General features: G+C 38.5%; 2 protein-coding genes across 5 annotated transcripts; one reads left to right on the top strand and one right to left on the bottom strand.

Moving 5' to 3' along the window:
• Positions 1-56518: 56518 nt before the first annotated feature.
• Positions 56519-107179, bottom strand: PDHX (pyruvate dehydrogenase complex component X). Of its 4 annotated transcripts, XM_080394981.1 has the most exons (12): positions 107082-107179; positions 106608-106809; positions 97420-97503; positions 90372-90472; positions 82347-82552; positions 80839-80937; positions 75491-75674; positions 73761-73908; positions 67627-67685; positions 65912-66070; positions 62291-62355; positions 56519-61061 (listed from the first exon to the last, which is right to left on the bottom strand). In XM_080394981.1, exons 2-12 carry the CDS (start codon positions 106750-106752, stop codon positions 60797-60799), a joined length of 1515 nt encoding a protein of 504 aa, XP_080251107.1. In that variant the 5' UTR covers positions 106753-106809; positions 107082-107179; the 3' UTR covers positions 56519-60796. The 4 variants fall into 4 exon arrangements, with proteins under 4 accessions (XP_080251107.1, XP_080251110.1, XP_080251109.1 ...); XM_080394984.1 differs by lacking the exon at positions 107082-107179 and having other exon boundaries at positions 106608-106983; XM_080394983.1 differs by lacking the exon at positions 107082-107179 and having other exon boundaries at positions 106540-106672.
• APIP (APAF1 interacting protein) lies at positions 107083-124019 on the top strand. The gene is made up of 8 exons (XM_080394985.1): positions 107083-107239; positions 112906-113006; positions 115978-116026; positions 117318-117435; positions 118502-118637; positions 121216-121383; positions 121933-122052; positions 123268-124019. The coding sequence occupies exons 1-7, from the start codon at positions 107144-107146 to the stop codon at positions 122030-122032; spliced, it is 768 nt and encodes a 255-aa protein (XP_080251111.1). The 5' UTR covers positions 107083-107143; the 3' UTR covers positions 122033-122052; positions 123268-124019.
• The last annotated feature ends 20160 nt before the right edge of the window (positions 124020-144179 follow it).

Below are 144179 nucleotides of genomic sequence, written 5' to 3'. Positions count from 1 at the left end.
AAATATTAAAATCATCCTTTCCTGAATGATTTGTAGTGGAAATTTCAAGTTTGTTATGGGGAGCTGAAGAACGTAGTCTTGGTGAATATAAAAAGTACAAATCTCATTAAGTAATTCTAGTCATGGCAGCATACATTCAGCACAGACTACAGCTGGTCTGTGAGACTGGCTGTAAATCAGTTTTGGGAGAGGAGTGAGGATTTTATACTCATTTAACTGTAATGTCAATAAGATATGGTATTTTTAATAAGATTTCCTCCTATGTCCCTAGACTGCAATCTTGTTTTCTGCGTTTCAGACTGGATTTAATTTCCATGATCAACCCTGAAACCAGCTTTTGTAATGGAAACAGTTGTAAATGCTTCAGCGTAGCAAATCCTGTACTGCACACTTGGGCATGGAGTGCTGGTGGGAAGGCATAAGAGCCTGTGCTGGTTTAAGCCAGAAAAGCTACTCTTTTGGCTGGAGGGCAAGCACTCCCTTGGGAAGTTGGGCACCCGGTTCTACTCCCATCAGCCTTTTGTTCCTAGATGTAATTTACAGCCTGTGTCCTGCAGAGAGTTAGGAAGATGAACAATGGCTCCTAGTTGTTTACTTCTGAGAAAGGCAGCAACCCAGATTGGCACCTACTGCGTGGATTCATCAGCCTGTTTTACTGGTTTGCCCCAGATCCCTAAACAACTCACTAATCCAACACAGGCAAAAATCTTGACAGCCAGAATCGCTCAATTAGGCCATAAGAAACTCTTTACAGCAAGGTTTCTCCTGTGGCAGACCATGTGGCCCCATCAGCTTGCTTGTTCCTAGCACCATCCCAAATCACTCGGTCCCTGGCTGACCTCCATGGCTCCCAGCAGAGCACAGGCAGGCAATGACAGTACCAGTTCCCATTCACAGCTCTTGTACCACTCTACCCAGTTAGTTACTACATTGCTGCTGGAGATGGGGCAGGAAACCTGTACGTAGCAGCTGCCACCGGCTGTCCAAGCATGCAGCACAGGCATGCTGAATGCATCAGTGACTAACTGAGCCACAAGCAGCTGTGTAGAGAGCTGGGGGTGGGGGGAGTATAGGGGGAACCGAGGGGAGAAGGAGAGACATTTTCTCTGTAGGTGGTTCTAGCCTGTCTCTGCCCCTCCCTCCCGCTGGTTGGCCCTCCCAGCACACACCATGCAACAAGAACCTGGAAACCAATATATCAGAGCACGAATTACCATTTTTGCACTAAGCATTCTGTATTCCCACTTTCATTTCTTTCATTTGCAGTTCAAGAATAGGTAAATCGGGCTCCGGGCCACCTCCAGGATGTGCTCTTTCTCATCTCCCTCACTCTCCCCCCCACTGTCTTCCCATTCTTTTCCCTTTAATTTTGCTTCTTCTACTTTGACTTCTCTCTCTCCTCTCCACTCATTTATCCTTCTCCTTAGCCCCCCTCCTTTCTTATTCACTCTCTGTTCTATGCAGCATGTTAGAATAATTAAATCAAATATTTAAACCTCCAGAAGAGCAGGTGAGCTTTCAAAAAATGCAAACATTCACACAACTCGGGAAACACTTGGTATTTGCGTAGGCAAACTGTTAACTGTACCTACGGATAAATCCTTAGGGGCTCTTATGCCTAATATGGACTTGGCCAAAGACAGTCAAAGTCAAGGAAAGTTTTCTACTGCTTTTGAGGAATTTTGAGTCAAGCCAGATGTGAACAGTGTTTGATTTAGTCCCAGTATCTATATTATGATAACTCTGCATGCAGTGTTACGTTTTTCCTCTGTATATACATAATCTGAGAGGATAGAGGGATTACATCAGATTTATAGCTACTGATAAAATATTTTCATATCTAAAGAAAGTAAGAACGAGATTTTAGTTGGATTCATTAATGGAAAAATTTCTGTTCACACCAGGTCTGTTTGTGCCAGTCTTGCCATAGCCATATTTAGGCTGTGCCCTAAACATAGAAGTGTGGGAATGAATAGTTAAGCCTGTCTTTTCCAGTTACCAGGAACACTAAAACCAGACCTGGTCTGTATATATAAACAGAAACTTACTGAATTTCAGCAGCCTCCCTGTTAGTCAGTTTATGACCACTGTGAAAGGTGGAAGGGAAGGAAAAGTATTCTAATTTTAGACCATAATAGGCATGTTTGTTTTCAGACACAAAGATAATAGCTAGTTCCAGTCTGGCTTTAGGAGGGAAGGTGCAGGTGTGTGCACATCATATGGTGAACAGGGTGAGGAGGCCGACAGGCATAACAATGCTAAGTTTTGGAATGCTAAACTTGCTGCATAAAATATACAGACCAAGCAGTCTGCCCCTCTTACATGACTTTAGGTAATGCTTTACTTCAGCAGTAGCATCTTCTTCCTCAAACAACAGGCAGTCCTTTTGCCTTGTTGGATATGCACACATCAGCAGCAACTATCATTTCCCCCTTTCCCCAAAAATAACATATTTTCAGACACTGTTAGTTCTGCAGGTTAAACATAGCCAGGAATCAATTAATTTGGTTCCTCCTGGTGCAACAGCAGAAGGTTCTTTACTGAATATCAAACCTTTCCGCCTAGGCATACCCAGACAAAGCCAGGGCAGCTGTCTCCCTGAGCCCACCTGGAAAACAGGGAGCCCAGGGAGGTGCCTCAGGTCCAAATAGCACTAAGCGTCCATCCATGGATGGAGAATACACAAGGCAGGACACCCCAGCACCACCACCACCGCCACCAGTTTGCTCCTTGGAGTTCACTCGGAGCATGTAGAGGTGGCAATTAGGAAAGCATTTTTCATTTCTGAGCTGTACATAATTTATATGGGAATTGTCAAGGAAAATAAATGACGACTTCTGAAGGAAATTGCTTTCTTTATATAAATAAGCAAAAGGACATAATTCTGGGTGACTCTGGAGGCAGGAGTTTTGTGTGAGGCTGGCAAAGAGGCACAGAAAATAGATTTCACAAAATTAGCGAGACCAAAACTCTGGTTTTGCACATTTCCATGTTCCTGAATTTCTGGTAAAAAAATAGATAAGGGAGGAGCTGAATGTTATTACAACACAGTGAGTTTATCTTAGAACTGCGAATTGTCACACTAGACCACACATCCATTGCCTACTCAACAACTTGGCTTAAGTAACAATGAAAGCCAGTATTTTAGAAATGAAAAATAAACACTCATCTGGGATATTATTACATGGTCGGTAAGAGTTCAATTATGCATTGAAGCTTATTTCTTTCATTACATATCTAGAAAACACAGCTGTGTTTGAGAAAGTATGTTTCTTACTGACCAAAAGCTGATACTACCTGTGGTTTATTTGCTTTGTCTTTTCTTGAGTAATATTGTGTGACAATAACTTACTGAAGTTAAGAAAAAACTATTACCTTGAATATGATTTTGAAAACGTGCTTGCATTCAGTTGCAGTCCTTTCAGGTTGCCATTTGAGGGATGATTGGGGTGACAGAGATATCAACTGGACAGAAAATCTCTACAGAAAAAAGAAATTCAATGGTTTATGCAATTGTAAATTACAATATTTTCACTTTGCTGGTGTTTTATATAAATACACTAATCATCAAATGACGCAGTATCACACGATCATCATTGCTAACCAATCTCATATAATTTTTCGGTTCCTGCACACTACTTTTTCAACCATTTGTGATTAATTTGTAAATAAAACAGTTGTTCAGGAATTTACCAAATTCTTTTGAATAATGCATATCTAAATAGTTGCAATGTGTTCACTAACTTTTAATTTGCAGAAATATGCAACTAGCAAGAAATAAAGTATCATGAGTTATTTGTTCACCTCTAAAACATTACTTATATATGCTAAACATTTTATTGAATTGTTGGAAGGATTAAGCAGGTCATGTCTGAACAGCATTTTGAACAAGTCAGATCTGGAAAGCTATTAAGACTCCTTGAGATGTTAAAGTTTCAGCCAACTTGCACTGAATTTACAAGAAATGATCTATGCCTGAGTCATCTGAGATTTCAAAGATATGATACGAGAGCAAATTCAGTAATATACAAATGGATATGAGAACTAACAAGAGAGTTTGCAGTTTATTTGCTGTCCGTTGTACCTGGAAGTCCCATCAGCAAAAGGCCCCTCTTGCTATCTTTTGCAAGATACTTTTAAGATAAAGGTGGTTATACACATAAAGATTTAGCTGGGATTCACGCTCCACTCAGTTTCTTTTCTGTAACGAACCCTTCTTTAATTGTTACAAGAATTTAATGAAAAGTTTCCCTAGGGGAATGGATAGAAGAGGCAGAAATAATAGAAGGAAGAAAAAAATGTCCTCTGAGTCTGATAGATCTGGTACTGTAATAAACTCTGCACACCACTGCCTAACAAGCAGGAACTGCTAGTCAGTACCACAAAAAGAGTATCATACTAAACAGTTTTTTGAGTGGGGACAAATGGAATGTGTTGAGTGCACTCCTACAAAGCTTCTTTCCCTTATACAGGAGGAAAGTCACTGCTTGGTATTAGCTAGCTCGGGAAGGACAGACCTACACTAACATCAACTCTAACAAATCTATTACTCCCCAGGTGATTAATTATATAAGGCATATCTCAAGGGGTATAGATGTGAGATAGACAGGCTATGAATGTTCAACAGTCTAGTTCAAATAAAGATATAAGGATACTAAAGCTTATCTCAACTATTTAAGGATTCCTTTTTAACTTCTCCCTCCCATATTCAAATTCATTTCTTCAATCCCAGCCTAGCTAGTTTTTCCTCTCCTTAATCACACATTTCTTTACAGACAGATATCTGAAACTCAGTTCACATCGCCCAGTCTTTGCCGAACTTAGCAGTTCCAGAATATTTTGCACTTTTTCTAGCTTAGCCCATTAGAGAACTAATTGAAGCACTCATAGGGAACTGAGAAATAAAAAGGTAAAAATACACCATACTCTGCTAGTCACATGCAGCCAGAAACTCTTGCTGAATGTCTGAGGAAATTCAGATTGCATGTCTCAAGAGATTACTCATTTCCTTCCAAAATATGGGTGCGTCAGGTAGAGGGCAGAGCCGATCCTTTGCACAATATTGTTAAGTATGAGAATTTCAGAGAACAGAGATATCATTTTTCTCTAACTGCAAATATAGGTTACAGTCTTAATTATTCAGATTGTGATAATCTGAATTAGAATGCAGTCAAGGCTATAAGACTTAACACACAGCTACAGGTGAGTAGGACCAGAGTATTTGATTGTACTGTTTTTTTGCCTGGGATGTGGAAGACACCATTTAAGTCCTTTACCTGCTATGACCACTTCAACCACAACTGCCTTCCCAAGAGTGTGCATTAGCTAGTGGACAGTTTTGGCCCCTTGAGCTGGGTGTCTCTCAAGCAATTGTGTTGAAGTTGCTCTGTTTTGCTTAGACAGTTAGCGAAATATTAGGCCAAATAGAGAAACAGAACCTATGGCAGGGTGGCTTTGTTTAACACTCTTGTGGGAGAACTGAGGTCCTCTTATTTCCTCAGGGAGTAGGCAGTTTAGCATGTATTTGCACATCTGAATAGCAAAGAAGGCTCCAGCCTGCTGTCAGCTGAACCTGCTTCAGACCTGAAAACATTGTAACCACAATTGTATGGCATTGCATATGATCTAATTAGCCTTGCAGATAAACCTAACTAGCTAGGACCAGCTGCATTCTGGTAGTCCTCTATGGCTTTCAGGAACTAACGTCTCTACGTATCTTGCCGTTGCATCATGTGGAAGTACCAGCTGGGTACATCTCTTCACCCTCTTCTACAATATGCTGTAGTGGTGTCCCTAGTCCCTTGAGGTGAGCCTACCTGAAGAACACAGCACATTGTGGGACTTAGCCATGAGTCACCAGTAACACTGCTTGTGGCCTTTCAAATAAGAAAGGGGATATCTTTCACTGAAGTCTGGAGCAGCCTGTCCTTTCTCCACCTCACCCTTTTTTTCTTTTGCAAGGCTCTGCAGGATTTCAGATTTTGATGGTATGGATTTAGGTTGCAGAAACAGATTTTGGCCTTGCCAAATAAGAAGTTCTTTGCCAAGCAGGAAGTCGCGGCCAAGCAAGACTAGGAAAAATTCCTCCTGAGACTCAACTGGAGGAAGTGGTAAAATTCAGACAGGAAAAAAATGAGCTGAGTATTAGGAAGATCCTGCTACGGTACCAGCTACATAGTGGAATAGCTTCTGAGAACATGCTCATCCTTGCTGAATGATGGGTGAGATGACTAGACCTTTTAACCTATGAGTCTGTGATTCACTTAAGAGGATCCCACATCTCAAGTGCTGTACTAGAAACATCTGAACAGTCACTGAAACCAGCACAAGGAATTAATCACATCATGGTGGGATTTGCCACTCCTCAGAGACTGTGAAAGCAGCCCCACAGCTTTCAGTCTGAAACTCAGCTAGTAGCTTCCTCTGTTTCTTGGAACACAGGTTAATTACTTCATGGAAAAGAACTTTTGTATAGAAGCTTTGTATTTTAACCTGTCTCATCTCTATTCATGTTATTGACCATCTCACAGACTTCCTGGATTTTACATTCCTCAAGAATCTATTTGATCATCCCTGATAGATGGGAGATTATCAGTAGATAGCCAATTACTAGTTGAAAAATGAGGAATAGTCTGAATATGAATTTGTGAGATTAATTCTTAATGGTCTCTTACTCGGTGCTCCAAACTTATCTACACTTTCCTCCACTCAGCACTTTTGTCATGGAAAGGCCATGTTCTGGGCTGTGCAATGCAATTAGAGCATTACAGGATCAAGATCTTAGAAAAATTTCTACTGCCTCACAGATTCAGTAATTGCTTTTTACATAAATAAGAGAAAACATACGGTTTGATGCCTGACTGAATTGAGAATTCAAGTCACAGGCATTGTAAAAAAAAAATACATAAGCAAAAGGGAGCTCTAAAGGTACATATAGTGATCTTTCAGGTCAAGCACACTCTCATTGCCATGCTATTACCTATTTTTTCCACATTGAGCTTTACTTTGCAAATGATGGTCACTTTTTAGTAGAAGTTGCTAAGGAATATTGGAAATAGCAACTGTGCAGGTCTGAGTTGTTTCATAAATTCGTGAGTGGAGTGACACAGAGGGAAAAAAATCGTAGAAAAAAGGGACACAGGATTTGAAACATGGGTACCAGGACTGGGCTAAACACTTTCTTTTCTGGTCGATATTATTATAATGTGGCAAACGATTCATTTCTAAGCTGCAGCTCAGAAACAGGAAATATATAATGCCCTTTTCCTATAAATATGGTTGTAGAGTAAGGAACAAGTATAAGATCTGTCAGGAGAAAGGTTTTTACTACTTAAAATATTACCTCTAGAGATACAGAGCTCTCAAGCAAAATGTATTTATATATTGTCCTTCAGATGAGCCTTTACAATGCCAATTCATGTGCAAAGTTTTAGCCATGCAACACTGACAACACAAGCAACACTAAAATATCTTTGTAAATCTGAGAGCCACGAGACAAGTTATAGAGAGCTGGGGAAAAAAAGAGGGGAGTTCCGGGAGAGGTTCACATGATGATGACTCCTTTTCCTTTCTGGGGCAGAGCTGAGCTGAGATGGACACACAGAGTAACCCAGCAACACTAGCCACAGCCATTCTTTCCTACAGAGATTGAAGTTCACAAGAAGCTTTGGTCCCACCTGAGCCTTCCCTATCGATAAGCAGTCTCAGAATTAAACTATGCAAGGATTATGAGCTACAGTTTGATCTTCTGTATATTTAGGTTTTGACCCCTTGTTCTAAATGTAAAAACTCTAAGATGGAGTTGTACATTTAGACGTAGAAAATTGATTTCTTCATCTGAATAGAGATTCCTTTTCCATGTCAGCATAAAAACACCTTTTTCCAAAACAAACATAATTTATGACAGTTTGAAGCCTTTCAGTATTTTGAGACCTGAGTACTGTCAGCCACTCTGCAAGTTGGTATGGAAAACATTCTGAATTCAGACGTTCAGCCTGTCTTCAGAAGAATCATGATAAATGTACAACGCAAATGGCACTCAGATGTATTACTCAAGGACCCCAAACAACAGTACAACAAACAAAGAGTAAGATACAAAATAAAGTCTTAGAAATTTGGTCTGTTCCATGTTTGAAGTGTTAAAATGAAGGAGCTGGATTTCCCCATTTTGGTTGTAAAGTTTAGCTTTGGTTAGGAATCAAAACCTACCCCTAAAGCTGAACACTTAGAAATGCAGCAGTATTTCCAGTAAACCAATATGCCTCACTAAGCCAAACACTATGTTGTCTTTTCTACCTATATATATCCCCTAAAACCCAACAGATTTTAGAAGGGAAACTCTCAAGTCTCAAGGATTTCTATAAACCTCAGCTTGCCTTCTCTGTTAAATCAAAGACACACCAGAATTTGCATCTCTGATGATTGCTGTGAGGTGGAAAGAGGTGCAAACAGCAGAGAAAAGGTGAGCCTTGAGAGAATTCAGAAACCTGCTTTAAGCCATAATCTCAAATCAGATACAAACTTGAGAAAAGACATGTGAGCCATGATATGGACAGAGAACTCATTTCCACCCAGCAATTAAGACTGCATTGTCTCAATCAGTAATCATTTGCATGTAATCACCACCTACTAACACTCATTCTGGATAAACAGAAATTTACTTCTTAAACTTATTTTTTACCTCAGCATCAAACACATTTGTTTAATTATTTAAAAAAGCTTTTGAAATGGAATCAGAAGCGATATGTGAGGGTTATAAATCAAATTCAGTTTCCAAAGTTTCCAAATGAACACACATTTTTCTCAACATCCACCTTAGTCCAATCATTTCTTTCCTCTGCATGTGGCTACATGATGAGTGAAGGAAAGACATAAATAACCGTGCCAAGTATTTGGCAATAAACTCTCTCTATTATAGTCAAGAAATTGCACATCAGATGAGAAGCTGCAGAACTTAATTAAAAGGAAACACAGTTGCACCATTTGTTACACTGTTGTTTTTTTGTTGTTGTTGGCTGGGGTTTTTTTTTGGTTGGATTGTTTTGGGGTTTTTTTTTAGTTACAGTTTATTTTAAATTTACAGAAATCCTCAACATCCTCTTAAGGGAAATAAAGGTCTCAGCTATGCAAGTAGATTATAGAAAGAACCAAAATGGCATTCAAAGATTGCTTGGTTTAAATATTCCTCTGTATTTCTGCACAGTTGCTCTGCTATAATTTCTGATACGGTTGTATCTATTTTCATTTTGACATGCAAATGAAGGCTGAAACTTCCACAGCAGCATGTAGTCATCTTAAGACATTTGTGTGTGTGTATATATATATATTACATATATGTATGTGTATGTAAAACAAGAAGTTTTATGAATCACCCATCACATATTTAAAGAACCAAACTATAAGAATACATGAGAAGGGGATTCCTGAAGGACTTCAGTAGAATTCAGCTATGGCATTAACCCAAATCAAGGAACCACTTCCCAGTATCTCTCTGAGATGCTTTGGTTCTGACTTCTGTGATTTCCTTGAGGTTCTTAATCCTGATCAGGTTTAAATAAGGTAAGTACTAAAACTGATCAGCTCTTTAAAGACAAGGGAAATTCCAGTGCAAAGTCACTACTGCTACCACTGACCATATTTTAAAACAGAAACAACCTAGTTTTCTCTCTCTTTGATGTGGGAGAGTAGGAATTTGTTTTTTTCAGATATGTCTTTACATAAGTAGCTACCTATATACTTTTGGTGCTAGATTCCTACATCCAAGCAGTCATTCTGAGCTGTGATGCTGTGTGAATGGAATTATTGTCTTGGAAAATTGAGGAATCTACCTAAACCTCAGAGGAATGTGAGATTTTAGAAATAGCCCTATTCCTCTGTAGATTTCCTGCCATAGCCATAGGAAATGCCCTTTATAGATCCCATTCGGAGGTACTTGGCTTGTCCACTCTATAGGGAACTCTGGGTGAGGTTCTGGCTTCTATTTGGGAAGCCATAGAGATGACACATCTAAGTATTAGATATTCAAGTGCTTTACTGGATCTAACCTAAAAAAGTACGTTCCTTTAAAGTTATGTCAGTAATTCTGACTGGTTTCAGTGGGACTATTCTTGAGCTTAAATTTGTGAGTTTAGGTACTTTGCTGAATGAGAGAGCTCATGTGGTTAACTGATCACTGATTACTAAAAAGGCATTATTATACATGAACTTGCTTCTGTTTCTGTTACTTATAACCTGACAAAATACGTTTTATCTGCTGCCATTGTATTTGCTTTTCACTGTACACTGCTTTAAATCCCCCAGAGTGGCTGCTTAGGATATATAGTGAAACAAGTTTTCTGTGTTTTTTCCTAAACTCTGTAATATAAATTCTGTCCAGGCAAATCACACTTTTAACTGATAAGATATGGAAGACTGATATGTAAGATAGGAAATAATGAATTAAAACAAGATTTCTTTGATGTTTTGCAGCACCTTCTTTCATTCTTTTCCCAAACAAATCTAGGAAAGACATGAATGTTTATTACAGGAAACACCAAGCAAAGAAACATCAACCCTGTGTGTTTAAGGCATGAAAAAAAGAAAGTTATTATCATATTTAATGTGTATTGCAATTGCTTTATATAATCCTAAATTATCCTTAGCGGACCTGAAGTATGTTCTGAAATGTAGAGTTATTTGACCAAATCATTAAAATATTCTTTGATTCCTGACATCTCATAAATGGAATGAATAGTTCATGCTTTCAGCTCATTTCAGATCTGTGTAGCTCAAAAGTGAAGTCAAGTAATTGTAACAATAAAGTCTTTATTTCTGTCAATGACTCAGAATAGAGTAAAATAAGTTTTCTTCCATAACACCACATTATTACATTTTCCTGCAGCCAGAAACTGAGTGTGTAGGACTCTGGGAGGCATGGAGAACACCCCATTTTGCTTAGGAAATACCAGACAGACTGTAGCAATGAAGAGGTCAGGAGCTGAGCTGAGAGAGAGCAAAGTAAACTGGCAATTAAAGGAAACAAGAAAAGAAATTGTGAATAAGGAAAGTCAGCTTAAAATGTGATTTCAGGTGAACATTTCAAAAGGTAGATTTACCTGCCAGCCTACCAGGAAGTAAGAGAGTTGAATCTGTGAAAGGGATTCAGGTGTCTCAAGGTTTTGTCTCTATCTCATTAGAATCTCTAATGCTACAGGAATGATACTAACTACAACAGAAGCACGTGTTCGGGGTTTTTTTTCCCTTTTGTGCAAGATCTAAAATCTACATCTTTGTGCGGTGCCTCCTCTTAACAGCTCACTGAAGAAACTTCTGACATCTCATTATTTTAGTACTTGAACTTCCCCTTTCTATAGTCTCCAAAAGACCCTGTTTCCCCCCTGCTACAACTAATCTCACCTCTTCCATCACAAAACGTAACCAACATTTTAACCTGATTTAAGAAGTAGGTGTTTTGTATTTTTCATTTTTTAAATTTAATTCTTTCTTTAATTAGATTTTACAAAACTTATGTTAAACCAGTTTTTCTCTGGCAGGGTATTAGTAAAAAACTGAGACCATGTAAGTTCTCTTTGAAAGATTCTTTAAAATTTTAAATAGAAGGTGTGTTTGACAGTGGGCTACCCATATATCCTGGTGGATTCACACAGAAAGCAGCCTAGCTTCAGTATGTGGTAAATCTCTGGATATCTGTAATGACTGACAGCACATGGATGAAGGTATTAGATACAGAGACATGTTCCATCACATTCCCTCTTGAATGCAAGTTCCTGTGTCACCGTACAGTCATCAGTGGCTCATGATATTGGTTCATCAAGTGCCTGTTTCATTCTCCAGGCAGCTTCAATTATTCCTAACTGCTGCTCAGGGACTATTGATGACAGCACATCTTGTTCAGACAAAAGTGCTCAAGACAAAAAGAAATTCATAAAGAGAAAGAAAATTGTTTACTTGCTAAAGAGTCTTTGAAACCCAGCTCTTTACTATCTTTCATAGTATCACCTAGTACAAGAAGTGTCCACATGTACTTCCACTCACTCAAAAAAAAGAACAATTTCTTTTTATTCTGTTTTACCCATTGGACTGATGAGAATTCTGTCAAAAGAGAACAAAAAAGAAGTTGAATTAACAAGTTAATTCAAAGAAACTTTCTACACAGTCTGTTGCTGTTTTGTCTTGATTAAATATAAATTAAAATGAAGAATGTTCTTACGTGCCCTTACTTTTCTTTAAAGATATACGTAAGAGTATATCTTCATGACTCTGGTAAATATCATTGCATAGCATGATATGAGATTAGATCCCTACTTTATCGCCGTGTTCAAAATAAATTTTTAGAAAGACAATTTCCCCACTACTATTTCCTACTGCACTGCAGAGAATATACATCTACTGTATTTATGTAGAACACATGGGCAGAGAGGAAGTTGGTGTTGCTGGTGACATATTTTTCCCCCCATGCTTAGCAGACTGTAAGACGCATGCTTTCAAAGCAGTAAGGCCTGTCAGTTTTTCCACCACCAATATGATCACAACTAGAATTAAATAATTCCCTCTTCCATTGTATATGATGTTCTTTCCTTTTTTTTATTTTATTTTTTCCCCAATGTTTCTGGCCTAAAACACAAAGCCTGAGCATAAACTGTCTTATTTCCTTCAGCACTCTAAGCAAAGTAGTTATCACCCCTCCCAGCTCTCAGGTTAGAACTCTGTATTTTAAATAAATTTGCAGTTATGACTTAGAAACTGAATTGATTACATGTTTATAAGAATATGTGTTTATTTTTATGTTCTCATGTATGCATATTTGGATCTTAATGGAAGAAATTATTAGATTAAGCAAGAAAGTGAAGCAGTGTTAATCAGTGCAGAAATGTTTATGTTGAGCCTAATAGTTTCTCCTTCAAAGGGTCTGAATGGGTATTCATTTATGCAATGAAAACAAAACAATTCCTCCAAAATGGATTTTTTCATTTGAAGAGATGAAGTTAAAATATTCATCACTTCTCTCTTACTATGTTGGCCAGAGAAAGTAATTTATATCCTACTGCAATTAGAAATAACTAGATAGGTTCATTTTGACAAAAAACCTTCACAGTTCTCTCTTAAAACAGCAATTTTAAAGAGGAGCAAATAATTTTGTGCTCTATTCTGAGGTATGTGGTCCCATTGGACTGAAAGGGAGTGTATATAGTGATCAGAATTTTACAGCATGTGAGAAAAAATGTCTAGCAGTGAGGCCTGTTTTCCTATACAATCACTCCCAAAGGGAATGACAATAATAATAGAGCCCAGCAAAGCAGTGGATAACATAAAATACTGAAAAAAATGCTTCTTTGACAGAACCAACAGACTAATTTGTATGTTTAAGCCATGTTGCTTCGGACATATGTAGATGTGAACAATTGAAAAATGAGCTTAAAGAGATACACTACTTTGCTGAGAGGATTTGAAGATGCACTGCAGTGCTTGTAGGAATTTTGCATGGTTTATGTATAATTACCTCCAAGGTAATGAGGAAAAATGTTTGTTCAGGGATTAAGAAGATCAGGGGGTTATAAACACACAATACTATCTACATAAATACAAATGCAGGTCCAGTTTTAACAACCTTCATGTACTTTTCCTGCCAGCCTACATTAAGTAAAGCCCTAAATTATATCAGTGACCAAGAATGCAGCCATTATTTAGAAAAAAATCTCAGGAACAAACCTGGTTCTTCCACAGTAAGATGTCCTTGGAGTTAGCTGGCATTTTTTCTAAACAGCAAGTTAGTAATGACTCAAAAATTCAGTGTTGATGTCCATTGATGTCCTTGACAACCTTTCTTATACTCATTTCATGAAGAACAACAAACAAGTTCACAAAAAAAGCTTGCTTAAGTCCAGAATAACCAAGTTTCTCAGGGAAATCTGCTGCTTGCACCACTTCCATCTCACTTTTGTGATCTCAGAAATCAAAGTGGTTGCCATCTAGAACAACTCCTTTTTAATATATATATCCATATGGGCTCTGGAATCTCAGAATCAAAGCTTCATATGGTTTTAGTCACAAGATACTGAAGTGACGCAGAAGGGCAGGAGCAGCAGAATTACTGCCTCAAAGCATTCTTATAGCCCATATGGCTATACTTTTTGCTTTTCTATTACGTTTGTTTAGCACTCTTGCATCTAGCTAAATAATACTTGTGCACGATACTGACACATGCATTTTCCCAGAAAATTATTGAAGTTGTAGGTTTAATAAGTTGCAGTAATTGCATAATCTTTGCTTTCAGTAAGGTAAACTGAAGTAATTTTAAAGAACATATTAATAATAATAAAACAAGAGATAACGTATAAGCTTTACTTTAGTCATTCTAGCAGCAGATCTCAAAGGAGTATTAGGATCTATCTATTTGAACTTAAAAACAATAAGGATGAAAATAAACTTTGCTTATATGCTTGATTTCAGGGTTTCTACATTTCTTCTTCAAATTAATTTATGTTACCTTATTTATTTTCATATCACTTGCTGCAAACTGGATGCATAATGTATTGCTCCTTGGTCTTGATATATAGGTGCTGATTTTCTGCCCATCATTGATCATGTCTGTTGGTCTGGGAAAACATATATTAGCTTACAAAATTTGTTCAGCTTTACTTGCCAGTGAATTAAATATTGGGGCAAGGGAATAATTTTTCATAAAACTAAGATCATTAACAGGAGGTACTCTAATTGGTTTTTCACATGACAAGAAGATATTTTTTTTAAAAAGTAATTAAAGCCTTTTCTGATGTTTATAAAGAAAACATTGCAGAACTGACTAAAAATGAAATTGGCTTAAAAACAGTAAATGCAAAAATGAACCCAGGGTATTTTCATTCTTCACTAAGTAAACTGCAAAAAGCAAATAAACAGAAGCAACTGTGAAAACCAAAGTTGTTGTTTTTCCTCCCTGAACACCTTCTGATGTCCAGTACTTAGAAGTTGTTATCTATCATACAGTTACAGATTTTTCATTTTACATACTAAGTCTGCAGCAATCTTGTATTTTTGATCAGAGGCTCTGTTAATAATGTGATACATCTTTTATGCACACATTGATTGTGACACTCATTATGAACATATATGCTGATGATATCACCAACAACAGTAGTGAAGATGGAAGAAAGCCAGGCATTGTGGCCTCTTAGATGAGCCTGAGGAGGAAAGCCATTGAAAATAAGTAGTGCTAGGAGATTATTATATCTTATTGAGCCTTACTGCAAGACCAGTCGGTTTAATTGATCAACATGATATCAATGCCTTGGTCCTGGGAGCACAGGTTGAAAAAAGCACATATAAACAATATCAGTTACTTTCAGCAAGTTAAATAAGGAAATAAACTCATATTGAGGCCTCTGTTTAACCAGCTTTAATGAATAAAAAGGGAAATCAAAGCAATGAAAAGAAGAGTTTGTTGAAGACCACTTGACCTGAAGAAGAAAACTGAGAAAGCAAATAAAGAAATAAAGATGTATTGTGAGTGGTCCACCTATATGAGCCTTATTAGGGTGTATGTACATGAGCCTCAGGGTTTAATAGTCCTACAACTATTTAAATAACTTGGCCATGGCAGTAATGCCAGGAGGCTGGTAAAGGTTCAGGTAACGATTTGTAGCTGTTTCTTTCAATCTATACTGCAATGACTGAACTCTCATCGGTCCCCAAAATTAATCACAGAATCACAGAACGGCTGAGGTTGGAAGGGACATCTGGAGGTATCTGATCTAAACCCCCTGCTCAAGCAGGGCCATCTAAAGACAATTGTGCGGGATCATGTCCATACAGCTTTTAAATATCCCTGAGGATGGAGACTCCCCAACCTCCCTGGGCAACCTGTGCTAGTGCTTGGTCACCCTCAGAGGAAAGTGTTTCCTGACATTCAGAAGAAACATCCTGTGTTTCAGTTTGTGCCCATTGCCTCTGGTCCTGTTACCAGAAAAGAGCCTGGCTCTGTCTTAATTACTGCCTCCCTTGAGGTATTCAAATAAATGTGTAAGATCCCTCCTGAACGTTCTCTTCAGGCTAAACAGTTCCAGCTCTCTCAGCCTTTCCTCATAGGAGAGATGCTCCAGTCCTTTCATCATCTTAGTGGCCCTTCATTATATTCTCTCCGGTCTGTCCATGTCTCTCATACTGGGGAGCCCGGAACTGGACACAGAACTCCAGGTGTGGCCTCACCAGTGCTGACCAAGGGAAGCATCACCTCCCTCAGCCTGCTGGAAATACTTTGCCTGACGCAGCCTAGGATACCATTAGTCTTCTCTGCAGCAAGGGCACATTACTGGCTCACGTTCGACTTGGTGTCCACCAGAACCCTCAGGTCCTTTTCTGCCAAGCTGTTTTCCAGCTGGGTGGCCCCCAGCATATAAATGTTATACATCTAACTTTTGAGTATCTACACAGCTTTTTTAGCCATTGTTTTAATAATAGCATAATCATGGCCTTTTCCATCACACATGATATTTATTGCACAAGTTTTGGAAGAAAACAGCTGGTAACTTTGAAGCAATGAAGAAATGTACACTCCTTGCTCTGGAGGTTCAGAATGTCTAACTCGGTGTCTAATGTAATCAGCTAGGTCACATTTCGCCACTGTAGTTATATTGTAAAGTGCAGCAGCTGGTGAGTATAAGCTTGACAATCCCTTCTAATAGACAAAATAACTTTCAAATGGAGAATCAAAGCAGTTTGCCAGGACTCTTGAATTATGCCCTGAATATGTCTTTGAAAATAACATTTTTGCTATGTTGTAGTTAGGACAGAGGGATCCTCTCATTGACCTAGTCCACTCAGCATTTTCAGTTTTCTTTTCTGTTGCAATTTCCAGAGAAAATGCTACATTGTACAAAGGTCAGATTAATCCAACCCCATTGTACAAAGGTCAGATTAATCCAACCTGGACTGTTAAACAGTGCATCAAGCATCTACAGCATTTAGTAGCAGACGGTCTTTAAAAGCTACCAAGATTTTGGTCTTGTTTCTATGCAAGCCATCAGGGCAAAACAATTTTAATGGTTCAACCGTAAAAATAAAATGTTATGGACTCACTTCTAATAAAGTGCTGATTTCACCTTGGAAGCAAAGCTAATACTTAATTGAGCAAGATATCGAGCAAAATGAAACAGCTGAATGAGTCTGGAACAATGTACTGGCTGAAATAGGATGGGGAAAAATGAAAATATTTACATTTGGAAGGAAGAAAGAGACACAAATGTCACTGTGTAAATTTTTGGTTTAGAAGATCCTATTATCAAATCAACAGGAGAAACCCCCAGAAAACAGGAGAACAGTTCAGACGTAGGTGTGGTCTAAGACATAAATAATCCCATATGTATACCAGAAATTTATTTCCAGTTAGTTATGGATCATAAAAAAAGAAATGCACAAAGAGCTGCTTGCTCTTTGCGGGATTCAGTTTCCTGTCTAGAAAACTGTTCGCTGCTCACAGTTGTGAAATATTCCCTGCAGCTGTACTAAAATACAAGGTACAGACCAACCATGTGAACTAGACTGCTGTGTATAACTGATCTGCCTGGCTATTTTTTTCACTACACCATGTTTTACGTAAACTTTATTGGAAATTATTTAAATTCTCCTACTCATTAAAGAGGAAGATATTAAATAACAACTGAGCCAAGAAAACAGAGACTCCTCTAGAAACTTTTCCATGTACTATTGATTCTTTTTTTACAGTTTGGTGTGGGTCTTTTTTATCTCTCAATTAGTCAGGTGTTGTTTCATTTTCTGGTACAAACACTGACTGAACAGGTACCATTTCAGTTAGAATACCCACGTATACAGTAAACATGCATGTGCTGCATCTAAGCGCTAAACCTCCTGTTCGTTTTCTCCTTTGTGTTCCCAACTTTTGCTGAAATGATTCCTACAGAATCTCAACTCTGTATGCGTTTATGTGGTTTCTGCTATTGTCAAAACTCATTATCAGCTGCCAATATGAAAAGATCTGGACAGACCCAGCTCTCTTCCAGAAAACAGCATATTATCAATGGAAGGCATAGTAGATTCTTCCTCTATAAAAGCCAATGGAAAAAGGTTAGCAAAGACTGCATTCAGATTTTATCAAAGGGATTGAGAAATCAGTTTACAAACCAATACTGGCATTTTATGGAAGCACTGCAATATTCTAGATCTAAAATATTTTCAAAGTATTTTGACTTCTTTTTTTTATGCTCCCAAGCCGTCAGCAAGTTCTCAATTAAATTGTCCTTAAATACTGTTTACGAGAAAGTAATGCAGATCAACTTCCTCCTGCCAGATATTAAAGCAAGCTACTTCATTCATACAATTCATCTATTCAACTGCAACAGAGCTTATTTAACTAAATTTTTTTTCTGACTGATTTTTATGTTGCAGTTCCCCTCCCTTTCCTTCTTTTCTTATTTGTTCTCTTTAATTGTTAAATCCACTAAAAATTTCTTGCAAGAAATGTCAAACTTAATATGTTATGCATTTGAGGAGATAATTCAGACGGTTTGTTTTACACTGTGTATTTATGTTTAATATGATCTCACAAAGGACCCTCTTATCGTGAACAAAGAGCTCTCAGATTATGGACTTCCCATTTGTTCAGCTGAAGACTTCTGTGGTTTGTAAGGCTGGACAGAAAGAACCAAGCAAAAGGAAGTTAAATTACGTAAAGGCCACTTGCTTCCACTATAAAGAAAGCCAAGCTAGGGAGGAAAAAACCCATGAGGTTTCCTCTGAAGATTCTACCTTGCCATAGCAACCAAAGGATTTTTAGAACTAACAGATGAAAATGTCAATAATCCCTGATTCTTGAGAATTCAGGGTTTAGTTCCTCTCAGTCCTCTCATGCCTCTACACCAAAGCAGCTCTAGAATTCATGTTTCTATTTGATTCAAATGCTTAGCAGCAACTTAAAAATGCTTACAGCAGGCAGAACAATACTGACACGCCTGAATGGTAATTACTTTCTCCCAGACTTCCATTTAGAAACACAGTAGATATGTAGTGGCCAGAAATATATCACTGCAGTCTTTCCCATCCTGAGAACTAACAAGTCTCTTTTCCATGGAGCACTAGAAGGGGTCCAAATGTGCAGCTGAGATTTAAATAATGGCAGACAATGATCCAAAAGAAGACAGAGGATGCTTCAGCATTCTCTTAGTAAGTGCATGACAGATCTGTTCATTGTATCAGGTGCTGTGCCAAGGAATGAGTATCTGGTTTTGACCTTCAGTGGTTTGGGACCATAATACTTAAGCTAAATCTCCCCTTCACCACATCGCTTGCCTCCCATGTGCTACCTAGAAAACACAATCTTGAAACTGTAGTTTCCTATTTGGTTCAGGAACAGAGAAATACTGCAGAAGTTGTTCCTAGTTAGAAATAACTACTGAAATGTGTTACCATCCCTATCACATTTCATTCAATGGGATTGAGTTACTAAGAAGATGTCAAAGGAAAAATAAAGATTTATGGTGCACATCCATTTGTACAGGACAACCCTGTTATCTTCTGTAACCAGAAGCTGTTTTAGCCTCACACTTAGATTGCTCTATATTAGCTAGATTTTAATGGCTACGCTTGTACACTTCTGCAACTGGAAATTATTTATCAAAAAATATAATAAGCTATATAACCTAAAGAATGACTGTTCCAAAGAGGAACATGCTGCAATTTTCTGGCAACAGATCAGAAGTTGTTTGTCACAGCCACCTTAAAACTAAAAATTTTTCCCCTCTGTCCAAGAACCCACCCAGAAGCACCAGAGAGTTAAGCGCTGAATTGTTGGTATGTAGTAATTGTTTATGAAATCTGTTAGACTAGTGGGGAAATGTCCAAAATTCAGATATGTTTTGGATTCCAAATAATCGTATTCCAAATAGTATTCAATAGTATACCAAAATGTTCTTTTAAAAACTATTTCAACTACCAGAAAGCAAAGTTTGCATTCAAAACTCTTCAAATAAATATATTAAAAACTGGGTACAGATCAAATCTAAAAGTTGTCTGAAAGCTCTCTTTTAACAAACATAGTCTGGAAACTAGAAACCACTCTCACTTCTGGCTCAAATCCATTGCTGAATCTTTTGAGTTATTCCAGGCTGATCTCAGGCTCTTAAGCAGCAGGAGGTAGTCCTAGCTTTTGTGTTTTACTGTGTCTCTTCTGCTGTATTATGGGGATATTTATACTGCCAGTTTCTTTCAAGGATTCTGTTGCCTTTGTCTTCCACACTCCACTTTTGCTCTGTCACTTCTGGGATGTCTTTCAAAGCAGGACAATCAGGTTTCTGCCCAAAAGACAGCTCTGCTCCAGTAGGCAGTATGAATCAAGATCAAGACATGCCTTGCTCCACCTCACTGGTTCCTTTCTCAAGTGTTAATACATCAAATCTTGTGCCTAGCTCCTGTGTGTCCCTATATGCAAATAGATACCATTAAAGAAATGTTGGGAGAGCAAAAATAAGGTGAGCAACAAAGTGGCCCTATAGTAATCTTTGGTTTCTTGTAAAGAAATGTTAATGGTCTTAAAGTATGTGTAGAAATGTTAAAATACTTCAGGCTCAACAGTAGGTCAGAAGGAGTTTTCAAAACCCAACTAGACAATGTGCTCCAGATGACCCTGCTTGAGCAAGAGGGTTGGACTGGATGATTTCATGACGTCTCTTCCAACTTCAGCCAGGTTTCTAAAAGGACTGAAAGTGCAAAAGCTTGTAGGGTACCAAGTGCGTTGTGCCTGATTGTCCCAGGGCAAATGACCTGGAGAACAGGTACACGGACATAATCAGTGATCAGATAGCATTTAACCAAGGCAAGTTTAAAGCTGGATTTAGAAACAGGTTCATGTGACATAAATAGACCAGAAAGGATATGGGTAAATTCTATCAAAAATATAGCCTAAAATAAAAATTAAAATAAATAATTATAGAATAGAAATATAAAATAAAAAATTCTGTCAACTCTTCTCCTAAGAAATTGACTGGAAGTCTATTTTAAAATACATTTTTTTGCTTGTACTACAGAGAAACAGAGCAATTACTTTTAAAACAAAACCAACAAACATTTTCTTGTCTGAATGCAGCAGCTGTAAGTATGATCAAATCTTCCTGCTATGCAGATTCATGCAAAGAATTCAGGCACTATTTATAAATATAAACCCACTGAAATTCCCATTGTAGCAACAAGAAAATCCTCTAATTTATTTTTGCATCCCTCTCACTCAATACAGACAACCACTTGCTTTCAATGAAACCAATTTGCATAAGTATTAAAAGCAACTGAGTTCAGAAGGTTTTCCAGAAAAGGAACTGAAATTTTTAATGAAGAATAATATAAAATGAACAGACTGGAAATTTTTCTTACTGCATCAAATCTTCTCCACTCAGAAAAATCTGAGAGAATCAGATGCATACATCTGCAAGCATTTCATTTTCCATTCCTCAGTTTCTTGCCACACCTCTATAGAATCACCATCTGGTCCCACCACTAGACTACTTACTAGAATGGTAATTAGAGACAAAAAAAAAAAAAAAAAAAAAAAGAAACGCTGTTTTTTGTCATGGCCTGAACTGCTACTTTTACTTCTTCCACTCAAGTTTCTTCATCACTGGTCCACTAGTAATACCCTCACAAAGGACTTTGTACCTACCAAAACAAAGCAACATGTAAAAAAGTACCTTTCTGGGCTTTACATATTGACTTGGATGAGTTCCTTCCAGACAAAAAATATATTATTTTAGCTGATATTATGCATGATTCATATGGGAAAGTTTTCCATGGGTAGAAAGTTGATGGCTTAGATTTATAATTCAAAACATCTAAAATGTTACATTTTGTGAATGGTCTCCAGCATTTTCCAGAAAATTTTCATTAGCTACATGAAAAATGTTTGAATTTTTGACAGTTTTTCTTTTTTTCAAATGTAGGTATTATACTTTTAATTACTCCTCCTGTATGAAATTACTGAATGAAATATGAAATACACTGAAACCTGAGGAATCTCAGGGTTTTCACTTTCACAGAGAAAAAGCAAGTTTTGTGGCAATTCATAATCTCGATGACATTATCAAAAAGTGAAACTGTAACACTTCTTGCAAGACTGTTGTTACTTTTGTTCTGTTGTTACTTTTGCAGTACAACCTCTTGTGACAGTGAAGGTACTTCCTCCTTCCCCACCCCCACTCCTTTTTTTTTTCCCTGATAGCCTGGAGTTTGAACACTGAGCTGAAGACATCAGTATTAAATTCGAACAATCTCTCGCTGTTTTAGGGTATGTTGCGTGAGATATCAGAGCAGGGGAGCCTGAGTACAGTGTTCTGTACTCCCTCCTGTTTATCTGCCCTGCTTATTTTAACCTCCCTCACAGCCATCCAAGATTGTTTCCTTTTGATTACATTTTCCTACATTGAAGGGATTAGATAGTACCATGCAATTCTTCCACTTTCTTGTTTTATGTCACACACCTCTTTCTCCCCCCTATTTGGCATCCCCCCATAGCAAAATGGGGCTATTTTTTGAATTTTAATACCAGCATTTTTATTATTAATATTTATTATTTTATAAAAATAATATTTAATACTAATTGTAATACTGTGGCTAATAATTAATGTCCTCTTCCTGACAGTGTAATGCACTGATCATCTGGAGTCTCCTGCAAGTTTTTTTCTTAAATGAACTGCAGGGCAATAATGAACAGAAGTTACTTTCTTTGAGCAACAGCGTATATATTTTAATGTTTTCTATATGGTGCATCTCTGTATATGCTATTTACACATCAAAATTCCAGGCCGACTTAGCCACTCCAGATAGGCCATTAACTCAGATGCTAGTACAGGCAAACTTTCTCCAACTGATAAAGTACATACTCACACTAGGCAAGATAAGTACATCAAAGTGGTGGTAGAGAGTTTGGTCTGTGGAGGGAAGTTTTTAGAATAGAATTTCTGCATATTTCAGCCACTCAGAGCAGCGATGTTGATGTAGAAAAGTCAACCATTTAATCAGCTGTGCAATTTATGCTTGGGTGCCACATGGTGACCCCGGGTGCCACATAGTGACTTCTTGTAGGACTAAAACAGTATTTCCATTTGGGAGATGTGGGGAGGAGGTGGTGAAAAACAGTACAGTAATATAAAATATCTAGTTAATGTCTGAGGATGGACATTTTTTGCTTGTAATTTAAATAAGCTTAGCAGGATAACATTTTCATGTCACCTCCCCTTTCTCAAACTTTCACCTGTACAATTCCTCAGACACGGTCGATCAACAGTTATCTGAGGAGCCAGTATTTTGGTGGTTTACACCATCTAAAATGAGGACAGATAATTTTAAAATTTTAATCTTAACTCCTAATTAAAGTAAAATTGAAGGGGTTTCTACCTGGCTACTTAACCCACTAACTTGTGATTAAGTTCACTGTTGTGTTCAGAAATATGACTCTTGGGAAATGTTTACTAAGAAATGTGTTTATATGAGGGAACTAAGTAGTCAATTAAGGGAACTGGAGAGAGGAGCCAAGGACTAATTGCAAAGATTGAATACATATTTAGACGGTGAGTTTGGAAAGATTTTCCAAGCTCACCCAAAGCAATTCCCTGTTCAAACAGTCACTTGGTCACAAAAGTGACTTCTTGTGCTATTCTGATCTCTGTCTTAAAAGTCCCATGAGTACTATGGACTACTTCTAATGGAGAGCTCCTCCAGAGCCTTCTTGCTCTCGTTTTCAGACTCCATACGGTCAAAGCACATCTATTTTAGCTTGTATTCTTTGGTTTAACTATCATCTATTGGTCATGGTTATCATCCCCATTCATGCGCAGAGAGCAACATCAGCTTTTCCACTTCCCTTGCTAAGCCAAAGAATGCAAAATTCTCCCTTAAGCATCCTACTTGCCCTCCTTTGCACCAACATTTCCTGCTTCAATCAGTTGTTCATTTACATACCACTTCTACTAGAAATGCTTTGACTGATAGCTCTCAGGATATTTGTCTTTTCCCATGGGATGTTTATCTTGTTGGCAACTGATAGTTGTCTATTCTGTCACCCAAATTCACCTCCTTTCTAAACTTCTTACCCTGGAATAGTCCCAATTCAGAACAGTTTTGATCAGTCTCTCCACTAAGTGCTTTTCTCTAACTGTACTGTTAAATTTCATCTCATTTCTATTACTCTAGTCCTCAATGTGTTCAAACCTTCCTGTGTCATGATCCAGTTCTACCACGTGATGACAATAGATCATCTTCATCATCACCAGTTCAACCCTCCACTTCCAAGGTGCTTCTTTACCTCTCTTCTCCTTCAACAATTCCTTTGCCATTTTACAAGTCTGGCACTCATTCAATTCTTAATCAATAATTTCAAACATGACCCTAATATATGATACATTTAGTTCAAATAGACAAGATTCTCCCCACTGCCAAATAATTCCCTGATTTCCTAGAGAAAGACCTAAAAGAGGAGTGGCACAATCTTCTGTTTGCAAAATCATTGTTTGAATGCATCCTTGTTTCAGTCTTCAAGTAAACCTGTCCTTCAAATTTGCTCTGAAGGAGTCATGCTCGTTCAGATTAAACTAATGTGCCTACAGATAGGCAGATACACCCCTTCCTTTGTCAGTGTTGATAAAACATACGCTTTTATTCAACATTAATCTGAGCATTGTTCAGGTAATAGATGGAACTTGGGCCTGCAAACTTTTGCATGCTAGCTATGTCTGAAACCTGGTAAAGATTGACACCAGTTTAGGGTTTGAATCATAGCAGATAAATATCTTTACTCCTGATCACATCCTCACTGCATTAAACATTTTTCTGTATAAACTTTTTAGGTTTTATGGCTAAAGGACCTCCTGAAATCTATTTTTTATGTTCTTAACAAGGTCTGTCTGAACTAGGTTTCTGTTGATCCTTACTATAGCTATATACTTACTGCCCAAGACATGCAGTATTTTTGGTAAGCACACAATTTTCAATTCAGTCCCAGCTCTCTACTTATAGTAATATCATTATGGAGGTACTTAGTATTTATTTAGACACAGGGTACCTTGAATAAGTTTTCCCTTGCATGAGATAGGAATTCTTGGTTGTTCCACAACATTCTAATTAAGCATCAGTACTGTCTACATGCAAGCTTCTCAGCTTTCCTGTTCACATAACATGACTAACTAATTTGCATACTTTATACAAGTAAATTATTTGTTTTTCTCTATTGAAACTGAAGACCTTATTCATAGATCCACTTTTGGTTATCTTTTCCTTAATTTATAGTGGAGCAAGCCCCCATCATTCAAGTGACAAGTATCTTCTGTGGCCAACTCTTCTGTATCATCTTCACACCATGTTTTATTATGCACCCAAACCAAGCTAAACATCATCACCTCTTTCTAACTCAGGGAACAATCCATGAAGAAATATGCTAACTATCAAATCTGGGAATGTCTAAGGCTCATCATTATAAATGGTATTTCTTTCCTAACTCTTATCAAAAAAGGTAAAAATCTCACAGTCATGCAATCCCCAAAAGCATTTCCTAACATCCTTAGAAATCTCAAAACCATCTATACAGGTTTCAGTATTGTCCTACAATAACTTATTTTACTATTCTTAACTAGATTTTCTTTATGTTCAAACCTATTCCTCTTAAGCCATGCTACATTTTTTTTGCTTGTTTTTGTTTGTTTGTTAGTTTATGTCTGAGTGGTGTGTTGCATTATCCATCTGCCTTAACACCAGCTAAATGTATAAATAGTGGTTTTGTATATGGCATACCTCTCAGTACCTACAGTCCAGTCATGATTCTAATTCCACCATGTTCCTCTTATCCCCACCCCGTCTAGTTTCATTTCCCATACCATCTCAACTTCCTCTGTTGTGTTACCAGGCTACAGTATTAGCATATATATATTTGGTTTCTCACTGACCACACCTAGTCTCTGAGATGAGGTGCAGTTCCTTCAGTACCTATACGTACCCTGTTGTCATCTACGTGGTTCCCTTTGCTGTCTTTCTGTCCACTGATCATATTCCTTTGTATTTTGTTATATACTTATCTGATTTATGTTTTCAGCGAGAAAATATTAAGCCTCAAAATCATACAAGTCTCTCCACACCTTCTTCCCTTGTTCCTTAGTTTAAAATTCATATGTCTCGTTATCATTGCTGAGATTTCTCCAGGTAATTTGATAGAAGATGATTTGAAGTAGATCACCCATTAGGCCTTAACCTTTTCTACATGGCCCATCATACCACAGTTCATAATCAGTAATGTAATAGTCAGAAATGCAACATACTGGCTTCACACCAGTGTTGACATTACTGGCATAAAAAACTCGTGGCAGAGGGAAGTCTACAAGGCTCAGTTACAACAACAGATTACCTGGCTCTAATGTTCAGACTGGCTCCTACACTATATTTTTTAGACATTTGTCCAGTCTTACTTTTAAGTCTACTTTAAAGCATTTTGCAGTCTCATAGTTATACTTCCTCCCAATTGTTTTGCTCATTAATTCTTGTAGCACTTCCTTTGCATCACAGTAAATTCCTCTCCTTCTTTGGCATTCACATGCTTCAGCTTTTGCAGACTGCTGTTATGACTCCTAAGTTATCATTTCACATTTTCCTCCCAAGTCAATCTTTCCAGACTGTAATCATTTTGCTGCTATACCTTGCTCTATAATTTTTGCAGTTTATCAACAGCTTTTTATGTGAACCTCCAACTTACACAAAATACTCATCCTGCCTCATTGAACATGCATTATATAAAAATAACACTGAATTGTTTTCCACTGTCATATCTATGGCTTAAAACCCCACTAATGAATGAAGTAATCTAATTATAATATCCTTCACGCTGACAACTCACTTAACCCCTACTTGAATGTTTCTCCTGGCTTTAGTCATGTTTTGTCTCTTATTGTCTAGTATACTTTTTGGGCATGAGGAGCATCTTTTTATGTCATGTCTCTGTGCATCACATCATAAACTGATTCCTTGCTACATGAGGTGAATCACAAGCATTAACCACAAAAGGACATACAGTGGCACAGCACAGTATCTTGTATAAACGCAGAACAACAAATACTGGATTTTGTTCTTGGGTTTGTTTGTTTGTTTCTTTTCAACTCCTTGACATGGAATAAGGTAGCAGAGGTGATGTGGTATCTGCAGAAACTGAGAAAGTACAATGAATCCTGAAGTTTGTTTCTGTGCAATTATCCAAGTTTTCTAAATTTGCCCTTCAAATCTCAAATTTAATATCATTGCATAAATGTGCATTCAGAAGCAAAGAATTTTTACCCTAAACTTGTTCTTATCATGAAGTTCTGAATAATCATCATCATGGAGGTTCAGGCACAAATACTAGGTATCAGTAGTGTCCAGTGATAGGACAAGGGATAATGGGCATGAACTGAAACACAAGAAGTTCATTCTGATTATGAGGAAGACCTTTTTTTACTTTGAGGGTGACGAGCACTGGAACAGGCTGCCCAGAGAGGATGTGGAATCTCCTTCTCTGGAGACATTCCAAACCAGCCTGGACGTGATTCTGTGCAACCTGCACTAGCAGAACCTGCTTTAGCAGGGGGTTGGACTAGATGATCTGCAGAGGTCCCTTCCAACCCTGAACATTCTGTGATTCTGTGAATGAAAAGTAAACCTCCACTGTTGTGAAAAAAATTGCTTTCAGCAGCATTTGACAAAGACCATTTGGCTTAGAAAAAGAGTCTATGGGCTTGCATTAACCTCCATTTGCAGTGTTGATTTACAGAGGAAACATTTCATGTTTCTTATATGTCAAAAAGCAGACTACAGATTGCAATTAATTTTCCTTTGCAGAGACATTGTAAGAGGGAGAGTATTAGAAAGGGTCTCTTTGTCCTTTTCCCACATGGCATTTGATGTTATGAATTTCCTTGCAGTTTTATTGCTGTGCACCAGACCTGGAAAGGCAGAACCTAACATCATCACCATGAAATGTGTGGTCATCAGCTGTGAAAATACAAATGTAGTATTGTTAATTATTTTCTTCCAAACAAGTCCAACTTTCCCTTCATGGACATGAAAACAGATTTGGCACATGCCTCTCTGTGAATGTGTTGGAAGCAAATATAAATCCTTCAAGAGTTCTGCATGGAATCACTATGGGGTGAATTGCTGGGGGGGTGGGGGTGTCTCTTTTTTTTTCTTTTTAACAAATACAGTCTTGTGGCTGGCAAGTAATGGCATACAAACTCAGCAACCTAATCTATGGTTCAATATGAGTAATAAAAATGAGTTGTAGAGAGGAAATAAAGAATTGTGGAAGAGAGAGAGAAAAAATATAAAAAAGAAGAAATGTATGAGAAGAAGAGAAGGGAAAGAAAAATGAAGTGGAGAAAGAGTAAAGTATCTTTCCAGTGAGTTCCAATACTGGAGTGACACGTATATACAAATAACTGCAAAAGACACCAGAGTACTACCACTGTGCTCACCACTGTATATTTGATTTTTTTGTTATTGTAAGAGTGTACAGCTCCCCCTTGAAATTATTTCAGGCAATTTAAAGGAAACATTTGCTGCTCACAGAAATCCTATGAAATCTAGAGAAGTTGCAAGATTTTTTTTGTCCTTGCCAGCCATTTTGAAACAAAATCTACTGAAGGAGCGTGAAATCTGGCTCATTTCCTCTGTCAGTACATTCCAAAGCCCTGCAAGAGTCTTTCCTTTTTATTCCTCCATTTGAGGATCTAGCTTAGTTTTTCATGAAGTATTTTTAGGTCATGGTTTTATGAAGAATAAAAAAGCACTAAGAAAATGCCAAAGCATTATTAAAAGAGAATGGAAAATTCTATATACAAGGTTTAGCTAATAGCTCAAATATCCTCCCTACATCTCTGCCTTTCTGAAAGGATGCCAGACAGGGCTCAATTTCATTTCAATATTGTAGATCAAGAAAAACATTTTATTATACGCAGGGAAAGGAGAAGAAAGGAGGGAGAAACTGGCTCTGTAGGGAAATGCCTCCTAGTGAGGAAAGAAAATCCTTAAATAAATAAGTTTGAAGGCTCTGAGATTGGAAATAAAACACACAGTGCTATAATTTTAGATTGTTGCTTGTGTTCCAGGTCAGTCTTATGTAGGGAGAAACATATTTCCATTTGTTGGTGGCTTAGTAGCTACTATGGGCTGCTCCACCTATGTAACAATATCTTTTTAAAAAAGATATTTTAAAATGATATATGATAAAAAATATGATTTAAAAAGATATTAAATGCTAGATTTTGAAACATTTTTTTTCTGGGTGTCGTCTGTGTTAAGGTAAATTTAGTTTCTGGAAAATTTCAACCAGCGTAGTTTGGTCTTTTCAAAACATAAAATTAAGGATATATTGTTTTATTCAAACATCCATACTTCTGACACTTTTTTTTCTTTCAATTCTTCTAACACCCACATATTTTACAATTTTATATGGGAGTGGTTGTTGCATCAGGAGCATGCCATATTCTAATCCTACGAATGCTGCTAAAATTCTAAGTAACTGCATCTCACATACACCCAGTGGCTCTTTGCAGCTAGGATTATCAAATATTCCACCTCCACAAGGCATGCCCAAGCCCAGGGCTAAGCACAACTATCCCTGAAACTGCCAGCTTCCATGTAGCCACACAAATTCCAGGGAAATAAAGAAGCTGTCAGAGTCAAGGGGAGGACAAGAGTTGACCCATATGCAAGCGGACTGCAAAAAGAAGTCTGTTGAAAGACCTGGCAGGGAGAGAAGCAGACCTGGGCTGACTCAGTAAGGAAACAGGACAGAAAGCAAGAGGGAAATTGCAATGTAGAATAGGAGCAATAGAGAAGCTCAGCTTTGTGTTGAAAGAAATAAAAATGGCAGTCATGTTCACACTCACACTGTTTCTTTCAAGACACATCCCTTTATCCTGCCAGAAGCATTATCCCACTGGATGTACAGTAAATCTATTCCAGAAGTACGGTCACTCTACTTTAGACCCTCACTGTCATCTACCACTCTTCCATTTCTCCTCTAGTGATAGTCTGCTTGTAAGCATTGGCCTACCACAGATAAATATCACTGTTAACTGATGCAAAGATTTTGATGAGAATTCAGAATAGTTGTCTGCAAGATAGAACTTCTGGAGGCTTTTTTGTCATTTTGCTTTCTGAAAAATAAGCAGTTTGCATAGAATATCTCTTTTTTTTGTTGCAAGGTTCCAAAATTAGCGTATAATCATAATTCAGTCCTGTTGCATGCATAAGGAAACCACTTTCTGTCCTTGGTTTCAGCTGGGGTAGAATTAATTTTCTTCTTAGTAGCTGGTGCAGTGCTGCGTTTTGGATTTGGTGTGAGACAATGTTGATAGCATACCGATGGTTTTGGTTGTTGCGGCATAATGTTTATATTACATCAAGGACTTTTTAGTTTCTCAGGCCCTGCCAGCGAAAAGGCTGGAGGGGCACAAAAAACTGGGAGGGAACACGGCCAGGACAGATGACCCAAACTAGCCAAAGGGATATTCCATACCACTGAACATCATGGTGAGTATGTAAGCTGGGGGAAGAAGGAAGAGGAGCACACTCGGAGTTACAGCATTTGTCTTCCCAAGTAACCATTATGTGTGCTGGAGCCCGGCTTTCCTGGGGATGGCTGAACACCTGCCTGCCAATGGGAACTGATGAAAGAATTCCTTGCTTTGCTTTGCTTGTGCGTGTGGCTTTTGCTTTATCTTTTAAACTGCCTTTATCTCAGCCCATGAATTTTCTCACTTTTCGCCTTCCAATTTTCTCCCCCATCCCACTGTGGGGGGAGTGAGCGAGCGGCTGCGTGGTGCTTAGTTGCCAGCCGGGGTTAAACCACAACACTTTCACAGTTTCACAGTCATATATTTTCCTACTTTGCAATGCCTTATTCAGCATGCATGCTACAAAACACTCTGGAAAGGCAAGAAAGCTCTGAAGTGAAAGTGATTATTGTTGGTAGCACCCATAGTCCTCAGAGAGATTGTGAAGTGTATAGCAGTTAGAATAAGGGACTGCAGGAGAAAAAGGCGTGGTCAGAGTTGAGGTTAAAGGCTAAACTGAATTCCTCTCTCTGCCACATATTTTATACCTAAAACTGGAGAAGATATTTGAACTAATATTTAATTTTTTTAAACAAGTGAAGGCTGCATGTTAACTTCTGGGTGTCTGAACTGAAGCTTCAGCTCCAGTAAAAGAAATCTCACTTGTTCACAGATGCAGGTGAAGTTAGAGAGTGCTACGCTTTGAAAAAGTATGAAGTTCAGTTTACTCCTACATATTCTAAACCACTATTTCCTGCACGTCACAGTTCTGTCAGAACTGCACATGGTGTAAAAAAATAAAACTATACTGTCTCAAATCAAGTTAATTGTTTATTTTAATTGCAAAGCCTCCTGGAGGTGATAAGGTTTGCTAGTCTTGGGTGCCTTTGAAAAGATAAATTACTGCTTTTGAAGCATTCAGGAGCTACAGAAAAGCACGAGTCATCTCAAAGCACATGGATTCTTGGTCATCAGACACAATTCCTAAACTCTAAAGGTAGAATAATGAGACATAAACAAAGCACTGAAAAGATGCTTGTTAAGTGAGCATTGTCCATGTCATGCACTAAGTGATTCTGGGGTCCTGGGAGGGTGAGGAGAGAAGGAAGCATGTGACCATGCATTGAAGAAAGCATTGTAGTCACATGTATAAAGAAGCCAAAATTAAGGAAGACAAACTTGCTTCTGATATTTCCTACTTTTTGAATGTTTGACTTTGGGACTGTCATACTGTTATCCTCAAACTGTATGTCTATGTATTTCCTTGCCTACTTAATTTCAAATGGTTTGATCTAATTGTTTCTTACGACACTTAGTGGGGCGCATAGGGATACCTATTGCCACGTTAAAGACAGTGGGTCTGTGGGGAAGGCAACAAAAAAGCAATAGGGAGAGAGAGGACTGATTGTTATTGAGATGAGCATATTTGCAGATGACCTAGGGTAAGGAGAGAGAGAAAAAAAACCCAAACCAACACTCCAACACCCCCACACCCCATTTCCCTTGGAATTTCCTGATCATTTACCAAACTCTCATTTGAGCAAAACAACCTATACCAGCCAAACTGGCTGCATCCTCTAGAACCTCTGCTGGCAAATGGAATAGAACTGGATACCTCCTTCATCCTTTGGAGGGAGCATCTGTCGCCAACAAACCCCTTATCTCCCCTCTCTTGAGCATAGTGTAGTTGGTCTCTTGTTAACGAGCTAAAACTGCTCTGCCTGCACTCAACCATCTCCAAGCAAGCTTAGGAAATTCTGCGGTGGTTTTCTCCTCCAAAGATCAGTTTCACTGAGACACCACTGCTTGGGCAGAGCAGCAGAGACACTTCAAGTTAAAATGCAATTTTAATATCTCAGCTACAGCTTTTTTAGACAATTTCTGGGCTCTGTAAAATGTAAATCCGGTAAAAATATTCCTCCTGTACTGCTCAGTATGAGGAAATCCTTGCCAAAGAAAAAAACCTGCGCTTTAAAACTCTTGGAGCTCTCTATGGAAGATTTTCCACTCCTGCCCCACAGAGGACATTTTCCAGTTACAGATTCTTGTATCAGCTGGGGAATGCCCTGATACAATTAGCAGGAAGCTTAATCTCAGAGAGTCAGGAGACTGAAACAGCAGATAACATGAGGTAAGAGAGAAAGAAAGAAACTAAGGAAAGCTCCATAGACTGTTAATAACACAATTTCATCTGAGTACAGATCCAGCCAAGAGTTACTACACTACACCAGACCGTAACCAGCATTCTCTGAAGATGAGAATGGGAAATTACACCAAACTGGGAAAAACTTAGCTTCTGCAGGTGTTCTAAATGTTTTCCCCCTTAATTAGCATCCACTAAAGGCAAAGCAATCATGTTACATATTGGTAACAACCCATCCAAAACATTAACTAGTAAAAATTCCTATGATTCACACATACATGGGCTTATTACACAGTAATATCTAGTCAATGTTTATTATATGGGTACTTATAATGGGAAACAATTGCTATTTATTTAGCAGTCCATCATCATCATCAAATGACTCTAACTGCAGGCTACATTTAAGGGTAAATTTGACTGTCACTGCAATACAGCAATTGATTGAAAGCATATTGTTTTGACAATTGCTTATTTCAGATGAATATACGTGAGAGCTTACGGAGGAAGAACACAGTGTCTTGGAATCTGACCAGAAATCTGAGTCCTGTTCTTAATGCAAAGGAATGTTTATAGGCATAGTTACAGCAGGGTAGTCATCAGCCCACTGTATGCAGTTGATTTAGTTCTGACAAAAGCCAAATGCATAGCCAGATGGGCAAAAAAGATGGAGACCCCTTCTCAGAGTCATAGGCAGGACACAGAGAATGAAACTAGGTCCTAGTTAGTCATCTGCATTCCAAAAATTTACTGTCCATTAGTCAACAGCTCCTTATTCATGGGTGGTGATTACTACATTTCCATGGCATAAACCTCCTGTTCCCAGTCATACCTTGAGCTCTCTCTCACGCAGGAAATAAGCCACAAGTAGGTTGCTTTGCTGCTTTTCTGGTTCCAACAGTACCTTATTTTGTAATGCATTACTATAATTATTCCTCGTTTCTTGCTGTTTCCGTAATAATTTTCCAGATAAAAAACTTTTCCAAAACAAGTTTATGATGCATTGAAGGGAAAAAAAGAGAAAATACATAGGAAACAAGTGATCATTTCCTCAAGTGCTAAAGTTCCTAACTGGTCTTTTTCTGCTGCAGAATACTGTAAAATAAAGTTTGCTTTACAGAAATACAAAACCAGCCCCCAGGTACGTGCATAGACATTTTGATACCTGCAGTCTCTATGCTATTTTTTTCCAGGCTGTTTCTGTGTCTTCTTGTAGGCTTGCACAGTGTTTTTTGGCTTGCATCAGCAGGGTTAAAGCATGTGGGGTACCCTCCTCAGAACAAAACCCAGGATGATGTAAATGTTGCTTTGCTCTTGCAGTTGCTCTATGTCCAAACACCAGCCAAAAGTAATCAATCAGTGCCTAGAAAAATAGAATCTTAGATGATGATTTGCATGCAAACTTCCTCAGAGAGAATATGCATGCTACATGTTAACACTAAGTGAATAACTGCAGAAAACAAGTTGCAGATGTGTCTTTCATATACAGTTGGAGCACAGAGGAGACAAGATTTGAGAGTTTGATCTGGTTCATTCATATCTGAAAAGCTGCCGGTTGCCAAAACAGTGTGTATGTGTTAATTAGAAGCTCTATTTTGTTGTTTTTAATCTTGACATACCTGCAGTGTAATACCAGGTATATATCATGTAACTGTGTGCTGTTGCAATTTCTGTTCTAGTTTGCACAGGTGTTTGGTTCATCTCATTTTGCCTAAAAGCAAACAGAGAACGGTGTTAATAAGAATATGAAAATGTCCTAGAACAGAGTAGAAGCTTTAAAGACTGAAAGTCTTTATGTCAATGTCTCCTGAATCACTTCATTACAAAATTTATGAGTGCGTTATGATTAATCCAAAGTGCAGAAAGCTCCCATTGGCTGCAGCAAGACCTGCCTTTGCAAGCAGGAAAGTAAAACTAAAGGCAACCCAGCAAGCTGAGGCATGTTATTTCTTACAAGTTGGTTATGGTGATCCTGTAAGAGTAAAATTAATAACCAAGAAGTTATTAATTTTGCTGCCTTTGCCTGCTGTGATGCTGAGCATACCTCCTACTTTGTAACTTGCCACTCATGTCACAGGAGTGTTTACAGGACTGGCAGCAGAGCACAGTAAATGTAAAGACAGCAGTGGTCTGCTAACCCTCAAGCTTTCATAACTTGGTTTTCCAGAGATGGGGGAGACATTTTTAAGCAATTTAAATGAAGGAATTCAGTGTTTCTAAGTTAACAAGCATCAAGCCAGGGAAATGCCTGCTGTTCGGTTTCCATCTAATAACTCTCACTAGCTTCAAGACAGTCAAGAGCCATTTCACAACTACTTAGGCTCAGATTTACCTGAAATTAAGAGCTAGAACAAGCGCTGCCTATATTCCTCTTGAGCACAACATAGCTATAGTAAACAGATTATTTTATCCCCCCCCCCCCCCCCCCCCCCCGAATATAATCCTACAATCCTACAATCATTTAGTCTATAGAAGACCTTGGAGATCAAGTCCAACCATTAACCCAAGACTGCCAAGTCCATCCCTAAACCATGTCTCCAAGCACTGCATCTTTAAACACCTCCAGGGATGGTGATTCCACCACCTCTCTGGGCAGCCTGTTCCAACACTTGACCATTCTTTCAGTGAAGAAATGCTTCCTAATATCCAATGTAAACCTCCCCTGGCTCAACTTGAGGCCATTTCCTCTTGTCCTGTCAACTTGTTATCTGGGAGAAGAGACTGACCCCCACCTCGCTACAGCCTCCTTTCAGGTAGTTGCAGAGAGCTATAAGGTGTCTCCTGAGGCTCCTTTTCTCCAGGATAAACAACCCCAGTTCCCTCAGCTGCTCCTCACAAGACTTGTGCTCCAGACCCTTCACCAGCTCCGTTGCCCTTCTCTGGACACGCTCCAGCACCTCAATGTCCCTCTTGCAGTGAGGGGCCCAAAACTCAACACAGTGTTCGAGGTGCAGCCCCACCAGTGCCCAGTACAGGGGGACAATCACTCCCTAGTCCTGCTGGCCACGCTGCTTTGGACACAAGCCAGGATGCTGTTGGGTTCTCGGCCACCTGGGCACACTGCTGGCCCACGTTCAGCCGGCCGTCAGCCAGCACCCCCAGGCCCTTTTCCCCCAGGCACTTTCCAGCCGCTCTGCCCCCAGCCCGTAGCGCTGTGTGGGGCTGCTGTGACCCACGTGCAGGACCCGGCACTGAGCCTTGTTGAACCTGGTACAACCGGCCTCGGCCCACGGGTCCAGCCTGTCCAGATGCCCCTGCAGAGCCTGCCTGCCCTCCAGCAGGTCAACACTCCCCCCAGCTCGGTGTCGCCTGCAAACTGGCTGAGGGTGCACTCGATCCCCTCGTCCAGATCGTCGATAAAGATACTAAGCAGAGCTGGCCCCAGCACTGAGCCCTGGGAACACCACTTGTGACCGGGCACCAGCTGGGTGTAACTCCATCCACCACCACTCTTCAGGCTCAGCCAGCCAGCAGCTTTTAACCTGGTGTAGGGTACATCCATCCAAGCTGTGAGCAGCCAGGTTGGTCTTCTCCCCTGCTTCCGACAGATGAGGCCAGCCTGCCCCTGCCCCTTTAAGACTCCCTTCATGAGGAATGCCCAGCCTTCCTGCACCCGTGGCCCTTCAGGGCTGCCTCCCAGGGGACTCTGTCAGCCAGGCTCCTCAACAGGCCACGCTCGGCCCTCTGCAAGTCCAAGGCAGTGGTTCTGTGGACCCCTCTCCTTATTTCTCCAAGAACTGAAAACTATCATCTCATGATCACTATGCCTGAGGTGTCTTCTGACCACCACATCACGCACCAGTCCTTCCCTGTTTATAAACAGCAGGTCCAGTGGGGCATCATCCCTGGCTGGCTCACCAACCAGCTGTGTCAGAAAGCTGAGGTAACTGGCTATGTCAGTGAAACAACAAAGCCATGACAGTATTTTAAAAATAATGCTTATGTTCTCCTTACAGCCATTTTAAGAAAAGCTTTCATTTTTTTATGAACTTAGCTCTGCCTCGCTCTAATTTTCGTATTTTCAAGTGACAAGGTATATCATTGTCCATTTACACATAAATCATACAGACAGTATGCAGGCAGGATATTTTCCAACTTGCTCAGCATGGGGAAAATTTTTCTTACAGTTTATATCAAATGACTACTACATACAATGTTTCATGAACACAAAATTCTGTCTACTGTTAAGTAGTACACACATCAGTATGCTCTCTCACATAGACACAAGTTTATATTATAAACTTTTCCAATAAAATTATACACAAATAGAAGGAGTTGTAATCCTGATTTCTTCTGATCACTGTAGGTAAAAATCTCTAGTAAAGAAGTTTCCAGAAATTTAGTGAAAATACCTTGGACCACATAGTCTAAACAAAAATACTTTTGAAATAGACAGCATGAGAACAGACAACCTCATATTTTTATTATATCAACATTTAAAGTCCTCTAAAATCTCACTACTTATGATTTATATATTATGATACAAAGTTACTTTGTCATAAAGTGTAGTTTGTTTAACACAAAAAAGTATTTGGCCTTTGTTTATGGAGTTATTCTGTACCAATTCAAGAAGTAAGCCCGAACAACCAGGAAAGAGGAGTTATTTCTTCCTTAGTGCACATTCTTCAATTTACTATCAGAAAAAATATTTACTGGTTTTCTAAATTGCTCTCTTTGTATGTGTATGAATAATACTGGCACTGCATACAAGCCATGTATTTATTCAGGATATTTTCTGCCTGTAGACAGAGACCCCCCCAACAGTCATTCAGCCTCACATTCTCCAAGCTTACTCAGAAGATAATGAGGCACATTTGGAAAGACAAGACAGTCAACTGACTCAATGAAAATGATCAGATTTCCAAAAATTATACCCCTGATGTAATATAAATGTCTTTAAAAGAACAAATGAGTCATGTTGCTATAGCAGGACAATGTTTGCGTGCATTGTAGCTATGCAGTGTAATAACGATTGAAAACTTTGTGATGAGGGGATAATCATGGTCATGTAATTCATGCATACAGGCTTTGCTATTATCTCAGTCTAGCTCTACACAATTCAAGACTTCCCTTGGTTTCACTTGCTCTGAACTATCACATACAGTATGACAGATTCCTTCACTGGCACATATGGCATTTCTGGCCATGATTATTCCACCCAGAAAGACAGATAGTGAAGCCCCAGTGTACTGCAATTCACTTGGCCCTTTCAAATGTTAATTTCTCTAATGGTACACTTAAAAAAAGAACACCTGCAGAAAGTGGCATCAATCATTTAGAAAACAGCACTTCCACATTCTCATACCAAGTGTTATGCCTGAAAGGAAGAAATTTAGATATTTACACCTTTCATTTGTAGGAGACATCACTTACCTCTGCAAAACATGCTGCAGGCAGGAGAATTATGTCTGCTCGCACTGATAAATGTTTGGGCCTTCCTTCCTGTGAGACTTGAAAAGGCAGAGCACTGATCCATTGTGAGACAGCAAAACGAAGAAACAGATGCCTACAAAGAAGCAGACCAAAACATCGACTCATACATACTTCAAGAACAAACCAGGAAGGATTCAGGGGGTCTCAGCTCAAGTCTGTGAGCATCAACAATCTCACCTCAGTGTTTTGATTCCATGTAGACCTATGGTTTGTGCCAGTAAAATGATTTCTGAATATGCTTAGAAAGCCCAAATCCAAAATTCACCGAGATCACAAGAGCTAGAAAGTGTGATCAGATTTCTTATCGTTGATGGGAAACATTGATTACTGTTCACTAACACTGACCAGTAAGATAATCTTTATTTATGGGAAGTAATAATTAATAAGGCATAAAATAAGCCATACAGTTACTCCTGAGAACCATGACTCCGGGACACCCTACCATATTAGCCTCTCTGGCTGACTGTCTTTGCTTTTGAACGTTGTGTTCTTGGCTACATAGTGACCCACTCTGATGATACAAGTAAAGATAACCAGGTGTCAGTTTAACCCCTGGTCTATCTATGGCTTTTTTTCCTGGAAGGCTGAACCCTTGTCAGAGGAAATCACTGAACTAGGGTCTTCTACTTCATGAAAGTCTAAGTGTCAAACCTCCTTTCAGAGGAATGCATGCTAAAAACCCCTTCACCACTGAGTCAGCATCCTGACAGAAAAGAGAAATTGGCCTCTGAAATCTAGAAGGGAGTTTCTTACTGGGTATTTCAGGTTTTCATATACCTCAAGCCATGACTAAAGTAGAATTCCAAGTCCAGGAAAAAGGCCAGATTTAATAATTAATTCTCTACTGGTCTTGATGAGTCTGCCTTGAACAAGGTTAGTTTCTAGTCCAATTCTCCATGCTGCAAGATGCTTAGCATCCATAGGCTCCTTTTTTCATCTGAGAATTCTGTCATTAGCTTCCAAGCTTTTCAGTAATTTTGACAGCCTAAAAAGACTCACAAATCGCAGGGCATGGATTAGGAATATAAATGCTGGTACATTTATATGGGGACATCTGTGTGCAAAAGATATGTGGGAAAATTTATCATAAAAACAGGCACCAAAGTTCCTCAGTCTCTTTCTTCCCTCTGAAAGAAGCAGTGAATTGGATTGTGCTGCTCAGAATCACATATTCTCTCAAAATCTGTAAGGCAGAGTGTTGCAAGTCAAGAGACATCTCATTTGCCTCTTCATAATGTTCAGATGCTGGCTGCCAAGAAAAAATTACTTCTGAATTCAAAGTTCACTGGGCACGACCATTACATTCATAATAAGAACCTGATGAAAACCTGTATTCTTCCACATGTAGCTAACATCTACTCTACAAGATTTCATTAGAATGAGAAACTTTGCATGCCCCTCTGATCACAGAGTCTGGGAAGCCTCACATCCCATTTTCCTCATGAGGACTGGGTTCTTCCTTTTAATGTCTTTGAGAAAGAAAAAACCCAAGGGTTTCCGAGCTTTGTCAGCTCCTATGCGATACTCTGTTTTCCCTCTTGGGTTCATATCTGCATTTAGCAGCTTCAGTGAGAAATCAGATAACATCACTAGAGCATGATCTCCTGATTATGACCCAATAGATCTGTCGTGACGGCAGAAAGCACAATATACATGCAGACAGACATCAGCAACGTTGCATTACTGTCCATGGCTAAATAGTAGGTGAACTGAGGCAGTATATCTCATCCTGGAAATATAAGAGTTCTGTTTGCTTAAATGCAGCTAGTCCAGCATGATATTAAGCCAGCGGAAGCATTAACTCATCTGTATTTGTGTGCCCATATTAATACTGAGCTGCAGTCAGCATTTCAAATAGTTACTTTCAAAGGAGATGTGACATGCATGAAGAGGAAATATTAATGTTCTACTTTCTTTGCTTATAGCAAAACTTTTTGGTTTCACTCAGCTTCCCTTCCTACCTTCATGCTATTCCAGGGTGAAGACTTTGCTTTCAAAAAAGAAAAAAAAAATCTTCCATTAAGTCTTTAGAAATGTGTCCAGATGATCAAAACACATAGCAAAAAAGAAGGTCCTGAAAATTTCCAAAGAGATCTCACACTAACTGATCTGTAGAGTTTGGTATTGACTGATGACCTATTCTGTGTAAAAACAACTTATAGCCTAGATCACTATGCACGAACAATACAATTTGCTGAACTGTTAAAAACCGAAACCAAATTTAAATCACAATGCAAATAATTTCTGGACAAAAGTGACACACTGCTGTTCAAAAGAGGTTTTGCCATTTAAATTAGTGGTTCTGATAATTTTGTCTTTTCTTATACACTGCCAGAGACTGACATAGATGAATTATGGAATGAGGTACACATCTAAATGGGTTTACTCTGAAAAAGGTGTACTTTAAAGATACTATGGCATAGGCTGAAGTGTGAGCTAGCAACTTGTACACTTTATGTATTGAAAAGGAGAATGAAACCCCTGTAGCAGATGCAACCATCAAACTATTTGAGATTGAAAATTCAGTTGATGAACACAGAGTTTGATTCTCAGAGCCAGCTGCATTTAGGGAAATATGACGTTATTCACCTTTGAAAGAAAATTATACAAGAAACTCCCTGAAGTGGAAAGAGACCCACACACCTCCCCAGAACTAATCAGGGGAGTTAGCAATGCAAACAAATTTCATTGGTTATCAGACTGTTTTGGATAATTAAGTCTCATGGGCCAGGGTGTAATCACTGGAAAATTCCCACCCTCTCCCCACCTCTGTGTATAACTTTGAATAGATTCCTCATGTTCCTTATTCCTGTTTTACTTTAGTACATCTATCATACAACACTTTGTAAAAACAGGATGCAGTGGTGAATTGTTATGTCCCAGGTTAAACGGTTAGACTCTTCTAAAGAAGAGACTGGAGCTCCTGTCCCAGTGAACCGAAGCTCTCTGTGCCTGAACATTTTTGTACCCTCAAAGGATTCTGCAAAGACAATTTAACTTTATACTCAGAGGCTGGGAGCCAAAGAAGAAACTAGACAGAATACTAGTCTAGTGTGATGTAGGCAAAGGTCACCCATGTGTTTTGATCAGTCTGCAGACCTGCCAGCAGACAAGTGGGCGCATCATTGCATCAGGCTTTTAACTGAGACCACGGGTGAGCTGTAACACAGTGGAAGGCTGCTAACCATTTCCTGTGGATCAGAATTAAGAAAAGTGTTTTGAATGAGAACAGCTTTGCAATTCTGGAAACAGACACAGTTGTCAGGAACCAAAGACAGGTGCCAGGAAAGAAGGTAGTAGAAAGAGCATAAAACAATAACCTCAGACTTCCATGATCAACTAGATAAGGAAATACATGAAGATGCTGTAGGGTTATTCGGGCTAACTGCAAAGCAGCTGCATCCACAGCAAGATGAAAAAAATTTTCCATGTTGCACCTGCTAATGGGCCTAAGTGAAAGAGACCATAGGCCTGAACTTTGGGACTTTGCCATTCTCACATTTATATTTGAAAATCCATAATTAAAAAGAAACTTGGAAACATTTGGCTTTATAAAAGTATGGCTTCACCACAGAAAATCAATGAAAGAAAAATCTTGCTCTGACTTGTAGCATTGGATAATAATGCATTACAAAAAAGGATGCCTTACTCTAGTCTAAATCCACCCTGACAAATAAATACAGCAAAAAAATCAATAAGGACTGTAAGGTAGATGCACTACTAGAAAGATTTTTTTCTGAAGTACACTTGTGATATTAGATCACTACCAGCAGATTTCTGAAAAAAATACCAACCATGGCATCAGTCCTTACAATATGAGCAATTCTTGCCTGTTCTTTAACTGAAAGTCTTCTCTCAGCATTATTAATAATAATAACAACAATATTAGTAATAATAATTTTGCAAAATTATTTTGGTTGAAACAGAGAAGGAAAAAAAAAGAAAAACAGGATAGAAATTGTGCAGCTTGGTAGCTAAGAAACTCAGAGCCAAAGTTATGCTCCTTCTATTTTTATCTGATTTGATTACCAATTTAATTTACTTTCTAAGAAAAAAACACGGCAAAAGTAAACATCCTTGACACAATGGCCTAGTTTCTATTATTTAAATCAATATTTCACTAAGTTGCTGGTAAACCATACAGGTATATTGATTTATATTGCAATATGTGTGTTCTTTATGCTGATATAGTATCAGCTTCTATAGCACGCCCCCAGGATTAACAGACTTTGTGAGTTGTAGGAAAGTCAGTTCAAACGCTAATGGTACTTCATAAAACAGTTCAGACTTTCAAACAGTACAGAGGAGTCCAATAAAGGAATGTCCTGCCTGTGGAAACACAGTACTTTTTCTAATAGCAGCTGCCATTGAGTCATCAAGCAAAGATGGTTAGGGAGAACCTCTTTCTCAATGCTTTGAACTTCAGTGATTCAAAGACACCAAGTACCTAACGTATTGCTTCCTTTGAAATCCCAAAGAATATTATGAAAAGAAATAATGTAGCTAGAAATCATATCTAAGGGTAACAAACCAGACAGACTTGTGATGGACCAGCTGATGCATAAAAACAATGTTAAATAGCTTTAAAAATTTCTCCTTTTCCATAATTTTGTATGTCATAATGAGCTAAAAGTCCTTTTTTACTTAGAGCATTCTGGAAAACATGGCTCGGGCAAAACCTCCATGAATCTGCTAGCTACTAAGAATAGTGTTTACATTGATTGTTCAACAGTCTTTTTACTACATATTGCTGAATATATAATTAGAACAAAAATGTAGACTGAAAGCTTCCAGATGAAGTCAAGGGAGTTACGCAGGCTAAGACTGGTGAAAAAACAGCCATCTGTCAGACTGTAAAAAGGGAGTTATACAAAACAGCTCAAGGAGTACCTCTTAACTTAGTGTAGACTAACAGTATTATTTACTTGAACAAGTCTAAAAAAGAAATGTAAAAATAGTGAGCATTAAAAAAAGATCACAATATGCTTTCTATATAATGAGACCACAGCAGTGGCTGGATATTACTATCTGGTTATTACAATAATGGGTGTTTTCAAAATGCATATCTTCTAGATTGCAGTCTACACCCACCGCTTTACCAGAATTGTATTTTAATGCTAATAAACAGCATGCAAGTAAATATCTGTTTGGTGGAGGGGGCGGAAGAAGTTGATTTGGTTTGTTTTTTTAAGTGCAGCAGCCTCCAAGATGGATCTCAACAACTGCTCAACAGCGTGCAGTAACATGGCACAATAAGTTTGAAAAGATCTAAACTGAAGCTGTACAAGGAGCTTTCTAGGGAGGCTGGAGGCAATTAGCCAGCCCCGGACATTTTCCACTATACAGCCCTTTCCCAGTCCATCTGCCTATTCCAGTATTCTGCTGTGACTGTCTTTGCTAGCACAGTCTTAAAAGTCAGTTGCTGTAGTCTATTACACAAGCTTGGAAACAGCTAAATGCTACTATATGCACAGTGCAGAGGGAGGGAACTTTGCCTCTCCTTTCAGATGGGACAATGTAGTTAAAATCTTGGTCAGATATTCAACTCGGAAGAGATTTAAAAATACTATTCAAGTATGAAAGACCTAATAACCCATGGAAACAACTAGAGAAAAAATTACCATTATTAAAATGGCAGAAGAGCCAAGGATAACTAAATATATTGTTGACAGGAGTGAAAGATCACTTGCTTCCATTCAAATCCTCTCATATTTCATGCAAAGTATAAATTTGAATAGGCAGCACTTGACTAATGGTAAAGCTGAGGCCTAAAATAAGAGTGGGGAAAAGAAAATAAGAATGGAAAACTGAGAGGCACACAAAACAATTATGGGAAAACCAGTGTGCTGGGAGACAAAATTTGAGAACAGAGAAAGAAAAAAGGATAAATGAGACACTAATGGGAAGTGTAAGAGGAAGAAGAAAAAGAAGAAAAGAGATCAAGAGATGAGAACAAGGCTATAGGGAAAGGAAAGCACAAGATAAAGCATTGGGAGTGAATAAGACAAAGTAAACACCACATGGAAGACCCTCATCTTCCTAATGGGTGACCTGTAAGTTTTGTGAATACCAATACAAGTGAACACTCAATTCACAATCCTTAGACCTAATGCATTACACACAAGGCACCAGAAAAGCTGAAGTATAGCAGCAGCCAACAAAGAAAAACTGCAAAATAACAAACCGTTCAGTATGGATTGGGTGGCTTCACTTAATAACTTGCCATTTTGCTCTAGGCCACATCAAAGAAATCTCTCATAATGCTCTAAAATATGACAACAGAGGGCTAAAACACTCACATAGTGACACCACTTTATGAGGCAGAAAAGTACAGAACCAGAGCTATTTTCTTCAGAACTGAAATGATTTTGTTTTTATTAAGTACATCGTAGTCAAGGAGGCATTATTTTCCATGAACATGAACTGAAAAAGTGCCTGGCTGGCATCCCAGGCACAAATTGTCCTTGCTGGGTACTGGAACTAGGCCAGATAAGACACTCAATAACTCCATCTTTATCCTGCTGATCAGATATGCGCTCAAGTGTCCACATAAGAAATCTCAAAGACTTGTTGCGTTATATACTCACAATGTCCGGAGTGAAGGCAGCTGAACAAATGTTAGCTTCTACTGTGGATAAAAACCCATCATGCAGAAGAGACACAGAAGGTAACTGTTCTGATCTGGATCCCACTGGACAGTTGCTGTAACAGACAGAGTGGGCTGCGAGTCACTGCACAACTCACTTCCTCCATTCACCAGACCTGCTCTGCTCCCTACAGTGCCCCCCAGCCGACATGTGTCTTCATTTTCAGTACCCATCGACACCCACGTCTCTGGCATACGTTCCTCCTCTTGGAAAATCCATAACCCTCTTCAGCATGGCCTCTTTCTGTAACCTTCCTTCTCACCTGCTGGCACGTACTCCCCCTCCAGACAATTTATCTTCCTTGGAATACAATAGGAACTGCATGCTCATCTGTTCTAAAAATAAGGCCCGAAGTATGGACTTAATTACATGACTGTTTGTATGAATTATGATCATGTTAATTGATTGTTAATTCTTACTCCAAATAATCAGTTGGAACAGTGCTGGGAAAAATCCAGTGTATGGCCTTTTATAGCAATTCAGTTACCTTGGTATTTGAGATCAAAGACATTGGTTTGATGATGTCATACTCTTGGTTTAAGACAACAAACCTAGCGTGTTGTAATCAGCATCAACATGCACTGGCACCTCTTGCTTTTTCCTTATTGTTTCCTGCTGTAGTGTCAGCCTACTATTCACTAAAGAAACGTTTTGCATACGTGCAAAGTATTTACAAGATGCCTACCTAATTATTCTTAGGTTTTGGAAAGTCATGTATGCTAGAAAGGTCCATATTCTTATAGTAGGATTTTCTTAATTGTGTCTAGGTGGAGGGCTTTTCCATTTGAAAAAAATCAAAGAATGCATACAGATGAAGCAACTACATCTCATTAATTTACTATGCAATGCAGTTATCATGAGAAGCACTATTTAATTTTTATTTCTAATTTTTATTTCTACTCTAATTACTCAACAAAGGAGTCCAGTTGTCTTCTTGGCTGGATGCGTTCCATGAAATCAGAGCACAATTCTAATTTTTTGTTTGCACACATCTTACCCAGTTTTAGTAGCAGTTACATGTTTTCCAGTTGCTGATTTAAAAAAGGTTTTGTATTTTCTTTCATATGCCTCAATAAATCACTTGGTAAGCAGGCAGCCCTTGGGAATCTGGGGTGACACTGTTTGCATTTGGAGATTCCTGGGCACCTACACTTACAACTCAAGAGTCATCTGTACACATCTAGCTTTGTGCCAGGAGTTACTAGACAGAACTTTCCTCCTCTTTGATTCATGATCCAAATCGTCGAATTATAGATAACAGTAGGTCATACTGAAGATCAGATCAGATTTAATCAAAAGTGAAGATTAAAGTGTCTCTTCCCTGCTGTTTCTATTTCATTGAACTTTAGTTCACTGCTATAAATGATCTGAAATCTATCAGAAAGATAATCAAATCAAGCAATTCTCCAGCAAGTCCTCTGTTTCTCATTTTGAGAGTAGCTTGCAAGCTGATTTCTTAGCCGTGTATGAGGCAGCTCTCTGTTTAGGACTGCAGAAGTTTTATGTACCATGTATATCTTTTTCATGCATGGCTACTGATGTTTAGTTAGAAACATGCCTCCAAGTTTAGGGAAAAATTGATTCTTTTTATATCATACATTGCAGTGAAAAGGTCCTGTCAAAAAAACCCCATTCAATTAAAAATAAAATCATTCAAGTTCATTATCCAGAGCAACAAGAAACAGCAAGTCAAAACTTAACAGTGGTTTCTCTCCATGCTTACTCAGTGATGTAACTCAGTGATGAGAGTTCGTTGTTTACACGCAAGCCTCAGTGTTATTTTAGATGCCTTTGGATATCCCACCTGGTCTCTAGCTGCCACTCCTGAAGAGCAGGTATTGTCCCCTATTGTTTTAACCTTTTATTTCCTTTTTTTTTTTTTTTTTTTTTTTTTTTTTAACCAGGTGTAAAGGGTCACCACAATCCCAATGTGCAACTTGAGGGTAAAAAAAATTCAAACAGGGAAAGCAAATTATAAACCATGCCAGCTTCAACAGTAGTGTATTTTATATATCTCTCAGTAAACAGCTTCTAACAAAGTGATTTGGCAATAGCTACAAGTACCCTGCTCTAACCTGTAAAACACAGTATGAGCTTTAATTGATAAGTCCTGCTTTAGTGAATATTGAAGAATTAAAACATTTTACAGATGGACAAAGGAATTATTTTGAAGGGTGGCTGGATTACAGTGGGTAGTGAACAGTTTACAAAGGAGGAAATAAAGTAATCTTAATTAAAGACTTCCTCTTGCTTCACAGGCTTTCAGTAGTTAGCTCAAAAGAAACCATTCAAAGACATTTTCTGGATAGGCAAACGAAAACAACAGTCACATATATATATTTTACTTAAAGCCTCCAATTTTCTCCTTTTGCAGAATCTGTGAAGATAAATACTAACCAGCTCCTGACACTGGGCTAGTAAGCACAGAAGACACCTTCAAGGAGAAGCAGCACTGCCAGGGATTATTCAAAGCAAGTGGGAAGATAAACTAATGACCGAGAAAGAATGCAGTTCCCTGGATCCTCCTTCCAGCCCTTCTTGTAGGTGGGCATTACATTTACTAACCTCCCATCAAGTGGGACCTCCCTGGCTAGCCAGGACTGCTGACAAATGACTGAAAGATGCTTCAGCTTTCTGCTGTACGGTCAGCTGTTTTCTTTGTCTTCTCACAGTTTGATTGCTTGAAGGAGATGAGGCTGAGTGCCAGGAGACCTGAGACACAAGAACACAGAGGGCATATGCTTCCTCACTGATATTTCACAGTATCACTGGAAGCCAAAGGCAGCTTTTTAAGATTTAGTTGGAGCCACTATTTTAATCTTTTCAGTCTCTCAGCATCAATGTGGACAGTCCTGACAGTACTTTCATTTCACAACTCCGGATTCTGTTTACATATAAGCAAGAAAACGCTTACTAAAGGAAGGGTAGTCAGAAACTCTTAAAAGTTTAAATTCTTTCTGATAAAGTTTAGTCCTCACAGACTTCACGAAAGTTGAAGTTTCCTTTGAAGTCTATATATGTTTTCATTGTAATAAAATACATTTTAAAAATTATTCTGTCCAAATTTACAGGATCCTTAAAAAGTTATTTTTGTGTAAGGATTTCAGAGATAACATAAGCTGTTAGAAATTCATGGTGAGGTGAGCCAAGGCTTTCTGGGATTGCTGGAAAAAACTGATTAAGCACTGCCAGATAAGAAATTCTTAACTGACATAGTTGTCCTTTTATTTTAAAAAGTGGTGGTCAGTGCTAAGATAATCTTTATCCATACCTTTTATTATTTATATAAATCTACATCTAAATCAAAACTTCTGCAAATGAACATCTTTAAAATGTTCATAGCAATTCTAATGAAACAGTTTTAACTATAGATATACATCCACAGTTTTGTGAAAACATCAGTGTATTATAAATGTTTTTTGCAAACTAGGCCAGTAATTCTTTCAGTACATTGAAACGAATTTTAAATTAAAAAAAAAAAATCAAGTAAAAGAAAATTAGATGTTGTTCTCATCTGGCTGAGAGCCTAGAAAAAGGCCATCATCTTTAAATTTCCCACCATTGGTGACATGGGGATCTACTCCAGAAAACTTACTTAGCAGTTGCATACCTTAAGCAAAAAAACCTGCAATCTGTGATTATTTAATCTGCTGTTCACATATGAAATTCCAGTCAAGCATTTTAAATAACCACAAAAACAATAGCAAGCTAGATGAAAACATTTATTTCTAATATCACAAAAACTTCAGAAGAAACTCCTAAAACTTCTGGAGTCAGAAAAACATACTCTAGAGTGGAATTAGAACTTGTGGTTGATGTGACAAAGAACTGCCACTTAATGAGACAAAGCTAAACTTTTTTGTGTTTAACTAATCTGAAAACTGAAAAAAAATCTAAACTAAACACATACACAAGTCTTTAGGTATGCAAGAATCCAGGGGTCTTTTGCCATTGAGTTCTCTATACAGTTATTGTTTTCCTGTCCTAATCTCTCTTGCTTTCTGTCACATTAGGCAAATTGTTGTCTCAGTGGAGCAAGCACTAGCCACTAACGTGGTTATTCAGTAATGGGTTTGGTTTTGTTTGGTTGTTTTTTTCTAAAAAAGAGATGGCACTACCTATGGTGTTGATGCCTGTCTAGTCAATTCTGAAATTAAAAGTAAATTGGTAATTATAATTTATGAGTAGTTACTTTGATATAAATGGTACACACACACACTGCTGAGTTGTGTATGGTGCACATCCATCACCCCATTAAACAGCTTAAAAATTAAATTGGACTTATGCTTAGAAAAATGCAGAGAAAATAATGGCTTAGCCTATGCCTAAATCAGTACTAATACCATGTGATTTCTATAATATCCAAACAAACTTAATAAAGTACTCTGCAACAGTTGCAGGTGTTGCTTGGTAGTTGATTGATTTTATTTCTTAACAAAAATAAATATTTAAAACCTCTCCAAGAGCAGTAGACACATTATTGTCACGCAAGACAACTTTTCACCACCATATTCCCCAAAAATACTCTGATGAGGTGTGTATAAAGATGCCTTCTCACACAAAGGTTGCTTCATAGATTCTTTAGGGTATCTCTCTTAGCCAAGAGTACTTGCTCCTAGCTATCATTTCAACTGTCTCATCACTTGTGTTTGAGCAACAGATGCAGTGTTGCAATTACTCTCTTCAAAATGTAATCAAATACAATGCAGGTTTCTCTTAGGCCTCTCCCAGTATTGTACCTATACGCACATACATTGACACAAATACATTAAAGAAGAAATGTTGAAGTCTCAGGAGGGGAATTTAGAGGCCTGTCCTTCTGTTCCTCCTGTAGCCTGAATCTAAAAGGCTTTAACGAATGTCGCTGAAATAGCAGCTGGCCCTCTTTGCCAGTCCATTGCAGCACATATAGAGATATACATGTGCACAGGCACACACGCAAAGTTTGCAGGCATGCTTTAAAAAGAGGTCCAAGGAGTAAAATTCCCTTTTTAAAATGTGTTATGGAATATTAACGTTTTAAGTATTATTTCCTTCACAGTTTGCTTAAGACAATTACATGAACAGAGATCATGGCTTAAAAAAATCCAGGTATTCCTTGCTAATCGATAAAATAGATATAATACTATACAAACAAAGATATTCAAGTACAGATGAAAAAGACTACTTTCTTTAGACTTTCTTTCATTTTTTTTCCCCTGTACAGTAGGTATTGTCTTCCAAAATAAAGATATCTTCCTGCAATTGCTGAAATGTAGTCTTTGGCCAAAACACCTCCCTCTCTTGGCTCAGATCTCACATAATATTTAAGCCATGTGAATAATATTTAAGACACTCCTGATAGGTCAATTTAGTTTCATAAGTTTGTAGCTGCATCCGTCTGTTGGTAAAAATGCAATTGCTAATCTCCAGGTAAACAATGAGTATTGACCTTCATAAGCAACTTCTAATACAGTTATGGATGTCACAGACTAATGATTAACAGTCATTACGTCAACACAGAGTAGGGAAAAGCTGTCTTTGAAAACAAAAGTATTAACACAGAAGTAGTTCTGTTGTGGTAAAACTGCAAGACTTTCCTTCAACTTACAATGAAGCCAGCTGCATTGTGGCCAAAGGCATTGGAACGGAACTATTAGCAAAAATCTTGTCAAAAGGAGCCATTAATCACATCTCTTCTTCTTCATTAGTATTATCTGCTTCAATAAGGGGCCTAGACCCTCTGTTTGTGGCCTTCCTCTACAGCTGTCAGAGTAGTTGAAGCCTGTCGATAGCATACAAATATATAGGAAAAGCATCCAAGGAGGTGCCTTAGAGAATTGCTTCGGACAATTTAACACATCCCAAAACATCTCTTCTGCTCTAGGCTGGGAGCCACTTAGAATCATTAGCACTTGTTATAAGCTTGAGTAAGATATCACCTGATTTGAAGACTATGACAGCTAGATTAGGTTTGAAATAGGAAGGGACAGAGGAAAGACTCCAATCTGTCTGAAAAAGCTGTAGCTCTTCTGTACCTGTCAACAGGGAAATGCAAGATGTTACATCTGATAAATTTCTATAGGCACAACCAATTCACTTGTGAATTGACTCCAAAATAATTCTGTATATAACTTGTCTCTCTAAATACTCTTGGGGGGAAAAAAGTGTGAATATTATTTTCATACTAATCTGTGTATTGTTTGTACTATAAAGTGAATAGTAAAGGTCCTCTAGAATCCTTGCCAAAATGAGCGAGAAAGCACTGTATTGCACTCAGAATATTTAGTTGAAATTTATACTATAAACCAGAAATCTCACACTTCAGAAGAGTGGAAGATGAGTTGTTTGATCAGCCAAGAGTTCCATTATAGATCCTATTTTCCATGCAAGGAAAACAGTGTGATGCTGTCTGCTGAAACTAGAGAAACTTACTGCGTGCTGCTAATGGAGACCGGGACATGACACAGCAAGTATAAGCATCTGCACAAGCAAACAGTCTCCATGAATATTTAAGCTTATAATTTATCTGGCAGGGAAGAAATTAAAAGTGCACCAAAGTTGCAAAATGGAACATAATTACACATGTTTTCTTAAGACAGGCAGCTGAAACAGGAATTGGCTGATGACTAGGTCAACAGAGAGTATCTTACAAGGTTCGATTGCTCGGGTTGCTGCAAAGTGAAGCAAACAGCACACTGTAATGAATGTTACCAAGACAATGCAAAAATCGTGAAACTGTAGGAGAAAGATCTGCTGCACTAACAATTCAGTATACTCTTATACAACAGTGAGCAGAAATAAAAATGTCACAGCTGCCCTTTCTGCCTATCTAGGTCTAGGCCTCGTGAGAGGAATTTTTAACATATAAAAGAGTGTCTTCTCTTAATCTCTAATCTTTAAGGAGATAAATAGTGGTATTCATTAACATAGCATGAATCATTTTCCTTAGTACAGGTAATGAACAAACAGAAAAGTCCGTCATTTTCCAACTAGTTATTTCTCATAATGACACAAATGTTTAACTTGCCAGGTAGCACAATTATTGTGGAGAGAGAGAAGAACAATATGGTTATTGTATCTGAATAATTATCCACTGTGATACCTACAAGTCAAAGCAAAACGGACGTCAAAAGGAAGGAGTGCAAACTGAATTCCAGCAAATAGTGATGGCTTTTCACTGATACAGGTTAGGCAGATTTTGTAAAGTAACCATGCAAAGTAGCCAGTCAAGCTTCTGGTAAATGGTTTGCACCCACCGCAGTTTCATCAACACATGGGTCTTCACCCAAATCCCAGGTTTCTGTGTTTCTTGAAACATTTACTGGTTAGCATGTTTCAACAAATCCCCAGCAAGCTACTGTAAACATCCTCCTGCTTTACTCAAGCATAATTACAAAGAAAGAAATCACAAGAGGTTATAAGTTTAAAACTTACACTTAACTAGGAACATACTGAAAGGTATTTCCAACTGATCAGCTTTTTTCTCTGTTTACTCTATTAAAGATGTAATTGCCTTACTGACTTAGAAGAATCTACTTTCTATGCCTTCGACACTTTAGGGACAAATGGAACAAAGCATCACTGAATATGAGTCAACAGTGCCCTGGCAGCCCAAAGGGCCAGCCATGCCCTGGGGTGCATTCAGCACAGCACAGCTAACCCACTGAGGGAGCTGACTGTCCCGCTCTGCACTACACTGGTGCAGCCCCATGTTGACTACTGTGTGCAGTTTTGGGCGTCTCAATAGCAGAAGGACATCAAACTATTAGAGTGTGTCCAGAAGGTGACCAAGATGATGAAAGGCCTCAAGGGTAAGACTTATTAGGAGCCACTGAGGTCACTTGGTATGTTCAGCTCAGAGAAAAGAAAGCTGAGGGGTGACCTCATCGCAGCTTACAACCTCCTCAAGGAGGGCAGCAGAGGGGGAGGTGTTGATCCCCTCCTTCTGGTAACCAGCGACAGGGCAGGAAGAAATGGAATGAAGCTGCATCAGGGGAAGTTCAGATTAGACGTTAGGAAAAGGTTCTTCACTGAGAGTGTGATCAGATGCTGGAACAGTCTCCTCAGGAAAACACCAAGCTTGCTTGTCAGAGTTCAAGGAGTGTGTGGACAAAGCTCTTAGTCAAATAGTTTAGTTTTAGGTAGTATTGTGACAAGCAGGGAGCTGGACTTGATGATCCTTATGGATCCTTTCCAACTTGAGATGTTCTGTGGTTCTATGATCCAGTTCCGCAGGAAGTGCCACAGAACAACCAAAGTTTCTGTCTGATCCTAATTCCAACAGAGTAAGGCAATTAGTGTTTACTATTCCTTCTTTATTCATGTCAGGTGCTTTTTGAAACACTTCAAAGCCAAACCATCAAGCTATAGTTTAAATTCGACATACTAATTTTACGGTTCTACATAATGAAATAGTTCCGTGACTGCATGTACACTTAAAATTAAGAGACTGAAAAAGTCAGAAAGCCGGACTGCTCTGTCTGCCCTCTGCTGGCCTTTCTGTATTTCAGCTTTCCCTTCAAAACAAGTCTTTCCTTGGCTGAGATGATCGGGGATGGTGGTACCATTAAGGCTTACACCTGAACCGCTCTATACAGAGATCAATAGGCTGATCAATCCACTTTCTTGGAAACAAATTTTGGATAAATATGCATAATGCATATATTTCTGGTAATTGACAAAATACAGAAAACGAAAAAAAACCCCACACTTCATGCACTTTCCTGTAGAACAATGTTTCATTCTTTGTGCTACATTGCTATGGTCAGAAAGGAAACTGATAGGAGACACACTTCTCTAGTGCTAATATCCTTTAAAGCTACTGCAGCAATGTTCATCTCCCTCGTTTTCGAGATCAGTATCATGCTCATCTTAGATACACTTCCTCTTCTGCAAGAACAATATCTAGCTGGCATATTTTTTAAATGATTGCTAAGACACTAATTTAAATGACACATTCACAAAGGGTTTGGCCATACCTCTTAAAACAACAGAGAAATTGCTACTCAACTCTCTCATTTGGCTGAATTAAAAAAAGGAAATATTCATAAATTAGAAGCTTATAAAACTTAACCTAGTATACAGAGACTAAAAGGGAAGGATCAGAATGATTAAATTACTTAGGAAGAGTTACCAAAACATTAACCTAATTTTATTGGACTACCATTTAGTTAATACTTGGGAACTTTAAGGAAAATGAAAAAACACCACCATCATCCGCAGCATACAAACAGGAATATATGCGAACCATCATTTTGTTCATCTTCCCTACTTACAAAGCACTATGTGACTATCCACACGTAATTTAGTAACTTTTTAAAAAACCACCAAAACAAAACAAAAAAGGAAATACAAACAGCAGTCTAGAAACAGGTATTGAGGAACGGGAAATTAAAGGTACTAGGACACTTCTTAAATGCTAATGCTTCGTTACTTATTAGCAGCCTTCACAGTAAAGGAAATAATAGCTATTGATTTCTGATCTGTGATGCACTATAGTACTAGAAGAGAATCTCTCCTGACCTAGAAGAGTCAGAAAAGTATTAAGAGTGGGTGGACAGCTAGTTAAATTTTATTAGTTGTGCTGCAGTACTTCATAAGAAGTGAAAAGATATATTATTTCAAAGCCTTGGAAAAAATAATTTTTCTCTAATTTCAAGAACAATATAGCATGAATGAGAGCAGTAAAGGCAAATCAGCCATGAAAAAGAGGCTGAAAAACAGCCCTTCCATAACATGAAAGTGGGACATAACATAGGTTGAAATAATAAATTATTTACTGGTACTTGAAGCAGTACAAACAATAAATAGCATAAGCTCAAACTGAACGCATAGCTCAAGAGTAGTAGTTTTCATAGAATCATAGAACAGTTTGGGTTGAAAGGGACCTTTAAGGGTCATCTAGTCCAACTGCCTCTGCAGTGAGCAGGGCCATCTTCAATGAGATCAGGTTGCTCAGAGCCCTGTCCAGCCTGACCTTGAATGTTTCCAGGGATGGGGCATCTACCACCTCTCTGGACAACCTGTTCCAGTGTTTCACCACCCTCATCATAAAAAAAAAATAAAATTCTTCCTTTTATCTAGTTTAAATCTACCCTCTTTCAGTTTACAACCCTTCCCCTTGTCCTACCACAGGCCTTGCTAAAACATTTGTCTCCATCCTTCTCATAATCCCCCTTTAAGTCCTGAAAGGCCTCCCTGAGGTCTCCCTCCTTTTCTCCAGGCTGAACAACTCCACCCCCCCCTGGCCTGTCCCTCATAGCAGAGGCCCCCGGCCCCCTGCCATGTCCCACCTATGAGACCAGAGGCGTGACTGAGTCACAAATCCCCTCAGTGTGCACCAAGGTGAGATATCACCCCAGATCCACACAAAACCATCAGCTTTAACGGAAAAAACATTCTGTGAACATTGGCCCTCTCACAGTTATATCCCCTCTCACAGTTATATCCAACCAAGCTGTGCAGCTGTGTGAGGAGCCGAGGTAGACCTTGCATTATTCAAGAGCTTTAAGAGAAAAAGAGGAGGGTGAGAGCAAGCTAGAAGCAGGGGGAGAGACAGGGAGGTCACCAGTCCTGGATCCATCGTTGGACATGCCAGCAGGGCGTTCAGTGCAGACAGCTCCCCAGAAGGTCCAGCTTCTCAGAGGAACAGGTCGAGGGCCCTGGCTGGCACCTGACCCTCTAACCTTGGCATGGCATCCCACAGCTCCTCACGGGCAAGCCCCGTATTACTCCCCTCCTCCTTCAAGCCTCGTTTAAAGCTGTCAGAGCCCCGCTAGCTTGTGAGCAAAGACCCTCTTCGAGAAAGGTGAATCCCATCTGATGCCAGCAAGCCTGGTGCCATGTAGGCCACCTCATCATTGAAAAACCCGTAATTGTGGCAGTGACACCAGCCAACCAAACACAACAAACTACCACAACAAACAGTTTGTGGGTACAGAAAGGGGTGATTCGATTGAACACCAGAAGACAGCCTGTTTCTCATGAGAACCCATCTCCTGCATTCTTTTCGAGCTTACACAGCTGTACGGACTGCATGGGGCCTGGAAACAGATCAGAGAGGATTTTGAACACACAGACATTACTTACACTCCTTGATAAGAAAGTAAACGATGCAAATTCTCGTGAATTCTTAGGACAATACTTTCATCACTTTAGGAAGGAGGGGGCATCTCCAAAAAAGGAGACCTAAGAGACCTAGTCAAACACCAAAGACAAAATCAGTTGAATTAAAAAAAGAAATAATAGTATGAGCTACCAGTTCAGTAACCTATACATATTTTATTGTCATGTAACTATGGAAAACTGTCTGCTTGGCAAGAGGACTCCTTGTAACATTATTTCCTTCTGTCAAAAGACATTGGAATACTTTTCAGCTCATCAGTCACCAAAGCTTTTAAATGAGTATGCTGTTGTGTTTGCAACATCTCAGCTGCGCCTTTTCCTATGCAAAATTTTTAATTCTGTGCTACAGCTTTTCATACCCTTGAAGCAGTGGTTGTGAAAGATACTGGATGTCCACCCAGGACAGCAAAATCCTTCTCCATAAAAGTCTACTGCACAAATCATAGAATTACATTTCCCAGTGGCTGCTCCTGGTCTTGCCTGGTTTTGGTTAACATACAAGTAGATTAACCATATTCCAATTAACCCATATCTGAAGCTGCCAGGATAAACTCAAAGGGGCTTGCAATGAGTACCTCTGACAGAAAGATACCAACCCATTTGACCAGTTGGCACTGGCCATTGCACAACCATTACTTGCTATGTGCTTTATTTGCATTGCTTTCAAACAAATTATAACAATGCACAACATTTTCAGTGGATTTTAGGGAGGAAAGAATATTTGTTATAGTCTAACGTAATCCAGGACTAAAACTCATTGGAAAAATGAGAAGTCATACAAGAAAAGGCAAGAAAGTAAAAAATAAAAAAATTATCAGTTTCAAACCTACAGGTTACCACCATAAGACTAATACACAATCAATCCTAATGGCACCTTTTTCTTTATTTTCCTTCACCTTATGGCACAAATTATTGCATATGAAAAACACATCAAGTATGACACAATTCTGAATTGGTTCCCCTTTAATTCACTCTGCAATTGCATATACTTTAATGCGATCACTATCAACTTTCTGTACAACAGCACATAAAAGCATGTATTCAGACTTTGTTTCTTGGATTATTTGTCATATCTATGGCTTCCTACTCAACTTCAAAATAATTTTTTATCCAATGGGACTAATTAGTTGAAATAAGAGTGTCTACTGTTATTTTGTATAGATGGAGATGAACATGTGGACAAAAGGAATAGATGAAAATAACACTACGCATACACTTTGCAGGAGTGAAGTTCTTTCAGAGATTATGTGTAGGAAGATTAATTACAGAAACTTTATTTCGTAAGAAATATACTGCAGAAAAAAAGATCCAAAGAAGTCAAATATTCTGACAGAATAATTAAGGATTAAACTGTGACACAGATCAATACTTGCCAGCAATCACAAAGTCCAAAATAGCTACCTTTTTTTTTTTTTTTCTATCTATGCCTCTTGCAAAGGAAAATGATACAAAGAAAGTAATTTTCCCCAAGCATACCCTAAAGGCAGACATTTCCATCAGATGTTAGCACACTCCTTACAGTTTTTTGGTTTTGTTTTTTAATTCTTTAAGAAAGTAGATGTCTTCATGGTATTTCTTGCTTAGGTACGTAAAAAAAGATGTTGTCAGAAAACATTTTAAAGAAAAAAAAATGAAAATTTGTATTTTTCATACGTGAAATTTTTGCTTCAAGGAAAATTTGCTTCAAATGTAAGCATAACCATTTCAATGGTTCATTTTCTGGGCCATTTTATCTATTGCCCCTATCCCCAAATCCCTGAATTCTTCAAGGAGATATTAAATGTTTTATTTTAATCCACATGGGCAACTATTTGTTGTCTCAGTTCTGCTGAAGTGGTAGGTGTTGCTAAATGGTACAATTACTCTGAATTAAGGAGATCTGACTGCTATCACATGTCTGAACTCCAGAGATTTCTTTCACAGGCTGAGGACTAACAAATCACATACATCCATCTTTATGTGAAATGACAATGATGACAAGCAGGCAGGTATAAACAAATTGGAATTAAAGCTTGTATTGACCTTACTGAGTTTTGCCTAGTTCAAAAGGTGTATTTAACCTGGAGAAAAAGTTGCATTGTCTTCACCTGTCCACGTCAAACAGGGAAAGTATAATGGATTAGTACCCACACAAATGAGCCAGGCTAAACATTGTATACTTACATACAACAGTGCCTTCCAGTGGCTCCCAAAACCAAAAAAACATACTGACTTGCACTACATGAACACACATGCATGCAAAACTATAGTTGTACACATCAGTCACACTACCTTTAACTGTGGCCAGCTGAAGAGTAGAATATATAAATGCTGGGGAGCACACAACAACACTAGAGCACCAAGTACAAAAATGAAGAACAGTATATCTGATTTTAAATTAGTCTGCAAATTCTCTTGGGTAGACCAGGTTTAGCTATGCAAACAATGACAATTTCTTTTATATATTGTCCTTAATAATGTACATCGGTGGGGTTTTTCCCTTTTAAGTAATACGGGATTGACAAAACTTCAGAAAAATACATGGTTAACCATTTAAGATTGCAAACTAATCTTCAGCACCAATCTTGAATATAATTTATCAGTGAGAAACTCCTGGAAATACAGAATGGATATGTCCATTACTGCACAGTAAACTATATTTAGCAATCAGAATCTCTCCCTACTGTTAGATTAAAAGTTTATGAAATTTATAATATAAGAACAAGCTGAAGAAGCAAACTCATTTAGAAAAACCTCTCAACTCAGTATTAACAAAAGATTTTGTCTTGTAATTAGCTTTATAATTATGGCAGCAGCTCAACAAACATGTCCTCCAAATCTTTAAAAAAAATACTTTCACAAAACAGATTAAGCCAAATTCCTAAAATTCTACTGGTAATTTATATTCTCACCAGGTCCTGTAAATGCAGTTATTTCATTACAAACACATACAATACATGGTTCCATAATTATATACAAGAAAAAAGCCCAATCTGTTAATTTAAACTTCAGGCCATTGCACTTAAGCCTCTGAGTTACAATTCAATACACACTGATGATTAAACACTTTCTGCTTACATCCTTCTCCTATCCATGCAAAGAACAGCATTAAACAGCAATATCCAGTGTGCAAAATATGACCTTTCATACTGGAACCTCTATTAGATTTAGAGATCACAGTTTTTCATCACAACACTGCTGACAAAATTAACTTATGTTTTAAGTTAACCACAGTGTATCACAGAGCACCTGAAAAAAGTATTTTTTTACATTTTGTGGTACTGAAGAAGATATCTGAGTTGGGGCAACTTCTAAATTTAGAAAAATATAATTGTCTACAAATTAAGTCAAAGAAAACCTATTATTAATTTTATTACGCAAAATGTTTTCACTAGATGTTGGTTCCATCAAAACCCAAAAATCAATGACACTTAGATTCCATTCTTTATGGAGAATGCATTTATTCAGACAAATTTATTCTCCTCTCTATCCCTCTGCAAGGCATTAATTATGCGGTTAACTTTAAATACTGAAAAAAGCAGATGCATCTACAGTTTAAATGTGTTTGAATGAGTTCTAATTATGTGAATGAAGCTGTGGATTTCACCAGATTACTTAGTATTTTGAGAAATTATTTTTTATCTATCATCTACTTCAGTCTTTCTCAGAATTTCCTGTTATTTCTTTTTTTGCATTCATCTCCACATTCAACTTATTTTCTTCGATGCAGCTTATAGTAAAGGAGAACATAAAGAACAGTTAAATCTGTGACATAAAAAAATTGAACCAAAATGGTTTTGGTTTGTAATGTCTTTGCTTTTATGTAGGAAGCCATTGAAATATCTGTCAAAATCTTATAAACACTACTTCAATCTAACTTGGATGGAACAACATGCCAGAAAAAGCCTCCTGAAAATTAACAAACTTTCTACTGCAGAAATATAATTTAGCTACTTGGTTACCTCAGTAGTGACCAGGAGCCATAGCAGCACTTTACTCAATTATGAGTCTTGCTTTCCTCACTATAAACGCTAGATATATAGATATATACATATAACAAAGCCCTTAAATAAAGCATTCCATTTCAGCACTGGAAAGACCACACCTGGAGTACTGTGTCCAGCTCTGGAGTCCTCAGGACAGGAAAAAGATGAACTAGTTGGAGCGGGTCCGGAAGAGGGCCACAAAAACGATCCAGGGACTGGAGCACCTCTGCTATGAGGGACAGGCCAGAGGGGGTTGGAGTCGTTCAGCCTGGAGAAAAGGAGGGAGACCTCAGGGAGGCCTTTCAGGACTTAAAGGGGGATTATGAGAAGGATGGAGACACATGTTTTAGCAAGGCCCGTAGTGACAGGACAAGGGGAAGGGTTGTAAATTAAAAGAGGGTAGATTTAAACTAGATAAAAGGAAGAATTTTTTTTTTATGATGAGGGTGGTGAAACACTGGAACAGGTTGTCCAGAGAGGTGGTAGATGCCCCATCCCTGGAAACATTCAAGGTCAGGCTGGACAGGGCTCTGAGCAACCTGATCTCATTGAAGATGGCCCTGCTCACTGCAGAGGCAGTTGGACTAGATGACCCTTAAAGGTCCCTTTCAACCCAAACTATTATATGATTCCTTTTTAAACTTCATCAGGTTTTCTTGAGTTTTCCTTTACAGAGCAGACTGACTTTTCTACACAAATGTTATTTGCCATTAGTACTCAGTGTTTAAAGAAATGTAGTATGTTAACTCTGAAGTCTTTTAGCTTTGCAGTATTAAAACCTGGTCATTGCAAAAGACTATGAGCATGAAAAGTAAGAGGTTTTCACATTAATTCAATAAATTAACTATCCATCCTACAGTAACTATTTACTCCTCTATACAGAAGAACAACCTCAAGTATGTAACAGTTATCTATGTTGTCAAAAGAAGAAGCAATCCACTGAGTTTAACACAAGGCAAGACGGATTGGATTTTCTATGTTGGCTTTCAAGGTCTCCAGAAACTTCGAAGCCAGTTCATCATCCACCACCCGACCATCACTTGAAAGAGTCACTGTCATGAGTTGATGCTGCTTAAGTTTCTCATTCCCTTCTTCATCTTCCACAATCTTGAGCTCTGGTCTTGCTCGGCCCACAGCTAGGATGCAGGCCTGTGGAGGGTTTATGACTGCAGTAAAATCATTGATGCCAAACATGCCCAGATTGGAGATACTAAATGAAAGAGAAAATTACTAGTAATGTCAGAAATCATATATCCCCTAGAAGAAATAATCTATACTTGATGACTAACATGATGTCATTCTCTCCCAAGGCCAAACCCATTAACTTTAAAATATATCTGAACTGGATTGCAGTTAGACACACTTAAAGACTCAAGGTTTGGGATTTTTGCAATTATAACTAATGCACATTTTTAAAAGTCCCATTTCTGTACAGCAGTATATCCTTGCATTGCATGCACTAAAGGCAGAAAGTAGAAAAGGAAAGCAATACCTTCCAACAAACTTTGGCTGTCCCTGCACCAAGCCAAATGTCTTTTAGACTGAATTTCACAACATTTAAGTTAAAATGGCTGCTGATAACCATGTCATACAATTTGGGCATCTACATATCACTCAGCCACAGGACAGCCTCATCGTGCCTTTCTCCCTTGAATGTTTTTGTCTGTCACCAGCCAGGAAGTGGTATATTAGGAAAGGCTTGGACTCTTGATGATACTGTGTCATACAATACAGTACATTCGAAGGTTTAGAAAGTTGGGGAGTGTAAAAACTCAGTTGAGAAATTAGTTGTGCAACTGCGTCACTACATTTATGCTAGTGTTCTACACGTGCCATTTATTTCCCATCACTGAGCTCACTAGGCTCTTTTTTCAGAGCACATTTCATAGAAAAAAATATTTACTAAATATATCCTACTATTTAAAAATTATCTACTCAGTTTTTAATGTTTCAGTTAAAAAGTATGAGTCAACACAACTTTGCTGTACCTTTTTTTGTCCCTATAGAGACATTTTAGATACCTCTGCCAAACAATTTATTTTAAAGTAGTTCTTTTTAAAAATATTAACAACGGATTTTCCTAACTACAGAACTCAATTCAAAAAACAAAACAAAGCAAACCCAACAAAAAACCAACAAATGAACATTCTTCTGTAACTGCGAAAAATTAGGTGCAAAAAATGAAAGTCAGGTCAGTCTCAGTATGAAAAATAAGAATTTCACACCAGGATGAGATGAAATAAACCTGCACCAAGATAATTGTTTTCCCCTGATACAGAACACAGAGCCTAGGTTTGGCCCTCAGAATTATCACACAGTGTTTCATCCTAAATGGAGCAAGATTTTAAAAGGCAATGCATTAACACACAGTGGAATAGCTGAGGATAAAACAGTTCTGAACCCACAATGCACGTATTAAGTGCTGCTAGAGAGTTTTACCTAAAAGATCCTCCCTGGTACTCTTCTGGTAATAGTTTTCCATCTCTTGCTTTCTTTGCTAGAGCCTAAGGAAAATGAAAGATAAAAAAAAGAGAGGGGAAAGCAATTAATGTGTTGTAATGGATTAACCCTTTTTACTTCAGTAAGGCATTATAAGTACCATACAGCCATTAAAGAGGCATCTGCTTTTGGATTTAGGGAAGCACCTCAACAACATTTTTGTTGTAGCTGCAATGATTTGCCAAAGAGACTAGAACACAAAGCTTCATTTTCCCAACGATACTGGCTGTTCAGTAAAAGCTGTTCTCACCTTACAAACCTTGCTCCGGTTTTCACAATGGAACCACTAAAACCACTAGGGAGAATAGATGATAAAAATACCTAGCAAAATACTGATGAGACAAATTCATAGTATTCTTCTTAACGTATTTGTTTAAAGAAACCGCCATGTATCACTTCAGAACTTTCTAGCAGATTGAGAGAACTTATTTCTTCCAGCTAAGCATTCAATTACCTTAAAGACTACCTTTCCTGTGACCTCCATCTCATTTGTGAGAGTTTTCTACTTCTAAACATAATAGAAGAAACTGTCCAGGAATGTTTTGTTCAAAACAGAGCCCAAGAAGTTCATACTATGTTCTGAGATAAGATCACAGAGAAAAAGAACCTTATCCCAACCTAGGATGTTTCTAGCACAGAGGTCTCCTTAGAAAGAAGCAGTGGGAATCACGATGGATAATTCTTAGTGTAGTTCTCACATAAGGAAGAAAGGACTGTGTGGCCCTCAAGAGGAATGGCACTCATTGGTGGGTCAAGAGCCAGTTAATTCAGCTACCAACCGGTTCCTAACACCCTGTGAGTACCCAGCAGAAAAGGTGGTGACTGGAAATGTGCCACATGACTTCTCCACTAGTAGCAACCTTTTCAAAATCAAGAGCTCTTCAACTGACAGCCGAGACTGAAGTGGGAATATACGTAGGACAGATGAACTATCCTATTCACACAGAATAGCGGTTTTGGCTTGTATCATATTTATCTCACAGGTGGAAAAACACATGGAAGTTGTCATGTTGTGACAATTGCAGCATTTGTGGACATTTTCAGACAGAAAGAACTGTTTCTAAAAGCACAGTCAGGGAAACTGACTCAGATCTACCTCTGGGAAGACAGTTTGTTTACATTTTCCTTCTGGTAAAATTAATAAAACTAATGATAGTTTCCAATATTTAGTTATGTTAGGGAAATTCCAGTGGAAGCGAATAAAAACCAAAAAAGTCTACTTTATCACAATGTCAAAAAGGTGTTGTATCACATTTGTGAAACTTTCTTGGAGAAGATTATTCCATGAATCCCATGTTTTCTAGGAATTTTCCATTCTCTTTTTAGGAATTCTACCACTTTCCTAGGATTTTTTCCATGTTCTTGCTAGGAATTGACCTTGTTAATCTTTTTTATTTCCTCCTCTTTTTTTAATTTCTAGACTGTTTTCCAGCAATTGCCTGTTCTGCTTTCCAGGGATTTTTTTTCACATGCATTCTATAGATATCCTGTCAAAGCACTCAATTCAATCTACCAAGAGGTAACTCCTATGAAACCTCACCCCTGCCTTTAAGGGCCAGAGTCAAAAAACGGAAACTATGATAGAATTATTTCTTTTTGTTTGCATGAGGGTGGAGGTAAAGTCATCAACTTCCGCACAGATAATGAGTTGGTTAGTAGTTACAGTCATGACATGGACTAATCCCCTTTCATGTTGTAATATAACTCTGTTGGTCATGGTAAACAACTGTCTTCCCCTGTATACATTTCTAAACATCTTTCAGGCAAGGGTTCTGAAAGGCCACAGTAGTTTAACAATGGCAGTAACTTCAGCTTAAAAATAAACACTAAGATGTTTAAGAGAATCTCATAGTAATGAATCACCCACTAAATAATTCAAGCTGACATCAAGTTTTGTAAAACTTTGACACCCTCATTATGAATTTAAAAGTTAAAAGGATACAATGAATTTTATTTTAAGCTTTTATTCATCTCTGAATAATTAGTGAACCAGAAGACAATAGCCAAGGAAACAGCGTTCACACACTAGGGTCAATATAAGCATTATGCATATGTGCAATTGCGTTACTTGAATAATGAAAATATGGTGCTAGGATGCATGTAACCTGGAAAGAAGTAAAACTAACATACAGCAGAAGGGGACATATAAGCAATCTACACAAAAAAGTGCTTGCCAAACTACAGGGAGATCGGTAGAGAAGCAGCTGCAGTTTCAATTTGTGCTTCCTACATATGCATGTCAGGTACATATTTATTTCAATAATTCAGTGAAGTTGAAAAGCAAAATTATATTGGTGTGGACACCTGCAATCTATGTGACCCAATGACTTTTATACTGTGTGACCTATGTTACAACCATTCCATTTGAAATAAACGTGGGATGTTTACTTTATCATGGCCCTATTAAACATAATGCAAGTATACATTCCCATCATGGGAACTGCAGGACTCGGTAATTTATGGTAAGACAGGTTTGTAATACTGCATCACAGTATCACAGGTATTGGGGATAATAATGAAAACACAACTTACACTTCCCTTCTCATAACGCTGTTGTTCTTGTCAATCTACCATTAATCACAGAATAATGTAAAAATCTCAGCTGACCTTCCTCCTTGACTGGCTATTACATTAGCAAAAGGATTTGTTTTCACAACACATCCAACACGAAGTAAGCTATATGAACTGGAAAAATCTTTAAAATATCCAATTACAAATGTTTTGTGGCATGACACTTAACATCTTCTGCTACAACTTTGTTGGTTCCCCTCTACCAATGCAGACTACTTATACAAAAATTTACAAAGTGCAGCTTGTGTCTAGTTTTGGGATGTCTTATGCCCTAGCAGCCAGTTCCATTCCTCAGATACTACAGGCCTTTGATTAGCACTCAAATGAAAAAAAAAAAAAAAAAAAAGCCTTGTATTGGGGCATTTCATTATTCATTGTATTTTCACCTGCCACAAAATACTACTTCTGTGGCTGGCAACAACTGCCACAGATTCAAGTCACTCCAACTGGCACCTAGTCTTTGCAAAACACTGTTCATCAGTCAGAGAAGTTTAATATTACCTTTCAGTGACATTCTCAACTGAACTGCATACTAAAATATGCAGGCAGAAATAACATAACTGCACACAGACTAACACAAGCAGCTATAAGTGAATCTCTGGGAAAGGGGGCGAAAAACCTCCCAAACAAAATCTCAAACCCAAAGACTGGAAATACTAAAGACATTAACATTATTTAGCTTTCTTATGAGGATTAAAGAAACACAATTGTATTAAATTTCAGATTTGTGTAAAGGTTTACTTTTCAAACAGTCTAACCAGCATTAAACTAAATAACATGATGGTTTAAGTACTGTTAATTAAAAGCTAACAGAGTTGCAAAAATTATAATAATTTTTAAGTCTAAAGAATGCTGAAACTGCTTTAGATCCATTTTGAAACTGCCTTTGTTATTACTGATGTCCATCCAGGTCATGCCACATTTTCTGCTACAACAAACTATATAGCTACTATATGATATTCTTCAGCCCACCACACATTTAAAACCTACCTTTGCAGAGGCAGCAATTTCCTTTATTCCCTTGGCGGCAACATCTTTTATGATTGGTGTAATGAGACCTCGGTCTGTTGCCACAGCAATAGAAATGTCAATGGACTGCAGCTGCCTGCAGGATTCTCCATCCCAGGTTACGTTCACATCTGGCATTTGCTAGAAGAGAGACAGAGGGAGAGAAGGGGGGGGGGGGGGGTGGCGTGCAGGGCGCAGCGGAGAAGAAGAAAGAGTGGGGGGGCGAGAGAGGGGGTGGAGGACAGAGAGGCGACAGAGAGAGCGCGCTGTTAAAAGAACAATGGTGCAATCAATTACCCCCCCCAAAAAGGAAAAACCTTTAAGACACAGCTACATACAGGCATTCACCAAATTAATTAGTGCATCGCAAACTGCTGTCTCTAAATGAAGGCAAAAGAAGAGATTACATATATCTTCAGGACAGCCAGAAGCAAACCAAAAAAACCAAAAGTCACTGTGAGGGTCTGAGAACAGACGTACACAATTAGCTTGCATTTATTTTATTTAAACTCTACTTTGTCAAAAAGCATGAACCAGGAACTGAAAATGGCAGGGCAGCCAGAAGCTTTTTTTGGTGCTGCTGAAAAAAAAAATTAACAAAAGCCTACAAAATCCTTCAGGAGTCACTGATGCCACCTCACAGATACCCAGCATGCAAAACTACAAAGCAGTGTTGTTTCCCCCCTCAACTGAATCTCAGGATATTGACTTTAAAAGCATGGAAATGGACATCCTACTATACCCCACTCATGTCTCAAGCATGACTTTCAACAAAGGAAGCTACTAATAGAATATGCTGCAGCTACACTCACTGTTACTCAGATTAGGTTCTCCTAAACCACATCTGATAAATCTTTTTGTGTGTGTGGACTCAATTAAAATTGAGATAATGTTTACTGATAATTTCCATAAGGTTTTTGAGTTTACCCTATAAAGCTGAAAAAGCTTAGAAGAAAAGAATACCCCAACATACAGGTGAAGTCTAGGTAACATAGACACTATGAACTACTACTTGCAATAAATCCAAGACTAGTTTTTAGCAACCTTAATGAAATTAGAAACTTGACTTCATAGTGGAGAAGATATTCCAGAAAAAAGTATGGGAGGGACACATTATCTCTATCTAAACTAACTCCACTCCTACAAAAAGCAGTGTAACAGTATTCACTCATATTAAAAAAAAAAAAGGAAAAAAAATGGATGGCAGTAATCCTCTTTGCCAATTAAATAAACATCAGGAAAGTCCCACTGCATACACAGTTGTAAGAAGCTTTCAAGTGGGTATTGTGCAAGTATGACTATATAAGGTATCCAAACAAGATGGTAGGGCCAAGGAGTTTTTCCTATCAAATTCAATATGATTAGAATAGTCTTAATTTTGATGTAGACCAAACAGTATTATTTCTCCCATCACTTCAGCAATGAAAGACGATTTATTTTTAAAGAACGGTTGCTATAGCAGCTGTTGTTACTAAACCCAGCTACTTGGGGATATCAGCCTGGAAGCTCTCATTCCTTCCTCCCCTGTCCTTGTTCCAGAAAGCCAAAATTGTTCCAAGAGGCTAACATCTGGTGAACCCACCAGCACGTTCACAAACCTCTGGCTATCAAACAGCGAGACCAAGCTGAAAAGCAGAATCCATAACTGGACTTGTTTTTAAAAAAACTTGGTTTTTTAAAGTCAGTTATTCACTTACCTTCAGAGTAACTGCAGTTGCCTTGATAATAAAATCATTTACAGATACTTTAATGTCATCTGCAGACAGGAAAAAAAAAAAAAAAAAAAAAAGGATAACTATCATTGCTTGTATGATTTGTTCATCAGTATTTGTGTGGTAAGATTACAGTGATTCAGCAGATTTGCTTCTTTGAAAATTGTCAAATTTTGTCTTTTGTCAGAAAGTAACTCATCTTCAAACTATAATCATAAAAGAAAGAAAACTCTTCTCCCCCTTGGGACAAAATAAGTATCATCAAGGAAAAGTCTGCTGAGCAGAGACATTCTTGCTAGCTGTTACTAGAAGGCCAAAAAAACGGCAAATTTGAGTATAACTATTCATCCCTGTAAGTAACAGCCTATATGTACTTCACACTTTATGTATTTACTGTCTATGTATAAATCTATTGCAAGATTTAAATTTAGAGACAATACCGGAGACTACTATTCTTTATGTAGTGTAATGCATTAACTGGAATAATTGCAGAGATCAGCTTTTATTCATCTATAAATCAGAAGTATGTTATTCTCCAGTGACCTTTGGGGCCTTATAATTTAAGAATTAGCAAGTTAAAAGGCATCTGTCAATCCTTAAAATGGGCTAACAATATATTCAAAAGCCAGCTGCAAAATAATATGTGTGACAACATTGTTAAATTAAAAACAAAGCTGCAGACAAAAAAAGGCAGTGTTAGCCAAAAGCAGATAAAATAACCTTTTATCTGGAGGTATCCAGATAAATCCAGAGGACTGGATTTTTTAAATGTGAGCCCAAGAAATACTGCAAAACACTTAATACAGTTGTGTCCCTTCCCAAAAGCTCAGGAGAAAGGAGGGGTGGTAACAATGGCTATATTTGCCCTGCATTATTTTTTTCCAAGTTTTAGGAGACTGAAAGTACTAACTAAAATCAGGACTGGCAGCAGAAGCAAAGAGTATAGATACAATGCAAAATATGTCACAGTTGCTACAAGATTATCCTGAAGATGCAAACAATTTACAAAATGCTAAACACATAATTCTCACAATAAAAAAGCTACATCATTCTGCTACCATCACCACTGCTGTCAGCTGAACAGATCAAGAAGCGAAGTTATTTCATTTTTGAGTCTGGTTTACAGCATGTAACACATAGCTTTGGAAATGCTTTTGTAAAGGGAAAATTATTTATAGATAATTATATTAAGTGAAATCTTCTTAAGTGATCATAAATTTGGAGGAATGAACCAAGTATACACTTGCCGCATAACTCACCTGCAACATTTGTCATGATTAGCAATCTATGCATAAGAGAGCCAGAATTCTATTGTAACAGAGCAGAATTTGCAAGTACTATGTTGCATTGACAGAATTTCACATCACACAAACCTGTATCTTGGTCATCAAATGTATTTCAGTGTTCTGTATTTTGATTTATATATTACATTCCTAACCCTTGGCAAAAATGTCACTGTCCACTAGAGGGGCAGTAATATATTGAAAAGATAGTACAGTTAAGATGAATTATGCCTGAATACTTTACCTCCAATCATTGAGGATTACAGTAGGGAAAACTGCTATATTCTACACCCATAACAAAGAAGCTTACATTAGGGAATGCTCCATAAAACTTCCACATTACATCTCATCATGTAGTAGAAAATACCATCATTTCCATCAGAAAAAAAAAAAATAATAATCTACCAGGACCATCTCTGCAATTCCATTTTATGCAAAGACATATGGGTGTTTCCCACCCCTACATATTTAAAAAAAATATTCATTAAGAATCCATAACAGCAGAATAGATGTGAAAAATTTAAAGTGAACATTCCTAAGAATTTTTTATTTAATTTCTTATGACTTGCTGCTGTTTAAAGAAAAAAAGTTAACATAATTAATTGTCTTTGACATTAATTTGTGAATAAGACATTAAAATCAAAATAAACATCAGGTAGAACAATGACCTGGGTACTCTTGCATTACAAATAGTCATTGAAAACTCTAAAGAAAGGAGAAGCAGCTCCTGTCTCATCATCTAGGAAATCTGAATAGACCAGTCTAATTTAATTTAAGACCTCACAAATGGATAAACAAGCACGAGTTAGTCACCAGCACATAACAGTAGCCCTCCAATGTCAGCATTCTAGTTCTTACATGTACAGCTCTGTGACACTAAGCAGAGAGAAAATTCACTCACAGGGTAAAGCCTCAGGAACAACTTTACCCTGTTGAAATGACTATGAAGTAACCTAACACCCCTGGAGGACTTTTGATGTGGCATTATGGCACAAGACATAAGACCTCTATACTGGGATACACCCAAGAAAAACATGGCAGTCTAAATTGCTAGAAATACCAGGTTGCAAGCAGATCTTTCGTTACATCAACAGAAACATGGTTCAAGGAAAAAGAGTATCAACCTCTTTGTCAGACAGGCATATCACCACATGAACACTGTGTCTAAAACGTAGCTGGTGCCTCTGTATACAGAAGCTTTCAAGGCTAACTTCATTAGGTTAACCTTGAAAACCCTTTTGTACACATCCACACAACAACCGACTGTCATGGTTTAACCTGGCAGACAGCTGAACACCATACAGCCACTCGCTCACCCCCCTGCCCCAGTGGGATGGGGGAGAGAAAGTTTGTGGGTTGAGACAAAGACAGCTTAACAGGACAGAAACAAAAGAGAAAATAATAATAATAATGGTAGTAGTAATGATAAAAGAATTAGAATATACAAAACAATTGATGTACAATGCAAGTGCTCACCATCCATCAACCAATGCCCAGCCATTTCCCAACCAGTGGCCCCCAGCAATTTTCCTTCTAGTTTATATACTGAGCATGATGTCACATGGTACAGAATATCCCTTTGGCCAGTTTGGGTCTGCTGTCCTGGCTGTGTCTCCTCCCAACTCCCTGTATCCCCCCAGTCTACTCACTGGTGGGGTGGTGTGAGAAGATGAAAAGTCTTTGACTTAGTGTAAACATTGCTTAACACCACTAAAACATCTGTGTGTTTCAACATTATTCTCATCCTAGTCTTTAATAAAAAAAGTTTGGTCTTTGGGGAAAAAAAAAAGTACAGTAGGACAAAAAAAATAATACTGTTTCTCCTCACTATAAAATAATGGGCCTTAAGATGTTTTTACCCAAGTTACAGACTTAGTACCAGGCTATGAGGTGTATGTATGCATGCCTCCTTCAGCAAACAGAACTTCACTACTTGCTTATGCAGCCTGATCAGTGTGGAAAATGTGATTTCATAAAATGGAATGAATGATGAATGAAAAGTAAATTTATGAAGTGGAAGAGATTAATCTGTGTGCCTGCAATAGTATTCAACCTTTGTAGGTATTGAAAAGTCAAGTTTTTTAAGCAACTAAATTATTCTTCCACTAGCATAATTAGCTAAACCTATCAAAAGTAATCAGTAGTTTCCCAATTTGATCTGACAAGGGTTCTCTCCTCTAAAAGAATAAGAATTAATTTAAAATGCTATGCCTGCTTTGGCTGCAACTGATGAAGCAGACATCAACTGATCTCAACTGATTTCCAGCAGATAAAACACAACAGACACGTCATTTTAGGCAGAGATAAGATAGTCAATTTAATAAACAATACTGCTAACTTCAGGCACTAGAAATTAATATTATTCTTTGTGAAGAATATTCCACATTTCATAAAAGCTTATAGAAAAACTAAAGAATCACTTGCAGGTATTGTGGTCAATCATACTACATGATCTTGACTAATTTATCAAGTTCTGCCTTAAAACCAGACAGATTTCCTGAGAAGGCTACTCTTCCTGGACAGCTGTAGCCAAACCATAGTTCTCAATGTATTAGAATCAGTTAGAGCTCCATGGGCAACCAGGAAATTAAAGGCAGGCATTGCCCCCATGCAGGCCTGTCTCCCTTCCTCTCAGCTACTGCTAACTTTGTAACATAACCTCAGTTGTGCTTGTGTAACTTTTTTACAGGTCTGATGTCAAAATGTAACAGGGATTGGGACAGCTTAAAATGACTAAAGTCTTGGCATCAGAGAGCATGAAGATACTAGAGGAAGAAACACGCAGCACAGGTTTTCAACTGTTAAATCCAGCGTTTTCTGTGAAGAAAAGTATCTTAATTCCAATCTATAACCTCTGCAAGTAGCTTAGGAGTTAAGTGAAAACGAAAGATGCAACTGAAAAAGGACAGTGAATTCATTATTTTTTTCCACAACTTATCAATTGCTGACAGAGATATGACCCTACTGAGAAAAAAAAAAATTTACAGGGCAACTGCTCAACAATTCTCTCTGATCTTATTTCATTACAGTCCTTTAAATTCTTGTTCAAGATCTGTATTTAATGGAAAATAGCCTATTAAGTGTGATGGAAAAAAGAAACATTACATTACAAAGTAAGTTTTTCCTCAGGCTTGAATATCTCTTGAGTCAAAAGATACAATTTTTAGAAAATCCTCTAACTTAAGGTGAGTTACTGAAGAGCAAGATACCCTAGATTAATGCAAGTCTAACCTACTGTTACAAGCTGTAAATCTGGCTTGATCAAATTAACTTACAGATGTCACAGTTTTATGAAAACATTTGTTTCCGTATTTCTGATACTGGTATTTATAAATAGATTGCACTGTGTTGATGGCCTCAGAATATTCCTCAGAATACAGAATATTAAGCCAGCTATATATAAAAAAAAAATAAAAAAAAAAAAAATGGGAGGAAAAATTTTAGTAACAGCAGGCAATTGCAAGAACTGACCTACCATAAAACAATGCTTTCCTAAAGAGTTTCCGCAGGTTTTGGTTTAATAATATAGCAAACTGAAATTGGAACCACTTTCTGTAGACAACATTAAAAACAGTATATTGATCAAGTATTTCTAAATATAGTAAAAATTATTTAAATTAAGAAGGTTATGATGTTAAACTAAGAAAAATTTTCATTCAGGTTTTTTAGGGCAACTAAGTAGAAGTCCTTAAAAAAAGACACTAAGCAAACAACACTTTTGTGATATTTTGTATGAAAACTAATTACCTGTCTTAAGTGTGTTCTACTGAAAAATCCTCTTAACTTTTTTAAATGCATGTCATATGTACTTTGTTGAACAGAAATTTGGGAAAGAAGATTCTAGTCTGCATAATTGATTTTTAAACTATTTAAAGATCTTATCATACAATACACTTTGCTGATTTTAGTAATAACAGTAACATTTTCACCAAAACAAAGCAATCTTTGATAATGACCTTAAATTTCAAAAACTTTTTCTAAACAAGCCACTTCAGTGAATACAAGTTGAGACAAAAAGAGAAAAATTAATTTCTTAATCTTATACATAAATGTCTCTGTATAAATAAGACACAGTGAGACATTACGAAAATTGGGATTTACACAGATATAGATATATAAATATTGAGATTTATAGCTTTTAATCCAATTATCCAGTTTTCTGTGAGACAGATTTCTATTCCAACGGCTTAACATAATTTTAAGCATGTACATCTAAATTTCACTGAAAGAGATAACCCTGTCTCCTTCACATTAATACCACTACTTTGCCTTTAAGAGGAATTTATCCTGCATTGGCTAGCACATGCTAAAAACTCGCTTGCTTTCCTCACCATGGATAAAGCCATTCTCAACCAGAATTTCAGAGGCTGCATTAGCTTTCCTTTTCCAGTAAATTCAACAAAGAGACCAGCAAAACTAAATTTTAACATTGTACCTAGGACAGAGCGTGATTTTTAATTTGAAGCTTCACCTATTATCTTTCATGTGAATAATGTGAGATTTTAACCATCAAGAAGCTAAATATTGCTGCATCTGCATAGATGGAAACAAAAACCTACCAGACAATTCATAGTCCTGTGTTAAACTGCCGCTGTCTACAGTGTTGTGTGCATTGGCAAAATAAGACCTCTATCTTCCTATACCTTAGTAAGCTGTCCAATTTAATAATCACAGGGAATGACAGCTTGAATACAACGTACAGAATACTGAAAAAGATTATTTGAGTGTATAGTGTTCTGCCTAAACAAAATTCTACGCCTCCTGGCCAAGATTATTGAAACAGGACAAACTATGCATTAAAACCACATAGTATAATAAATCAGTTTAATCACTAACCTTTGGCCAGTTCTTTTCTTAACTTCAAAATAGCATCAATGTCACAGTCTGCAGCAGCATATGCATGAGGTATAGTAGCTTTAGACTCTGTTAATCTCTTAGCGATAACTCTTCGGATGTTGCTAGCTGGGATTTCTGTAAACGTGCCCTGAAAGAAATCATATGCTGCATATTTAATATCAAGAGATATTAACATATAAAAAACCTTCCCCTTTGCTAAAACAAAACTCCAGCACTGATGCATTATGCTTACTTCAAACACCTCCTAGATCTCAAAAAGCAATATTCCAACTACCGAAATTGATATGATTAAGAGCAATGAGTGTTCTAGTCTATTCCACTTCACTTGGATCAACACCACAGGTTCTATAGAATAAAGATAGTTTCACTTTACAGTATAGAATTAATCCTACTATTCTAGCAGATTGCTTAAAGATACATACGTATTTCCAAATATTCAAGCATTAATTCTCAGCCACGGTATATAAACACTGTTCCACCTGCCAGACCTGCCACATTGCTCAGAATATACTTTGTTCCATTTAAATTATAATAGATATTTCCTCAGTAAGCTGAAGGGAAAAAAAACCCAAAACTTCTTCAGCTCCCTGAATGGTTCCTTAAGACCAGCTTTACCGAATATCTTTTTTGTTCTTCTCTCTCCTTCCAGATATATTTACTAATGTTTCAATGCAGAAGTTTTCCCAGCTTCTTCATAGAAGCAAGTCAACTTTCAAGGAATCTCTTGAAATATCAGTGACTACAGAAAGCAAGAAAATAAGTGATTCTGTAAAATATTATTTTGTACCTAGTCTATAGCACGTATGCTACATACTGAGTAGTACTCAAGACACAACAAATTGCAGTATGTTCTGGTACAAGTGAAGAAACATTTTTTTTCTGTAATGAAAAAAATACCTAAGTTTGACCTTTGTGTGGTTTCTTTGGATCTTTGGACAGTGCAAAAAAAGCAGCATTTCCTGAATATTATGAATTGTAGCTACATTGTAAACTTTAGCCTGTACAGACACTTCAAATTTAGTTCTAGACCCAGAAGTTTTTTCCTCATATTTTTCACAAAAGCATTTCCATTTCTACTAATATGCGTTTCAGCATGAACTTTTATTCTTTACAAAATAATTTCTGGTATTTCTGTCATTTCAAATTAACATTGAAATTGTATTTGGGTGCTAGAGTTTGCAAAATTACTCTTCAAAGCAACCACTTTCCTTCCTCGCTTCTGGACAACTCATCAATGGACATTCACATATACTTATATTGCAGGAAAGCAAACAAATGAAGTACAGTAAAAATACATCAGGATTCAAGTTTCTCCAACTTTGGAAACATATATTGATCCTGCAGGGTTTAAGGGAAAGGATGTATTGTTGCCATCTAAAATATTGGCATCTTCTTGTTTGAGGACTGAAACAAAACTGCTGCCTCTCTGACTTTCCCCTTTCCAAGGCCTGCAATGTAAATTCTTTCATGGCTTCAATATGCAAGTTACACAAAGTAGTGCACACACTATAATTTCAAGAGCTCTGCAGTTTGAATTACACTGCTTTAAAATCACTCAAACTTAGTAAAAACTGCACATGACTGGGCTTGGCATCTGGCTGGCCTTAGTTCCCCTTCATCTCTCCAGTTCTGGAAATCTCACATAGCTGCTTTAGTAGCCATGGCAATATTTAGCTGTAGCAACATTGGGGATGTAATAGAAGCCTTACCAGTGCAGCAGGTTGTCCTGGTGTGGAAATTGGAGGAAATGCTGGCCTTGGATAAGCAGAAGTCACAGCTGTTGTTTGCGAAGCAGAAGGCACTGTGGTAGGCTGTGGAGGAGCTGGAGAAACCACAGGTTTCAATTCACTGGGTTTGCCCTTCTGCTTCTCTTGCAGAAGTTTGAGAGCATCCCTGGTGATTAAACACAGTGAAATACTGATGACAAAGAAACTATTTCAGAAATTTCCAAAGTATTACTATTCCATCACTTAGTTTAATCAATTAGACGCTTTTGTGCATTTAAATTTCTGTCGTCAAACTAAACATTAAGAAGATGATTATTATTAACTGATACAAATTGTGTGTCTCTTATGATACCTTTTTTGGTAAATTCTCATTAACTTCTGTGAATGAAAGGGCTTGAATGTGGAGTAACAGAAAATATTTGCGTTAGAGAAGCATAACATCCATCATCACTAATTGTGAGTGTACAAGGTAATTTGTGAATTGCACTAACAATTCTTCTAAATAAGATACAGTACACTTACTTCAGCTATAAAGTCTCAGATAAAAGCTGTTTCATCTGTTACATGTGTAATCATTTGAATTTAATGTAATTAATTAGTGCTCCCAGAAAACTGAGTGGTACATTTATCATTGATTTCTCTGTACCCTTTTGACATAAATATGCACAAACATCTGTAGATAGTATACAAGTCCATACTTCTTCATATGCCACTTGAAAGATAGCACCACACTAAAGAACCAAAGCCAAAAACTGAGTAACATCTAACAGTCTGAGGTATGGTTGAACTTCATTTACTCTGTAAGCATTCTCCCAGGGTCTTTATACTGATACAGCTCCCACCACAAAACTTCCCTTTTGTGGGCATAGCGCAACAGGCTAAGTAAACTCTCATCTTGAAGCTGTAATACTACATCCACTCTAGATGCATTGTATTTATAAAGCAACATGCTAAACATTAGCACCTATGAGGCTAAACAGAAAGAGACTGCATTTACACTACCACTGCCAAATGCAAGGGAAATAAGCTATAGTAAAATCTCTCTTTTGCAGTTGTAACTGCACCTATACTAGCAACTTGTTAAAAGACCTGTATCGGTCATAGATCCCCTCTCTTTATGTTCCAGATGCGACAACAAAAGTCTGTATTATACACCCTAGATAAATCTCTTATTACTTTGCGAAGACATCACCACAGCATGTACATAAAAGCTTACATACACAGTTTTATTACATAAACTGACAGAGGAAATTAAAAATAAATGCAAAAATCACACTACTAAGAACCATCCTATGGTTTCAAAACATAAGCCATAAAAACTAAAGAACAAAGCTATCTAATTTCTTTATATTACTGCTTGAGTGAGTCAATAGTTTGTGTTACTGTATTTTTGTAGAAAGGACAAAATCTCAGAACATTATGTGTTCTTAGTTCTTCCTAACAAAGTAGTACTCCAGAACCAAGAACTGAAAACTGAAAAGCTCTGTATGGTCTATATAATGCCTTCTACTGACTGCTGACTTGCTTCAATGTTTTTTTAGCTTCAATACAGACTTTACCAAACTACATTAAAGTTTAGAAAAATGAATGAGTTCAGGATGTAAATCTGTTATTAAAATTGTTACTTGTTTTTCCAAATTAACATGTTAGCCAAAATCTGTTTTTTTAAAAAAAAATAAATATTAGTGTTTAATGTAACTTCTATTATCAGGGGAAAAACTAGATTTCATTGAATGAAAATTATGTCCTAACATTACAATTTGAGGCAAAAAAAAAAAAAAGTAATTGCATGACCTAATGCAACTTTCCTAGTTAACATATTAGAAGCTACCAAAAATTACTTAAGGGTTTTAATTTGGCAGCTGTAAGACAGACCATCTGCTCATTATATTCTGTAATACATAAAATAAAGCTTTTATAGCTTATTATATGTTTTAAAGCTAAGGAAATGCTGTAAAATTTCTTCTATGTATTATGCAAATGCCAAAAATCAGATGGTCTTACCTATCATAGCCAAGTCAAAATGCTTTAATAATTTTGCTGGCTTTTAGTGTGTTAACTAAAAAATGTATTGCCAAAAAAAGGCTTATTTTTAGAGTAGAAGATTCACTTAGTAGCTTTTAAAACTGATACTAATGTGTGAGTATGAGATATAAATATAATATATATATAAAAATTGTATTTCATATATATTCATATAGCATATATATATTTGTTACACATACATATAATCCTCCCTCCCCCCCCCCCCCAATTGCACATGATTTAACTGAGTAAGAAAAATTGGTACAGCAACGACACGACTGTCATGGGTGCAAGATTACAAGCCTAAATACAGGTAGAGTTGGAGGAGGCACCACAGCAAACCCAATTAAACAGATTTCAGTGCAAGTCAGGCAAATAGATATTTACTTGAACTGGAAAACAAAGGGTTGGAAACATCTTTGCAACTACTCTACAAACCTCTGTCAACACAGGATAGTAAAGGAAAAAGATGAAAGAGAGATAACAAACATGAAAGAGAGCAGTCCTCTCCCCAGAAAAGATACCTGAGTTTCGTAAACATTTATCACACAAAAATATGCCTTACCAAACTGTTACTATTAGAAGTCTGCAGATTCTGGCAACTCTGTTACACTTCACTTTACCACTGCTACAGAAGTGTATATAGTCTTTCCACTTCATGTCAGCCAAAATTCAAGAATAGGGAAAGTAATTCTGTGCTCAAAATAAGCTTTGCTTGAAATGGGCAAGTTAGAGGTTATACACACACCTAAAAATCACTAAAGATTCAACGGTGCAAAAGGAGGTGCACAGATGGACACTATCTTCCTCTGGTGGCAGTTATTGTTACTAAATTGTCTCAATCCCCCTTCACCTGAACATCTCATTACTCAATTCATAGAAGATTCCTAGAAGAAGGAAAAAGGTGAGCAGAGAATGTTTCACATCAGAAACTTCTAGGTATCAGACTTAATGCACTATCAACGTTACAGAAGGAACTCATTCCTTCATAATGGCAGCTTTGGAAGCAATTTGTTGTATGTTTGCACACAGCATAGATCCCACTGTAAGTCTGCATTCAATAGATACACATGAAACGACTCTCTGGAAAACCAGCACTACATGTGTGCGCTGTGCCTTATTTATAAGCTGAAAATGCAAATGACTGAGCAGCTCCGAGATCCCAAATCACACCAACCTAGTGACAGCTGGTAGGAAGGTACAGATAGGAGGAACATGGCCTCAGAAAAACACAGTTATTATTGGTAACTATCCCCGCCCCCCTTTTTATGATTACATTTATAAATCCCTAGATCACTAGTAAATAGGACAAGAAAGGGCAGAAGTAGTCTGAAACAATCAACAATTTTAACATAGCTCTCCCAAACACAGTGTCTGAGCTGTTTGACTAGCATGGTGCAATCTCTGACAGAAGTTGTGAGTTACTTTGTACTGACACATCAATTTCCTAGTATATATCTAAAGAAAGCAGAGAATATTGCTTTAAAAAAAAAAAAAAAAAAGAGCTGCCACTCCATAAAAAAAAAGCAAGTAGGAAGAAGACAACAGTAATTCAGCCTTGCACAGACACATAAGAGAAATGAAGTATTGCCCTACTAAGGCAGTAGATTTTAAGAGAGAAAATTATTAAGTAAAAGCTCCTATTGCTGTTAAAAGTTTTACAGTAAATTGAATTTAAAAATAGAAAGTTGGGGGAAAAGAATGTTGCTTACTTACATAACTCACTTTCTGTGTTTGTTTCTTGTTACCTGGTGAGCATGAGCCCTGTTCAATAAGGAAACTCAGAGTCTGAAAGTGAAAAGTGAACTTGCAAGACTCCCTTGAAAGAATCAATCACTCATCTACTTGGAAAAGAGACCATGAGTCACTAAGCTGTGAAGCATGGCATGTATTCTAACAGTAATCTCAAGTTAGCAAAAGAAGTATTTCCCTGAATATCTGTAGCAGCTTTGCAAAAATCTGCAAACATTTCATTTTGAATTGAACATAACAGTAGAGCCTGCAGGCATCTGAAAGATTAACATCATTTCAAAAGAATGGTTAAAAAAACCACAGTCTGTATCTTAAACTGACATTTCAAAGTCGAATCTTTTGTACAGAAGAAAGCAGTTTTGAAAAAAGATTTTGTTAGATAATTCTCATAGCTGCAGAAAAATCTTCGCTACATCTCCATGACAACTAGGGAATGTTAATTTGGCAGCTGGAGTCCTAAAGTCCTAGAGGGTTTCCACATGCCATAGCTTAGTAACACGCCGTAAATTACCATTACACATATAATTAAGAAAAAACTATCTCTGATAATTTGCTGTTACATCGGATATTATCTCCGTTCAACTCCTTACCTTACCTCAACTCAGCTGAAGACCACAGGAAAAAGAGTTTTGAAAAAAACCAGCAGACGCTGTCTGCTTCTCTTGGTTCATTTCCAAGTTACACTTACCTGGTTGTCTTTGAGTGGAACTAGAATTACAGTGGCTAGTTCACCGAGAACAAAAATAAGTATTCCTGCCAAAATCTCCCCCTCCAATAACATACTAATGTGAAGATAATGCACCATTTCAAAGCTAAGGGCTCTGGATCTACAACACAATTTTATATGCAAGTTCCTCACTCCAAGGCTAGAGTGCCAATCATTACATCAGAATATTCAAAGTATAGTAAACTACTAGAAGCCTGACTAAAGCAAACCACAGGTTCGTAAACAAACAATCTTCAAATCAAAGATGGGAAAAAAAAAAAAAGATGGGAGAAAAGCAGAACTCTGGGGTTCTTACCGTTACACTTCATTGCTCTCCCCAGTCTAGCAAAAAAAGGAACAAATTAAATCCCAACAGACTTCATAATTGAACTTCAGTGAAAGAACCAAATGACTTGAACTTGCCAAAGAAAAGTAGTTGAAGAAAACAGGCCACTGGTATTTTATTTTGGCTCTGAATGTATCTCCAAGTAGAAAAATTCTTGAGATGCACAAAGGTAGCTAACTGTGGTACCTAGGAGATGAGAGTGACCATCAGGCTGAGCTGCAGGAAATGTGACAGCAGTACCATGCAGCTCAGTTGGGATATAAAAACAAAAATATATATTTTTTTTTTAATTAAGACTTCTTACAGTATTTCCTAGCGTATTCTCCATATCTTCTCAACAGATTTTTCAAATATAACTAAACCATTACCCCAAAGAAAAAACTAGAACAAAAAGTTGTTTTTTTAAATAAATGGATGTTCCAAGTTCATGAAGATTGCTCTAGGTTCAAAGGAAGAAATAAGGGAATATGAGGTTGTAGCTTTACTGAAATATCTACATACTCTTTAGTGAAGATTCCTCGAGGCCCAGAAGGTGTAACATTGCTTGGATCTAGACCATGCGTTGCCAGAATGTTGCGAGCTGCAGGACTTAAGCGAACCCTAAAAGAATGGTGAGAAAAATAAACTATTTAAACAATAAGATTGACTTATTCCATTTAATGTGTTCAAGAGAAACTACACAATATATGCTCTAATGCAGAAGCAACAGCTGGGAAAGAAGAGAGTTCTGCAATAAGGCAGATCCTGCACAGTGATCTTGACACTGCAGTCACACTGTGCCCCTTCATCAAGCTTTAATGCGAAGTTCAATTTAAAAACACAGTAGCAACCCTTAAACGGATCAAATTAAAGAGTGGAAAATTCATCTCCAAACTTTCCTCTTACAGCAGTGATGCAATGTACTTGTGGATTCTTCTGGAAAAGGGTCATCAGTGAAGAACAAAATACATTTTTTTTTAAGACCACCTTGTTATAGTAACATTAAAAAATGAGTTTTAGGAGCTCAGACAAGTGGGTTGCTCAGCTCATTTATTTATTTGGCTAGCTATAATTGCATCATTATGCAGCTTAATTTTAATTATAATAGTACATTTGCACTAGCTTCAATTTTATTTTATAGGATTGATTCAGTAAAATGGCTATTTTTTTGGAAAGCAAAAGCCATATAGATGTAGCTGCATACTTCAGTATATGCTTTAGAAGACTAAATACTAAGCCTTCCCACACTCAAACCTTTTAAGCAGCGTATACCTAAGATGTACTGTAATACTAGTCAACCTGTACCTGCCATCCTGACCTAGATGGGGTATGCTCAAATAGTAACATTTCTGCCTGGAAACAGAAACAGTGATCAACCACAAAGTGCAGTACATAGCTACAGAGCACCCAGTGTACCACCTTAGCATTATTTGCTTTCTGAAATGAAGGGTAAACACGCACAGAAGAGATTTCAGATGTCTGCAATGCTTCAAGTACTCTAACAGATCAAACCAAAACAAAACTAACAAAGACACATAAACCTACAGTTTTGAGTGAGTTTTTTGCATTCCAATGTTATGAAAATCACAAAAGAAGAAAATGTTTTTAATATCAAAAGTGCAAGAGCTTGGAAAAGTTTTGGACTATGCCATTTGTTTATTTTTTCTCCTTAAAAAGAAATAGAAAACAAGTTATAGTTAAACTAAGCATCTGCTGCATAAGCATTAGTGTCCGTCATATATAAACACAACTTCTTCCTAATCTAAGCTTAAAATCCTTCATAAAGCAATTGTATGTCAGAATAAAAGCACATCCATAGAAAGTGCTCTACTAAAACTATGTTGTTCAAATTGACTAACTGGCTTACAAGCAAAGAAATATTCCTGGCAGGCAAGCTTTATTACTTTACACATACTGAAACACTCTCTTAAACAGCTTAATCCTAGGTAAAAAGGGACAAAAGATTCTTCTTAGTTCAGCTCTACTGACCTAAGTAAGAGTTCCATTTCATAACACACACAGAAACTTACTGCAATTTTCCAGGCTGATGTTCCAGTTTAGGAGGAGCTGAAACTGAAGGACCTGCAGGAGTTGAGGTAAGCGCAGGTGCTGGTGGAGCTAGAGAAGATGGATCACTACCATCAGATGGTATTTCAACTTGCTTCCAGTCCTGTCCTTCCTCTACCAGTAGACCAATTAGTGAGCCCAAGCGTACATTTTTGCTTCCTTCTGCCACCTAAATTTAGGTGAACATTTCATTTAGGTGAAAATGGGAACATTACGTTACATATTGTGCTGTCTAGATTAATATGACTGCAGATGGTAGATGTGCCAATTTCAGGCATATTAATGACACTTCATCAAGAAAATATATCCCATTTTATTCCCACTATTAATAAGATGACTCATGGCTGAAGTTAATTACAATGGCTATTATAAGGAGAGGAATATTAACTTATGCCCCAAAATCCCATACATCTGAAGTTAACATTCAGAAATCAAAGCAAGCAAGTTACAGACTACACATAACCTACTGAAACCAAAAGTGGATCCCTAATCTTTGCAAACAGAGCCTGAAAAGTTTGCTGGACACATTCAGCAGATGCACTTTGAGGTATCTACCCTGTATCTAACAGTCTGACTTTTTAAAACACAAACTTGTAAATTCAGAGTCTAAGGGAACAAAAAGAGACCAAAACTGCACAACATCAGTGCCTCATTACTTCTTTTTGAAAAATATAACATTCACTTCCCACTAACTTTCACCTCTGTATTTTAACATAACTGGTGCCAAATAACAAGTCTGTCCATCAAGAAAGCAATAGCGCTTATATGGTATGTAAATCTCTGTTTCAAAGATCATCTGAACAGAAGTCTACAGAAAGATAAATCTAATATAATCTAATTAGACTAGACAAAGCCAATCTATTCTACATGTTTCTTGTAAAACGAAAATGTATCACAGTCAAAAACATCTCTGTGATGCTTCAGATAAAGGCAGTTATGTTAACAATTTAATGAAGGGCTACTCCTACAGTCACTGAATTGGTTGCAGAAGTACAACTCTTCATGTACTCAAAAGCAGTAACATTTCCAGGGCATCAGGCCAAATATAAAGAGACACCTTTAGGATCACATTTAGTCAAATACAACTAAGACTGCACCAGCCCAGATAGGGTTGATTTCATAACAAAGGAAATATTTCCTTATATAAAGCCACATTTCACATACATTTGCCTCAATGGAACTGGGACATATCTATGACACTGGTATTTTACTCAAGAAAATGAAAATCACTGTCATTTGAAAAGCCAAAGACAGGCACAAAAAATAAAAACATACACAGTACCAAGTATCACACTGTTCTTACTACCTTAACTGGGTTTTCTAGGCACTTAAATACTAAATAAATAAAACAGAATGCTGTAAAGACTGTACTAGGCAGATGCAAATACTACAACATTATAAGGCTGCTCTCTGCACACTGTTAACTCCACTGACAGAATCGGAATCATTTAGGTTGGAAAAGGCCTTTGAGATCATCAAGTCCAATTGTTAACCAGTAACCATTAATCCAGGACTGTCAAGTCCATCCCTAAACCATGTCGCCAAGCACTGCATCTATGGACATCTAAGGCTATGGGTGTTGCCTGCTGGACCTTAGTAAAGCCTTTGGCACCATCTCCCACAGCTTTCCCTGGAGACACTGGCTGCTCACGGCTTGGGCGGGTGCACTCTGCGCTGAGTAGAAAGCTGCTGGACGGCCGGGCCCAGGGAGTGGTGGTGGATGGAGTTACACCCAGCTGGTGCCCGGTCACAAGTGGTGTTCCCAGGGCTCAGTGCTGGGGCCAGCTCTGCTTAGTATCTTTATCGACGATCTGGACAAGGGGATCGAGTGCACCCTCAGCCAGTTTGCAGGCGACACCGAGCTGGGGGGAGTGTTGACCTGCTGGAGGGCAGGCAGGCTCTGCAGGGGCATCCGGACAGGCTGGACCCGTGGGCCGAGGCCGGTTGTACCAGGTTCAACAAGGCTCAGTGCCAGGTCCTGCACGTGGGTCACAGCAGCCCCACACAGCGCTACGGGCTGGGGGCAGAGCGGCTGGAAAGTGCCTGGGGGAAAAGGGCCTGGGGGTGCTGGCTGACGGCCGGCTGAACGTGGGCCAGCAGTGTGCCCAGGTGGCCGAGAACCCAACAGCATCCTGGCTTGTGTCCAAAGCAGTGTGGCCAGCAGGGCAAGGGGAGTGGTTGTCCCCTTGTACTTGGCACTGGTGATGCCACACCTTGGAAGAAAGGTGGATGGAACTTACACTGGCTCACTCTGCAGTGGAAGCTTTACACAATGTCATTTCAGTTCATACAAATTCTTGTTTAGGTAATGAATGAGAAAATGGTAATGGATACTAAATCCAGTTCTTAAACAATCATTCATCATCGGGTTTTGGTCCAAATTGAACTAGTAAGTATTTTAGGCAAAAAAAGTCAGTGTTAATTTAAGAAGCAGCACAACTGAAAGAATAATCACCATTCTGAAATTACCCTTCTAATACTTTCATTCAGTCATTTAACTTTTTTTTTTGCATTTTTATTGGATTACACTCAATCAGATGTGGTCATTAAAAGACCTGTTCAGACAGAAACGGAATATATGCATGATATATATTTTACTGTTAAGCCTGCTCTTTCTTAAACCATACAGTCAAGGAAAAACAAGAAGGGTTACAGAAGTTTAATTCATTTAACGTAATGAACATTCCATCTTTAAAAGGTAAAAACCAAAATGTTAGGCAAATAGTGTGTTTATTTGATTCAGTTTTCCATACTGAACTCAGTCAAGATGGTGCAGAATTGCAGTTGGCATCAAAGACCATAAAATTATTGCCCCACTTCTTTTAGAAAGTGAGTAAACTTCAGCCAGGTGCTGATAACTCAGATGCATTAAACATTCTTAATTTCTCACCAACTACATCACATCTGAAACTTTTGAGTGGCCTTTGAAAGGACAGTCAATAAGAAATCATCTCCCTGTCCACAAACAGGGAGACAGCTTAATGTTATAAACCCCACACAAACATCTACTGAAAACCCAATATAGTGCAGAAACACCCACACTATACTGCAGAAAGACTACTAAGTATCGTACTTGAGCTAGGGGGAGGAAAACACCAGAAAATTCTGATCTTATTGCTCCCCTACTATTTCAGTTTCCAAAACATCAGGTTTCTTCTGTACTTTTTAGGAGACTGGAATAAAAGCTTATTTGTGTACCTATTCTGTACTCTAATACTTATGTCTACCATTTCTAGATTCCAAAAAAGAGGATTAAAAGAATCCATTAAAGACTGGGCATGTATAATGACCTATTCAATTTACTCCAATAAAGCTGCCTCTCTCCCGTTAATCTGAAAGACATTATAATTACTTTCCACCTCCTGACATCTCCTTCTCAAGCTCAGTTCTGGGCATATGATTGTTACTGGATGATGTCGATATGTTGGCTAAGGCTGAGTATCACTGCTCTGTGATACTGATATCACACAGTTGCTGAGGATTCTGGTTTTCATCTATCAAAAAATGTGCCACAACAGCAATACACAGAAAGAAATCTGGGAATTTGGAATACAAGACAGGAAACAGCAAAAACACAGTTTCTGAAATACTAATGCTATTTGTAATAATCATGATTACTATTAGAGAAAATTTAAATTTAAAAATCAATATTGGAGTCTGCTATTCATTTTTTAATGTATCTCTAGGAATCACTTCAATACTATTGACAAAGACAATCTCCATATCTCCTCTTCACAACCTAACAGAGCAGCGTCTGTAAATGCAGAATAGGCACTTCATATTAAAAAAAAAAATTAAAGGTTACATAAATTTTTGTCAAGAAAATTGGATGCAAAATAATTTTCAGAAACATTCATAACTGAAGAAGAGAGAATTAAAAATAGTGAAAGCATTGCTCATCCAGCAAATATTAAAATAACTCTATGGAGACTAAAATCACATTTAAGAATATGTCTGATGTGACGTTTTGTCCAGGGATAGCAAAATAGATTATCTGAAACTTATAAGATGTGTTGCTCCACAGTTGGACAGAAAATCTCAGAAGAAGAAGGTGCTACAAAAAACTTGAACATCTGGGAAAAACTAGTATTTAGCAATGTAAATTAAAAAAAAGATTTACAAAACTCTTACTTGTTTATATAAACTAGTGTTTAAAATGCAAGTTATCCTGTAGAAATTAAACACTAATGACAATTTCTTTTAAGCCCTGATAGACTTCACTTGCAGACGAGTTCCATATTACATCACCTCTCCTCCCAACCCAGCCCCTCATCTATTTTGATGCTTTCGTTTTTGCAAAGGATGTTCCCTTTGCTTATACAAAAAAAGGAAGATACTAAACAGATCATCACTTCTTAAACATTGCCACACAGGAAACTAGTCTCCCTTTTTTTGGTGAAGGGTAACTATGGGAATACACGCTGTTGTAAGAAAATGCAACTGTAGCAAAGATGGGCAACGTAATATACCAACCAAAATAGCTTTTCCAATAGCAGCAGAATCATGTCTCACTGTGCCTGAGTTTTGTGCAGAATTTTCTCTTGCACTTTAATGGCTCCAGGAACTAGTTTCCACCTATGCCCATTCTGTTGTTTCCTAATAGCTAGATTGCAACTAATACCAGTATGCCTATATATAATTATGCAATTCATTCCTCTTGTGTAGATATTCCCTAGATGAGACCTCCCTGACCAAATTACATACTTACTATAAAAGTTTGTCTTCAACAGCATTTTCTTTTAGAGTGCAATCTTAGTTCTTAATGATTACAGGACTGTTAGTAGAATAACACCGTTTTAGTTGAGCAGAAAAGGCTCCAAGATTACACAGGATTACTAGCTAAACATGAGTCAATATAGATACTGCTGCAAAAAAGGGTGGGTCATAGAAGCATAGCATATTTCATTTGGGAAATGTTCCATTAAATACTTGAGAAGTATTTCACTATAAAGTCCTGATACAGCTTCAGATAGAATATTTAATCCAGTTTAGAGTACCATACTTCCAAGAGAAATTGTTAAAAAGAACTTGAAGGATTATAACAGAACAAAATAATTTTGAAAACAATCCTTTGGAGGTTGAAGAATTCAAGCTTTTTCAAGCTTGCAAAAGAGATTACTTGAGAGATATGTAAGAGTCTTCCAGTACATAAATAATTGTGATAAATGGAATAGTTATCAGCTGCCATTTGTGGCTACCGCATCAAGAGAATAAAAAACACAGTTTACTTTTGTACAATTATTTACTTTTGATGACTGAGGAAATATTTTTTTCTAAATGCAAATATAGGATGGTGTCAACAGCATGTAAAGAGTCTCTGTCAGCAAATTGTCTAGGTAACTTTGAGCTGCTGTCAATGCAGGAAGCTGCAGTAATCAATAACTTATGCCTTTCTAACCTACTTTTATCTATAGCTCCTTGACTCAGCACCTTGCACTGCTATATTTCACACCTTTTTATCCACTCTGATCACACTGATATTCTGGATTATCTTCCAGGTTTTTGCAGTTAACTAAGTCAATATCTACCCTTCTTAGAACTACAAATATAGCTAAGCGCTAAGACCAAAACTGGCAATGTCTTCTGAGGAAATTTTACTAGTGACACTTGTGGTCACAACAAAATTTAATAACTACAACCATCAGAAACAGCATAAGATTTCTGTGGAAAGCCAGCCCCTCCAATTTTTAATTCTTCCCACTTTCTACATAAACTTAACTTGATTGTGAAATGATTGTATTAAACACAGTGAAACAGTGGAGCATACTAAACATCAAGGTACAAAGCAAATATCAAGGAAACGGACATTAAATTTCATGCTTATATCATTTTTCAGATGATGGTATCTCTCTTCATAAATACTTCTCAATTTTGACTGAATATCATCAAGCTTTAAATAGTGTCATCATTAACAAGTGCAAGTACATGAAGTAACATTTGCAGGGCAGCATCTGATAAGACTTTGTTTAGTGTTAAAATAGTCACATCTTTTTAGAAGTCCAACACCTTCATGGAGTTGTTAAGAAGCATGACTGAAATAATGGCTTATCATCTCCACAAAGGGATTTAAAGTACTTAGTAGAGTTAGAAAAGTTTCAGACACTTTATAGTTATTTATTGACCAAAAGCTACGATCACATGGATCTAAAATGCATAGAGAACAAATGTTTTTCCAGAAGAGGTATGGATTATTTGAAATCTTAGGCCTGCCCACCCCTGCCAAGCAGGGACACCTCTTTGGTAAGACTTGCACCTCTGACGTTACCCGGGACAGTACTGTTAACTAAAGTGCTGAACTTTTAACTTGAGCCCGATTGTTGCAGTAAGTGCATTTATCAACAGCTATTCCAAATTTGTTGTTATCTGTTGCCTTAATAAATCATCTGGGGTTTTTTCAACTTTGTAAAACTCTTTCAGTGAAAGTCCTTGAGAGGGATCTGACAGGCAAACGTTGACTCTGAAGAGTGGCTGTATCCTCTAGATCTAAACTGCTGACCAAGTCTGAGACTAGGATTGGATCTAGCCAAACCTAGACTCCTCTCTGTGAATGAGTTTAGAAAGCAAGGGGATCCTTTCCCAATCTCATGATTCAACAGGAAGGCTTTCCCACTCTGGCCACGCATCAGACTCACACCCATTACGTGACAAAAAGATACAAAATTTGACTTGTCTTTTTAGAATATACTATGTACAGAATAGCACAAGATTTACAAGCAGACCTCAAGCAATGCAGGGTTAGAACTAAGTTTGTTGACTCACAAGCAGAGTTCGTTACCCAGTGTGCAAGAGCCAGTCTCACACAAGGGCCGAGATATCACGTATTGCATGTCTGCACAGAGATGGATGCTAGGTGGTAAATCCACAAAGCTAGCATCTCTCTTAACACATAGTAAAACATTTTATAGACTTCGAACAATCGTTTACAATTATGTTTAGTCACACTTAAGTCTCATCGGTTCTTCAGAGCCTCATCGCCATTTAAAGGTACAGTGCTCTTTTTTTCACCACACGTTCTGTGGGGAGGGGGCTTTGTTATTAAGGAGCTTTCTTTGTTCAAGGGTGGATATTTTAGTATGCTAATTAGGATAGTTCACACACAGGTCAACTAATTTTCTGTTTGGTTGGTTCTTGTGTCCCAGTTTGATATATTTATGGTGTCTAGTCCTTCTTCCAAGGCCATGTTTTCTTAACTGTTTGTAACATCCTGTTTTTCAAATTCTTTCTTGTTTTTTATTATAGATATTTACATACTTTGTCTAAATTTCAAGTTTGATCTAATACTGAGCCAGTCCACAGGTCCTTCATCCTGATCTCTGTAGTCCAGTTGTTATTACTTTCATCTTCCTACAGAACAGGATTTAAATCCAAACATCAACAAGGAAGCCAAAAAAACCCTAGCATTATCACAGTTATATATGCACATACACATAAATAATCCAAAATGATGTTCAGATAACTTCACTCATGCCAGTTCTCATTCTTTATATTAAGCCTAATCAATCTAACTTTAAGAATACAGGAAGTTAAAAATTCTAAGAATCATACTCTGTGTCAGCCCATCTTGTATAATGTTCCATCTTCAATGGCCAGCACAAGATAATCTAGCATGGATATCACATATCCTGGGTAAAGTATCATTCAAAATTCCACATTCCAGTAAACTGATTGTAACTTGGTTTTTTGTAACTCAGAGTAAGACATCATAAACAGCAGTATTGCATGGCCATAATTCATAAGGTGCAAAACATACAAAACCCCCCAATCAATCAGCTTAACTAAAAATCCATTAAATAAATATAGAATCATGTACCAGTAGCCTGGTACATGTACAAAATTATAAATAGAGCAATTATTTCTCACTAGGAATGCAAGTACATTATTCTGAAAACAGAGCAGAAGGAAATCTAGCCATCTAAACTAGTTTTTGAGGCAATATGCTAAATGACAGTCTGAAGATATCATCCTACTCAGAAAGGCAGAATCCCTACCAGTATTTTAGCCAATATGCCATCATCACTTGATTCCATGGTAATCACCGCTTTGTCTGTCTCAATTTCACACAAGGCATCTCCAGCATTCACTGTTTCACCTGCAAAATATAACAAAACTTAAAAATACTTAGCCTAAACTTCCTTTCAGATCTATTTAACCATGGCAAATAGATACTTATCCCTATAATACAGCCACTTTACATTCTTTAATATATTCTATAGCTACTTGATCCCGCGTCATTATTTATTATATTGTATCTTTCATTTCCAAATAAAAACACTAAGATTCAGAGACACAAACTGCTGCATCAGAACATTTAAGATATTCCAAATACTTATGTTTACAGTAGGTTTTCCAAAAGGAAGCACACACACTTTTTTTTTTTTATTTCCAGAACACCACCACTCAGTAACACTACAATGAATAAAACCCTGAGCCTTCCATATTCATTACTAGCCATGAGTCAAAGCAAGCTATTAAAGACAATGGCACAGGCAACATCTTCAACTAAGTACCAGAGTTCTCTAGTTTGTATCCACACTATTAAAGATACTAAAGTAAAAACCTAAGGAACTTTAATCTCTTTGGAAAGCATGTCTGCAAGTTTGTTTCCCCAATCTCCTATATAGTTAAAAAGGTGTATTAGAAACATACTTACTTTCGTGAACTAAAAATATGCACAACTGTTAGAAACTGCTTTTACTACATCACACAAATCTATGATTAAATTTGAAGTATACTCTTCCTTTGCTTTTCAAGTGTATCTATATCTGCTAGCTCGTGATAAAGACATTATGGATCTGGATTCTTTCAACAGATCAATTTATAATATCTTTACTAACATAAATTATATATTAACTTAAAAAAATCAGGTACTACTTTTTGTACTCTCCTGCCAAGTTCCATAACAGGAACATCTATGGCTTAAAATTATGTAAGTGACTAAGTTTTGAATGTTTCCATTGTTCGCTACTGCAGAGATCACAAGCATCACACAACACTTCATTTTCCCCTTCTAATTCCGGGAGTCCTGAAACAGGAAATACTTATTTAATAAGAAGTGTTTATCTCTTACCTAAATACAGGAATTTAACTGCACTAGGTTTATTCTCATGCTTAAGCACAACAGAGTGATATCAGGAATTAAATTAAATGCTTAGACAGGTAATAACATTGCAGCATTTCTGGTACTGGGGAAATATTAAAATTTTATTTCACGTAAAAGTTGTAATCATGCGTTAGGCTTATATGTATTGTCCCTATTTTTCAGTGCTCTATAAGGAAAAGGTTATCCTATTTTGTTGGAGGCCAAAACATTCGACTACCTCAACATTTTTCAATGTAATTTGTATTTTAATGTTGGCCATAGTCAAAAATGTTCCTATGATGGAACTTGGCAGGGGATTACACAAACTAGGACCTGATCTTTTTAATTTAATAATCTAATTGCCACACTGTACTTTGCAATAACTAGAGTATAAACATTTTATATAACAGGAAGTCAAAATTCCAGGCTCTATACCATTGTTTTAATTCCATTAGATCATTAATTCAAGTAGCCCATGTATCAGACCATTAGGTAAGTACTTTACAGCTGTTAAGAAATCAAACTGTTGGGCAAATTCTTTAACCTACAGAGCTAAGACAGGCAAGCAGAAAGGAGCTTAACTCTGTCTTAATTAGTCTCTTCTCCCAACCTGTAATCAGACTGTGTGTGTTCTGCACCATTAAATAGAAATCTCAGTGCTAAGCAACCTGCAGCTGTAACTCCAACAGTGCAAGCCAGTCAAACCAAGTACCTTTACCCATGTCTTTGTCACATATGACACATCTCTTAACTTGGATACATGAGGCTGTTCACAGAAAGCTATAGGATTCCCTTACACTGGGGAAGTGTCGTGGTTTAGCCCCAGCTGGCAACTAAGTACCAGCAGCCTCTTGCTCACTCCCCCCCAGCCCCTGGTAGATGGGGAGCAGAACTGGAAAAGGTAAAACCCACCGGCTGAGATAAAGACAGTTTAATAATTGAAATAAAGTATACTACTGATACTAACAATAATAACTGTAAAGAAAATGGTAACAGAAAGAGGTAGAGAAACAAAACTCAAGGGAAAAAAAAAACCACAACCAAGTGATGCACAATACAATTGCTCACCACCCACTGACCGATGCCCACCCAGTCCCCAAGCAGCAACCTGCGCCCCTCCAACTACATTGCCCTAGTTTACGTACTGACCATGACATCATATGGTATGGAATAACCCTTTGACTAGTCTGGGTCAGCTGTCCTGACTGTGTCCCCTCCCAACTTCTTGTGTCCCTCCAGCCCTCTCACTGGAAGGGCCCATAAAACTGAAAAGTCCTTGACTCAGTAGAAACATTACCCAGCAACAACTAAAAACATCAGTGTGTTATCAACATTATTCTCACACTAAATCCAAAACACAGCACTGCACCAGCTACTAGGAAGAAAATTAACTCTGTCCCAGTCAAATCCAGGACAGGAAGGCAAGAGGAAAAGTCTTCAGAGAACTGGGTAAACCACTTTTCCACTACTATTTTTGTTTTCCTTTCACTGCTGCAGCGAATAAATGGGCCCAAGTTTGGAATGCAATTGATTAAATGCAATTTTAAGAATACTTCATAGCAGCATTCAAAAATTTCATGTGTTTCAGTACTGAAATGCAATGGAAAGGATCATCATTATTTTCATTAGACACTGCAAAATTTGTGACAGCTCCTGAATGATGTCAATTATAAATCAGCTTTCCCAATAGATAACACTGGAAAGAACACTTTTGCAGAGCACATCTTTGCTCTTACACTTTCTAATGAGAGAACAGTATTTGCAACATAAGTTGCATGAATGCCAGCTCTCAGAGATTATATATAACGCCCTTGAAAAATCGTGAGTGGGGTTTGCTTGTTTGGTTCATTTTTTTAAAGTGGTTGAGTTCTTACAGATAGGCTGAATGATTAGGATCTCTACTGAAGCCAAGTATCCCTCTAGATAACATCCAACTGGCATTCAAAAGCCTACATGCTCTGTTCGATTACTGACAGACAAGTATCCAAATCACAAGACACAAAGTGCATTCCTTGATGTACTCTGCAAATCAAATCAAAGCTGTCTGAGCATAAAGACCCTCTGGAATCAGACTGAGAAGTCCCTGGAGGTGATGTTTCAGAAGGTGGCAAAGATGTACTGCATGAGGAAACTGCTAGCACTGTTGCTTATTCCGCTTCCTGCCCACAATAACAACAGGATTTCAGTCTCCTGGGCCATCAGTCTATCATCTTTCATCAACATTAAATTCATACATAATAAATAAAAGTTTTTAGAAACACAGTTTATTTTTATGAGAATTACTTTATTACCCACAGGAATCAATACAAAACTGCATTAACAATGAGAAGGAAATAGTAAAGCTGTCAACTAAGTTCAGCATTTTTCCTTCTGCAGTACTGAAACCAGACCACAAAATGAAAACATTTGACATTTACACAAAGAGCAGAAAAATCATAATAGTATTCTACTGACCTCTGCTGGTTATACAGTGGGAAAAACATTTCATATGCCATCATCAGCTTGCTTCTTCCAATTGCTTTAAAATATTTATTTTCTTAGATACGAGATTATCAAACATTTATATCCAGTAATGCCACTACATTTAGATGGCCAAGTCACTGGAGGATTATGCAGTTATGAGCATCCCTTGCAGACAGAAGGGGTATAAGCATTAAATCACATTGGTTTTTTTCTTCAAAATTTATCTTCACATTTTTATTATGATTATTTTCCAGACTGCCAGAGGAAAAAAATATACATAGGAACTAATTACAGTCACAGACATGCCAAATATCACTCAAGCTCAAGATAGGTGCATCCTCATGAGTAAGAAACCAAGCAGGAGCCCTGCATGGATGAGTAAGGAGACTCTGGCAGAAATCAAACAGAAGAAGGATGTTTATGGGATGTGGAAAAAGGGACAGGCCACTTGGGGGAGGAATACAAGGATGTTACCAGAACATGCAGGGAGGTGATGAGGAAAGCTAAGCTCCATTTAGAATTAAATCTGGAAAGGGAGGTCAAGGACAACAAAAAAAAAAGCGTATTTAATTACATCAGCAGGAAGAGTATGACTACGGAAAATGTGGGCCCACTGCTGAATGTGGTGGGTGCCCTGGTGACAAAGGACACAGAGGAGTTTCTGAATGCCACCTTTGCTTCAGTCTTCACTGCCAAGGCCGGCCCTCTGGTTCCCCAGACCGTGGAGGCAAAAGAGGAAATCTGGAAAAAGGAGAACTTCCCCTTGGTCAAGGAGGATCATGTTAGAGATCACTTAAGCAAACCTGACACCCACAAATCCATGAGCCCCGATGGGATGCACCCCCAAGTGCTGAGGGAGCTGGCAGATGTTATTGCCAAATCACCCTCCATCATCTGGGAAAGGTCATGGAGAACAGGAGAGGTGCCCGAGGAGTTCAGTAGTCAAAAAGGGCAAGAAGGACGACCCAGGAAACTACAGGCCATGAACCTCACCTCCACCCCTGGAAAGGTGATGGAACAGCTCATCCTGGAGGTCATCTCTAAGCATGCAGAGGAAAAGAAGGTCATCAGGAACAGCCAGTGTGGATTCACCAAGGGGAAATCATGTCTGACCAGCCTGATAGCCTTCTATGATGGAATGACTGGCTGGGCAGACAAGGGGAGAGCAGTGACATGAGACTTCTGGTGGGCAGCAAGTTGCCCATGAGCCAGCAGTGAGCCCTGTGGCCAAGAAGACCAGTGGGACCCTGGGGTGCATTAGGAGCAGTGTGGCTGGAAGGTTGATGGAGGTGATCCTCCCCCTCTACTCTGCCCTGGTGAGGTTGCCTCTGGAGTGCTGTGTCCAGTTGTGGGCTCCCCAGTTCAACAGAGACAGGGAACCACCAGAGGGGGTCCAAAAGAGGGCTGCAAAGATGCTGAGGGGACTGGAGCATCTCCCTTGTGAGGAAAGGCTGAGAGAGCTGGGCCTGTGTAGCCTGGAGAAGAGAAGACTGAGAGGGGATCTTATCGATGTCTACAAATACCTTAATAGCGAGCGTCAAGAGGATGGGGCCAGGCTCTTTTCAGTAGTACCCAGCCACAGGACAAGGGGCAATGGGCTGCAACACAAGAAGTTCCTTCTGAATACGAGGAAGACCTTCTTTACTTTGAGGGTGACAGAGCACTGGAACAGGCTGCCCAGAGAGGCTGTGGAGTCTCCCTTCTCTGGAGACATTCAAAACTTGCCTGGACATGACTCTCTGCAACAGTCTCTAGGTGAACCTGCTTTAGCAGGGGGTTGGACTAGATGATCTCCAGAGGTCCCTTCCAAGCCTGAACATTCTGTGATCCTGTGATTCAGTTTTGGTCTTGTTTCTAAATAGAAAGTAGAGCAATAGAAATCCTAAAATATTTTTTATTTTAACTTAACTAACATAGGAGCTCCTTTTTCTCCTTTTGTAATAGGGTGGAAGTGTAGTGGAAAGACTGAGAAAAACCATTGTATAGATGTTACGTCTTAAGACCTTTTCATAATGAAATTGATTCATTTGTGTTGTGGAGTCAACTGGAATCTACTTCAATTCCTATCGTGCTCTCTTCTGTGCTTTCTCTTGCAATTTTGAATGTTATATTTACTGCAAAGCAGACTACTGTTCATTTTTTATGTTATTGTTATTTACAGTTATTGACAACTAATGAATAGAAAAAGGACTTTGGATTGTTCCTTCCTTTCTGTATAATCTTTGACTTGATACTTGACTCACTGAAGCTTCAAGTTTCAAGAACTGCTTTCTACAGACATAGCTGCCATATTTCCTAGCAAATTCTGCAGAAATTCTTACTAGAAGCTTTACAAGCAAAAGGTCATGTCCAGTACTGGAGCAACAAGCTGCTTTCTGGCCACCTCTCAAAATGTATTCAAAATATATAAAAGCAAAGTACTCCAGCAGCACAGTGATGGAGGCTGTATGAACACTTAGAAGACTAGCCAAAGGAAACGGCTTATTTAGGCAGAATAGTCAAAACACACATTTAGCTCACCAAATTGTGTCTCTCAAAGATAATATGCTTTAAGAGATTTTCTTTTCTCCAAACACATTCATCTCTTTAACAAATGTAAAAATGTTTGAGAACAAGATATATTCCTACAGTCATCTAAAACTCCACAACGCATCCTATACCAATGGACAAATGCTACCTGGAATCCAAAACTACAGTAAAAACACAGGTTTAGAATTAAATTGGAGAGGGGAAAAGATAGGAGGAGAGGGGAGAAGGATTTCCTGGCAGAACAGGGACTGCTGATTCTTCTGCAGATCATTTTTCATTTACATATAAACTATGTGAAGTGAGAACATACACCCAGACTATTTCTCTAGCTGCTCCAATGTATTTTAACAGAAGTACATTGCTTTTCAGTTGTCAGAGCACAGAGAACCTAAGATAACCAAGGTTGTTAGGCTTTTTTTGGAGGAGTAGTTTGGGTTTTATTTTGGGGTGTTTTTTTTCTTGGAAAGAGATTGCCCCATTTGCAATTTGGGTTATGAAAGTAATTTACATTTTTCTATCAGCTTTAATTGTAGACTATTGCTTAGATATTTAAGTGCTGAATAAAACTATAAAAACACCAATCTTTCATATAATTCTGTAATGTAGTGGAATAATGAAACAGAGACCTTCCCTGAAGTCAAAGGCTCTCAGCTTTCCAAAGTTACTGGTCTGTATGACAACACTGGGAATTAAAAACAATTAAAAACAACACACACACTCACAGCCTCGAACAGCCTAATGGAAGCTTTTCAAAAATATGACTGATGCAACCTTTTGAAAGGGAACTAAAGGAAAAACATTTCAAGAACAAACAATTTCAAAGTGAGTATTGTTCAGGAAGACAGCACCCATATACCAAACATTTTGCTTCAAAATACTAAAACAGAAAGAATGATCTTATCCTGTAAGAATAGATTTGTATAGCTGAAGAATTACAAACATGGCCATAGAAAATGCTATCTTACCTTCCTTTTTTAACCATTTCACAATGTTTCCTTCTTCCATTGTAGGAGAAAGTGCAGGCATGAGAACTTTAATACCAGGTGTACCTGTAAAACAAACACATAATTATCTAGACTAAATATTTTTTCAGTACACTTACTTTCTCAGTCAACTGCTTAACACAAATGGAAGTAACTGTCTTTCAGATTTATGCACTTTTGAACAAAAGATTCACTATGATGCTCTTTTCTTATGAAAAGTATGCACTCCCAAGAGCACCAAGGAAAACAAGGCACTAAATATAGAACCTCTATGTTACAGAGGGAACAGGAGCTATTGTATTAAGTCATAAATAATACAAAGCATTAAGCAAACTAAACTCTACCTTAAGTAAAAATATATATAGAAACTTTTGCTTTGATGAAGATGACTTTATATACTCACGCTGCTTCAGCTTTGATTCAACTAATTTTTAATGGAAACTTTCTCCACAACCAAGTCTTAGTCCATTATTAAAAATACATAAAGTAGTATTTCAAGTACCCTCTCAGTTCAGCCTGATCTACTGAACAATCCTACAACGGATGCAAGCGAAATAGAGTTACATACCTTCTGCCCAACAGAAATGTAAACAGAAAAAAAATCTACAACTTGGTTAGAGCACTAACTACACACAAGCCATCATGTGTAGAACGAAAGAGCAGCTATAAAATACAAATATACATTGGGGGGGCGGGGGGGGGGGGGGGGGGGGGGAAGAGCAGCTAGCGTGGAGCTGTGATTTTAATTTTTTATTCCCCCCTTGCCCCTGACATGCCATAACTTTTAAAGCTGCCAGCTATCGCACCCTGACTCTTGCGTATCAGGGACATATGTACTAAACCAAACCACATTTCCATTTTGGGGGGATTTCCACACATGATCCTGCATATGCTTGCTTCTGCCCTGTTAGGGTCATTGAGCAAAACCTTGAATAAAACACTGTGCCGCAGTCTGTCACAGAAGTGAATGAGATGAGTCTCAAAGACTTGTCCTCTCATTTCCTGCTTGCTGGGCAGGAAGGAAGTCTGAGCATAAGACTTGTCAGGTATAAGCCCAGAGGAGAGAACACACAGACACATGCACGCACAGCTATCTCAGTCCTCAAGATAGGCTGAAATTGCTGCAATCACAAGAAATTGGGTGACAGTTATTGATACGTTCCTTGTTGATGAACCATGATGTGCTACAGAGCATAGTGTAACTCCACCCACAAATTCCTCAGTAGTGTTAACTAGGAAGAAAAACTATGGTAATGCAGTGTATCAGCAGTATGATTATGAATGTATGACCAGAGTACCAACCAGGCTGGCATCTTCCCTTCTGTCTCAGTGTACTTTATCCGTCCTCAGGCTTCTAGTCATGGGTATGCATGTGTGAGGACAGAGTGGGGTGTAAATGTGCGGAACATATCTAGACAATTGCTAGAATGCTTTCCAGCTTTTAGCCAAAGGCTAGATACTTATACCTTGATTATAACCTCTGTCTTAATGCTGAACTGCAGAATTAAGAGCATGCAAGGCAAACTGTGTAATTCCATTCCCCAAAGCTCAAGCATTAAAAAAAAAAGAAATGGGAATTCAGAGTCCTGAATTCCTAGACCAGAAGTTTGGTTGGTGTCCAGTTTTGCCTGGGACAGAGTTAATTTTCTTCCTAGTAGCTGGTGCAGTGCTGTGTTTTGGATTTAGTGTGAGAACAATGTTGATAACACACCGATGCTTTTTGTTGTTGCTGGGTAATGGTCATACTAAGTCAAGGACTTTTCAGTTTCTCAGGCCCAGCCAGCGAGAGGGCTGGAGGGGCACAAGAAATTGGGAAGGGACACAGCCAGGACAGATGACCCAAACTAGCCAAAGGGATACCATATGATGTCATGCTGAGTAGATATAAGCTAATGGAAAAAGAAGGAGGTGGGAGGGACATTTACCATTATGGTGTTTGTTTTCCCAAGTAACTGTTACATGTGATGGAGCTCAGCTTTCCTGGAGATGGGTGAACACCTGCCTACTGATGGGAAGTGGTGAATGAATTCCTTGGTTTTGCTTGCGTGCACAGCTTTTGCTTTAACTATTAAACTGTCTTTATCTCAACCCACAAGCTTTCTCGCTTTTACTTTTCTGATCCTCTCCCCCATCCCACTGTGGGGGGAGTGAGTGGCTCCGTGTGGTGCTTAGTTACAGGCCAGGATTAAACCATGACAGTTGGTCTTGTCAGAATCCACCACGAACACTACATCCCCCTTTCTCCTGTCCTCCTCCTCTTTGCTGCAGGCTGTGGAATTTTTTCTAGATGGCAGATTAAATAATATATTTTAAATTAATAAAGCTCCCCTGATCCTAGTACTCCAGACACTGATGATCTACCTTTTTCACTGATAAACTTTTCCAATGCTTATTTATCCTTTCTGCTAGGAAATTCTACTTTGCAGAATGAAATTGCCTAATTTCAAGTTTCAGTGATTGTATCTTATGCCTGTTAAAAACCTTGAAAGATTTCTCATTACAGAGATTCTTCTCATCAGTGAGTGTCTATATATATAGACCAGGTAAATTCTTACCCTTTTCTTCGCTTTGACAAGCAAAATAAAAATATCTGAGAAGTCCAACGTATTTAAGCAACACAACATCACAACCACTCTGGCCCTACAACACCATGTACTAAACACAGCTAGCTAGCCCATCACTTCAGTCTCCCAGTTGACTAAATTTGTTTAGTAAACCCATACATAGAAGGAACTGGCACTGCCCAGCAGCAAGCTGCATGCCATGTTAAGAGGGATTCTTCTGAGGACAGGGTTTGTGATGCAGCACATTCCCTGGCTTCATAGCACACTACATCTCTTGCTATTTGATCCAGTATATCAAAGTAGTAATCTGACATACAGCTTGTAATACAAAAGATACTATCTTTTTGACCTTTTAAGGATAGTTAAAAGGCTGAATAAACATATCTTTATTCAGATACTATTTTTAAGAGTCATTTTCCAGCACTTGAAAGATTTTTGAGGTTCTTTCTTTAACTTTTCAATCTGAATCTGTATTCAGTTAAAGAACAGAAACAGAAACATAGAAAGTACGTTGTATACAACAGCAAGAATCAATTCTACTTCATATTCCCTTGTCTCTAATGCTCACCATCAAGGCTTATTATCATTCAATAGGCAACAATACCACATTTCTCCCAGTTGCTGTATTGCTTAGAGTAATCATGAACAGCTTTAAGACCTTAGAAATTAATCCTTCCCCCCCCCATTATTTGGAAGGTGAAGGAAAAAAAAACCCTAGAATTTTGAGCTGAAAAGCATGTGTCACCTAGAGTAAGAATGCCTCTTATCTTTACTTCCAAGTCCTAAGAGTTACCATGGTTAAGATTTCAGAGAACACAAAGACAGAAGTGAAACTTCAACTAATACACAATGATTTAAAGGAATTAAAACCGTCCACCTACGTTCTGTAATTCATTAATGTTAATACATCCAATACATCTGACCTTGTCTTTCTCATTGCAATAGAATTATGAAAGAATAAATCACTACTCTTGTAAAAGAATGTAGGTATTCAACCATAAATATTTCAGAGATTAGGTAGAGTGAAAGACATTACATAGAAATAATGGAAAAACTATTTTCATTATTTCCATTACTATTTAAACTCTCTTCCCACACCCAACTAGCAGAAGGACCTCATGGCAGTGACTCGGGGAGCAAAGTCCCTCCTACTGTAAGAGATCAGGTTTGTGACCACCCGAGGAACCTCAACACAGGTAACTCTAGCATGCATCTTGCTGGGTCCCATAGAGTCCTGAGAGAATTGGCTGATGTAGCTGCCAAGCCACCCTCCGTGGTATTTTAAAAAGTCATGGCAGCCAGGTGAAGTCCCTGGTCACTGGAAAAAGGGAAACATCGCACCCATTTTTAAAAAGGGTAGAAAGGAGGACCCTGGGAACTACCAACCTATCGGCCGCACCTCTGTGCCTGGGAAGATCATGAAACAGACCCTCCTAGGAGCTGTGCTACAGCACATGGAGAACAGGGAGGTGATTCGAGACAGCCAGCATGGCTTCACCAAGGGCAAGGCCTGCCTCACCAACCTAGCAGCCTTCTACGTTGGAGTGACTACCTCAGGGCACAAGGGAAGAGCTACAGATGCTGCCTATCTGGACTTCTGTAAGGCACAATCCCCCACAACACCCTTCTCTCTAAACTGGGGAGCTATGGATTCCATGGGTGGACTGTTTGGTGACTGAGGAACTGGCTGGATGGCCACATCCAGAGGGTAGTGGTCAATGGCTCCACATCCAGATAAAGACGGGTTATGAGTGGTGCCCCTCAGGGGTCCACATTGGGACCAGTACTGTTCAATATCTTCATCAATGATACAGACAGTGGGATGCACTCTCAGCAAGTTTGCAGATGACACCAAGGTGAGTGGTGCAGTTGGCACACCCGAGGGATGGGATGCCATCCAGAGGGACCGGCACAAGCTCAAGAAGCAGCCCATGTGAACTTCATGAGATTCAACAAGGCCAGGTGCAAGGTCCTGGACCTGGGTCAGAGAAACCCCCAGTATCACTACAGGCTGGGGGATGAAGGGATTGTGAGCAGCACTGCCAAGAAGGACTTGCGGTACCGACGCATGAAAAATTGGCCATGAACCAACAATGTGCACTCACTCACAGCCTAGAAAGCCAACTGTATCCTGGGAAACATTAAAAGAAGCATGGTCAGTCTCTTGAGGGAAGTAATTCTGCCCCTCTAATCTGCTCTGGTGAGACCCCACTAGGAGTACTGTATATAGCTCTGCGGTCCTTGGTACATGAAAGACAGGGACCTGTTGGAGCAGGTCCAGAGGAGGCCCATAAAGATAGTCAGAGGGATGGAACATGTACCTCTCCTATGAAGAAACATCTCTCAGCCTTTCCTCACAAGGGAGATGCTCCAGTCCCCATAATCATCTTTGTAGCCCTCTGGACCTTCTCCAGTGGTTCCATGTGTCTCGAACTGGGGAGCCCACAACTAGACACGGCACTCCAGATGCAGCCCCACCAGGGCAGAGCAGAGGGGGAGGATCACCTCCCTTGACCTGCTGGCCACACTGCTCCTAATGCACCCCAGGGTCCCACTGGCCGTCTTGGCCACAGGGCTCACTGCTGGCTCATGGGCAACTTGCTGCCCACCAGCACTCCCAGGTCCTTCTCGGAAGAGCTGCCTTCCAGCTGGTCAAGCCCTAGCCCATACTGGTGTGTGAGGTTGTTCCTCCCCAGGTGCAGGACCTTACACTTGCCTTTATTGAACTTCATTAGGTTCCTCTCTGCCCAAGTCTCCAGCCTGTCCAGGTTTCGCTGAATGGCAGTGCAGCCTTCTGGTGGATCATCCCTCCCTGCTTTGTGTATAATAAAATAAATAAAATAAACAGGAAACAGAGGAGAAAGAAGTATCCAAAAAATCAAAGCATGTGCCAAAATTCAAAAAGAGAAACTGCAATTTTCCATACTATTGTGCCTCACTGCAAGAATTGTATCTCAAAGTGACCCGAGAAGATACAAGACTTTAATAGCCAATAGAGTAGGCTAACAGTGTTCTCAGGTACTTAACAACTTCTTACTAACAATCACACTACAACAAAACCACACCACACAGAATAAACCCACTTATCACTAGATAGAAATGGCAAAACCTCTACTGAGTAGATCAGAGAAGTATTCACAATGGTAGCTAAATAAAAATTTCCTTCATCCTTCCCCAGCTTTTCACCACTTATGCAGAATATTTGGCTTGTAATAAAAGCTGCTTATTATTACATAGGTAAGTTTTCCTGCTACTGGAGCAAGCCCAATATATCATATAGCTTAAAGGAAAATTATTTTTTAAAAAACCACAACAAAATAACAAAAACAAAACCCTACAATGTTCTGCTGCTACTGTTTCGAAAGATATGGGGAGCTGATGGCTACTCAGCTGCTTCAGCAGGCAAGACAATATAAACCCTCTTAATGAGATAGATAATGTTATCTCCAGATCACTGATGTGCTAGTGGAATAGTTCACTCTGCATCAAATCAAAACGAAAGAACATCCATCTTTCCACTTCTAGTCTCATGCTTTATGTTGTAACTCAAATAGCCTTCTTTCCCTTCTCAACCTATGGACACACTTCAGTGTAATTCTATCCTCACAAATCTACAAGTATATTTAGAAATTGTAATAAAAATAAACTATCCCTATGTTCCACTTTCGCTGAAGATGCTGCATACAAGGCCTTGCAAGCTGCAGGTAATGACGTTTACTACTACCTAGAAGACTGCTAACCTTTTACTTCAAAACATAATTACATATAAATATTGTACTATCCTATGTAGTGATTTCATTCAGAAGATGAAATATCTGGCTGTAGAAGTCTGAATTGTCCCTGCAGACTTAAAACATATTGCAATATGACTGCTAACATCATAGATGTTTTCCATTAAACTGTTCACTGCAAGTTCAACATACTGCTTAAGTTACAAAACAATGCACATGTGGAAACATTTTGTTTCCCAAATGGATTCAAACAAAAAAACCCCACCACACCACAGGTCTTAATTTAAAAAGACAACACCAGCTTACTTATAGCTGCTGAGTGTTAGCATTTGAAATTCTGCTGTATTGTCCCACAGGAGTTACATACATTTTTAACCTATTTTATTGTAAGGCTTAAAAAAGCTTCACATAAGCTGTAGCTGCTAGTTTGAAGAAAATCTTTGTATCCAAGAGAATTTGTTCTTGGTGACATATTTTACGAATCCAGTTGAGTCTTGGCACGATGTTTCTGCCTCCTTCCTTCTCCACGAAGAGATTCAATGCATGCTTAGGCTATCAGACTGAAGAGCAGCACTTTAAGAGGAGAGCAGACCAGCAGACCTCTGTAATATCCTGTTAACTACAATCGAAGAATCCCATTGACAGTGAATTTTGTACTTAAACTTATTCAGCCTAACACAGGTTCAATGTCTCTTTTTAACATACTTTGATAAGGAAAATAGCTACAGCATTGTCAAACCAACAGAACTGCAATGAACTGAAGACAATGCTTTAAGTGCCCCACTGGAGAGAGATTTCGTGACTTCCTAAACCATATTCTGTAGCCAGTAGAGAACTGCAAGATTTACTCCAACCTGGTATCAATGATAAGATTAAGAAATATTAAAAACACAGAAAAATTGACAGACCTCTCACATAAAGGTTCATTCTATTTTTCTTTCTTCCTTGCAACCAACAAACTAGGAATTCAATCCTGAATTAATAGTTCTGACTATGCAAAACATCTTTCTCCCTATTGTATCACCACCACAGAGAGGGACAGAAACATATAAAAAAGCAAAAAACTGAAGCGACACAACAAAAACTAGATCCACATGAGCCAATACTTTTTCAAACAGTGGTATTTTCAGAAACATACATGTGGAGAAATAAGACTAATGCTAAAATAATACTGACTTAACTTTAAGCTCTCAAACTAGGAACCAAGAGCGAGTTTCATGTCCAAAAGAGCTGTATTTTACAAGAGAAGTTATGAGTTTTCTCTTTGTTTTCTTTTTAGAGGCTACAGTAAACATTTAAGAAGAATGGTGTCACCGAGATATGCACCACCTTAAAAGCAGTCAGGAATGCCAAGAGGGTTCAAAGAAGTAAGTCAATGAGGAAAGCCTGAACACGTTAAATGTGTGATATATCCACCTTAATACCAAAAGCTTACTGTAAGGAAGAAAAAGATTCCACATCTAAAATTAATTAACTTTATACCAGCTATGTATTAAATAAGCCTTTCTCACCACGAAGATATACAGACTATAACAGATCGCCTAGGAGGACCATAGACAAGAAGTCTTTAAGGAGTTCGATAATAAGACTAACGCAGAGCTAGCTAACCCTGCATCAGACAAAAAGACAAACATATACTTTATGAAGAATGAAGCAATTGCTTTCTAATAAAATTTGAAATTAAATAACATTTGTTTCAAGAACAGGGATAGCCTTCCTTATACACAGCTTTGTTATATTATACACAGTTTTGCAAAGAAAAATATGTTCATGCTGCAAAGCAAAAGACAACCAGTGCTGGAAAGAAGGGTGTTCTGAGATCTAAAGCACAATCATTAACAAGTCTCTAAACTACTACCGAGTTTTCTGGTAAAATGCACATATTTTTATGACACAAGGTTAGCAAGAGCTCACTTCATTATAAGTGCACTTAAACCCCAAGGAGTTCAGGTATTTTAAGCTCCATATCACACCAGTACCTATTAACAATGTACCTGATTACTGTTTAAATGTCTTACAAGCTGTAACTAACAGATCAAGTAGGGAAAGAAAACAAATCACGTTTAATTTGGGCATTAAAACTCTTCCCACATTTCAGAGACAAAGGAAGTAGTAAGTAGAAGATCCACCTAGTAATTCCGTAACAACAAACTCCTGAGACCAGAAAAAGTATCTTGAAAGGCTGTTGCCACAACTTATAGGCTGACTTCTATGTAGCAATGTACGCTAGACAAGCAATTATGAAAGTCAAACTCCAATTCTCCTTTAAAAAAAAATCACACAAAATATAGCTTCCCTGCCCTTCTCTAGCTACTTGAAACATTACTTTTAAAATAATAAGTTGACAGAAAAATGGTGGAGTTGTCAAACATTTTAAAAAAACCAAACCCAAATACCTTCTCTTTTGTTACACCTAGAAAACACTCGACTATTTTCAATTGTAAGCACTTTTATTCCCCTTGAAGAAGGCCTCATCTCCCAACGACGTCTTCCTCTCTAGACTAATTCCTCCAGCTTTCTCCCAGTGGTCACGTTTTCTGGGCCTTTCGAGGCTCTCGCCTCCCTCCGAATCCCCGCGGTACCTCCGCTACCCCCGGACACCGACCCCGCCGCGTCCGGCCGCCCCCCTCCCCATCGGCCGCTGCTGTTCAGCTTCTGCTCAGGGCACCAAGGGCCCTGCCACCCCACACACCCACCCGGTAACACCGGGCCCTCGCACCCTACCACCACCTTGCACGGCTTTTACTTCTCGCCCAGCGCCACCCATCCCCATCCCGCACCGAACGCCCCAAGCCCTCCCCACACACCTGCAGCAGGCCGACGGCGAAGGCCTCCGACTAACAACGAGGGGTGCAGGACCCAGCCCAGCACTCACCCAGCAGCTCGCGGGTCTCATGCAGGCACCTCCAGCCGCCTCGATGGGGGGAAAGTCCGCCAGCGCGCAGAGCTGGCCGCCCCCGCAGCAGCAGCCTCGCCACCGCGCCCTTGCCGCCGCAGCTCAGCCACAAGGAAGCTGCCATCTTGCTTCTCCGCCCTTCGCTGCCCCCCCCCAGCGCCGGGGCTGTCTTTCTCGGTGCCTGAGCAGAAAAAAAGCGGCACACCTCCCACTGCCGGGCCACCTCAGCGCGGAACACCGGCTTCACCGGCGACCCCTGCCCTGCCGCTGGCCGCCTGCCCGCGCCTAGCGCGGCGGGGAGCCCTCCCGCAGCACCAGCCGCTCGCCGGCTCGGGCCGAGCGCCCCTACCGCCCCAGGTACGAGCCAATGCCCGCCACCGTGGCGCCCCTCCCGGCCCTGCCTGACCGCGGCGTGCGCCCGCTACCGGCCCTGCCCTGCCCTCCCCTCCCGACCTGGCGCGGCGCCTGGTCTCGCCACCCAGCCCGGCTGCCCGCGGCAGGTCCCGCTCGGGCCGATGCCCCACCGCTGGGGGCAGGCACCCGCGCGGCCCCGCCGAAGGACCCCCGCGTCGCCCGGCGCCATGGCGGCCCGCGCCAGCGATGCCGCGCAGGTAACGGGGGCCGCGCGCGGGCGTCGCGGGGGCGGGCGGGGCGCGCGCCCGGTCCTGGGGCAGCGTCCCGTTCCGGCGGCGCGGGGCCGCCATCTGCGCCATGCGGGCCCGGCCCCGCCGCTCCCCGCCGGCCGGAGGGGCTGCCCCAGCGGCGCGGCACGGCACGGCACGGCGATCGGCAGCGGCCCTGCCGGCGTCGCCCCGGGCGCGGGCTGCAGGCACGGAGGCACTGCGGGTTGCGGTTGCTGAGGCTGTTCTTGCGACCGTAGCAATTAGCTAGTAACCTTCGTAGTTACTAATTAGCAGAGGGCATAGAGGTGTTCCCAAACTTACTACGCGTCCCAGAACGTGCCAGCTGACAGTCTGGCCGCAATTACAGGACTTGTGGCCTTTTTTTTTAATATATGGTAACCGAGGAGGAGTTCAGGTTTGGTTTAGGTTTGTTTTTTGGGTTTTTTTTCTGTGTTTGATGGTTGGCAGCTTTCTGTTGTTTGGTGGCCGTTCACCACCATAAGCCCGAGCGTCAGCCGGTAGTGCTGCGCTCCATCACGTGAAGCAAACGTTGCCCTACAGCAGGGGTCCTCAGTCCGGCCCCCGGTATTTACAGACACCCCCCCCCCCGCCCCCGCCGGGGGCTGGGGGGGAAACCAAGCAGCCGCAGATGGCTGCCTGCCACTGCATCCGCGCGCCGGCCCCCTGCTTAAAAAGTTTGAGGACCCCTGGCCTACAGCGTACGGGAGCATCTCCTGGGCAAGGTTTGCAATACCTGCCCAGTTTGTATGTGGAACTGGTCAAGAGACCAGCCCAAGCCTCGAGAACAATGTGGACCCACAACAGAGAGATGAGAATCAGCGGCAGGTTAGATAACTGCTCTGTCGGGAAGGAATGCGCTTAGTCAAAGAAAAGGGGGAGGTGGGTGGGAAGAGGAGCAGATGGAATTGGCTTAGTATGTAAAATGTCACAGAGATGAAAGGGAGGAATGTTGTCTTTAGGTCCGTAACTGTTTGGTATGAGATAACGAGCTTCAGTTTCAGCAAGCAAGGTTTAGGTTAGGCGTTAGGCAAATATTTCTAACCAGGGACAGTTAAACAGGTTGCCTGAGGAGGTTGTGACTCGCTGTCATTGGAGGTTTTAAAGATGATGTTAAAGTAGAAGCTTCCAAACCTTGTCAAACTTACCCCAGGCTACCATCTCCATCACTTCACCTTCCCTGTCTCCTGCCTCAGAACCACTGCCGCTGGCTTGCACCCGTGCCTGTTTCTCCCACGCTGCTGCCACTGCCTCCACACACCCGGTTCTGCGAGTCCGATGCCAACTGGAAGCATTTTTCTGTGGCATAACAACCCCCTATAGCAACTGCAACAAGGTGCAAGTGGTCTGTCTGTTCCGAGAGGCTGCATTAGGCAAAGCTTCTGCTTGCTGTGATTCTAAGGACCAGGAGACAATCTTGAGGGGCTCACAAAAGCCTGCTTCCCCTTTGCTTGAGTCTTACGGTCTTACTTTAGACCATCAAGGATCACTCAGTCTTCAACTTCAGAGTCACTGTGGTTTCGGGGTGGGGGGAGAGAACAGTGACACCACCACGTTGTTTCTTAACGTTTCAGCAAAAGTATCGGTACTAAGTAACTACCTGCCTACCAGTTTTGGTATGTGCTACTTATTTTTTTGCTTTTGTTCTCTTTATTCCATGGGTGTTAGCAGAATACCCTCCACCAATGTAGGTTTCTGCTACTAAACAAACATTTCTCTTGGGAAGTTTCTTTCACGGGCCTAAATGACTAAGCTGAGCAGTGGAGCAGCTGATCGCTTGTCATTTAAAAAAAAAAAAACTATTAAAGCTTCTAATTGTTGTAATAAAAAAATCAAAACATAAAAAAGGCACACCATAAATGATCGGTTTCAGTTGGAGGTCTGTACTTGCTATAAAAACTGACAGTCTGAGGCTATTAAGTAGAGTAGGAACCGTCACCACATTGCTTTCCTCTCTCTTCCTTACCATTATTGCTTTTTTTCACCTAAAACCCCCTCTTTTTTGCATTATAGAATCCTTGTGTGGTACTAAAGGTGTTGCAGAAAATAAACCAAAATAGCAAAAATAATGTCACGATCCTTTAAAAAAGTTGATTTGATCCATTTCTATGCTAAAGAGATTTTAAACAGAAATCTATCAGCTTATTAACAGTACTTTATGTATACAGGGTAGCGTATATCTGTTTTTCCACATCAAACTTATCACTACACAGCTGTTCAGAGAAACCTCATCATTATTTAGTACTTGGCAGTATGACATATCAACAGTATGATTTCATGCAGTCTGTGCTTATTGGTGAGGAAAATGCATGATTTCTAAGCAATTTATGAAAGGGAGATACATATTTCAGGCACTGCTTATTTACTGTAATATCTGGAAATGTCCACATTGTAGTTCAGTTTTACACTTTCTGAAAATTATCCCCAAAACTTTTACACATGTGTTCATTCCACAAGTAGTCTGGGTCCACTTTGATCTCCATGATATTAGATCCCCATTGTTTTGTGGAATTTTGCATTGGGAGGGTGGGTTCATTTTATTTTGTTTTTTAAATCACATTAGAGACAGTAATTTGAATAAAATAGGAGAAAGCTAATTTTCCTTGAGCAACCAGTCTTGCAGAATTCAGTAATAATTTTTTGAAAATATTTTACTGTAGGAAATATTCTACATTTTCAGTGAATACTTTCTGTTTAGAAAGTTACCAGCAAAAATGTTTTCAAAAGAATTATTTAATGGATTGAAAAAAGTTCATGGAAATTTGTCAAGTTTTCCTTCATACCTAACAACGTGTAGAAACTTGGGCTAAGATGGTAACAGCATAGCAGCAAAGAAACTGAATTGTTCATGTTAGCTGTATCAGAAAACTAGTGGGCCAGATCCTGAATTAGAGAGGTAAAGAAAGATAACCAACAGCACCTGTAGTCCAACTTCAAAACCAGATTTAAAAGTACTGCTAACTGAGATTTGACAGAGTAATCCTGTTGACTTGCCTACTGCTTTCACACATTCACTCCCAGGCTTATTACAGCAAGTACTCTTTTTTAGTTAATGGAAAGAATCATCATTTTTATTATCAGTGATTTTTAAATGTGAAATATAGTAGTATTTTTGTTTAGGTAATTTATGGTTATAACCAGTATCCACTGATCTTGGAAAAATACTGTTAAACTCTGAAGATTGATTTATAATCCTGGAATTCTTCAGAGAAATAGTAAAAATTCCTTGATTATGTTTATTTTCATACATTCTTGGTGAAAGTAGCTTCTGAATTTGAACTTTTAAAAATTCTTTTTAATGGTTTAGAGTGTTGAAAAGCACTCACGTTCTCCCGTGAGTATGAATTTTTCGGTAAATGTCTAGATTCATCAAACAGGAAAATATGAAACTGTGGTAGTGTTATAACTGAGGGTTTTTAAGGCTGTGTACATTCAATAAATAATAGCATTATAAACCTGGTAAATATAAGGTTATTCCATCAAAGGTAGAAAAGACATAATTTTTATTTGAAATGAAAAATGTTGGTGTAATATATAGGTTACAAATAGACAGTGATGTAATTTTGAGTAAGAGTCAAAAGAGGATACTGTGGGACTTCGTTTCATGACAAGTGAATAGATAAAAGTTATGTAAAGCCATTAATTCTGTATAAATAAATCAGAACAACAAAACAGGGACCTGTGAGTTGCACATAGTATGTGCTTGGTTTGTATTTGTAAACATATGACACATGGGTGAATATTTTCAGATTCATAGTACATTTCAGAGTCATTAGTATTTGAGGAATGCTTAATTACTCCGAGCATACTTGATATATATTACTAATTTCAGTGGCAAAGAGCTGGAAAGCAGTGGTTTCATTTTCAGCTTGTGAATGGGGAAGATTTCAGAGCTTTTTCACTGTAAATATAGAGGTTTGCATATTTGGCCTGGGGTCTTTTGCCTTCATATGCTCTTGTATGTGGTGTTCTGTTTGTTTCAGGCAGGTGAAGTGAACTGGTAAAGGTTCGTGGTGCTTTAAAAATCTTAACTTCTTACGTAAGTTTCTGGGAGTACTGGTTACAGTCTTGTTTCTATCACTTGAATAAACATTTTTAATATATTAAGACACTGTAAATAATAGAAACAAAATCATAGCAGGCAACAATAGCTTCTGAACTGAATCCCAGTTCTTTAAAGCTAATTGCTTCAGAAACAAGTGCCGTCAAAGAATATGGTGCTACACTATTAAATTCAAGTTCCAAGTACTTGATCAGACTTAAAATGTATATGAAAAGAATTATGTGAGAGTTGGCTGCAGTAGAGGGCTACTGTATTTGGTGAGCTAAAGGTTTAGCCTTCCTAAAACTAATCCATTTTTCTGTTGAAAACAATGCAAGGAGCACACATGTGGTGATTAATTGCTGATTTCTGTCACACACCCATGTAAGAAACAAAACCAGCTGTATTACTGTGGTAATGTAGGTGGAAATCTTACTCTATCCCGGAGAGATAAATACAATCACGGCTCTGCTTCTGTACTGTTTAATTCCTTACTTGATGGGTTCAGTTGTGTCAGGATCTTTGTGAAAGCACAAATCATTTTTATTTTTAGGGGTAAATGTGGGAAGACTGGCTTTTTATGCTCTCAGATAAGCTAAAAGAAATACTCAAGATAACATACAGATGCATGAATTCAAGCACACAGTATGAAAAGTAGCATCTCACGGCTTTCTCTGTGTATACTGGTTATATTTCTCATGTAAATGATTCCAGCATCCCGAATTTTTAATTTTCCAATGTAGTACTCACTTACCAAAGACCTGTTAGATGTAGCTTTCTTAGTTTTATATGTTCAGTGCAGAGTAATGTTTAGGATTTCCAATAAATAGTTTTGGCTTGTACTCTAAAGCCATTCGGTTTTAGATTAACTATGAATGAATCTCTGACACTATAGGTAAGCTTTGGTTACTAGATAGATATAGATATATTTATTGATCTAGTAAACCATGGAATATGGAAAAATGTAAGAACTTTTACTTCTGAAAGATTAAAACAGTGCAGTTTGCCTTCTGGCTAAACTGCATGTGAGGTAACCTCATGTTGCAAAAATGTAGGAACTTGAAGTTCATCAAACAATTTGCCTGTTTTCTATGGCATTTTTCACTGCTATTTAAAATACGATACAACAGAACTAATAAAATCTATTCTACTGAAATGTTTTAAATCAAGCAAAATAAACCTTCAGAAAACTGATTCAATGGGAAAAAATACTAGTTGAGCTTTTAAAAATGGATAATGTTAGATACATTTAGTTTTATTTTTTTGTGTCATTAGTCTATGACTTAATCTTGCTGGTGTAATACCTATGGTCCACTGCACTCTAATAAATTTGAGATGAGACCTTTCCTGTGAAGGTTAATCAGACGCATTTTATTTGGGAGTTCTATTTGTTCATTTCAAGGTGTGAATGGCCCCTGCAAACTGTAAGGGGCATTGTGCAAACACGCAGTCGTTTTGTAACAAGTTCATAAGTATAAATTAGACTGTCATACTGCAGTATGATTATACTACCCCTTTAAACTCAGTTTCAGAATTTAAATTCTTAGTTTTGTGATGCTTCTGATGTTTTTTAATTTATCACTTTTATTTTTAGGACAAGTTACATCCAAGAAATCTTATCCCTGAGCTTTGTAGACTGTTTTATGGTTTAGGCTGGGTAACAGGAACTGGTGGAGGAATCAGCTTGAAACATGGGTAAGTAAAGATGGAAGAAAGAGAGAGACGGTGGCTGTGTTTAGTAGTCGGTGGGAGTGTTTCAGTTACATGAAAAATGTTTGAAAGTCAAGAGCAAGCAAGAAAATAGAGGGTGAAATGAACAGTATGCCAAATTTAACCATATAGAAGGGAGGTGGCTAGCCTGAAGTAGTCATTTTAGTCTCTTCAATGGAAAGAGCCAGCTTCAGAGTGTGACGACTTTTTTCTGTCTTTTTCCTATCTTTGTTTAAGGTAGATTAATTGTCTTTAAGGAACAATGCATTCTCCCTTTTTCATTTCATTGACTATGGAATTCAGAGTGGATTACATCAGGCACATGGCTTTCAGCTGCCTGTGGTTGAACGATGTGAATCCCCCTCTAGACATTTTGCAGGCAAGACATATCCTTTAAGAAGAAAATTACTGTTCTACTGGGGTAACTTCTAAGGAGATATTCTTAACAGATACAATTAAAGCAGGACAGGGAACAGCAAAACAGCTTTTTGTGCGTATCCACTACTAAGGAGCACCTCTTTGCTTTGCTCGGCTCCCCCTGTTCATACTTTCCATTATTTTAACGGAGGCAGAGCTCCTCTCAGTGGCCACTGAAAAAAGAGAAGTCCTCATTCTGCAAAAGACCTTGCACAGCGCCTGCAATTCTGTCCCCAGTCACAGGTGCTGTGACCCTTGAAAGTGTCTGTTCTCATTTTTCTGACATATACTTGTATGCAGACGCAAACAGCCATTGCTATTCAAATACATGCCATATATATATGAAGCCTCTAAATGCTAGTACTTGTGCTGTTCTAATGGGGCTTTGTGCAGGTCATTCCACTTCCTTTCTTGATTTTGCAAGCAAAGCAGTCGCAATAATAATAATGAGAGGAATGATAAGAGGGTTGATTCTTGTTTCCGAAGTTCTTTGTCTATGGAAAGATCTTTCTAGCGCTAACTTCTCATCAGTAGCTAAATGTAACCTATTTTCTCCATCATTTCAGTGCATTTCGTTTTGGTTGTGCAAGACAATGGCATCAACAGAGAATACACTGACACAGTAGTACAATTTTCCTCATCAGTTCTATAACTTGGTTGGTCAGACTACACTGAAATACATATTTGAGTTGATACCAATATTGTACGTGGTCTAGGAATAGTAATCTATGTGGCTGTACTGTTTTATATGTATAGTAACAGTATCTGTTTCAAAATCAATAGCTATCAGGCAGACATCAGACTAGCTTAGCATTGTTATATAGGAAATAGTGAAAGAAAATTAAAATTTGACTGAAATTCTAACAGCTGGTCTTACCAGGTAATCCTACTCAGCAGTACTCACTGTGCAGTTCATATCTGCTACTCAACAAAAATGCCAATTTGGACATGGGATAGTATATTAAAAATGTATCTAGAATTCTTTGTCAGATGTGCTGTATTTCAAAGACTGTATTTCATAATCAGATTTTCCTTTTGTGATTAATTTCTAAAAAATAAAAAAAATGTTTTAAAAAATGCATGTCTTTCATTAGTAACCAAATTATCACTTGGGTTTTCAATGCGTTGCATTCTCAATCAACTTGCTTATGTAAAGGAAGTAAGACTAAATTAATGCAGTATTGGCAGTGTTAATTCATGAATGTTAAAACCTACAAATATGATAAAGCCACGTTTTGATGTGCTTCACAGCCATTTTACTACTATGAAGAATACATCGCCTTAAAAGTTGTGGTTTTGGAAGAGTTAGAATCTTAAAATCATATAGGTTGGAAAAGCTCTTAAGGTCATCAAGTCCAACCATGAACCTAACGCTGCCAAGTTCACCACTAAACCATGTCCCTAAGAGCCATGCCTAAACATCTTGTAAATACCTCCAGGGCTGGTGACCCAACCACTCCCTAGGAAGCCTGCTTCAATGCTTGATAAACCTTTCAGTGAAGAAATTTTTCCTAATACCGAATCTAAACCTCCCCAGTGCAAACTGAGGCTGTTCCATCCTATCACTTGCCACTTCGAAGAGGAGGCCAACACGCACCTCACTACAAACTCCATTCAGGTAGTTGTAGAGAGCAGTAAGGTTTTCCTTCAGCCTCCTTTTCTCCAAACCAAATAACCCCAGTTCCCTCAGCTGTTTTTCATAAAACTTATTCTCTAGACTCTTCACCAGTTTCGTTGCTCTTCTAAGTGCTCTTGTCCAGAAATATATCTGTAACTTGACTAATTATTCACTAGATGTCTCTGTGCTCCTGAATTTAGTATGTTACTGTTGAAACTGAATAGTGGTTACAATTGAGAGAGATAATCTGATAAATTTTTTTGCTATTATTGAAAATATTTTAGATGTCATCTTAAAATCATCGTAATTTAAATCAGTTTTTTATAGTGTTAGTTCATGTAAACCTTGCAAGAAGCGATGCACTTCTACTTGAATTGTAGGCATTTAATTGCATTGCTGTTATCTTTTCATCAACACAAAGAAATACATAAATGCGTTAAAAACTTAAACTACACAGTTATAACAAACCCCCAGAAGTATTTACATTGTAGAATACTATGGATAATTAATACTGTTTATCAGTAGTCTGGGAATTTTTAAGTAATAGTTTTGTCACCTGCTTTGTCATAGATTGATGTCCACTTGCAATTTCTCTTGTTCCACTTTTATTCTGAATTCTGGGGATTTGAGTTGGAATTATTGCAGGGGGAGGCTGTGTGTTTGTAGGAAAATAAGGCTGCACTTCGTACACGTTTCATATCTCTTTGTCAAGTTGAAAGCGCGGTTTTGTACCACGGCAAGTTACAGATTTCGTATGCCCTTCTATGATTCAGTTCTATTTTGAAAACCATCTACATGTAAATGTATGGAAGGAGCAAGAAAGTCACTAAATTATGAAGGGCTAGATTTGCCATTTCCTTTTCAGTGGATCAAAAGCTCTAAACCTGTTTATCCATTTTCCCTGTCTGTAACTTTTCTTAGGAATGAAATCTACATCGCTCCTTCAGGAGTGCAAAAGGAAAGAATACAGGTATGCTGAACTGTATTTCACGTCAAAGCTCATCTTGAGAAGGATGAAAGTACCTTTGTTTAGAGTTTCATTTTTCCATATGTAAAGTTAGAAACTTATTATACTGTTGAGTTCCTTATCGAAACAACTGAAGATTCTGCCCAGTACTCCACTAGCATAGCAAGCCAACATGTGTTTCAGTGAGCAGTGTAGATTACTCGTGATGATCTCTTTGCTTTAAATTAACACAGACAACTGTGAGATTCAAACGTTACTAAAGTCCAGCTTTGTCAAGCTTGAATGGCTTTATAACTGTCTGGCTACAGTTTCAAGTTACTTTGGCACATAGGTAATTAACATTAACACCTCATCTCTATTTTCATTTTAGTGATTACAAATCTTTCTCTTGATATTCGCAGTAAATAGATGGGCTTTCCCCATGAAAAGGTGACTGTGCCTGTCTGTCTCCTTTCCAAAAAAAACCCAAAATATAAGTGGAGGGGAGAATGGTAAATGGTAACTATTTTATGACACCAGGAACTTCCCCAGAGTAGAGTAATATGTGGAAAGGCTTTGTTGTTTTATATAAATGAGGGTAAATACAATGAGAAGTGAACAGAATCTCTTCACTGATAGAAACTTGGGGTTTCACAGCAGTGCTTGCTGAGGATGTTAGCAAGTAAAGCAGGCAAAGGCATAACATGGCAAGACTGTGATGGTCTGTTCTTTGCTAGCAGTAGTAGTGGATTGAGCACAGTAAGGAAATCTCTTGCAACTGTATTTCCTGCTGATTTTTAAAATAACATTAAAGAAGAACATTTTATTGCTGCTCTGAACAATTCTTTGTACTGTTATGAGTAGCTGATTGATGCAAAGGTACCAATCATGTAAAGCTACTAAAAGCAAGGTTTAAAAAAATAGTTCTACAAGTTGAATATATTATGTGTAGGTTTAATTTATGTCCATTATTGATTCTTTAAAGGGGGGGAAGGAAAAGTACATCTACATTTCTTTTGAATCAGTTACTATTTTTCCTTTTGATCTGTTGTCTGTTGTTTAGATACAGGCTGCCTCCTCTCCAAGAAAAACTTAGTTTTACAAATATCTGCTTGGCAGCGGTCTGAATGAAAAAAGTACCTGACATTAATTCACATTACACAATGTCAGTAAATAGTATTAGAAGCTAGAATAAATGTGGTGCGTTACAGCACTTCCACAAAGTTAAAATTATGGTGTATGTATTTGTCTCCCTAGAAAGAAAACAAAACTGTTCAGGTCATCACAGGTCAAAATAATTCCTTCTTTGTTACAGCCAGAAGATATGTTTGTTTGTGACATGAACGAACGGGACATCAGTGGTCCTCCACCACACAAGAAACTGAAGAAAAGCCAGTGCACACCTCTTTTTATGAATGCCTACACTATGAGAGGTGTGTAGCAAATGGGTTTAGTTCAGTGATGACTAGAACACTGAACACACACATCCACAGAATTAATATTCAATACCATATTCATTAGACATGGAAGTTACAGTGAAATAAACATGAAACTATATAAAATAAATTATTTGTAAAAGAGTATGAACAGTGGAAGGTAATTCATGGTAACATCCTGTGTGTGTGTCATTTACATTTTAATCTTCTCAGGTAGTTATACCTGTGGCCATCCTTTTGGCAGTAATTTTTAGTGCTGTGTATTAGTAGGTTGTGGGAGGAGGTGGGGGGTTTACAGCAGGTTGGTCCCAGTAGTTTTGCCTATTCAGCAACTGGTTTAGATCCCTTTGCAACCATTGGCTGTGATTAAAGGTTCTAAATTACAGGTAGGTGAAAAAAGTTTGATTTTTTTCTTTTGCAGGTGGACAGTAAAGAGAGCTCTTGCTGTTGTGTAAGATTTACATCTGTTACTTTAGAAATGATTTAGGGAGTTTGTTCTGATCTTCCTGCACAAGAAGCATACATGTGTACCCAAGGAAAACTCGTTTCATATCTTTGGCAACTCTGCAACTTTAAAAGTAAATTATAATTATTATCTACCTATCTTTCCATGATAACACAAAAAGATAACAAATATTTTTTTCAGAGAATCAGTGGATAATCGAAGAAGAGTATTAGCTTAAAAAGAAAGTAAAAGTCTTTAAACTTTCATCTCACAAATAAGTTTTTGAATTAATAGAGTGTTTCAGTCATTGCAGTATGTAAAGGAATGTACCAGTAGTGTTTCTCCTTCAATTTTTGCAAGTAGTTTATCTCCTGGAATTTGTCACTAACTGTGGGTTAACACTGGTGTCCTAAGACAATCTATAATTATCCTTTAAGGATGAGGAATTATGTCATACCTTTATTTAGGTTGCTGTGGTTTTTTTCCTGTAATAAAGTAGATGACCATTTGCTAAGATGGCTAGCCAAAGGAAATTAATCAAGTAGGTGAATAAGATTCTCTTAATAAACACATTTTAAAATTCTGAAAAAAAAAAAATTCTCCTCTTTCTGTTCCTAGGGGCAGGTGCAGTGATCCATACTCATTCCAAGGCTGCTGTTATGGCTACCCTTCTTTACCCAGGGAGTGAGTTCATTATTACCCATCAGGAGATGATAAAAGGAATCCAGAAGTGTACTTCAGGAGGCTATTACCGGTACTTCTCTATGTTTAAGAAAAGAGGCACGCTATCTGATCATTTGTTTTCAGCAATATAAATAGATGGCAAGTCATTTGAGTTATGTACATCAAAGTGTGTAATATAAAGTATTAGGAAAAAGAAGTAAAAAGACTTCTACATTAAATCAGTCATTGGCTTTCCATTAAAAGCCTGCAAGCCTGTGGAAGAGGTCTGAGATAAAGTCTTGCAGTGTCAGGGCTACTGTGGTCTGTTGAGCTACAGAATCAAGCCAAATAGAGAGTTATATCCTGACAAATATCTCAAGAACAGATAATGTTAACACATCTATAGAATGTTAAACTGAAACTGAAACCAGCCAACATTAGGTTGCATTGAAAATGTGCAAACTACATTTGGGTGGACTTCACATACCACTACATGTGCTAGTTTAGGGCATGTTAAAAGAGTACAGGATTTCAGATTTTACTTGACAGACTTTGAAAGAAAACTCAGAATAAACAGCTCATTAAAGATAATGTTATTACTTTTCAAGGATGAGCTCTGAGGTAAGTGCTGAGTTATTCCAAATTATGTGTGATGGCTTGTTTTGAGGACTCCACCCACAGTGTGTTGAATTGGGATCCGCAAAAAGCATTTATATAATATGTGACAATTAGATGAAAAATTGAAATGCTAAATTCTTTCCACTTTTTTGATGTTAACTTCTGTAACTAATTATTGCCCTTTGCAAGGGAGCAAGCCATGTGTCTGGCATGTGATTTTACACCTGGCCATATTTTATGCAGTTTTGGCTGACTTGCCAGCTTTACTCTCTGGCCAGCATGAGCATTTGTATTTTTAATGTGGCAAGATGCCCCTTATATTGAAATGTGTAACAACACTGACTTTAAAATTTAAAGTCCAAAACTATTTTCTTGTTGTATATACGTTTTGAATTCTCAAACATTCCCAAATGTTAGTCAGGAGACATTATATTTATTGGGTTCCATATCTCTGAATTGTCCCATTTCATCCTGTTAATTTACCAGAAAAACTAAAGAAGTCAAAGCTCCAGATTACATGGCTCCTAAGTACATACTCATCCATACTAGACTGATTCCACTGTCTTGCCTCACACAAGGCTCCCCATTGATAGAAGGAATTTGATAGTACAGAATGGGAACTTTCAAAAAAGGGATCAACGATATATTGTTTCTAATTTCAGAAACCTTTTCTGGAAGCTATCCAGGAAAGTGCTACAGACAGAATAATCAGAAGTATTTGTTGACCTAAATGTCTTACCAGTGATGCCAGAATACTTTTACATTTGACTTCAGTAGAGAGAACTAGATCTGTAGTAAATAGCTTTGAAAGTCTCAGATTGTCCTGAGATTTTATATGACGGTTTGGCTAAATGTAGGCAGCTTATATTTCAATAAAACTAAAGAAATATCAAGTAATAACTCATTCATAATCTTCTTTTGAGTATTATAGGTATTAGTTTTTGATAAAAAGCTTACGGTTATGATTAGAAATCAGTTATGGTATTTATACCTGCTTCCAAACTCTCATCCAAGTAGAAAGCAGAACCTAGGAAACCAATGCCTTAGCTCATTTGGCCTCACTAATAGCCCACTCTAAATCTAATTGTAATGATCAGAATGTGTAAGATTTAAAGTAAACCTTCAACAAACACTTAAGTTTCTTCATCACTATTTTCATACTACTTCCTTGGGAAAGCATCAGCATTGAAAACTGTAAGGGATGAGACTTTAATTTTCTGATTTGAAATACAAGATGTATTATTTTTACTATTGCTTTCTCTCTGTGTTTTATAAAAGTACAACTAGGATCCACTCATGAAATATCTGTGATCTCAATGATAAATCTGAACCTGAACTGGGGACTTATTAAAATTAAACAAGTTTCTGCCAGTGTTAATTAACTTTCAAACAATGCCAAATATCCCAGTCCTCCTTCAGAAGAAACTCTTAGGCAAGTTCCACTGAGTAACATGCATCATCTTGTCTTTGGAACTGGGGTTCTCAGGCTCTCTTAAGATCACATATAGCCCACCAATGACTCCATCAGAGTATTTATTTTTCATGTGTTGACTCTACTTTCTATTTATATGCCTTAGCAGGACAATCTTATTTCCAGGGGCTTTTTGGACTACCTAAATTATTTTTTTCTGCTCTGCAGCAAACAGCTTCATTTCCTTCTTCATGATGTGATTCTTTTAAATAATTTAGTCTGAGATAAAGCTTGTAAGTGATGCCAATACAGGATAAAGAGTCTGAGAAAGTTGTAAAGAGACCCAACTACAAAGTGATATGTGAACAAACAGCTACACCTAATACATTAAAGTATTACTTTCTTTTTGTGCCTCAAGTGTAGCTCAGGTATTGCCAGCATAGTGTACGTTTGGGAGTGAGAGATGTTCCTGAGAGTTCTTATGTTACAGCATGACTCACAAAAGAAGAGCATAAAATCACTAGTGTTGAGAATTTGTTAACACCTTCACATGGTCAAAGGAGAATCTCTTTCTTAGGGAAAAGCTTCATACATCCAAACACAGCATTTTTTTAAATACATGAACATTTTTTTCTTTTAGATATGATGATACGCTAGTGGTTCCCATTATTGAGAATACACCAGAAGAGAAGGATCTCAAGGAAAGAATGGCACGTGCTCTGGAAAAATATCCAGACTCTTGTGCTGTATTGGTTAGACGTCATGGAGTTTACGTGTGGGGAGAAACATGGGAAAAAGCCAAAACAATGTGAGTACAACGTAGGAATATGATATCTTTTGCCATTATACCTCAAAATCTTAATGACCTTAATGTCTTGTGTATTTCCAACCCATGGACAATAATTCAGAACATTAAGTTCTGGCCTCACTGAATGTATAGAGAGCTTTTGGAAATGCATTCATCCAAGATTCCACTGCTTAGTTTTGCTTTTGTATCAATGCTGGCTGATACAGTTGCCAATATTTTCCTTTCATAGGGACAAGTCCCTCCTCATGAAACCTGCAGGCAATCTCTGCTTTTATATGACACCTGCCAATACCGTTTGTATAGTCTTCCCTAGACCCATTTTTGGAATTTACATCTTCATGTGCTGATGGGAATGCAGGAAATCAGGATCATACAACAAAAATGCTCGGCATTTTCCATGCTGCAAGAACAGAAATAAATTACAATAGAGCTGTCCAGTCAGATTGTCGCATTGGTGATGTAGAGCTCAAGGAAGAAAACTATTCTCATAAAACATGGCAAGACTTGAGCCTTACTTTACATTTCACTGTTTTTTCCTTTTGATTTTAGGTGTGAATGTTATGATTACTTGTTTGACATCGCAGTGCAGATGAAGCTGCATGGGCTAGATCCTTCAAAACATCCAGCAGGAGAAAACGGGATCTTGTAAATGACAACATATATATTCAGGTGTGAGTTTATCTGTAAAGATGATCTGTTTGGAGGGAGAGGCTACAGATGACACCATCACTTCAGTCTGCTTTCCCACCTGGGGAAACTTCAGTATTGCACATCTCCCCCAGTCTGCTCCATTACCACTGCAGTTGCATCTACGCCTGAAATAATGCTGCTTTACCACACAATGGAACAAAAAGATATGTGTTCATAGTGAAGTATGTCCTGTGCATATTTTAGCACCTATGTACAGCATGGGGTGCAGTTGCTTTTTAAAACAAAATTGTATCAAGTATTACCAGAAAAAACCAATGGAGAAAAAAGACCCCAGCCTAGTAAGCTAATCTGTACAGAGGTGCCTGAACACCCGGTTTGTTGTTGCAAGATCAGGTTTGAATTCAGTCTGTCTCAGTAGTATTACTTACATGGTGGGTTGGCTGGGTTTTTTTCCTTCTGCAGAAATGGCCGATTGCAATTTGATTCATTGATCAGTGTCACCTGTTTACCTCATACAGCAATTTATTAAAAAGTTTTGTTTTCTAATGTAGAAATGATCAACGTTTTGAAGGTTTTCATAACAAGTATTTTAAAGTAAAAGCACATAGATAATGTGAACATGCAGTACTTTACATGAAGGATCCCTGAAACAATTCTCATGTAAGCAATACACAGCTCAGTATGGCAAAACACAGGGGTAGGGTAACGTTTCAGAGTCTGGGACACTTCTTCCTGAAAATTTAAGCAAGATACCAGTAGCCAGATTACATAGGAGTTGCTAGGCCAAAATGGTGGTCTAATTAAACAGGATAGGCTAAATTAGGGCACAGTTAGCCCATGAAATAATCCTCTCCACCCACCACATTTGCATCAGAAGAGATGAGAAAAGGCTGCTCAGGCAGCATGAGCCCAGAACAGACAAGTACTTGGATCTTTAGCCTTTATGGCCACACTAGAGGAGGAAGCAGTGGGACAGGAGGCTTGCTGTCAAGGGAGTCTCTGCATGAACGGGTATTTGGAGTGCTGCCACTACACAGAGTGATGAAGACACACTGGCTACCTCGCCTACACAGAACTACCTCATGGCCTATGAGAACCATTCTAAAATTGCTCCTCAGCCCCTGAAACTGAATAGGTTGGGCTAATGTAGTGGCATTAATATTCCTTTGCCTATTTCTTATGACTAAATACCTAGTTTTGTAACATTTTCACTTCTATCTTGTTTCTCTACAGATTTCTTACGTGATGATGGGAGTTCCAATTCCACCTCATGCTGTTAAAACCAGAAGGGGGAGCTGTTATACTCAGCTGATGGACAGATGTTAGCAATCAGGTTTGACTGTTAAAAAAAAAATCCAAGAAGAAGAGGACAGTTAAACAAAAAAGCTGAGTAATCATTTCTATTTATGAATCCTGTCAAATGCTGCAGTAGGAGAAATGAAAATTCAGATGCAAAAAAAGATTGTGAAAAAAGCTGTGGAGATCTAATGTGACATTTTGTTTGCGTGCTTTAAAAATGCAGATTTCAACAACCTGCATTATTTTGATCCTACTCTATTGCTACATCATTTACTTTGTTCTAGGTCTCTATTTCTGAAAGGTATAGTAGCCTTTATTCTTGGGGAAAAAATGTGAGGACGACCCCTTAATTAGAAGTTAGGTAGAAAGTTTAAAGCATTGCTTGAACTGTTAATTCATTCACGCCATGTTAATAGATGTTGGTTTTTTTCAGTTAAGCCTGTAGCATATGTGTTTTTAAATTCTCTTTAATTGTTATTATAATGAGTAGGAAACATAATTTTATAGCATGCCTTTGGAAGTTGTTACTGAGAGACTGCTCTGGGTCTTGTCTGTTTTTTCTCTCTTCAAATTCATTCACTTTCAATAAGATTTTGTTACAACTTTACAATAGCTTGTTATGACCTGTGATTAGCCAGCCTATGATAGATTTAATCAAACTACTCATTAAAATACAATATTGCATATTTATGTATCTTAGTGTCCTCTTTCGGAATCTCCTGGAATGGCCCCACAGCGGCATCAGTCTAAGCCTTGATTGACCAACTTTCTGATTGAGTATTGAGCCTCTAGTCCCAGGGGTGAATTGAGACTGGGTAAGCGCCAGTTGACCTTGTTTTCTGCTAGGGGCCATGCATTCCCACCACTTCCCCTTGCATCATCCCTGGCACTTTTCTGAACTTCCCTGAAGTGAATTCCCCAGTGGTGTTCCCCAGGGCTCCCTGCTGGGGCCAGTCCTGTTTAATATCTTTTATCAACAATGGAGACGAGGGAGTTGTGTGCACCCTCGGTAAATTTGCAGATGACAGCGAGTTGGGAGGGAGTGTTGACCTGCTGGAGGGCAGGCAGGCTCTGCAGGGGCATCCGGACAGGCTGGACCCGTGGGCCGAGGCCGGTTGTACCAGGTTCAACAAGGCTCAGTGCCGGGTCCTGCACGTGGGTCACAGCAGCCCCACACAGCGCTACGGGCTGGGGGCAGAGCGGCTGGAAAGTGCCTGGGGGAAAAGGGCCTGGGGGTGCTGGCTGACGGCCGGCTGAACGTGGGCCAGCAGTGTGCCCAGGTGGCCGAGAACCCAACAGCATCCTGGCTTGTGTCCAAAGCAGTGTGGCCAGCAGGGCAAGGGGAGTGGTTGTCCCCCTGTACTGGGCACTGGTGGGGCTGCACCTCGAACACTGTGTTGAGTTTTGGGCCCCTCGCTGCAAGAGGGACATTGAGGTGCTGGAGCGTGTCCAGAGAAGGGCAGCGGAGCTGGTGAAGGGTCTGGAGCACGAGTCTTGTGAGGAGTGGCTGAGGGAACTGGGGTTGTTTAGCCTGGAGAAAAGGAGACTCAGGGGAGACCTTATCACTCTCTGCAGCTCCCTGACAGGAGGCTGTAGGCAGGTGTGGGCAGGTCTCTTCTCCCAGATAACAAGGGACAGGGCAAGAGGAAATGGCCTCAAGCTGGGCTGGAGGAGGTTTAGATTGGGTAATAGGAAAAAATTCTTCACTGAAAGGTGCTGAAGATTGGAACAGGCTGCCCAGGGAAGTGGTGGAATCACCATCCCTGGAGGGTTTAAAAAATGTGTAATGCATTTGGCAACATGGTTTAGCGATGGTCTTGGGAGTCGGGGTTAATGGTTGGACTTGATGATTTCAAAGGTCTTTTCCACCTAAAAGATTCTATGATTTGAATTAACTCTTCAACCCAAGAGAAAACTACTGCAGGAGTGGGGTAAAGAAAACAATTACATTGCTTCCTGTTAAGCCACTGGTAAAACATTGAATCAACTCAGAGATGGGTCCAAACAGAACCAGAACTGGGGCAAAAGAGGAGATGGCTGAAGCCAGAGATGGCAGACGCTTCCCCCATTTCACGGGGATGAGTATTCAGACTTGTTCAGCTACTTGTGGACAGGGCTTTGCTGTGGGTGTTCTGAATAATTTGGAAAGAACTGGAATTGTGGAAAGTATTCTGCTAAACAAAGAAGGCAGGAAGAAACTTACTTTTCACCCATTACTGAGCATTGAGTTTTCTTTAGTTATGTATGTCAGACTACAGATTATAGAACTACATGCCATTGGTCTCTTTAGTTACTGGAAATTGTGTTGTACTGAACTTGCACAAAAAACATCCTACTTTGGCTTGGTAGGTATTCGTGTCCCCCCATAACAGTCTGTCACTGGGCTTCAACAAAACTCCTTTGCAGTTAAGCCATGGTGGTATAAGCCAAGTGTATGCTGACCTGATCCAACCTGCTGGGTATCAGCTGTTTCTAAGCAGTAAGATGTGGTCACCTGTGCCAGGACAGTCTGGTGTAGGCCACCAGAGTTGTTGCTGCTATGCTGCCACTTTGTCAGCAACCAGATCACCCTTATCTCCACATGTAGCAGTTATAGCCTGTCTTTCTATGCTGCACAAGAGAGCGTGTTCAGCATCTGATGCTACCAACCCAACAGCAGCTGTCAAAAATGATGTCAAGACCTCAACTGATGAAGTAACTACTCCACAGGAATCATTCATTATAGAAAGATCTGCTGTCACAAACTTGCTGAGTACTCATCTACCAGGGTAACATACCTTCACTGCTCTGGGATGCTTCACATTTTCTCAACAGGAAATACCTAAGCTTTGCTCTCAAATTTTCCTGTCCCTGTCAGTGAAATATCAGCTGAAGAGTTGTTAAAGATACAGCCATGTAGTTCAGATAGGCTTCTTTTTCCCCCCAATGACTGGACTGCAAGACTCACCAATGTTAATTACGGTGAATTTAACAGAATCTTTGCCGTTCTATTCTTACATTAAAGGAATAACCGTGTTTAGTTCTTTTCTGGATCTCCTTATGCATTTTAGGAACGCAAGAATAGCATTGGCCATTTTCTGATTTATGCCATTGACTTCATTTCTGAACTCCCATCAGAAATGCTTGTGCTACCTGAATCTTAGAATGCGTAAAGAGTAGTGCTATGCTGACGGACTGGCAGGTTTCTTTAAGATCAGCATCTTGTGACCACTAGGCATCTTTCTCCTTCCCTACTGTATGTAGTGTGGTACCAGCAGCCTTTAAACCTTAGGGGGAGGGTGACCTTGATTATTGTGAAAGTTACTGCAGGTTGTTGACTGTGTGTTGATAAATTTTTTTCATTATTAGGCATTCATTTGTCAGTGGCAAATGTTTTGCAGTGACTCCACATCTATGTGGATTGCAGTAAGAATTTCAGTGAAAAATGGGGTTTAGATCAAAGAGTGACTTTAGACAGGCTGCATACTCCCCTACTCCACTTAAGCACAAAACACATCCCTAAGTATTCTCAAGACTTCAGAGGTACAACCGACATGAAGGGAAAGCAGACTGTATTCCCTTAGCTTTTTTCCCTATGGGCATGCTCATGAAAATACTTCTTTATGTGACAATCCGCTTAGTCTTGAAATCTAGTTACTGTCTATATTGATTGTGACCTTTAATTCGTTATTTAAACTGCTAGATTTCTGCAAAAAGCAAATTCCTGTGGTATTCTGATGATGCTTTCAGAATAGGTCATAATTGTATCATTCCCTAACACTGATGTTTTGTAAGGATAAAGATGTTTTTACACTTGGTGTTGTTTTGTTCTGCATGTATAATGACAAACTACAAAAGAACACACACAAGGAAAGGTATTTTATGCCAAATATATTTCTCTGGGGTCATGTTCATTACAAATACTCACTTCCTCATCCAGCTACAATTTGCCACTCTGCTGCCTTTCTAAAATCTGTGTGTAATATCAAATTTCTGTGGTAGCAGTTAAGTTCTTTCATATAGGATTCTGAGATGCTCCGAGTCCCGTTCAGTGGCCTGGAAATGAGCTAAATACACTCCTCGCACATCTGTTTGTGTGTGAACTCTGAGCAAAGAAATCAATGACTTCACAGCTTTGGCGGCTTCATAAACCATGAATTTTTTTTCATGAAATGATTATGTATTTAGTTATGTATGTCAGACTAATACAGACTATTGTGAAATGATTACTGTTTCCTGAAGTGTTCAGAAAGCTCTTACAGTTCAGCTCTGATTACATAGACCAAAAATATTAAAATTTCCCATATGATTTAAAGCTTCTAAACTCCCATAATTTTTAAGTCTGGATCATTTTCTGAATTGTAGGCTAATAAGCCTACTAGATATTTTTATACATTTACAGCAGACTTGATCTCCATCGAAGCAAATTATCTTGGTTTAGTATCACCAGATAGATAGTTTTATGTAAAAATGACATAATCCCCATTTCAAGTGGGTCATCCAAAAAACTAAATAAGTTCCAACATTTCCCAATAAAATTAATTTCCTAGCCAACATCTTATTTGCTTTCCAAGAAGGAAATAAATCTGCAGAATACAGCATCTTGAAATATTAAGAGATAGAGCTCTAACTTAAAGTAAGCAGTTATGATGCCAGTATAGGTCCTCTAGCAAGTGCCGTAATTCCTGAACAGCTGGCATCCTATTTCCTGTAACCCTGAAATCATAATTTAAAAATTAACATCTAAAAAGGCCCACTGGCTAGTAGCCTTCCTCTAAATTATTTTTGGCTACACTTTTTGGCAAATATGTCTATAACAATTTTTTGTCATTTTACAGAGAATGGCAAATTGGCAAAAAAAAACCCCAATCCTGGAGCACTTTAGGTGGCTTCTGTACCAAGGAACAAAAAATGTGTAATTTGATACTAATGCTTCTTAATTTCAAAATTGTTAAAAAACCTCTGAGCTGATACAAGTTAAGATATCCCTACTAAAGGAAGTTATCAGTCATGTACTCCCTTGATAAGCAATGAAGAAATCAGGAGAATTCTTCATTTTTGAAGCCACGTTGGATTTGTTGTTCCCTTTTGTTATAAGGCGAGATGAACCCTTGCAGGCTTTGTATTTGTTTTCTTCCCCTACATGTCAGGTGAAATAAAAGCTGTGCCTTACAGATGTAGGTTGTTTCCAAGGACAGCACTCCGAGCTGAGGCTGACTTTTCAAATGGAGAATACAGAGGTGCCTGCAACTGCACTTTGCTGCCAGCTAATCAAAGCTTTCATAGAAGTCAGAGAGTCCGTATGTTTGGTTTAAGTTGGCTTAATGCTAAAAGTTTAATATTACTCCAGCAGAATGCTACCTGACATGATTTCTGAAAGAGTGAATTTCTAAGTCCCTGAGTCTAAAAAAGAGCTCTCAGGCATTTGTCCTGTGCTACCCAAGGGCTGACTACACAGATCAGATGGTAAATAAAATCTCACTGTTTTTTCATTGACATCATTAGCACAGGGATGTGTTTCTGCTAAATTTGAGTGCTAGTGATTCAGCACAGAGTATGCCCCTGCAAAATTATTTTGTAGCAGGAACCACAACAGTAGGCTATTAGGACTTTAATCTATTGAAAACAAAATCAATTCTGAATGGTGATTTGTAAATTTTTTCTGTCTTCAAAGTTAATCTAGAATCTGCTAGGTTTTGCTGGAACAGTTAGGAAAAAAAACCTAGTGACTGGCTAGTGCTCAATACCAAAAATGGACTGAGGGTGATTGACTAGATGGCATTTAATGGGGAATCACAGCAATTCATATTGCCTGCATAGCATTTGCAAGCACCCACTCTCTCTGTACTTACATATACGTGTTGGGTTATTTTACTCCAAGATACTATGCTATTGTACTAGCAAGTTTCTCCCATCTCTGACAGACAAAATTAAAGAGTTTAATCTCCAGAAACCAGATCAACAAGAATTTATTTAAATAGTTAAGCATAAATTCTCGCTCCTTAATAAGCCTCAGATTAGCTCTGATTTCTCTGATGGTAATTTCTGGTAATTACAAACAGAACACACTGGATATAGAAGAAAGAATAGGTCTTAGATTTAAAGCAAAGAGCTGGATGTCTAGATTTTGTGGCTGATTCAAGTGTTACCTTAAGGTCATGCCTTGAACAGTTCACTTTGATGGGAGTTTCAAAAGAGCTTGAATGAATCAGATACTACCCTAAATCCCATTGGAAAGTTAGGTGCCTAATTTCATTATGCTGCTCTGTAACTGAGGCTTTATCTGTCTGTGGTTCAATCAGCGCAGGTAACAAAAGAAAGGGGGACAGGGGTCACCTGAAGCACTAGCTGTCAACTTATCACTAGTGTATACCAGATTGACGTCAAATGCTTAACTGCTATTTTTTCCCTAAAAAGAAAGCCGAAACCCTTAGTTTAAGAGAAAAAAGTTACCGAAGGTAATTTCACCTAGCAGGGATTTAAAAAGTAAAAAAATCAAGAACCGAGCTTTCCTGTTGTGTGCTCAGAGATGTACATTAATACTACCACAAGTAGCACGACAATTTTTGTGACTTCAGTTCTTCCCCTCCCAAAGGATGCCAGCATTCTGTCTTTCCAGATGAAACATTGGATTCCCATTCTTAAGTTCCTGTTCTCCAGACAAAGCAGGTTACTCTCACAGTCCCATTTTGGTGCAGTTCCTGAAAACAACATCAATAAAGTATGTCTATATGCATGAATGATGATGGGAGACTACCTGGGCTCACCAGGTTGCTGTACATTTAACGCTAATGGTTATGCTTCTTTTGTCTTTATGCTTTGTCTCATTTCCATATTTTATTCAGTTTTAATTCTGCTTTTCTGTAAGATTTTTCTTACTTCCCTGTTTTCCTTACAATCTTTGAAACCAAATGTAAAGTTAATACCATAGACTTTCTGGTTGAACTTTCAAACCCAGGAATATTTTTGTGTTAGGAAACTTACCACTTTCCTGATTCATCTGCTACATCCCTGACATATCCGAGCATGTCCTGTTATTTGCATGTTTGCAAAATTTTGTTACTTAAAGGGTTAATGTGCCTTTTGTGCCTCAGACACACTCGGATTTTGCAAGCAAATGTCTGTTGGTTGCAAGAGCTTATGAGCAAGTATGAGACTAATTTCCTGTTAAGGAGTCGCTACATTAAAAGGATATTTGCATAATCATAGACTAAGATAATGTAGGGAAAAACCCAGAGATCATTCTGATGCCAGGATTAAGCCAAGCCCAACATGTAATTTATTTGAATGCATGAAAGCTGCTTCTTATCGTTCACTTCTATCTCAAGTCCCCAAGCACTTTAGTTGGCAGCAGCAGGCTCTAACTCCTCCTGGCTAATTCATTATCCTCAACAACATTTAAAAGGGTTATTTTAAGTTTAACTTAACAGTTCCTGCAACTTAATTCATACAATAAAAAAAATTATTCCTTTTATTAGTTGTGTCACATGTTCAAAATCAAGCTACCGCATCTTCTTGGGTCATCATTTTATTTAATGCCCTCGCCTTCAGGTTATGATAACTTCTGAAATATCACATGCACCACAAAAACGAGGGTTCAGGATTACACCTATGAAAAACATAGCCAAAGCCAACGAGGTTTCATAATGCAGGTGTTTTTTTCAAGTTGTATATAAATAAAGGAGTGCCCACATAGGAGTTTAGCAGAAGGGCCTCAAGAGAAAGTACATTAGCAATTAAAAATCAAGACAAATGTTTCTGCACAGATTAATACTTAGTCAGGTTGGAGGTCCCTGACTTTCATTTTAAATCCAGTTGCATGCTTAAAATTTTTATTTGGAGAACCTATTGCCAAAGTAAAGAATTTCTCACGTGTCACCTGATACTTCCTCCATGTAAACATGCTTAGGGACTTATGGCTGGGGTGCTGTAGAGGTGTCTGAAATGCTATTTAGTTTTTACTCAACTTGGATGATTAAGTTATTTGAACCCGAAAGTCCAGTTGCCAGAAAAAAAGAATAAAAAAAAAAAAAAAACAAACAAAAAACCAAGGCTACTGTCATGCTTGCTTGCCATGGTTATAACAAATGGGGTTACAAAGACGTGTGTAGGAGTAGGAAGACGTCAGCTGCTGTTTCTGAAAAGCAATAGAGGGAGGAGAACTCATTCAATAGCATTTCAGTGACAGCTCAGTCTATCAAGCCTGAAGCCATAGCATAACAGGGGAATAATATTTTGAGTGAGGGAAGGGCAAACATTATGATAACAAATTAATTGTAGTAAATCAAAAAGAGAATATAATTAAGGTCTCAGACACCCAAATAAGACAGCATTTAGTAGCAATGGTAGCAACATCAGTAGATAAGCACAGTTAAATGAATAGGACAATGACCACTGCTTATTGCAATTGAAGCAATAACAAAACACTTCATTGTACTAGAAAATAGTACCGTGTTTTACTATACTTTAACTATGATTAAAAACCACAATCCTGGTAGTCTGAATAGTTAGTCCAGTATTATTAGTTAAAACATCATATACTAACCTACATTAAGATGTATTGTCCTGTTTGAAATTTCTAGTCCTCAATAAGGAAGACTGGTATATCTGAAAAAGAGAGTCTAGACATTTTAAGTAGTTGATACAACACAGATTGCTCCTAAATTTTGGAAATGTTAAGAACAAAACTATCTCATACTGAAGATGAGGAACTTATTCTAGTTAGACCAGAAGAGAACAATGGCCAATCAAGTAGAGAATACATGATAACTTAGTGTAACCTGAAACTCATATTGCACAAAATTAATTACCAAAGAAAATTAAATGACAATACCTTGCAACCTGTTCCCATAGCAGCCAGACTTGGCCTTGTGCTATAGATGTCAGCTAAACTGAAAGAAGATTGCCCATTACAGGATTAAGTTTATCACACAATAAGCTGTAAAACAAAGGTGCAAATTGAATGTGCTCGGAAGCTAATTGAGAGATCAAGAACTTTATGGTCCATCCCACAAGCATCAGCTTACTTACAGTTGTAATTATCCCCTCCTTTAAAAAATATACTAATAATTGATTCAGGATATTTCTCATTTGCATATATTTTTTAAATCCTTCAGCTACTATTTTGAATTGCAGCTGACTGAGACAGATTCTTTTTTATTTTTCTGTATTTTTTTAGAGAATTTTTTCATCCTACTTCATCCAGAATTAACATTCCAGTGGAAATGACAGAGTTCAAATTCTGCAAATAAGAGAAGAAACTTGTTTTCAAAGTAATAAACAAAAGCCAGACAGCTGAAGCGCAAGAGGGATCACTGAAATGCCATTAGCCAGGGAAGGTTAAAGTCAGGATAGTTTTGTGAGTTGTATTTTCACACCTTATCAGCTGTGCGGTGAAATTGTACTTTTTAAATATTACTAATGTCTATAGAGGAAAATTTTACTGCCTTCTATGCTCTTTACATTGGGCAGAAAGACTAAAATGTCAAAAAGTCATAGGCCAGAGATAATCTGACCAGGATGGATAATAATGTGAGCAACTGAAGGCTTCCTTGCAGAACTCGAGGAAGCTCTCTGTTAGGGGTTGAGCATAAGACACTGATTTCAGGAGCAGAGGGTACAACTTCTTCAGGATTTATGGATGTCCTTGGGAATTCACTTCTGTAATCCAAACAGTCTCTTGGGACTGTCTGTAATATCCTATTTGGTCATTTCAGCTTCAAGTGAGCACAGCAGTATGAAATTAGAACATCTTCCCCCAGATGTGACTTCCATGCTTGAGTTCTTGGAGGGTAAAACTAGGATTTCCTAGTTGAGTAAAAATCACTTCCTGTTCAGAGAAGTAATAGCAGGTCTTTGACTATGGGCCACCTAAGCTCTGTAAAGGTTTTGTACTTCTTTATGCATCTTTCAAGCACTTACAGCTTTCAAGTGCTATCAAAAAGAGAAAAAGGAGTTCGGTTTCTGATACTTGTGATGGACTTCCTTGTAGGAACTGATGTATTCAAAGGTTAAAGATTTACATTTTTAAAATGCAAGCTGTATGTGAAGAATAAGCAACCAGTAGGAAACAACATGAACAACAGCAGGTCTTCAATCTTGGGCCATATCTGGGTGTTAGACTGAAAACAGAAGAGAGCGGCAGCCCCTTATTTGAGAAAACTCAGCCTAGAATCCATTCCTAAAGATGGATGCCTAAGCACTGTCTTTGAAAAATATGTAAGCAGGGATTATTAATTTATTCCCGAGAAGGAAGTACCAGCTCCTTCAAAATGTCACCAGGCAGTTAGCACTCTCATTCAGAATGATGAAAACCTGGTACCTTTTCATAATAAGGAGGTGCAGCCAAGTTTCTCCCATCTCCATGAAAAGAGCTAAAATTTCAGTTATTCTAAATTTAGAGGGAGTACTCTCATTCCTTCTAGCTGAAGATGCTGTGAAACTATTGACTGGCTCTGAAAGAGAAAGCATGGGCACCTATGAATCCTCAAGCAACCAACAGATCGTTTACATGAGGAAGGGCAATCTTGAATTCTAATCTGTTTTTAATTCTAAATCTAATCTCTATTTAATTTATAGATAGATACTTGAACTGGAGAAAGATGAGTCAACAGAAGGACATTAAAGCACTGTCACTCAGCAAAGCTTTTGTCATGACAGATGCAGATATGAAGACCCTCCAGCAGCAGAAGGAATTAAAGTGTTGAAGATTTCAGAACAAGTATAATTTATATAACGTGATATAAGAAGATACTTTCCTGTGTCACTTAGTTGTGAGAAATATTTTATTCAGAGCCTGACCTAGATGTGCTCACACCCTCCAAAGATCTATCAAGAGACTGCTTCCTGGAAGGACTTAGATTTGATATAGGCGCTTGGTTACTCAAGGCTTGTGGTGACTACACAATTCTAGGAGAAACATGGATGATAAAGGAAAAACCATAGATTAGAAACCTCCAGTGGAAATACTTAAGATGCTTGAGAATAGTCCTTGATGCTTGAAATGGAGGTTTGAACAGGCACTTTAGAACAAACCTAAAGAAATGAGCAAACACAACTTCCAGGCCTCCCTTTTAACCAAAACCTTTTGCTTTCCATGATTTTTACAATCTTCTTTTGGTCCCAAAATGGGTGACAGATGCTTTAACCAACCATTCATCTCAGCCAATTTTTCATTTTTCAAATTAGTAACCTTTAATAAACACACCCCTGTAATTTGCATTGATAATCCTTCTCCCCAGAAGAGTGGGTGTTGCTGCAGGAACATGTCCAAAGGTTGCTCTGCAGCCAGTTACTACTGAATAAAGCACCATGCCATTAGCAATTATGACTCAATAATAGATTGAAATCTCTTGTTATGTGTTAAAATGGGATAAAAACTCCCTTAGAATTTCCATTAATAATGAAGCCCCTTAACAAAATACAGACAAAACAACAGCTGCTGTGAACTTCTAGTAGATACTGTTTCTGCAAGATCTCTGTATTACATCAGCACTCAAGACATTGCATTCCAATCTTCCAGACACCCAGAAAAAATGGTAACAGGCCCAATTCAGATGCTGACATGCGGTACAAATGAGTAAATGCGATTTCAGACCATACAGTAACACAGGTATAGTGTGCCTTTGTGACTATGGTGATGTTACATTACATAGCATTAAATACTACATCATTCTGATTAGAAAGCAGTTAAGCTCAACTGAAATAAAGGCAGAAAAAGCCCCTTGCAGTGTGTCACATCAGAGGAAGGGAGTTTGTTGTATCCATGTAACAGTGTCATTGTAACTGGTGAAGCCTTCTAGTGTAAAGAAGTGATTTAACACTTAAGTTTTTATCTTGGAATAGGAGTATGCACTTTAGGACTTGAATAAACAACCTCTTATTTGTGCCCAACTTTATTTTGGTGTTGATCCTTATGTATATTGACTGTGGTTCTTTCTGTCCACATGAAAGCATGGATGCTAAAATCCATCGAGAAAACCTACTGATTCAAAACTGCTTTTAAGAAAATTGAGGAATAGATGGTTCTTTATTTTTCAGAAAGTCTGAAGTTCAATTTTCTCTTCTATCAACCGAATATTCATTTCCATGTTAAAGACTTAGAATCTCATTCTTAGATGCATTGATGATTATTTAATTTCCACTACTGCTAACAGAAGCTGATTCTATCTTGCTCTCAGAAGTTTAGGTTTGGAGAGTTAGAGGTAGAAATAAAGTGACAGAACAGTAGTCTTTTTCCTTTGTAAATGAGATAGAGCTGAGCATATGTTTTACCATGTAACTCAAATAACCTTCCTTCACCCAAATCATTTTCCACAGAGGAGGACAAAAAAACAAAAAGACTACTTGACCTTCATTTATACATGTTAATCAAGTACCTCTTTTCTTTCTCATTCTCTCCCCCTTTGCACATCTTTCCACATTTCTGTGCAGCAGAACATGGGTGGAGTTCAATGAAGGCACTTGCTCCATGTTTCCCCATTTGTTTTGAAATAAACTATGATAACTATTGTCAGTAATGTTTATGGAGGTGGTAGCCTTTTCTTGCTGTGTTAGCTTGGGATTTTATGTGCAAGCATATTTCCAAAATGTCGTTTTGTTTGCACAACAGTCAATTACATGATTAGTGGAAAACAGCACAGACTGAAAGCATTATCTTAAGTTAAACAAGCAAGTTACTGCCATTGCTGATAGAGTCACTGAATAGTTACCACCAAATAATTAATATTTTTTTTCCACAGTAACTATGCAATTAACTTGTGTGCCTAGTGTTATTTCAGGATGGGTGTACTGTTCAACTTACTGGTGTTATGCAATACAGGTGTTCTATAGTTGATGAAACATCCTGTAACCTGAGATCATTGCCACTGGTTTGGGTGGAAAGATACCCACTCAGCAAAGTCGCCAAGGGTTAGTAAGCATAGAGAATAAACTGTTCTCTCTGGAAAAGTACAAAAGAAAAGAGAAAAGAGAGAGCACACAGGGGGGAAAGGTATGTTTAAAAAAAAGAGAGGGGGAGAGAGAGATGACTGAAGGCCTTGTGTCAGTGGGACTCATTAAAACTCCCTTTTTTCCTGGATTTTACTAAGGGTTTTGTTGCTCATACCATCTTTCTGGACAAGTTGTCCACCTGTAAGGTGAGTAGGTTCACGGTATGCTCAGTGAAGAACTGGCTGAAGGGCAAAGCTCAAAGGATTGAAGTAAATGGGGCTAATGTGGCTGGCAATCAGTCTCCAGCAGCGTTCCTCAGCGTTCAGTTCTAGGGCCAGATCTGTTCAATGTATTTATCAATGATCTAGATACCGGAGTTGAATACACCATTAGCAATTAGCACCATTAGCACTGACAATGCACCACTGCTGATGATACCAAACTGAGAGGTGCTGTTGACTCTTGAGGGACAAGATGCCTTGCAGAGGGATTTCAGATTAGAGCACTGGACAATGATTAATGGCCTGAAATTTAACAAGACCAAATGCCGGATTCTGCACCTAGGATGGAGTAACCCCAGGAACAAATATAAATTGGGAGAGGAGTGGCTGGAAAGCAGCCCTGCAGAGCAGGATCTGGTGGAGCTGGTTGACAGCAGGTTCAATGTAAATCAGCAGCGTGCCCTGGCAGCCAAGAGGGCAGACCATGTTCTTCGATGTATCAGAAACAGTACAATCAGCCAGTTAAAAGAGGTGATTATCCTGCTGTGTTTAGCATTGGTGTGGCATCACCTTGAGTACTGGGTACAGTTCTGGCCCCGCAATTTAAGAAGGGTGTTAAGGTATGAAATGTGTCTAGAAGAAGACAACAAAGCTGGTGAAAAGGCTGGAAGGAATGTCCTATGAGGAGGGGCTGAGGACTTTGGCTTTGTCTAGTTTGGAGAAAAGGAGACTGAGGGGCAACCTCACTGCTCTCTGCAGCTTCCCAAGGAGGAGCAGTGGAGAGGAATGTACTAAGGCACGTGGGAACGTTCAGAGCTGCATCAGGGGAGATAAAACCTGATGACATTAGGAAGCATTTCTTTAGAGAAGGTAGTCAAACACCGGAACAGAACAGCCTTCCTAGAGAAGCGGTCAATGCCCCAAGCCTGTCAGTGTTCAAAATACATTTGTACAATGCCCTTAAATAATATGCTTCAACTTGTGGTCAGCCCTAAAGTAGTCAGGCAGTTGTACTAGATGATCATCATAGGTCCCTTCCAGATGAGATACGCTATTCTATTCTGTTCTAAATGGTCTCAAGCCTGAAAGCATTTGGCTTCCTTACATGGGTTAGGTCAAGACACTGACTGGCCAGAGCCACATTTTGCTTATCTGTGAAAGGAGGATAAAATTCCTTTCCGCTATGCTTTGTAGATTGTGACCAACATAATAGAACCTCATGCTCGGTTGAGACTGCTTAAGTGCGGTTAATAAATAAATATAATACTGGGGAAAAGGGGGGGAAATATGCAGGAGACAATGAAGGAAAGAAAGGCAATGAGAAAGGAAGAAGCAAGTATATTGAAAAAGTCAAACATGGCAAAGACTTAAAGATGTCAAGAGGACATTAAGACATCCACAAAAAAGAAAACATTAAAAAAATATCGGACAAAGGGCTTGGAACAAGAGTATCTGAAGGGCATAAAAATAGCAGAGCTTAGAAAAACATTTACTTTCTAAATATGGCTGATAACAGAAAAAGCAGAGGCTGTACCATGAAACAATGAGTACCCTGTGGCAGACCATTCATTTTCCCCAGGCTGGAAAAACAAGTTTCTTTCCTCTGTAATTGCTTGCATTTCTCTGGTACAGCCAAACCTTCTGGACCCTTCTAAGATAATGAGAGCTCCGCAGTGCAGAGATCCTCACAGAGCAGATGCCTGTGAACAGAAGATACTTGCAAAGAAGTGCTACTAATAAATTTACCCTGAGGGTAAGTTTAAGACAAATTAAAGTGGCTGATTAGCAGCTTTGAAAAGGCTGGTTCCAGTCTTCCACAGGATGGTCAGAGAGTACTTTTAGTTTGTTTCTGTGTACGTGGTGCAGCTAGTACATAGTTCCTGGTCCCTTGGAGCAAAGGTACTTACTTTTCTTCCTTATCCCTCCCTCTCTGTGGAAACTTCTGAAGTTACCAGTGCAATGGAATTCAGGCCTTTGGTGGTCTTCCGTTATTCGCCTCTGCTAGCCCAGATTCTACAAACGAACATCAGTCAGCAACAGCTGAAGTGACTAGCTTTGACAGTCATTCTTAACCTTTGTGTTGGTGTTGACTCAGCTCATTCGTCCTCCCTCATGCGCTGTGAGCTTCATGCCATTCCAGAATACCCAGAATAAGCGCAGGGATATGGTACCAATTTGTCATTGGTTCTTGAGGTAGGGATGGCCAGGGGCTTCCAGCTCAGAAAGATCTGTGAGAGCTGTAGGATGAGAGAAAAAAAGAGGAGGGGCAGCTTTGGAAGAAAGGGCAGCAGCTATGAGGAGAACTCTGCTGGAAGAAGTCTTTCACGCCCGATAGGGATTTAGCGACAATTTTGACATTGAATTATCTCAGTCTCAACAGGATCCTGTTGTTTTTGATAGAAACCTGGTGGCAATCCAAGGAAGTCAGGTTCAGAACATTTTGGAGGGCTGTTGAGGTTGTGGGGGGGACGGGGGATGCAGGGTTATTAAAATAAAAAGAAGAATCTTATTTTGCAGAAGAATAAGCAAAACCCTTGATTACCTAGCATTCCCCCACTCTCAGGATACAGCATTATTTTTTTTAAATTGCATTGATGTTTGCTAATGTGACTTCTGCTTTTATCTGCCCATGTCCAGGGCCTCTGTTAATTCACACAAATTCCTTGGTGCAACAACTAAACATGTGAAGCACATACAAAAGCCAGATGTATGTTTTGGTTCAAAAAAGCGATCCAATGAGGTGCTGTCTGTAACAGATTTCTTGAAGGCAGAATGCCAGCCTCAGTCAGCTGAGTATAAAAGGGCTCAGTACAAATTGTTTTGTTTCATCCCTGGGGATGGCTAATCAACAGCCTGGAAGAAAAGTCTGGGCCCTGACTTTTCAACAAGTCCTACAAGACTACAAGATGGAGTAATCAAGCCAGCCGATTTAGAACTACTGATGTATGGAGTGGGTAAGGACAAAAACCTAGACTAGGTCTGGAAGGTTTTAGTAAGTTACCACTGCACTGTGCAAACACCTCTATATCTTGCTCCCTTATACCCAGCTGGGAAGAAAGTGACCCCCAAGCATGATGAAAGTGACTGTCCTCAATTTGTGCAAACAACTAATAGAAACAGTCCTATGAACTGGGATATGTGTGTACGGTGTACACGGATTTTTCATACTGGGCAAGTACATAAATTATTCCTTACTTGACCTAGGGAAACACCACACCCACTCTGCACACAATTACATCTTTTATGTTCTGCATGAAAGAATATACTGTAAATGAATCTTAGTACAAAGTTTAAATAAAGAATTACCAAGTAATAATTAACCCAGCCTGTCATTTATTATGATTAGACACTAAGGTAAGGTCAGTTCCCTTTAATGCTTCTCAAAGAATATACTCATTTTAGAACAGGTATGACCAGTTACACAGAGGTCTCAAAAGACATAGTGTTCTCCTCCCGGCTTAGTGATGCACAGTGTATTCATTTTTATTGCTGGTTTTGACCCAATTATCGATATCACAGCCCAGGTGACATGCTGAAAGCCAAGTCACACTGAAGTTATGACCCAGGACTTTCACTGGTAACCTCTCCCCTAAGGTTTAGCTAAGGATCGCTTCACCTCTGTGATGAAACACTTTCCACTGCAGGACTGGATATGTTACTGTGGTTCAGACATGAGTACTCCCAGGTTAGCTTTTTTATTCCTAAACTCCATTAACGTGGGAAGCTTTTTGTGTGCAGGTGGTCAACCAGAGGTTAGTAACAACCAATAAATCAGACCTATGTATGAGGAATAAATTTGCTATGTACTAAAAAAATCTTATGACAGCAATACTTTCTGTTCCAACTTCCTAGTCCAGGTGGTGTTTTGAAAGGAAACTGTGTAGACTTACATATGCATAGTTCCCCAGATCTGTTAGCATCGTCCCATATTACCAGGCAGGACTTGTCTGGTGGCGAGATTCTGTTGTGGCACCCCACTGCTTAGTTTCCTCCCAGTATACTGCTAATCACCTACTACTACTGAAGTCTTATTTTCAGATTTTTGGGTTAGAGATAATGCTAATCTAACAAAGTTATCATTTACTATTTATATTATAGTTGCACCCAGAAACCCCAAATGAAAGGATTTAATTTAATTAGGTGTTTTGCAAACAATAAGAGATAGTTCCTGCATCAGAGATCTAACAGTGTTCTTATCGGCTGGGATAAAAGCAATGGATAGAACAGATAAGCCACAAGGTGGGAGTGGATTGGAAAGACTGAATAACTGTAAAGAAAACAGACTTCACTGCAGCTCCCTACTTGCCTAACCAATGGGAGTGGTTCGCAAGCATCACTAGGGTTTTGGAGGAGGATAAGGTATCAGCTTTATGGATTTTGGCAATGACTGGTTTCCACTGCTGGGTACTGCAGCAGAGAAAAGATTTAGGACATCTGCCTATCACTGAATGAAGCACAGCTGCTTAAGCTGCACTAGGTGACCACCCCTCACTTTAATAAATTAATTTGTATAACCTCTGGTGAAAGATGATTTTGCTAATTGACACAAGTCCATTTAATATCTATAAACTGGAAAACAGCTTTAATTTTCATCTCCTATGAGTATATATAATTATATCCTCTCTGTTGTTTATCCTGAAGTTGATCGTGCTCCAGTAGGGCTGGAGTCCAGAAAGCATAACTGTATGTTGAAATGCAAATTGCACAATAACCATCATCAGAGGCTTAAAGGGAAAATTATGAGATTTGTTATAATATGGCCTTACAGGAGATTTTAAACCAAAAAATACAAAAACTATTTTTTGAAATAGAAAATATGACTGCATTTCACAAAAATCTGAAGTTTTTCTGTTGTGGGTTGAACAAGATTGTTTCTTTCACACCTACTTTTATGCTTTCAGTGGAGACAGTTGCAGTCTGTGCTAAATACAGTTGTTTTGGAGTTGATAATAGATAACATTAATAACAATATTGTATCCAATTTATGTTGCACTACAATAAACAGCTAAATTTAATTCAAGTTAAACTCTTGAGAATGTAATAAACTCTCCTAAAATTGATTATGTGTGCCATTATCAGCTGCAAACCCTTTCTCTCACTCTGTTCCCTACTCCCGCTGACTCTCCAGGGTCCCTGGATGCTATTCCAGCTGTGACTGTTCATCCATTAGCCCTGCATCCCTGGCAGGAGCCTCCCTCTCCCACCAGTCAGGAACTCTCATTCACCTAGTTGCCTTTAACCACATATTTAAATCAAGACCAGATTTGTTGCTCAGGTTCCCTTTACTGATGTAGCACAGTAAGTAATGAATCATGATGCTGGTTCAAGCTACTTTCAAGCAGCTGAATCAAAAAATTTGTATGCAAATCTCTCCTCCACACCTCCCCTCCCCTCTTTATTTACATCTAATCCGTTCCTTTTACATTTTGCCATGCTTCTCCTATTGCTTAGCTTCTGTCATCAATCTGCAACACATTTTTCAATTGATTAATGATTTATCCATACCATGTGCACCCATGCTAGCTCCAATCACTGTCTGCACCATGTGTTCATGCTGTAAGTATTCGAAGGCTACGTTCGGTCATTTCCTGGCTTTTATGTCCTTATTAAAAGACAAACACAGACCCTTTGACGGACTATAAATAGCCTGCTAGATCACTTCCTCCCTAGCTACCAAGTCAACCTCTCAAGCACCCCATTACTTCAGTTGCACAGTTCCAATAATTAAGTCTATTTTTTTCTAGGCCTCAATTACATTGTTTTCACTGACACCTATAAAGTCTTATTTCAGGAAACAGGAAAATAAACCACAAACTTTATTTACATCCACATAAAATAAAACCTAGCTAGAGTTGTTAAAGCACCTGGCACAGGTTTAGAAACATAATTACAGTATCAGAGAATCAGTCAAAACACCAGTTGCTCTTTCTCTCCTCTATCTCTTTCATCAGCTACATATCATTCACTATTTAGTGAGAAGATTCAGTAAAGATTAAAACGCATCCTAAACCAAATCCATTATGCAATCATATCTTTATTTTGCTGTGATAGCTAAGCACCCCTTGTACAATCTTTGGAAAGAGGCTATGGGGAATAAGTAAACAACTTCTAAAAAGAAGCATTAATGTCATCTTCTATCATGATGCCCAGGTTACTGCACTTATGGCACGGTTCTGTCACTTCTATTGCTCAGAAACTGCTTTCATGTAATGGTGAGAAACGCATTGAACAAGTCTACCCTTCCCACCAAATCAAAAAACAAAGAATTAATCATCCAAATAAGATCTAAAATAATTCCTACAATATACAATTGTCTGATAGGTAGCAAAAAGTATTTTTAAAGGTCAATAGATATGGGGAATGCAGAATTAAATACTGATTAATCCAGATAGGACTGGTGGTTGATTTAAGAGCAAGTTAACCACCTACTGTTGTAAATAATTACTACTCTTGTAAATTTAACGTCCGTAAGTACAGCAAGAGAGGCATATGTTCAAAAAACTGGGGAATTTATATATATATATATATATATATGGATGAGAAAGGTTGCAACGGTGTTCTTCCAGGCAGCCTGCCAGGCATTGGGTACTGCCCACGTAGCAGTTAGGGGTGTAATTCAACTAGTAGCTGTACAGTTTCACTTGGGACACTTTCAGGTCAGCCAAGATATTTCTGCTGATCCAATCTGGATTTGCATCAGATTGCATTTTGGCTATTGTAGGTTCAGAAATCCAGGAAAGCCACGACAAGGTTGTAATTGTCAGTTAAATACACAAGTTTTCCAGGAACTCGTGTTCTGTACATTCACTTTAGATGCTCTGCAGAGGGTGAGAGGCTGGGAAAGAACTCCCAGGTTAATATTAGCACTAGCAGGACTGAAAATGGGAATGACATACTGTGTCAAAATGTATACCCAAAAAACATTAATGCAATCCAGAAACCTTAGTAAACAGGTACTACATTAAACTTAAATTAGTATAGCAATTGTCTGTCATATTTAAAAATCAGCTCTTTGTTAAATATGGGTTACATCCAAGTATACATTCTCTTATTATTTCTTTTATTAGTAACAACTTATACTGCAGTGGGATTAGTCATGGTACTTACATATTTTCTCCACAATAGGTGGTGGAAAAATATGTGCAAACATTTCTCAGTAACATTAGTAAAAGCATGAAGCCTTGATGTAACTAACGATTGGAGTGCAAGAAAGACTCTCCAGGACCGCACTGGGACCGCATGCTCCGAGTCCTCTCAAGGGACTGAGAAATTTGATTGATTACTTGCCTGGCTGTTTGACTTTCCCTCTAAATATAAAGTTTAGCTACATCTCTACAAAATCCAAGATTCCCCTTCTCCCCCTTATTGGTTTTTGTTTTGGGTGGTGTTTTTTTTTTTTTTTAAGCCAGCTAAAAACTGATAAATATCTGTCAACAAGCAGTTCATCAAATAGCAATGTGAATCTTTGGTATATCAAAGGGCAAGAGATCATAGAACAGACATTTGTCTAAAATGTAGCCAGATTTTCCAAAGAGCTCAAGGATAATTTTTTTCAAGTGCTCGGCATCCACCTCTATAGGCAAATTTTCAGAAGTGCTTAAAGCCATGCATGCTAAAAGCCTTTAAGAATGCTGCTAGTTGTTTTGATTCTTAAAAAGAAGCCAAGCTTTTTGAAAAGCCTGCCCTCTTTGAAATATTTCTGCTAAAGGATATTAC

Source organism: Falco punctatus, assembly GCF_963210335.1.
Source record: "Falco punctatus genome assembly, chromosome: 7".
NCBI classification, from domain to species: Eukaryota; Metazoa; Chordata; class Aves; order Falconiformes; family Falconidae; genus Falco; species Falco punctatus.
Note: the sequence above shows the minus strand (reverse complement) of the source record. Positions and strands in the feature narration are given on the sequence as shown.

Coding starts and splice junctions, on each gene's coding strand:
- APIP (XM_080394985.1), top strand. CDS start 107,144: ATGCCCCACCGCTGGGGGCAGGCACCCGCGCGGCCCCGCCGAAGGACC. Junction 107,240..112,905: donor GCGCCAGCGATGCCGCGCAG/GTAACGGGGGCC, acceptor TTTTATTTTTAG/GACAAGTTACATCCAAGAAA. Junction 113,007..115,977: donor GGAATCAGCTTGAAACATGG/GTAAGTAAAGAT, acceptor AACTTTTCTTAG/GAATGAAATCTACATCGCTC.
- PDHX (XM_080394981.1), bottom strand. CDS start 106,752: ATGGCAGCTTCCTTGTGGCTGAGCTGCGGCGGCAAGGGCGCGGTGGCG. Junction 90,473..97,419: donor GAAATGGTTAAAAAAGGAAG/GTAAGATAGCAT, acceptor TATATTTTGCAG/GTGAAACAGTGAATGCTGGA. Junction 82,553..90,371: donor GCATATTGGCTAAAATACTG/GTAGGGATTCTG, acceptor ACCTAAATTTAG/GTGGCAGAAGGAAGCAAAAA.